This window comes from Mustela putorius, unplaced genomic scaffold, assembly GCF_011764305.1.
Source record: "Mustela putorius furo isolate JIRA1106 unplaced genomic scaffold, ASM1176430v1.1 tig00000281_pilon_pilon_pilon, whole genome shotgun sequence".
Taxonomy (NCBI): domain Eukaryota; kingdom Metazoa; phylum Chordata; class Mammalia; order Carnivora; family Mustelidae; genus Mustela; species Mustela putorius.
The window spans coordinates 9654332-9798510 of record NW_025421343.1 but is presented as its reverse complement, the minus strand read 5'-3'; positions in this window follow the sequence as shown (position 1 = coordinate 9798510).

The following is a 144179-nucleotide window of genomic DNA, read 5'->3' as shown; positions in this document are numbered from 1 at the left end:
CTACAAAATGATCACCACAATATGTCTAGTTTTCCCAAGCAAAGTTTCATAATTTGCAATACAATATTATTGACTATAGTCACCAAAACTGTATATTAAATCCTCATGAATTATTTATTTTATTTTAAAAATTTATTTATTAATTTTAGAAAGAGAGCATACATGTGCACATGAGTGGGGGGAGGGTCAGAGGAGAGGGAGAGAATCCTCAGGTAGAACCCCCTGCTGAGTGCAGAGCTTGACATGGGGCTTGATCCCAGGACCCTGAGATCATGACCTGAGACAAAATCAAGAATTGGATGCTTAACTGACTAAGCCACCCAGGTACCCCAGGACTTATTATTTTTAAGTTTTTTTAAGCTTTCCTTTTTTTTCTTTTTTTTTTCCATTTTGTTTTATTTGTTTTCAGTGTTCCAGAGTTCATTGTTTATGCACCTCACCCAGTACTCCGTGCAATACCTGCCCTCCTTAATAACCACCACCAGGCTCACCCAGCCCCCAACCCCCCTATCCTCCAAAATCCTCAGTTTGTTTCTCAGAGTCCATGGTCTCTCATGGTTTGTCTCCCCCTCCGATTTCCCCCCACCCACATCTCCTCTCCATCTCCCAATGTCTTCTGTGATATTCCTTATGCTCCACAAGTAAGTGAAACCATATAATAATTGACTCTCTCTGCTTGACTTATTTCACTCAGCATAATCTCTCCAATCCTGTCCATGTTGATACAAAAGTTGGGTATTCATCCTTTCTGATGGGGGCATAATACTCCATTGTATATATGAACCATATATGCTTTATCCATTCGTCCATTGAAGGGCATCTTAGTTCTTTCCACAGTTTAGCAACTGTGGCCATTGCTCCTATGAACATTGGGGTACAGATGGCCCTTCTTTTCACTACATCAGTATCTTTGGGGTAAATACCCAGCAATGCAATTGAGGGTCATAGGGAAGCTCAATTTTTAATTTCTTAAGGAAACTCCACACTGTTTTCCAAAGTGGCTGCACCAACTTGCATTCCCACCAACAGTGTAAGAGGGTTCTCCTTTCTCCACATCCTCTCCAACACATGTTTACTGACTTATTTATTTTTTAACAGGAAATTTATACCTCTTGACTCCCTTCTCCCATTTTGCCAAACCCCCAATGTCCCTCTCATCTGAAAACTGCCAGTCTGTTCTCTGAATCTATGAGTTTTGTTTATTTTGTTTTTTAGATTTATAAGTGAGATAATGTGGTATTTGTGTTTTTCTATTGGACTTACTTTATTTAAAATAATACTTTCAAGGTCCATCCATGTTATTGCAAATGGCAAGATTTCATTTTTAATGGCTGAGTAGTATTCCATTGTATATGTGTATTCACATATACCATACATAAATATAATATGTATATAGTATAATATCTACCAATGCCATATATATAAATATTATATATGTTATATATATATATTATACATATATATAAATCATGTTTCCTTTTTTCATTTATCAGTGGTTCTTAGTTTGTTTCCATATCTAGGCTATAATGCAGCAATGAACATGAGGGTGCATATATTTTTTTGAATTAGTATTTTCATTTCTTCAGATACACAGAAGTGGAATTGCTGGATTATATGGGTAATTCTATTTTTGATTTTTTGACAAACTTCCATACTGTTTTCCATAGTGACTGTACCAATATATATTCCTACCAACACTGCACAAGTGTTCCCTTTTCTCTACATCCTCACCATCACTTGTTATTTTGTCTTTTTGATAATAGCCAGTTTTGCAGGTGTCAGATGATGTCTCATTGTGGTTTTGATTTTCATTTTCCTATTGATGTTGAGCACTTTTTTATTTGCCCATTGGCCATCTATATATCTTTTTTTAAAAAAAATTTCTCTTCAGATCATATGTCCTTTTTTTTAATTGGGTGGTTTGTTTTCATGTTATTAAGTTACATGGGTTTTTGTGAGTTTTTTGGTAAGATTTTATTTATTTGTCAGAGTGAGAGAGAGCACAAGTAGAGGGAGGAGTAGGCAGAGGGAGAATCAGTTTCCCTGTTGAGCAAGGAGCCTGATGTGGGACTTGATCCCAGGATCCTGGAACCATGACCTGAGTTGAAGGCAGACACTTAACCGACTGAGCTACTCAGGTGTCCCAAGTTGCTGGTATTTTTTAAGTAGATTTTGAATATTAACTCGTATTGGATATACAACTTCCAAGTATCTTTTCCCATTCAGTAGGTTGACTTTTTGTTTTGTTGACCATTTACTTTGCTGTGTAGAACCTTTTAATGATGTAATCACACTTGTTTATATTTTCTTGTCTTTGGAGTCAGATCCAAAAAAACATTGCAAGAGCAATGTCAAAGAACTTACTGTCTGTGTTTTCTTCTAGGAGTTTTATGGTTTCTGGCTTTTTATGTTCAAGTGTTTAATCCATTTTGACTTAATTTTTGTGTATGGCATAAGACAGTGGTCCAGTTTCATTCTTTTGCATGTGGCTGTCTAGTTTTCCTAACACCACTTATTATGAAGAGACTATCCTTTCCCCATTGTATATTATTGACTCCTTTGTTGTAAATTAATTCGCCATATATGTGTCAGTTTATTTCTGGGCTCTCTATTTGATTTGTGTGTCTGTTTTTGTGCTAGTACCATATAGTTTTTACTACTATAGCTTTGTAATATAGTTTGAAATCAGGGATTTGATACTTCTAGTTTGTTTTGTTTTTCTCAAGATTCCTCTGGCTTTTCAGGGTCTCTGGTAGTTCTATACAAATTTTAGAATTATTAGCTCTCCTTTAATTTTTAATAGGGATTAAGTTGAATCTGTAGATTGCTTTGGGTAGCAGGTACATTTTAACAATATTAATTTTTCCAATCCATGAACTTGGAATGTTTTTCCATTTGTGTCATCCACAGTTTCTTTTATCATCTTCTTACAGTTTTCAGTGTATAGGTCTTTCACCTCCTAGGTTAAATTTATTCCTAAATATCTTGTTCTATTTGATGTAATAGTAAATGGGATTGTTTTCAGAATTTATGCCTCTAAGAGCCTGGTATTAGTGTACAGAAATGCAATGGATTTCTGTATGTTAATTTGTATCCTATGACTTTACTGAATTCATTTATTAGTTCTAATAGTTTTTTGGTAGAATCTTTAGGGATTTTTGTGTGTAGTATAATGTCATCTGCAAATAATGACAGTTTTACTTCTTCCTTCCCAATTTAAATTCCCTTTATTTCTGTTTCTTGTCTGATTGATGTGATTAGAACTTGAGTATTATGTTGAATAAAAGTGAGGAGAATGGACATCCTTATCTTATATTCGATCTAAGATGAAAGCTTTCCTTTTTTCAGCATTGAGTATAATATTAGCTGGAGGTTTGTCATTTATGGCCTTTATCATGTTAAGGTACAATCCCTCTAAACCCAGTTTATTGAGAGTTTTTATCATAAATGGGTGTTATATTTTGTCTTGCTTTTTCTGTATTCATTGAAATAATCATAGGAATTTTATCTTTCATTTTGTTAATATGGTGTATTTATAATTTAATATATGTTTAAAACTTCTTATTTTATTTTCATTAGGCACATGATATCCATATCCCTCTCTTCCATGTCTTTCCCCCACTTCGGATTTCTTCTGTGATTTTTATTTTATGGAAATGAATAGTTTCCATTAAAGTACATCTACTTCAATCCCTGGCTTTTTTCAGTGGAGGAGGGAGAATTGAACTTGGAATTACAGACAATCTTGGGAATGTAACAGAGTGGCCCAAATCACATGAGTGTCAACAGTCATGTATGACAAAGAGGAACAGAAGTTGGAAACCATTGCTGTAATTGAAGTAATTTGAGAAATTTATCCTGTATTCAACCTTACTGTTAAAGCACAGTAGATAACTAGGCAGATAGGAAAAAAAAGAAACCCTTATTGTTCCATGCTTTGGAAGACTTGCCAGCAATAGGCGTCCATCCAGCTAGACATGCCAACTTCCATGATTTCAAACAGAGATAAGCAAATACAAGTGTTATCTCTCTAGAAACTCTTGTTCTAGGTAATTTCCTTCATTAGTTCTAATCTTACTCAGTGCTAAACCTGGTCATTCACAAGCAAGAATCTCTTGATGTTGCCCTTCATCATGGGGAAGAGATATGCCTGTCTTTGATTAGCATTATGTTGCTGAATTCTATCACAAGGTAATATCATTGTTCACAGACTCTATTGAGCCAAAATAAGGGGCTTGAGGTTTTTGTTTTTTTGTTTTTTTTTTTTGTTTTTTTTTTTTTTGGCATTCTCTTACATCAGTGGATAGAGGTGTAGAGGAAGGAAAAGAAGCTTCTAATGTGAAGCCAAAGAAACAGTGAATGTGAAGGAAAAGAAACAGTATCTATAAAGTGGGACATTTTCATGCTAAAGAAAAATTCTAGAATTTCCACATACATGTTACTAAAAGCTTTATAACAGTGTGTGAGTACATTTAGGTCAGTAAGGAAATGCTTAAGGGAGAAAATTAGTGAGGAAGTAATTGTTTAGTGCACTAAATGTTGCCCTTCTGACTTGAAAGATTTAATGTAAATTTTAAAATCTTAAATTATTCCCAGGGAGATTATTTTAAGCGAATGTTCTCTGAAAATGCAATACCATATACTCTTTACCTTCACTTCTCACACAGTTTATGTAGAATCATTTTAAGATGAACTCTATAAGACAATCAATTGTCTGGTTACATAATAATTTTGTGAAAATATATTTGCTATTAGACATTACATTTTCAGTATGCTAGAACTATAGATAAAATCCAATTAATGCAAGTGGTTTTATAGTGAATATTCAAGCTAAAGGAGATGTTTAAAGGAAAAACAGAAATGTGACAGACATGAGCCACTGTCACCCATCAACTGTCTAGATTTCTCAAGTACTTTGATTTGGTTATTTTATTCAGAATTTTATTCAGTTTAGTGACTAGGCTGCTGGAAGGTTAGAAATGTATACTAGAGAGAAAATGTTAATAATAAGTGCAACCTGATGCCAGGGAAAAACTGCAGAAGAGCTCATTCTCCCCTCCCTGCCCACATAGAGGTCCATAGAGTCAAACAGTATTATTTATAGTGTTATGACTATTACATAGGTAAGGGCCAAAGAAAGTACTTATATTTTAGGGCATTTACCATATGCAAAGCATAACCAGATATCATTACTGTATATTGCCAATTTAAAATTTTCTAACAAAATCTGCCTATAAAATGAAAACACAGTTCCTGTAACTGATAATCTGAAAAGCAAAAACATCCTAATACAGATTAAAAGGAGCTGTCATTAAGACTTCATGGGTCTGGTGAAAACAAATGTATTTTAACTGCAATTGTTGCAGTGGATTTTGTTTTAGATAGATGCTGATCTCCTAGTCACCTCTTAATGTGAACATTCCCATACCCCCACCCCCTCTCCTTCCATACTCCATGCAGTAAATTGCTTCCCCTACATTCCTGTTTTACTGTATTCCTATGTATTCATATGGCTACAATTGCATTTATCCAATTCTGTTACTTTTTTATGTATATGTTCCTCAGTATTGTGAGCAAGTAGACTATAAATATTCATTTTATTAATTATTGCATTTCCCATCAGCCTCAGTGATGTCAAGGGTTGAACCAAACTCTGCATGGGGACAAGGAGCTTAGATCCTATTGAAGGAAAAACATAAAGAGCATAAAAAGACATACTAAAGGAAATGAGGATAGTAACTTTGGGTATCATGGGAAGAGCAACATCACCTTGCCTGAGAGAGTTAAAGGTTTACTGGAGAAGAAAATTATGTGACTGTAAACTAGTAGATAAGTCTACTAGATTGCTAGTTAGCAAGATGAGGAAATTATTCTGGGCAGAAGGGAAAGCAAAACAATGTGTACATCATAAGATAATAATTTCAATAATTCTATATTATACTGAAAATCAATGACAAGAAAGGAAGCCACGTGTCATCGGATAGGAAGCACATAATGGAAGTTTCTGTAGAGGTTGTTAAAAGAGCTTAGAATTTATTCTTTATTGTTGGGTAGTCAGGGAGAGATTTTTTTTTTTGTTGACATTTTAACAATGTTTATTCTTCCCACCCATGAGCATGGAATGCTCTTCCATATTTTTGTGTCTTCCTCAATTTCTTTTTTTTTCCATCTTATTTTATTTTATTTTATTTCATGTTATTTTATTTTATTTCTTTTCAGTGTTCCAGCATTCATTGTTTATGCACCACACCCAGTGCTCCATGCAATACGTGCCCTCCATAATACCCACCACCAGGCTCACCCAACCCCACCACCCCCTACCCCTCCAAAACCCTCAGATTTTTTCTCAGAGGCCGCAGTCTATCATGGTTTTTCTCCCCCTCTGATTTCCCCCAAGTCACTTCTCCTTTCCATCTCCCAATGAGACTTTTTTTTTTTTTAAGGTAGAGAAAGGTCAAATATCTATAGCTACTGTGCAGCTGTGGAAAGGATAAATTTAAAATGAATAATATTGGAAACCAGGAGCCTAACTGGTTTTAATGGTTTAGTAATGTGTGAGAGATTGCGGCAGCCTGAAGTAAAGTGATAAAGGAAGTGAAGAGACAGACGGGCCAGTGCTTGGTTCTCGGTTTCAGCTTCACATTAGAACACCTAAGGATCTTACAAAAGTCCTGATGTCTAGTGCACCCCCTCACCCTGCCCCAGACCATTTCAATCAAAATTTAAACTGAAGTATCAGTATTTTTAAAAGCTGTGCCACCAAGGTTATAAATTCGTGGACTAGAGACACTTTGAGGAGATAAAATTAGAAGGTCTTGGTGACAGATTGATAAAGGAAAGGAAAGACACTGGTATTAAGTATAAACCCCAGATTTGTAGTTGGGCAGACCTGATAGATGCTAGTAGTGGATAGCCCAATCTATTTTTTCTAGCCCAAGTCATGGCCAAATATTAAATGGAGATAAAAGTTAGGAACCCTAAGACAGGAACAGTCCTATGAGAAACCTCCAGAGTTCTAGAAACTTGTCCTTATTGATCACTGCTCTGCTAAAACATAAACAAACAAAAAATGTTGAACTACCCATGGCCTATCTTGCTAGATGTAGGAGAATCCTTGTTACCGACTCCAAATGTCTATTTATCTTTATCTTTACTTTTTTTTTTTTTTTTTTTTTTTGCCTCCTTGAAACAAAGATTTTCAAGCTGTATTCAGTGAAATAAAGGTTGGTGGGCTGCTGAGAGTGGTGTTTGAATAAGGAACTTTGAGTAGATGGATTGGTGGGCTTCTACCACCTTCCCTCAGTGAAGAATAGCTTCATTTTATTTATATAGATATTAAGATGCAGCACAATATTTTATTTTAAAAAAGTATGCTAAAATTAGTTTGAAAACATCTGTGCCAGTAGATGGTGAGTGGAAACGGATTAATCAGATACAGTAAATGCTATTGATTTTACTGCTTTAAAGTTTAAGGAGATTATTAAAATGATTTTCAAATTGCCAAGGCAGGCTGAGTCACACCCTGGAGACAGCCATATATGTTGCCTAAAATAAGGTTGGCTGATGCTGGAGCAGACAGTTGGTATTTTTTGATTTAGCTCTTAAACTTCCTTTTTGTTCAGTTTTCTGGCTCTACTCCTGATTGGTAGTTACCTAAGCTAGATACCCTGGTTCTCTAGACTTCAAATCTCCATCTTCCTCTTGGCATCTTATTTCCATGAGAGGTAGCCTGATGAATCTCCACATATTCTTTTGAACTATTTAAAATAGGTATTATTTTTCTTTGAATAGATATATAATAGCACAAGGTAGATGAAGATATAAAATAAAATCTCCCCTCAAATGGTTCTTCCAGCAAATGACTCTCCTTCTACAGGAGCCAGTAGATTCTTATGTCCATGTTCAAAGACATTCACTGCATATAGACAAGAGTTCATGTGTGTTTCTTTTTTTTTTTTCTTTTTAACAAATAACATACTCTTCTGTACTTTGATTTTCTTACTTAGCATATATTCTGAGGATGATTCTGTATCCATACGTGATGACCTCCTTTGTTTTTAAAAGCAAATTCTTCTATTATGTAGATATACAGTAACTGAGTTAATCAGAGGTAGTATTTAGTATTTTTTTATATTGTGCTATTACAAAGAATGTTGCAGTGAATATATGCATATACTTATATAAGCATGCTTATGGAACAAATTCCTGGAAGTGGAATTGCTGCTTCTGCATCAAATTTCCATAGATATTGCCACATAATTTCCATAAATATAGCACCACTTTACAGTCCCAGAAAAATATAAAAAAGTGTCTATTTTCCCTACCCTCATCAACACAGTGTATTTGTAAACATTTTCATCTTTGCTAATTTAAAAAACTTATAGTTTTAACTTATATTTATCTTATTCTGAGTAAGGTTGAGCATATTTTCACATGCTTACGGACCTGTTTGTATTTGCATTTCTTGGACCTGTCTTAATCTTTTGCCCATTTTAACTTGAGTTGCTGTTATTTGTTCTTATTGCTTTATAGAAAATCTTTAACTATTAAGAAAATCAATTTTCTTTTGGAAACTGGAATTGGACATTTTTTCTTACTTTTTTGTCATTTTTCTCTATTGGATAGTTTTAAAATTATATAGTCAAAATCACGATTCTTTTTCTCTTGTGATTTCTTTTATTCCATAATTAAAAAGAACTTTTCCATTCCAAAATGAAATTTTTCTAAAGTTTCTTCTTTTACTTTATTTTTCACATTTAATTTCTTAGCACACCTGGAATTTATTTTTATATAAATTGGTAAGAAAGGATATATCTACTTAGTTAAACAGTTGTCCCAATTAAATTTATTAATCTTCCATTTTCCACCTATGATTTCAAATATTAAGTTTATCATACTATATACATTTTCCTATTTCTAAACTTTTAGGTCTATTCCATTGATCTCTCTATTAATGTGCTAATACTTCACTGTTTCATTTAGAAGATATAGTTAAATATCTAAAGGACTATCCCCCATTATACTTCTTTTTAATTTTCCTGAATTTAAATTTTTTTAATTTTTATTTTTTTTCAAAGATTTTATTTATTTATTTGACAGAGAGAGAGAGATCAGAAGTAGGCAGAGAGTCAAGCAGAGAGAGAAGGGGAAGCAGGCTCCCCGCTGAGCAGAGAGCCCGATTTGGGGCTTGATCCCAGGACACTGAGATCATGACCCGAGCCGAAGGCAGCGGCTTAATCCACTGAGCCACCCAGGCACCCCTAATTTTTAAAATATAATGATTAAAATTATCTTGTCTATATGCCATTGGTATGTTTATTGAAATCATAATAATTTCATAGATTGATTTCATGATATTTAACATTCCTATTCAAGAACAAGATATACTTTTAAGTCTCCTTGTAAATCCTTCAGCAACATTTAAAGTTATTCTTTATCTTGAACTTGTCCACTTCTTAACCAGCAAATTCTTGGGCTATATGTTCATCTTAATTTTAATTTTTTTAAATTGCTTTGGGAAATGGGATCTTTTCTTCTATTACACATAGTCTGTCTAGGTGTTTCTTTTTGTTTCTCATGTGGCTCTTTGATAATTTTCCTTCAGTGTATTCAAGTAGAAACAGTGTGATGCACTTGTGGAGGGTGTGTGTGTATGTATGTGTTTGTACCTTTGGTGTATATTAATTTTCATCTTTACCCTATGACAGGTTTATAACATTTATAATATACTTATCATAAATATATACTCAAAGGTATTACTTGATCACTTCACATATTGCTATGGAAATGGCCAAAAAGGTTGTTGATTAGTAAAAGGGACATCAGAAATATAGATTATCTACTTAAATACATAGTATTTAAGATATGTGATAAGGCTTGAAAAGCTTTAAGGAACCCCAGTGCCTTAACACAAATGAGGTAAGAGAATCCCAAGAAAAGGAAGCCCAGCTTTGTAGTAGCACATGAGATGTAGAGTCTTGTTCCCTTTGTATTCCTTAATGGACCTGTCTGTGGAATGACCCAGCTAATTTGGTCTTTCCACTGGAATGCCATTATGTCCAATTTGGAGTGAGCCTTTTGAGTTAAATACTGTTCAGAGTGTATCCTGTTTTGAGAATTGTCATGTAACTGACAATTCTTTGAGTGATAGCTGATAACTGCTTGTACCTTTTTCAAAACTTCTTTTGAGACGTAATTTTCTTGTTATATACCATGGGGTGGTAGAAATGGACCCAGGCTTGTGTCCTGATGATTTTGCACAAATCGACAGAGACCACATGAAGAAGGCTCAATCATAGCAAATCTTAGTAGATTTGGTCTTCCGGGAACATTAGAACATATGAGTCTTTTGAGTTGTTGATACCTATCTATCTCACAGAAACAATCTTTGAGATAGTTTCTCATCCTCTCCCAGATTCTGACAAGCCATGAGGATTTTGACTTTGTTCTCATCCTTATGTTATAGCTGCAAACATGTTAGCCACTGCATTCAACCAGTTCCTCAGCAACAAAGGGTCCGACCCTCATGTCACCTTGTCATCTGTCTGCTTTTGTTCTGGTGTTATCCTGTAGAGGAAGAGATGTAGTGAGATGTGTTCTGTGTTATTCTTGTTTTGATTGTCCAAGTAAGTAATACAATATCTGAATCTGAAAAGGACTTATTGTTTCCTTTCCAACCAAATCTGTTAGACTTGCCTGGATAGTTTTGAGGGGAGTGAAGATCTAACTAGCTACTGCTATTTCCTGAAAAAAAAAAAAATCTACCAATTGTTGAATCAATAAAATAGTTTTAGATCATAATATTGATATACATAAAGAGTATTTTTTATATATTCTTTTTTTATCTTGCCACCTTACTGAATTGTCTTAACACTGTTAATAGATTTAAGTTTCTGTCTTGTGTTTTCTAGTCTGTATTGCTCTGAGATGACAAAGGACTCCCTGTTAAAAATTATCTTTAACTAATTTTGATTAGACTCAACCTATATATAGTTGATTTTCATTATTTGTGGTAATCATGTACTGTAAACTTACTGTGAACCATGAATTAGTGAAAGCCAAACCATTGTTCACAAAGGAAATTTCTATCATCTGTCTCTCTATCTATATATCTGCCTAACATAGATTATAATGTTAAATCCTAAAAACAACTCATTCCGGCAGATTCTACTTTATTGATTCTGCTAAAGAGAAAATAAGATTCAGAAGTATTAAATGAGTGCTCCCAACAGGAAACCAGAGCTGGGATTTAAACTTCACTCAACTGGCCCTGAGGTAGAATTGCAAAACTACATGGCAGTGTTCCCTACCATCTCCACAGTTGGTCATCTCTGTATGAGGACTGAAACAAAAGGCAGTATTGCCTTATTCAACCTCAGTTGGGAATGTGTGTGTCAAGCAACTTAACTTTTTTACTATTTTGTACATATCAGCAAATGACCAGGAAAGTGTCAGTCATGTTAATATTGAGGTTATGAATAAATTTTAATGAGTAGGCCAATTCACAAATATACACATGGGTTCTAATTCCAAGTAACTTGTTAGTCTTCATATTTGGGGAGTAGATTAAGGGCTAAAGCTCATCAGAAGGAGAGATCTAAATCTGAATTTGGTCAGACATTCTTGGATATAGAGGCTGTGAAAACTTAAGCTCTAGAATATTAGTAGCTGATTGCTGAGCTAATAAGGTAAAAGTCTGGAACCAAAGTAAAGTGTTCCACTAAGTAGTGTTATGACTTATAGGAATTAACCAGGGAAAAGAAAAGGTATTCTATAGGACAAAGACCAGTTACTGTGCAGTAATGTGATTCATACTAGAAAAGTATCTAAATTAATATGGACATAGAAAGAATGTTAAAATCAGGGCATCTGGGTGGCTCAGTGGGTTAAAGCCTCTGTCTTCAGCTCAGGTCATGATCCCAGGGTCCTGGGATCGAGCCCTAAATCAGGCTCTCTGCTCAGCAGGGAGCCTGCTTTCCCCTCTCTCTCTGCCTGCCTCTCTGCCTACTTGTGATCTCTGCCACTCAAATAAATAAACAAAATCTTAAAAAAAAAAAAAAAAGAATGTTAAAATTCAAAGGGAGGAAACAAAGTGATAAATATACATTTGTCAATAAAACAAATTTAAAAACTCAGAACATTTCTGTTCAGCATTTCAAATGAATGTAACCAAGTAGGAAAATTATAATTAATCAATGACTTTATTTTTTTATAGTCTTTTTTTTAAAAAATATTTTATTTATTTATTTAACAGAGAAAGATCACAAGCAGATGGAGAGGCAGGCAGAGAGGGAGATAGAGGGAAGCAGGCTCCCCGCTGAGCAGAGAGCCCGATGCGGGACCCGATCCCAGGACCCTGAGATCATGACCTGAGCCGAAGCCAGCGGCTTAATCCACTGAGCCACCCAGGCGCCCCTAATCAATGACTTTAAATAGAGATTTCCAGTCACCCAACTCCCCAATCCAAACATGGTGGGATCATTCAATCTGCCATCATAAGCAGAGAAATAATCTCCCTTGGGTTATGGAGTATATGGTTATAGGCCTCCTATGGAGCATTGAGAGGATATTTTTAATGGTTTAAACCCTTTACTTCCTTGGAGGGGTAACTCCATAGCAAGTAGTAATATGAATTTATTTGACTAATTTGTTCAGTCCCCACTTTATGTTATAGAGAGTATAATCTTATGGTGGTGAAATATAATTAGTGTGAGTGGGTTTTAATGCAGCTGAGAAGAAATATTTAGCCATAATCAACAACTCAGTTGCAGTTTTAGTGACCAAAAGGCAACATGAAAATACTTTGGCAATATTATGACAAATTCAAGAAATTTTCTTTTTTCCTTACTTCAAAATATTCCCTAGGACTAGATTATAGTAAATCATGTCAGTAAATGCCTTATTTCGAAGGATCCTTAGTTCCTAGGAACTTAGTTCCTAGTTCCTAAGTTATCCTAGGTAGTTCACCTTTGTCAATTATTCTCTGTTCAGTTCCTAAGAGAAAGCCTGCATCCCTGCATTTTAGGATTTTAAAATATTGATGAAGACACATAAAGATAATAAGATGACCAACAATATACTTTAAGGTCTAATAAGAGATATGGGTATTAGGCTTTGAAACTGAAGACCAGATCTTGTGCAGAAATGTTATAGGGTTGGGATAGGAATTTTTTCCTGGAAAAACAAGAAGTTAGGCTTTAAGATGGATCTTAAAGGATTCAGCTTTGGCATAATAATTGTCAATTGCTAATAACCAGATCTGCAGTCATGGGTAAATTCAGACTTCTTTAAGATTTCCCATAATCCTCTTTTCCTCTCTTCTTAGAGATTACTTTTATAACCAGAAAATGCTTCTCTCTGGCTAAACAAATAAAAATAAGATCTATTCTGCTTGCAGAAGACACTACATTATTACTGGGGTCATGTTCTGTATTTAAACATAAAATGTAAGTTAACACTCCCTTCCCAGAAAAACTCTAGATCAGATGAACTGGATGTGTGGTAGAAAACAACAAGAAATCACAGGCAGCATAAATCCAAAATGGAAGTACTGACTAGTATGTCAAATGTCTGGAGAACAACGTTGGTGCTTCTCTGGCTCACATAAGGGCCCCAGAAAATCAGAAGGTGAGTTAGAGAAAACTCCAAGGAACAAGCTATCCTGGCTTCCAAGGAGGCAGTATAGAATATTTAATTATTAAAAATTAAAGAGTAAAGAAACACTAAACATAGTATTCATATCTATTGCCAACAAAATATTTTGAAGTCCCTGAAATTCTGTTTTCTAGATGAAGAAATGACAACTCAGATATTTCAATATATGTCAGACAAATTTATTGAAGAAACACTGCCTAACTTTAAATTTTAAATATTACACAAGTAGAAGAAAACATTTTGACATAAACTAAGTTAAAAAATAAAGTTTCTATCTTGCATATGATCTCTATCTCTCTCTCTCTCCCTCCCAGCCCACTCCCTCTTTTTCTTCTCTTGTTGTTTTCTCCAGAGAGCAATCTGGAATTCACTACATTCAGGCAAACCAGAATTCCTCTGTGACTGTGATGATTTGGTTCTCCTAAAAAGATTTCTAAAAATAGAGAAATCTGAGAAGGAAGCTTGGTGGGTTCTTAAATAGGTTTTAAGAAAAAGTATATAAAATTTGGAAATAGGCAAAAAAAAAAAAGAATATTAGATGTTATTTCAGTGCAATGGTGGGCTTGCATTTGATTGACCCCTTCCTAACTGTGTTTTTATACAACTCTGTAAGGACAAGATGGAACTGCAGTTTTTAGCTCAGTAAAGCAACCCATAATTTTTGCCTTGTGGAAACCAAAACCTCAACTGTTGCAGTTTATTATTTTCTAGGTCTTTAAACTATGTCCGATTGTCTTTCCTAACATTTCTTTACTAAACTGCTTAAACTATGTCCAATTGTCTTTCCTAACATGTCTTTATTAAACTTCTTATGAATACTTATGAAAGTTCCTCAAATTCTCATTTAACTGGTCTCATTTGCCTACTGATTGTCTCTTTCATTTCATGTGTTCATTTTATATTTGCATGAGGTTCATAATTTTACATTTTTGAAAGTTATACTTTAACAAGGTCCTTATAGGTGTTTATTAATTTGGTGAACCCCCCTCACTCAGGGATCATGTCTTTAGTTTGAAAACAATACCCAGAGGTGACCAAGCTCTTAAGAAGTGATTCATGCTAACCAGTCTTCAGGAATAGGCTAACAGATGAGCCAGGTACAAATACACTTATTGACAACAGGAGATAGGTTTTACTTGTGACTGAAAGACTTGGATTGGTTAAATAGACTCCTTACCTCTGGCTATCAAGAAACCCAGAAAGCCATGTTAATTTATTAAAATTTTGCTTGGGGAGAAAAAAATCAGAAAGTAGCAATTGAGAGATCTTGAATGAAGTATCTTTTCTTCTGTAGAAAAGCCAGCCAGTATTTTTCTTCTCAGTCTTTTGTGCTTGCGAATCTCCATTTGGCATTGAGCGAATCCCTTCTCCAATTTGTTCTATGCCCCAGGAGGCTGATCTATATGGAAGATCAGTCCTTCCAGTTAGTCTCAAGTTGCATTGAGCCAATGAGAGTCACCAACAGGAGACTGGAGTATAGGGAGAGAGAAAGGTTGGGGCACCTTTTCCCTGTTCCTGCCCTGCTTCAGTGCCAAATCTCACCACCATCAGTGCTACCGCATAAGCCCTTCCCTCTTTAGCTTAATTTTGCGTTAGGGTCCTATCATTATTTTTTTCCCTCTTTTCCTCTTCCTGTGTGCAGTAAATGATAGTCTTTGGGTGCCTCAACATCTCTTGTTCATGCCTTTAATCTGGGGATGGTTCTAAACACTATGTAAAATTTTGCTGCGTTAAAGTCTTTTTATTTGAACCATCTCTCCACTTTATCCAGCCTACCACAGAGATGCCAGAGTCAGTTCTTCATTCACCATCTGCTTATATTAGTTCTCTCTTTATAACATTTACAACCCACCTTAGTTCTATTTTTGCTACAGGCATTGTCTCCTGCCATCCCAAAGTACTAAGCAATATTTCAAATCGCATACTCAATTGAAATATCTGTCTCCAGAAACATGCCATATTCTCTCATACACATTCTATTCTGTATTCCTTAAATACCCCTTTCCCTATTTTCCCTCCTGTAAAAAAGACTAATCATTGTTTCATATCAATCTGCCAAACCCTGATTTTCAAAGACTGTCATGGTTTATAATGCAATAAATTTGGAGGGGAGGAATATTAATATCTTATATGCCTCTCTGCACCACAGGAACCCCTAAATATCAATTCATAAAATACAACAGTAAATTATATAGCTCTCAGCACAGTACTATAGGATATCTCTGACCCCTTTCCAAACATTGAATGTTCCCGATCAATTATATTTCTAGTACACCTGCTACATTTCATTTACATTATGCAAAAATAGCACCTTTATATTCAAACTATTCCTATTTTGCCATGGCAACCTTCTTTTTGTAGTTCTTAACCTTAATCTTGTGCCATATGTCCCAGAGTACCCAAGTATTCCTCAGACCCAAATTAGAACTCGCTTTTCTGTGGTTAATTTTGATTACATGTACTTTTCCTACCTAGTCAGTACTTCTGAGGTCTCTCCCCTGCTTGAAGAATGGTACCTGCTCTTAATTATTTATATCCTGTTAAAAATGAATGATGTCCAGAAATTTGGTATTATAAGGCATTTTAAATAGCCCCAATCATTAGGTGGGACTCCTGTTAGAGATCCTGGCCACATTAAGTCTTGAAGAACTATTTCAGACTGAACCCCCTCTGTCAGTCCCTTCTTGACTACCTTTGGTTCTAGACAGTGTTTGTTTCCTTTTTTGTGTTATGCACACTTTTTAAATGCCTCTATTATGATACTTCTCACATGGCACTGTCATCATATGTTGATAGATATGTATCTCTTGCTGTGTTGTGAATCCTTAAATCCTAGTCCATTTCTGAGTCATCTCTATATCACCAGCCCCTAATATTGCAATGCCCATTGCTTAAAATGTGATCAATAAAAAATTTGAATAAATGAAGGAAGGAAAGGCTTGAATGGTATTGATTAGGTTAGCACTTGCTTCAGTGGGATTCAGTTTGAATATATATCCTAATAATATTAATTGGACTTGGATATGTTCCCTGTCTCCTAGCCACAGGGGTACTTCCATCTGATTGATTTTTTCCCCCATTTCAAGCTTATACTTGGTTGTTTCACTCATAGAGAGTAATTTTATCATTTGCTGTGAGGGCATATATTTGTATCCACTAAGACTTAGCTTGTCAGTGGGGCTGACAGGGAGCTGAGCATGTTGATAGCTTAACTATGTGAAGTGGGAATCCTCAGTGAATCGAACATCCTATTACAATCATTTGTCACCATAGGCCAACTCAGTTCTCAGTTGAGGGACACAGCAGATAACTCATATTTGTCTAGACCAGATCTACATTCCCATAGTCCCTGACTGGGAGACCATATGCCTGCATCCACAGAGATCATAGAAGTAGCTCTTTATGATGACCATTCATAGCATCTATAGTTTTTTACAAACTATGAAGCACAATATCAAGACAAAAATCAATATTATCATTCCAAATGATACATGTGTTACTTGAATTATTTAAAAAGGCCATCTAAAATTCATGCATCAGTGTGACACTCTTCAGGGTAAAGTTGTATGCTTTCTGGGCTGCAAGCAACCCTCTTAGTTTATACAGATCATCTCATTGGTGTGTTGTGGATAACTGTTAATAAAATGGTCTGGCCTTCCAGGGAAGATGTGAAAAAAAAAACTAATTAAGGAAAAATATAGAAAAACATGAAGAACAACAAAATTATTCCTCCTGGACATTGTTGAAGTGTCAAAGAGAATGGTGTCTTAGCAGTTTCCAATTCACCCCCTGAAAACAGTCAAACTTCTTTATATGAGATTTTAGCATTTTATCTCTTGTATAGGCAATATATATATTTATATTCTTTTTAAAAAGATTTATTTATTGGAGAGAGAGAAAGCTGGGCTGGAGGGAGGTGGGAGAGGAAGAGAGAGTCTTTTTATGTTTAAGATTTTATTTATTTATTTGACAGATAGAGATCACAAGTAGGCAGAGAAGCAAGCAGAGGGAGAGGGGAAGCAGGCTCCCTGCTGAGCAGAGAGCCCGATGCGGGGCTTGATCCCAGGACCCTGGGATCATGACCTGAGCCGAAGGCAGAGGCTTTAACCCACTGAGCCACGCAGGCACCCCAGGAAGAGAGAGTCTTAAGCAGACTCTTGCACTGAACATGGAGCCCACATGGGACTAAATCTCGTAACCCTGAGATCACAACCTGAATCAAAACAAAGAATCAGATGATCAACCAACTGTGACACTAAGGCACCCCTGTATTTATATTTATATCTGTATTTGTGTTTATAGTTATTCTTTAGAATCACTTGTCTTGTTTTGCTTCCACTGGACTTGTTAATTCTTATCAAAGTCAACAAAGAGTACTGGTACCCAACTCTCCCCCATTTCTGATGTGTTGAGAAAACCAGAAATTCCTCTAACCAAAAACCTTGGTACTGGTGTAGCACCAAGTAACTTGGTATATAGTATATATACTTGGTACTATAGTAACTTGATATAGGTTCTGCCAATACACCATTGAGTATGACATGAAGTCTGCCTTTAGTCAGTATACAGTCCAGTATGAAATTACAAATTTTTTTTAAAGAATGCTAATAATATATGGACTGATAATGACTATAAATGAGTTTTTTAGGTCTATATAAGTCTTTGAGGGGGGAAATCTATGAGTATTCTTTATTATATAGCCAGAACCAAGCTATATTTCTTCCCTCCCTCCTCCTCTTTTCTTCCTCCTCCCCTTCCTTTCCCTCTCTCTTGTTCTTTCTCCAGACTCTCTACTCCAGCTAATGTAATCAACTTACTGCACTCACGAAATGATCAGTAGTTCCAGCTTAGTGAAATCGGTCAGGTCTGATGCTAGAAGTGTTTCTTGCAAAAAATGAGTGTCATGAGCTCAGGATAAGAGGTATACTTAAGAATTATTTGACCATCCCTCTCACACAGTGTAATTGAAAGCAGGTATTGATTGAACAACTTGAATCATCCAAAAGGCAGTGTCCTTCTTATCAGTAAGATTGCTAGGGGTAAATAAAATTTAAAAAATAAAACAGTGCAAAGGCAGATATAGTTTCAACTTTTTTTTTTTTTCATCCTTTAAATCTTGGCTCAACATTTGCTCCATACAGAGTCCATTCTCAGGCAGAGTTGTGAAATTGAGGATATAGCCCTGCATTCCAAGTATGAGTCCTGAAGTTCACTCGAGTCAAATGTTCTAGCTCACCTGATCCCTGAGCCATGAAGACACAGACTGGTTTTTCAAGGTTACATCGCCGTAATTACTAAGAGAGGAATGGATGCTGCTAAGACAGTAAAGATACGGAGACACAAAGTACCTGATTGTAGTGGTTACTTATCAGGCCTCCATGGATCCAGTCATTCTTGTCTTACACATAGCACTGTTCTCTAAATTTCAGGATTTCTTTGACAATATTACTGGTTTTGTTATTCTTCATACTACATTATTTTGCCATTTTGCCTCCTGGTTAAGTTACCCCTTTCCATTCCTCAAGACTTTGAGTTCCATAGCAGAATATGTTCCTTTGCCTTCTTCTAAATGCATTGTATGGGGCTAGACACACAATAAGCAGGTGGTAAATAGATGGTGAATTGGTATAAATTACTATCCAGCAGATGATTTTCCTCTATCAGGAGGCAGTATATCTTTTTCAGTTTATTCTTCCTGTACTAAGCAGAGATATCCAAGATCTGTGATGATTTAGAGCCTGTTCCAACTGCTTGACTTCGAATTTATCATTTAGGTTTGGATTTTTGCTTTTTTAAGGGAGAAAAATCACATTTGGAACACATTTTTGTTCTGCATGCATAATTAAAATTTAAGTAGTAGTCATTTTCATTTGGACAATGTCAGCTCAATTAAAATATTAATTTGTGTGATTCTGTTTGTATGCCTAATTCAGACTGGGTTTGCAGGTGAGATCACAGATTCCATTAATGATGTAGAAGCCATCAGAGTAATAACATTAGGAATTATAGATGCTCAGGAAGGGAGAATGAACTTGTTTTAGAAAAATAAGTTCCTGAATCTCTATCTTTGAAATTTTTTCCTTCCCTTCCTGCCCACACACACCTGTCGGTGGCTATGGGAACACACTTAACAAAAAGGAAGAAACTGCAGAATCTCTTTGAGCATTTGTATATTGCTAGCAACATTAAGCCACACCATAATTCTGTTGCATGGATACAACCTTTGAGTGAACTTTCAATATTTGGATGAAATGGGGAACATTCACACAGTAATAGCAATGCTGCCCAGCCTGACTCTCCTGAGATTATCCGTAGGCCATACTCCCTGGACCCTTATGCCCTGGCTACCTTGAACTTTCAGCACTTGGGACACATCATAGGGTTATCCTTTGTGCTGTCTCTGACTGGAATGTTCTTTACTTTTCTTTTTAGGTGATTAACTCCCACCCAGACTGCAGCTCCCAACACAAATATCACTTGCTCAGATACTTTTCCTGACCCATCATACCCAGTTGAGTACCCACTTTATAAATAAATGCTTACCTGCATATTTATTTAGTCAATATCTGACTTTCATATTACCACAAGTCAGAAAACAGCATCTGTTTTGCATACAACTGTGTACCTACAGCATAGCGTATACCCACACTAATGATGACTAATGTTGACTAATTAAATTTAAATAATTTAAATTTTTTAATTAAAAAATAAAATTTCAGGATAATTATTTGCTAACATCTCTATGGCTCTTTACAAATTACAAAGTGCTTTAAAGTCATGGTATTATTTAAAGTTTATCACAGTCCTTGGAGATGAGAGTGAGCATCTTTATTTTACAGATAGAGTAACTATGCTTGAAGTAACTTTGGTCCTTAACCAGGACTTCTGACTCCTAGCCTACTGATCTTGCCATTTCACAAATCATTCAATCATTTTGCTATTATGCCCTGTATGCCCTGCATATTTCCAACACTGAAGTTGTTTAAGAACATGAAGAATATATTTGACTGGCCATGAAGTGCATGTAATATTAAAGATAAAGCCTTAGATTAAGAATTTTTTTAAATGTACAATAGTATCTGGGTTCTACCTTCTACTAACTACATGACCTTAGGAAGGTTGCCTTAACTTTTCAGAAATTTGCTTTTCTCTTCTTTAAAAGAGATACTGAAGATTCCTGGTGGACCACAGTTTCAGTTTTCTATTGATAATGACAGAACACTTTAAACTTAAAAGAACAATTTATTAGTTTTTATGATTCTGCTGTTAGGGGTTCAAACAGAGTTCAGCAGGGAGGTTTTTCTGTCACACTTGGCATCTGCTGTGGACATTATCTGGCTGCACTGACTTAGCAGCTGGGTTGGACTGGAAGGTTCAAGAAAGCTTCCTAAACATGTCTGGCAGCTTAATACTCCTTCATGCAGTCTCTGCCTCTGTCTCTCTTTGTCTTTCTCTGTGTAATGTCTCATAATCTGATTGTCTTTACTGATCTTTCTTTCATTATGTGATTAGTTTCCAAGAGAGAGGAAGAGGAAGATGTCAGACTTCTTAAAATCTGTGCCTAAAACAGGCACACATAACTTCCTGTACATTGTATTGGTCAAGCCAAGTCTCTTGGATCACTACATTTGTATCTTTGGGGCAAATACTTAGTAGTACAGTTCCTGGGCTATAGGATAGCTCTATTTTTAATTTCTTGAGCTACCTGCATACCATTTTCCAGAGTGGCTGTACCAGCTTGAATTCCCACCAACAGTGTAAGAGGGTACTCCTTTCTTTGCATCCTTTGCCAATATTTGTTGTTTCCTGTCATGTTAATTTTAGCCATTCTGTCTGGTGTGAGGTGGTATTTCATTGTGGTTTTGATTTGTATTTCCCTGATACCAAGGGATGTGGAGTATTTTTTTTCATTTCCTGTTGGCCATTTATATGTCTTCTTGGGAGAAATGTCTGTTCATGTCTTCTGCCCATTTCTTGACTAAATTATTTGTTTTTTGGATGTCGAGTTTCATAAGTTCTCTGTAGATCTTGGATATTAGCCCTTTATCTGATATGTCACTTGCAAATATCTTCTTCCATTCTATAGGATGCCTTTTAGTTTTGTTGACAGTTTCCTTGGCGCTGCAGAAGATTTTTATCGTGATGAAATCCCAATAGTTCATTTTTGCTTTTGTTTCCCTTGCCTTTGGAGACGTGTCTACCCAGAAGTTGCTGTGATTAAGGTCAAAGAGGCTGCTGCCTGTGTTCTCCTCTAGGATTTATCCTGAAATTTAGAATCTGACTCAGAAACATTGAGTTGTTTAAAGGGTTACCCATTTTACAATTACCATTAACCATTGGGGTCTGATGTTTATGCAGTTCATTAGAGTGAGAATAACACTTTCAATTGTGATTCTGGAGGGAAGTTATGCTCCAAAGAAGAGACAAATTATTTGTCCAAATTTTAGCAATAATTCAACAAAATAGCCTGAATTTTGATAAGACACAGTCCAACTGACAGAATTCTGAAAGTTGCCCAGTACTAGAATGGTCCTTCATTCTCTATATGCCATAGGCTCAGTGATAAAATTCATAGACACTTAGGAAACACTCATATCTAGAATTATATTCTGTTAACTGATTAATACAAAGGTACAGGACTATCCATAAACCAAATGGCTGATAATGCAGATTTTTGCTTACAACTGAAGTAAAGGAGTTAGTTCAAAGTACTAAACATTTTTTAAAAAGGACTAAGGATGCCTGGGTGGTCAGTTTTTTATCATCTGCCTTTGGCTCAGGTCATGATCCCAGAGTTCTGGGATCAAGCCGAATGTTGGGCTCCCTGTTTGTGGGAAGGCTGTTTCTCCCTCTCCCAATCCCCCTGCTGTGTTCCCTCTCTTGCTGTCTCTCTCTGTGTCAAATAAATAAATAAAATCTAAAAAAAAAAAAAAAAAAAAAAAAAAAAAAAAAAAAAGAACCAACCCCCCGTGCTTGGTTGTGAAGAGAAAGTGAAGAAAAAGTAAAGATAGAGTTAGAAGAAGAAACAATTTTTTAAATCAAATTTATATTTGGACCTGACATCAGACTACCTTAGATATCAATAATGTGAAAATAATTAGTATTGTATTTTCTCTAGTCACCGACTTCCCCTAACTTAGACTCCTCAAATACTTCTTCATAACCATTCAGTTATCTCTGCTCTCTGCTTCCCTTAAATATACCACACAAGGTGGATGACAGTACCACTCAATTTTGCTGATTAAAAAAAAATCAGAGAATTCAAAAATAGTTGTAACTGACTTTGATGATTTTCCTGTAGATTTGTAGACTCAAAAATAATGGCAGCAACTATGCTAGACTAACCAGTCTTCCAGGATATGAATCTCTGTTGGTTTTATACCCTGCAGCCGTATATCATTTCCAAAACCAAACTAATCCTACTACTATTCACCTGTCAGCTCAATGAGTAGTTCATCTTCCTCCATAGCATTAAGGAAGAGAAATCTAGATGGGCAAAAAAACAATTTAAACTCGGTGACACCTAAAATAAGAAAAACAAATTGACTCTAAGCCATCTAGACTGCAGCCCAGAGATGAGGATGAGGAGAAATTAAAACAAACCTCTAATCATCACTTATTTTATAAATATGAAGTTTCAAAGAAAGTTTTCTCAAATTAATGGAATCTTTGAAGATATAGGATAAAACCCAAGCCTAAATATTGTTTTTTTCCACTCTGCTATGGAGTGAAACTTAATTGAATACTGCCCTCTTTCCAGTGAGGCCACTTAAGTACCTGAAAAGTAAGACCAACTCAGTGGTTTCCAAAACTATCTATTCATCAAAAGCACCAAAAAGGGCTTTTTGAAAAATAGGGATTTGTGTTCTCGGACCTAGGTATTTTCATTTGTAGCCAGCTAAGCCACTATACTAGAAGATCTTAAAGTTTCCTGGGTAGTCCCAAGGTCTATGAATTATATTCATCGTCTACACAGAGCCTATAATCCCACAGAGAAAACAAAAATTTTATAAAATCTAGGGATAAGATTGGGAAGAAAATCTCATCACCTTTTTCTTTTATACCTTCCATTTACTCTTGAAGAAAAATAGTAATTAAGAGTCATGGTGGATTTGTAAATTTCAATATTTATTAATATATTGCCTTACTGTCTTTTCATAGTATGAAAAGTATGGTTTTATACTTGTATGGTTTATACTTGAAGAGCACTGCCAGCAAATTGTGAATCTAAGATCTTCCGGGTCCATATTCTTTTCCAGTGAAGGACTGCCTTGCTTTGTAGCAGTCCTGTAGCATTAAACATCTTAAGATGTTAGAGAACATTGATTAGAGTTCTTCTGATTCCAAATACAACTTTTATTTCAATGGCATTTTCCCATATCCTACTGCCCTGACAAATCTTCAAAAGATCATTGCTACTGCTATTTCTAGGGCTTCTGCTCTTTACAGCTAGGCATCTGCTTGGAGAAATAATGTGAAAGAATAATTTCCATTTTCTACTCAAAACTGTTGGGAAGATGGGTGCTTGGGTGGTGTAGTCAGTTAAGCATCAGACTCTTAGTTTCGGCTCAGGTCATGATCTTGTGGTCCTGGGATTGAGCCCCACATCAGGCTCCTTGCTCAGCATAGAGTTTGCTTAGAATTCTCTCTCCCCTCTTCTCTCCTGCTCCCCCAACCCCGACCCCCGCTGCATGCACTTGCGCTCTCTATCTCTCTCGCTCTCTCTCAAATAAAGAAAAAAACTTTAAAAATAATATGGGAGAGAGGAAGCAGAACAGAAAGGGAGAGAGTGGCCCTAAATGCAGTGTAATAATTGGGCTTGAGTGTGTTTGTCGTTTTTGTTCATGTGCTTGTATCTTATAAACTGGCACCAGTGTGTTTGTATAATGCTATTCTTCCTTCAGTTCTGCCTGCATCTATTCCCACCCATGAAGACCCACTGCTTTTAAATTCTCTTGAATTAGATTAAATCATTATGGAGTTAAAGTCAGCCAAATTCCTGAAGTAATTTCTACCGAAAAAAGAAATCAGTGAGCAAAGTGCTTAACCCAAAGGAAAAGTATCAACTGATAAATTTTAGGCCTCAGTAGATAAGATATTTTGGGAAGGGTGCTACACAATATGGGAAAAATACATTTTTTCTTTTCCTATGTAAAAGCAAGGAAATTCTTCCATGGTTTATCTGATATAATATATTCAGCACAGTTGTGAATTTTTAATCTCATACACAATGTCAATCTCATATACAGAAAATGTCTTGTAGAACACAATTCCAAACTTGCCTCTTAGACATTTCCTGAAATGGTCAATGGGAAAAAGAAAAAGAAAAAAAAAACACTTTGAGTTATCAAATTAGATGATAATGAACTATATATTGTAAAATAGGCATTTATACAAGCCATTACCAGGTGAACAAATTGAGGAAGAAGTCCAAAGGACCAACTTAAAAGATTATAGATATATAGATTATATATATATATATATATATATATATATATATATATAAATCTAGAGATATATAGATATATAGATTATAGCTATACTTGATGGCAAACAAATCAGAAAAATAATTTCTATTTTCCTTCAACTGGTGCCCTTGATTTTTCCTATTACTTTCCTTTCTCTGTCCCTTGCTAATACCATAAACAAATCTAATTTCTAGTTACTCACTCTCAAGGTTAAAACAAGTTAAAGTGCAACAAAGTTAAAATGGCTAACTCTCATAAAGATAAAAATTTCTTTTCAACCCCAAGTTAGTAACTGACTCAGGGCTAAGGGTATTTCTATGGAGAAGAAAGCCATGACCTATTTGCCTTTCCTTCATCTTGTCCTGCTGCTAGATCTTCCAGGATCAAATTGGTGAAAGGAGGTTTCACAGGAAAAGACAAAGTCCTTTATTACTGGTATTGTGACATTATGATTTATAATAAGAAATATATGTGTGTAGTCTTCACCCCATTTCTGGCACAAAGCTACTAAAACCCTTGGAATTTCCTAAGTGATGAGAGCAGTAAATGTGTCTTTTGCTACATTAATGAATGACTTTTGGAAGCACCTAAGGATGGGGGCTGAGTGCCAGAAGAACTGTACTCTTAGAAGGGGAGAGGACAAGGACACCTTGGTGGCTCATTGGGTTAAGCCTCTGCCTTTGGCTCTGGTCATGATCTCAGGGTCCTGGGATCGAGTCCTGCATCAGGCTCTCTGCTCGGCAGGGAGCCTGTTTCCTCCTCTCTCTCTATGCTTGCCTCTCTGCCTACTTGTGATCTCCCTCTGTCAAAAAAATAAATAAAATCTTTTAAAAAATTAAAAAAAAAAAAAAGAAGGGGAGAGGACAGAGTTGCTGGAGACTGAGATCAATTGCCAGTGGCTAATGATTTAATCAACCAACCTGTCTGTTTGACTCTCCATAGAAACCCAAGAGCACAAGGTTTGGAAAGCTTCTGAGTTGGTGAACACATGTAGGTACTGGGAGAACAGCATTACTGGAGAAGACATGGAAGCTCTGCATCCTTTCCCCATACCTGGCCCAATGTACCTTTTCTATCTGGTTGTTTCTGAGTTCTACTGTTTTATAATAAGCCAGTAATCTCATGACTAAATGGGTTTTCCTAAGTCCCATGAACCACTCTAGAAAATTAATTGAACCAAAGGAGGGGATTGCTGGAACCTCTGATTAAGAACCTGTTGGTCAGAAGCACAGGTAGCAATGTGGACATTTAATCCCTCAATCTATAGCCAGTCTATCAGAAGCAGAGATAATCTAGGCTTATTACTAGCATCTGAAGTAGGGGAATAGGGGCCAACCTACCTACTGTAGGATTAAAACTTTAACCTGTGGAATCTGATGCTATCTCCAGGTAAATAGTGTCAGAATGGAGTTAAATTGCAGGGCATCCAGCTGGTGTAGAGAATTGCTTGTCAGTGTGGGGGGAAAACCCTCCCCACATCAGAACTGGGTCCAAGAACCCAAAGGAAGTATTGATGTAATATTGTCAGTGTCCTCTGTGGCAGGCACTCAATTCCTGGCTGAGACTCCTTTGTGATGCATTTATGGGCATATTTGGAAGCACCATATGGATTTCTATGCTGTAGAGTTTCCTGACTCTGGGGATAAGTTTTCTGAGTCACCCTTCAGGGTCTTATTAATCCCATTCCTAATAGTATAACCTACAAACTTTTACCATTCAATATCTTTCATCCTGGCCAATCACCATCTTGGTTTGGGTAATCCTCAAGATGACTAATAACGGATAGCCTCTGTGGAAAACTTAAGAGATTTTTGCCTTGCCAAGTGGTTGGCAAGCAGTGTGGTGCTGCTGACTCCTCTTTTAAATCCCTTCTTCCTGAGCTATTGTAACCAGAAGCCAGACTTTTACAAGCAAGGATGAGAACAGTCTCTTCATTCATATATCTCTCCAAATCCCAGGAACACATGAAAGGCTATTCTAAAAAGTCTCTTACCTCAGAGTGGATCAGTTAGTTTCAGCTTTTCAGTAAGTGTGTAGACAAGAGATGCCAGTTTTCCATTATTCCAGAAATCCTCAATTTCTTTTTTTTTTAAATATTTTATTTACTTATTTGTCAGAGAGAGAGAGATCACAAGGAAGCAGAGAGACAGGCAGAGAGAGAGAGAGGGAAGCAGGCTCCTGCTGAGCAGAGAGCCCAGTGTGGGGCTCGATCCCAGGACCCTGAGACCACAACCCGAGCCGAAGGCAGAGGCTTAACCCACTGAGCCACCCAGGTGCCCCAGAAATCCTCAATTTCTATAAGTAATTTTCTTGGGGCGCTTATCACCTGATTTGATTGGGGTTGCAACATTTCTTCTCCCTTGTACTCTAAAGAGGGGAAAAATAAAATCCAAAATTTACTCCCACCAACTAGGGCTGTATCATATTATGTCAATACCTTTTTATAGTTTGTCTCTTCCTTAGATGAATGATTGGGTAACTGACATAGAACTATTAATAGCTGTATCATCTTTGCATTACTGAATAACAAATCACCACAAATGTAGCAGTTTAAAAAAATATGTTTTTGTTATCTCACAATTTTCTGTGGATGAGGTGTCTAGTTATGGCTTGACAAGGTCCTTGGCTCAGGGATTATAAGGCTAAAATAAAATCAAGGTATTGGGTCAGGTTGTGTTCCACTCCAGAGGTTCACCTAGAAAAGAGTCTTCTTCCATGTTCATGCAGACAGTTGCATGCAGAATTCATTTCCCTGTGACTGTGGCACCCAGGGTCCCAGCTTCTTACTCACTATAGATTAGAGGCTGTTATCAGGTACAGAGGCTACACACATTTCTCTGCCATGTGGTCCTCAATATTGCAATTTCCTTCTTTAACACCAGCAGAAGAGTCACTGCAGTCGGCTAATGTGGAGCCTTAGAAGTAGAGTCTTATGGACTTATACGTATATATAAGTGACATTCAGTCTCTATGACATACGGCATAACCTAATGGATGGAATGATATCTCTTCACCTCTGCCAAGTTGCACTGATAAGAAGCAAGTCACAGGTTCCACCCAAACTTAAGGGCAGGGAACTAACTATACAAGGATGTAACACATTAGGGATCACCTTAAGGTATGTCTGCCAAAATCGTTAAACCAACCCTGTAGAGATGTATCTAGAAACCCCATTTAGAATGTGCTAGTGCTTATCTATTTAAGGCAGCTTTGAAATTATAGCTATAATTCAAAGCAAAAGGAAAAGTCTCAGCCAACATTCTGTTACAAAAAAAAAAAAAAGAATCAAAACTCAAGATTCTATGAAATGAAATAAAGATTTAAACAAGGCATGGGAGAGATATGGGAATTACATGTGTTTGAAAAAGATTTAGTCCATGTATCAGAAGTACAGTTTAGACATCAGTTTATTTGTGATCTTAGAGAAATTAAAATGCAGTTCATGTAAAACAAGGAAAAATAGGAGATAAGAGAGTACATGGCAATAACAAATAAAAATGACCTAGTTAAAGACTTTAAGGACAGAAGAAATACCACAGCAAAATTTCAATATCATTAGTAATAAAAAGGAAGTCAACTTTGTAAAAAACAGAACAAGTGAAGTGGAAGGCAGGCTTATTAATGGCAATTGAAAGGAAATAAGAGTGTGCATAATGTGTTCATCATTTCCATGTAATCAGATGATAATTTCATTCTCAATGTTGATAAATTGAGAAATACAGATTTAAGCGTTTTATAAAGAATTGAATATAACCATAAGAAGAATGAAAATCCATCTATAATCTATCACTTTACCAGAGGAACAATATTCCTGGTTTATATAATAGATAGTGAGGGAATTGAAATAAAAAACAAAATAATATCACTGGAATAAGAGTAGTAAGCCTGCTGTGGTAATAAGTTTAATGGGATTAACTTTCCTGTTTAAAGAAAAAAATATTCCATAGATATTGCTAAAGATAATCACAACCAAAACATGGATCCAGAAAGTTTTGTTGTTTTTTTTTTGGATCCAGAAAGTTTAATGATATTAAGAAGGCTGTCCATTTTCAAAGCTAAATTAGGTGCCATATTTTTTGGTAGGAGGAAAGTGAAATAATTTACAGATCTGTTTTAATACTGCCACAACTTTTTCATGTTCCCATTGTTGTTTCTCCTGGGATCATCTCATAGAGGGGAGGAATTAGAATAAACAGTTATTATAACCTGGCTCTTGCTGTCATGGCAACATCCTTCTTTCTTTCATGAGGCAACCATGTATCCTGAGAGCATTTGTTCATCTTGGATATTTCTTCCGAAAATTTCTCTGAAACCACCTTTCACCCTGCCCTACCCTAGTTCCTTAAAGGACTATTGCAGTTTTTGGCTAAATCTTACAAGTTTCCTTTTCAAGTTCTGACTATATTTGTACCATACCTGCAAGATCTTACTATAAATCTCTACGCATAGAGACAAACCACTATGTTGGTAGGCACACTAGTGTTCTACTGTAGTTACTTCCCCACTGGTAACAGATGCCTATCTGCCTGGCAAATGGTAGAAGTGATGCTTGCCCAACACTATCTGGTCTTTCCTTGGCCTGCCGTACCAGGCAGCCTTATTCTTGCCTTAAGTATTCTGTGAGGTGGATGCTGGTTTCTTTGTTCAGGTAGACACTCAATAGACAGACATTTTTTCCCAAATCTCTTTCATCATGCTTCCCTCACTCTCTTGTGCATGTTTGTGGGGAACAGGGAAGGAAGGCAAATATATCTATGCTTGTACAAACTCCTTTTAAACAATCTTCTTTAACATGTTTAGTGTTTTACATAGTCCAGAGGTATATGATCATGATGGAGAAAAGAGAGAGTTCTGGTATCTTTTTACATTCTTCATAGATGAATCTAGTGCTTATCTTTAAAATACATAAAAATTTCTTGGCTCACAAAACTAATCCTGAGTTTTGTGGATTTTGCCAAAATTCTGTGTATATTTTAAATATCTTTTTATGCATCTTATTATACATCTTTTTAAACATCTTATTATAAAATAATAACTAACATTAAGTGTTTATGTTATAAATGCTATATATCTAAAACCTCATTATATGTTTATAACAGCTGTAAGAGGTAAATGTTATGCCAGTTTTAGTGTTTATTTTTTAGGGGTGTTGGGGGGGTGGTGGGAGGTAAGCCAGGAAACATATTCTGAGAAGGAGATTTGCCTGGAAAAAGTTTGCTGGTACATGTTCCTAGGAACTTTGCCCATGAGCAAATGACAGTCACAAGACCGTCAGAGGGACAGGCTGAACTTCAAGGCACTTGCAACATAAGCCTCAGCTGATCCTAGAGGATGCTCCAAGCTAGAGTTATTCTTCAGATTTGTCCAGAATTAAGTTAGTTAAGCCTGGACTTTTTATATGCATACTGATCACTCCCTGGGTCAGGGAGTTCCCTGGGTTGAAGGCAGTATTTCTGCAAGGGACTCAGCTGAGAGTCATCCTCACATGGGAAAAGGAATGCCTAAGTCTAAAAAGCATGGTCTGGGTCCTCACCCATTAATGACAAAATTGAGATAGATTATATTTTCCATTTTTATACAGCCCATTTTGCAGACAGATAATTATGCCCATTCTAAAATCTGGTTATAAAGGAGAAAAAGGAGAAATCATAAGGGCATATATAATGAAGTAGGATAGAACATGAAAGAAGAAAGAAAAAAGGAACAGAACAAGGAATTTTATCCTAGAAGAAAAATGAAACAGACCATTGCCATTGAAGATAAATTGAAAAGTGACTAAAGATTTCTTATGGAAAAAACACAATGACCAGATGGGTTTAAAGATGAAGTTCAACCAACTTTAGAGACTAAATTATTTCAAATTTATTTAAAATCTACCAGAATGTTGGGGCACCTGGGTAGCTCAGTCGGCTAAGCCTCTGACTTTTGGTTTTGGCTCAGGTCATGATCTCAGGGCCGTGATATCAGGCTCCACATTCAGGCTCTTCACTAGGTGGGGAGTCTGCTTGGGATTCTCTCCCTCTCTTCCTCCTTCTGTGCCTCCCCCTACTCATGCTCTCTCCCTCTAAATAAATTAGTTAAAAAAATAAAATCCAGAATGTTGTAAAGTTGAAGGGCTTTATTCATACTTTGAAAGCTGCATGATTTTTTTTTCATTTTATAATTTTTTATTTTTTATAAACATATATTTTTATCCCCAGGGGTACAGGTCTGTGAATTACCAGGTTTATACACTTCACATCACTCACCAAAGCACATACCCTCCCCAATGTCCATAATCCCACCTCCTTCTCCCATTTGCGACAAAATGGATGGAACTAGAGTGTATAATGCTTAGCGAAATAAGTCAAGCAGAGAAAGCTGCATGATTTTAATACCAAAACCTGACAAAGCAACAGTACAAAAAGGAAAACTATAAATTAGTTGCACTGATAAATATATATGTAAATAAATGCAATTATGTTTTTAAAGTATAATCTAATAATTCATAAGGAATAAAATTCATTATAGACAAGTATAGCTTATTTCACAGTTTTAAGAATAGTTAAAATATCAGGAAATTATTATTATTGACATGAGACCATCTGTATCAGAATGACTTAGATAAAACCAGACCAACTATGCCAACATCACTTTGCTATGTGAAGCAAAAAGAAACTTTGCCCAATAGAAAGAAAAGTATAAACCAGTATATTATTTTATTGTTTGCTTCAGAAAACTTCATCAGAATTATTTAGTGAAGATAGGGTTTGCTAACCTGGGCAATTTACCTTTAAATATTTTACTTATTGAACTTGCCTCAAAGCCTTTACTGTGCTGTCTACCAATCCAAAATGATTATATCTTTTTTTTTTTAAGATTTTTATTTATTTGACAGACAGAAATCACAAGTAGGCAGAGAGAGAAGGAAGCAGGCTCCCCGTGGAGCAGGGAGCCCGATGTGGGGCTCGATCCCAGGACTCCCGGATCATGACCTGAGCTGAAGGCAGAGCTTTAACCCACTGAGCCACCCAGGCATCCCCCAAAATGATTATATATTAAGATGTGTCTGATCCCAATCAGCTCTTTAGTTTGAAAGATATACGTTAAACTAGTAGAGCCCAGATACCAACACCTCATAATTGTGGCACTCCTGACTTCCTCTTTCTGAGGTATTGCTAAATCTCTATTAAGTGGTTTTCCCCCTTATTGTAGTGAGCTTAAATAGTTTTGCTTTCCTAGCAAGTTGTCTTGTGATACTTTGGCAAATTCAATAATATAAACTAAATATTATAAGTTACAACAGTATAGATCGAAGTGTAACATCTTTTGCCATTAAAAGAATATAAATTTGATATATCACTGCATACCTTTTAAAAAGTAATATAAATTTGATATATCACTGCATACCTTTTAAAACAGGGGAAATAGAAAATATTGATAGTATCAGGTACTGGTGAGGATGTAGAGAGACTTGATCTTTGATACATTCTTTATGGGAATGAAAATGGTACTGCTACTCTGGAAAATTATTTGGTAATTTGTTATAAAACAAAACATATATTTTTCATATACTTTAGCAATCACTTACTCCTGGGGTATTTATTAGAGGGTAATGAAAATTTACACCCACAGGTTTACAAAAACTTGTAAACATACCAATTTAGTTATAAAGCCTTATATGTAAAATTGTCAAAACGTGGAAATAATCCAAATGCCTTCAGTAGGGAAATAGTTAAAAAAAAAAAAAAGACTATGGCAAATCTGTACAACAGAATACTACTCAAAAAAATAAAGGAATAAACTATTGATGTACTATAATTACTTGGATGGAGCTCAAGGGCATTATTCTGCTTAAAAAAAGCCAATCTCAAAAGATCACATATTGTCTGATTCCATTTATATAATATTCTTGAAATGACAAAATTTTCCAGATGGAGAATAGATTAGTAATCACCAGGGAGACAGGAGTAGGGGTGGGTGCAACTATATAGGAGTAGCACAAGAGAGATATTTGTGGTGACAGAACAGTTCTGTATCTTGACTGTGGTGATGATTTCATGAATCTGAATGTATTTATGTGATAAAATTATTTCAACATACGCAAACCCAGACACACAGACACACACACACACACACACACACACCATTGATAAATACTAAAAGAGCATTTGATCAATTTGATAAATGCAACGGTAATTCCTAAGAAAAACTCTGAACAACTACAATGTAAAGAAAGTACCTAACTAATAACAAATGAAAACCAATAACAAATCTTACTCAAAATGACAAAACAGACTATTTCTATGAAAATAATTTTTGGAAAAAGTTTAGTCATGATTAGATAGTATATAACTTTCTGCTCAAATTGTCTTTATTACAATGACATATTTTGGTACACACCAGCACATTGATTTAATGAAAATGATGGATTAGTGCTTAAAAATAAAGCAATTGATAAATTGAAAAGTAACAATAATAATAATAATGAAGATAATTTAATTGTTGGTCCACTGTGTTATAAATCCAATTAGTCAAGTAAGTCTCAAGTGAAATATAGGATATGGAAATACATTTCTATTAGTAAATTAAAGTTTGCCAGTTTAGTTTTAGGAAAATAATTTCATCCATCACATTAATACAGTTTATTTAAATTTTAATGCACTTTCAATTTTACTTTGAATTTTATCATTTGCTTTGAATTTCTGGTCATGAGGATGCATACTTAAGACTTTTATGGAATTACATTTTTAAGTGAAATTATTATGAATAATATTTGTGTCCATGAGGATTTTCTAAAAGTTTCCTTTTCTATGCAAGTTTGATGAATGTTATTTTTCTGGCATATACTCCTGGGAACTTTCCATCACACAACCAGAAAGGGTTGAAACTTTCATGTAGGATTATGGTGTAATAAATCATTATAGGTTCAATTTTGCATCATAAAACTACAACAAATATTTAAATGCTAATTTGATAAGCATGCCATAAACACACCACAAAATAATTTTATATCAAATGATTGCAGCCAAGAAATAAAATTTGTTACCAATAGATTTGCAAAAAGAAGGAGACACATAATCAGCATAATTTATTGTAGGACTGTGAAACTCCATGGTTATAAAAGCTCTAAAGTGAGAAGCAGTATACTGAATGATTTTTTTTTTTGTAACTATGCCATTAAAATACAAGCTTTTGTAAATTGAGTCCTTTTCTGCTTTTTTTTATGAGATTACTGAGACTAAGAATTAAATTACACAGCTTTTAGTTTAAAGCTACATCAAAAAGAGTAAATTTAAAATAAACATTGCTTCTAGTAGGCAAGAGGGATTCAAGGTCCATAATACATAATAGGCCATGAAGTAGAAAGGAAGTGTTATCTGTTTTCATTTAATTTACATTTCCAAAGCAGAAAAGTTATGTTTGATTACTGAAGTAATTGCCAAGCCTAAAATCAATATAGATAATCTTTAAATTATCATGGATATTGGGAGAGGCAAAAAGAAAAAGAAATTTCATGTGAAAAATTTATATCCTGATTTTGATAGAGTAAATTTAGTTTCTGGAAACCATAATTCAGTAAACTTGACATTAATTAAGAGCAAAATTATGAATTGCCATTTTTGGTTCTTTTTTTGTTTTAGTTGTTTGTTTTGCTTTGTTTAAGATTTTATTGTATTTATGTGACAGAGAGAGAGAGACATCGAGAGAGGGAACACAAGTAGGGGGAGGGGAGTGGGAGCAGAGAAGCAGTCCTCCTACTGAGCAGGGAGCCCCATACAGGGCTTAATCCCAGGACCTTGGAATCATGCATGACCTGAGCCAAAGGCAGAGGCTTAGGTACTGAGTCACCCAGGCACCCCAGTGAATTGCCATTTTTTGTTTTGTTTTGTTTTTTGTTGTTGTTTTATTTAATATTTGTTTGATTGCCATTTTTGAAGAGAGAATTTGACGATATAAAAAATATCAATGTAGTACACACACACACACACATACACATATCTGTATTATATTCCTAGAACTGCTTAACAAATTACCACAAACTTGGGGGCTTAAAATAACAGAAATGTATTCTTTACTTAGTTCCGGAGCCCAAAAGTCTGCAGTTGAGGTACTGGCAGTGTTCTTTCTGTGGTCTCTGAGGGAATATCTATTCCATAACTTTCTTTGAGCTTCTGGTAGTTGTCAGCAATCCTAGGCATCCTTTGCCTTGTAGACCCAGGACTCCAAACTCTGAGTGAGATGAGCTTCTTTTCTCTGCATCTGTCTCAACTCTCTCTCTCCTTTCTCTTATAAGGACACCACACAAAGGATTTATCGACTGTAAGTCCAGGATGATGTCATCTCGAAATCTTTAACTTAATTACACCTGAAAATACTGTATTTCCAAATAAGGTCACATTCACAGTTCCAGGGAGTTGAGACTTAGACTTACCATTTTTGGGGACACAATTTCCATTAAGAACCTTTATGGCTTGGGGTCATTCAATGAAATGAAAACTTGAAGAAACCAAGAATATCAATCTGAAAAAGAAATGCTAGACCAAGATCACATGTTGATGTTTGAAGCACATTTGTCCTTCCAGTCAGCTGACCTTGGGAGTATCTGTTTTTGATGAGATGACTGTGTGTTAATATTTCTAGTGTCCCTTCTAAGTTTAAGGTTTCACAATACAATCTAATCCAGTGCCAGATTTTTATGAACCTTTGCTCACCCTTCAGTCCTGCTCATCAGAATTGTAAGTTAAGGTAGGCAAAACCTTTTAGGACTCAATTTTACTTCCACATTTTCTTGAGGGGTCTTGGAAAGGGATAGAAAGGAAATAGGATTCTGTACCTGTTACTATGGAATGGTTTTCCAGGCCACCCAAGTTAAAACACTGTCCTTCTATATGATAGAATACTGGAGAGCTGAAGTCATATAAACCAGTGCAGAAGATTGAAGAAAGATATTTGAATGAGTTCCCTGGTCACTTGTCCAGATTGGGAGCATAATTATCTCCAGTGGAAAATATCAGATATTGCAGGGCTAAAGTTGGTCTGGATATAGTTCCAGGAAGGTAATGTGGGAAGACAAAGTATAACAAACACTTTGTAAAGAACATTGGAGGAAATACACGAGAGTGAACTTAAGCTCCAATTCTTAAGAATATTTTATTTTTGTTAAAATAAGCAAACCAAGAAACATGTAATTTTTAAAGATTTATTTTATCCCCTATGCCCACAATATACTTCTTGGTGTTTTACACATCATATAAAGCCAAAAAATTATTGTGAAGACCTAAGACAGGGTTGAAAATTAAAATACCAACCAAAAAAAAAAAAGTAATAGAATGGTTTTTCAACCTAATATGCCCCACCAGGTCCTCCCCCATATTTCTTTTCTTTCATAGTCAATACTCCGGAGTTATTTTCATAAAACTATTTTACAGTTTCTGTTTTCATTTCTTTATATTCTGTAAACTCTTCAACTAACTCTTACCAGAATTCTGTATTATCACTCTAAAAGAGTTATTGTTGTCGTGATTATTAATGACCTTTGCATGATTAAATCCAACAGGTACTTCTCATACTTATATTTGCTTAACAGAATTTGACATTATACACCATGTCATCTTTCTAGAAAATCTCTCCTCCCTCTGGTTCTTACCCCCACTACTCCTGATTTTCTTCCTACCTCTATAAATGTACATTCAGTCCAGTTAGTGAGTTTTTTTCTTCCACTCAATCACACTGAGGCCATATCTTAGAAAATCTGTAATATTCTACTCATCTCATCTCTCTCCTGGCCTCAATTACCATCTATTTGCTGATGACTGAAGACTTTCATATCAACACAGTCCAGACATCTGCTCTGTGAACCAAGCGCATATAATATCAACTATCTACATGACATCTCAGATGCATAGCAGGCATCTTAAATATGTTCAAGCTGAACTTGTCATTCCCTCAGTCCCAAAATGTATTTTCTTCTGGTGATTTATAATTTGATTGATTTATAAACAACTTTATAATTTTATTTATAATAGGATTTGATTTATAATTTGATAAATATTGCAAACAATTCTCAGGTTGGTTAAGCTAGAAACTTAAAAATTATATTTGATCTCTCCCTTATTTTCTCTACCCTTCGTGCATTTTCTCAGCTCTCATTGCCTGAACATATTGTGTGTGTGCATGTGTGTGTATGTGGTGAATAAATGAAACTTTGATATATATCTGAAGAGATTAGTTGATACAGTTTCAGAAGTTCAGAGATCTTTCATATTTAGATAAAAGCAGATTAGCCAACATGAGAATGTATACTGCAGATGTTTGTGTGTTGAAATGCTGTGTTGAAGCTTGGAATTCTACTATTACAGACGCCCTATAATCTAGGATAAAAACAGTTTTAGAGTACTCATTTGAATGTACTGTTAACAAGGCCTACAAGTTGAGTTTGTGCTCCCTTCTTGTAGACTGACTATAGGCTTGAGTCCAAACCACTTTTCAAGAAATACATATTGAAACAGAATGGAAAATGTGCAGATAGCTGGATGAATTTCTTCCTTACTGTTGAGAACAGGTAGAGACTCTTTTCTGTAGAGTACGAGTATAGGCTGTACAAATGTGTCTGGGTCAATTTGTTTTCCCTCTAAGTTATATTGTAACATATTTGTAAAAAGCAATGGCTGGATAGGTGAATTGTGTTTTGTTTTTGTTTTGTTTTTGTTTTTGGTATAGTGCTGAGCCATTTTCTTTAAGATAGCCATATGGGTGATGGCATTTTATTCCCATGGGTATCTCTGCCTTACCTCATGGTCGGTGACAGCATGCATTCACAAATTACAATTATCCTCAGCACATTCTTATACCTTCAAAAGAGCACTTCTTATTAACACAATGAAAAATAAAAATTATATGATCATCTCAATAGATGTGGAAAAAACCTTTGACAGAATTTAACATCTGTCATGATAAAAACTTTCAACAAAGTGGGTTTAAAGAGAACAGACCTAATGGCATAATATGGCATAATAAAAGCCATATACAACAATCCCACAACTAACATCATACTCAATGGTGAAAATAACAAAGTAGCAGAAAGATAGACAAAGAAAATAATTCCATTTACAATTCACCCAAAAATAATACCTAGAAAAAAATTTAGCCAAGGATGTAAAAGATCTATACTCTGAAAACTATAAAACACTGATGAAAGAAATTAAAAATGACACAGACAAATGGAAAGATATTCCATCTTCATGGATTTTAAGAACCAATATTATTTAAAATATCCATACTAACTAAACTTATCTAAAAATTCAATGTTTTTGAATTTACCAATACCATTTTTCATAGAAATAAAGCAAATAATACTAAAATTTGCATAGAACCACAAAACACCCTGAATTGCTAAAGCAATTTTGAGAAAGAACAAAGCTGAAGGTGGCACAATTCTAGATTTCAAGATATACTACAAAGCTGTAGTAATCAAAACAGTATGGTACTGGCACAAAAATAGAAACATATATCGATGAAACTGAGACCCCAAAATAAACCCACGCTTATATGGTCAATTAATCTACAACAAATGAGGCAAGAATATATAATGGGGAAAATATAGTCTTTTCAATATATGGTGCTGGTGAAGGGAAAACTGAACAGTTACATGAAAAAGAATGAAACTGGACGACTCTTTCACACTATGCACACACACAAAAAAACTCAAAATGAATTTAAGACCTAAATGTGAGACCTGAAACTATAAAATTCCTAGAAGAAAATACACACAGTAATTTCTTTGACATCAGATATACCAACATTTTCTCTAGTTATGTCTCTTTAGACAAGGGAAACCAACAAAACAAAAATGGAACCTACTGAATGGGAGAAGATATTTGTTAATAATATATCCATTAAAGGGTTAATATCCAAAATAAATAAATAGCTTATATAACTCAACACCAGGAAAATAAATAATCCAATTTAAAAATGGGCAGAAGACCTGAATAGACATTATTTTCCCCAAATAAGACCTACAAAAGGCCAACAGACACTTGAAAAGATGCTGAAGACCACTTATCATTAAGGAAATTCAAATCAAAACCATAATGAGATATTGCCTTATACCTGTCAGAATGGATAAAATAAAAAAGACAAAAAATAACAAGTGCTAACAAGGATGTGAAGAAAAAGGAACGCTTGTGTGCCATGGATAGGAACATAAATTGGTGGAGCCACTGTTGGAAACAGTATGAGATTCCTCAAAAATTCAAAGTAGAAATACCATATGATATACTAATCCCACTACTGGATGTTTACCCAAAGAAAATAAAATGCCAATTTGAAGATATATATGCACTCCTATGTTTATTGCAGCATTATTTATAATAGCAAATATATGGGAACAACCTAATTCTCTATGGATAGAACAGGTAGAGAAGATGTTGTATATATACAGAATGGAATATTACCCAGCCATAACAGGATAAGATCTTGTCATTTGCAACAACATGGATGGACTTAAAGGATATTATACTAAGTAAAATAAATCAGACAGAGAAAGACAAATACTATAAAATTTCACTTATATGTGAAATCTAAATAAATAAAATGAAAAAAAAAATAAATGAACAAAAAGCAGAAACAGATCCATAAATACAAAGAGCAAACTGATGGTTACCAGAGAGAAGGGGGCTGGGCTGAAGAAAAGAATGTATGAAGGGGAGTGAGAGATACATGCTTCTAGTTATGGAACGAATGTGTCATAGGAATGAAAGGTACAGTATAGAGAATATAGTCAGTGGTATTGTAATAGCATTGTATGTAACAGATGGTAGCCACACTCATGGTTAGCATAGTATAACATATAGAATTTTTGAATCGGTATGCTGCACACTTGATATTAATGTCACTTTGTATGTCAACTATACTTCAATTACAAAAAAAAAAAAAAAAAGGAGCACTTCCCCTAATAGCACTCCCACATAATTTTATTTGTGCAGTTATAAAAGTTGTGAGAAAATCTAAAGGAAAGATAACATAAAAGGAAATATGGAGGCTTCAGAAACCCTTTAAATTCCAGGCTTCAGAATACTCTTTAAACGCACACACAAAATTTGTAGGATACATCCTAGAATCTGGATTCATCTAAGCAACATATATGATTTCCAAATTTGTGAAACTATATCATCTGTTCCCCTGAGAAATAGTTCAAGCTTCCATTTGTTCATTCTATATACATACACACATATATATACATACACACATATATATACATACACACATATATATGTGTATATATATGTGTGTGTATATAAAAATGTATATATAAATATATATCCTATTGTGCTTAGGCATTGAGATTTGAATACATTGTGTGCAGTAAGGATGAGGAAGGAAGGAGTCAAGCATGTTTCTGGATTAAACAACATGAAGATTATTTGTACTGTTTATTGAATTGTTTTTCATCGTGTCTCAAAGTCTAGGGTTGATGAGTTTCTCAGGAGGACTCTTTGGTGTCCTTCCTGTGTTTGTAGTCAGATGGTAGCTGAGACTGGAGTCACCTGAAATGTTCTTCAGACATGTGTGTGGCATCTGGCCTAGGATGGCTGCAATAGCTAGAGTCTCATGAAGCATTTCTACACATGGCTAGATTGAGCTTCTTGCAACGTGAGAATTTTCAAGGAATTTGGTTTTCTTGAAGGGAAGCTAGCTTCTCCCGAATCAAGCATTCCAAGAGACAAAGTGAAAGCGTCCAGTCACTTAAGTTCTAGATCTAGCACTTGACACAGGACCACATCCATAATATTCTTTAGGTCAGAGCATCACAGGATCACCAGACTCAAAAGGAGAAACTGTGGATCCCAAATCTCAGTGGGAGAAGAATTAAAAATGTGTGGCCATCTTTATTCTGCCACAGTTTCCAATAAGGCAAACCATTTATAAATTGTATCAAGGGGCACCTGGGTGGCTCTGTGGGTTAAGCTGCTGCCTTCGGCTCAGGTCATGATCTCAGGGTCCTGGGATGGAGCCCCGCTTCGGGCTCTCTGCTCAGCAGGGAGCCTGCTTCATCCTCTCTCTCTCTGCCTGCCTCTCTGCCTACTTGTGATCTCTCTCTGTCAAATAAATAAATAAAATCTTTAAAAAAAATTGTATCAAAACGGGTTCAACCTGGTTTTTAAATTTTCTGCTCTGTCATTAGACATGCAAATTTCCACACATAAATCTCTAACCATTCTTCAGAAAATTCTATTCCTTACCCTAAGTTCTTGGTTTCATTCTATGATCCATAATCTTCTCCTTAAAGTACATTTCCTCTAGTTTAAGCCACCCAGTCTGAGATAAATCCTTAGAAGCTCCAGCAAGACAATCCAGAGTGGAATTCAGTACTCTGCATCCTCTAAAACAAGATCATTTCAAAGTGTTCTCACCATCATGACTTGCTGATTTATGAAGAAAGATACTTTTAGTTCAGGCCCCTTCTCTCACCACTCCCCTCCATACACACACCTCCCATCACCCAAGAGAAAACAATTTTCAAAACTAGTAAAATCAAAGCTTTGGTTGATAAAGTTAATGACATTAAAGAGGAATGAAATATAAAGGATTAAGATGGCCCAACTTAAGAAACAGGGTATGTGTATTATGGTAAATAAGATAGTTCATTTCTCTTCTGAAAGGTCTTTGAGAAGCACCTGGGTAGCTCAGTCTGTTAGACATCGAACTTGGATCATGATCTCAGGGTTGTGAGATAGAGTCCCACATCAGATTCTGTGCTGGGCATGGAGCTTGTTTGAGATTCTCTCTCTCTGCCTTTACCTGCCTCCTCTCTCTCAAAAAAATAAAATAATAATAAAAAATAAAATAAATTAAAAAGTCTTTGATAGGACCAATTGCAGCATGGTGAAAAAGAGGACTAACATCTCCAAAGATTCCATGTTGCTAAGAATAAAAAATTGTCCTTAACATGTATTCTTTCTCTTAGATAAAATGTGGCCCCAATATTTGCTTATTTTCCTAAGTAAAACCTTTTTGTTTACTATTTTCATCCATGTCTCTTATATACTTAAGGTGGTAAAGGGTGATTAAAAAACTGTTATATACATGAATGAAAATATATACTTTCTATGAAAATATAAACCAATGTCTATAATGATCAATTTATTAATATAGATATGAATACTATTTAAAATCACACATTACATATGAGAATATATTAATTTAGAAATAGTTTTTATTCACATTACATGAAAAATATTCTTACACATGTATCTTCAACATTAGTATAATTATAGAGTCAACTTTTGAATTAGACAATGCAGATTTTAAGATTATAACATATTCTCTGCTTTCTAAGTTGTTTGAGATATAGAATTTTTTTGTAATCTGAGCTGGGTTTATTTTCCACTAAAAAATGTTCTAAGTTAGAAGTAATTGCTTAATGATGTACAGTTGTTGCTATTTATCCCCTTAATTTTATAAGTATATCTTCCTAATTTTTGCAAAATCATCAATAATATGTTGCTATTTATAGCAGCCTTTAAAATCTTCCAAAACACCAGTTTACAATGATATCTAACATTTACAATAGTGACTTCAATCCCTAGGAACAATTACTAAGTTTATGTTAATTTTATGTGTCTCCTTTTAAATCAATTCCCTGAAGAGGACCCTAAGGACACCCAAAATTAGCCTTGTTTGATTAAATATTTTTTTTTTACTAACTAGTAGTTGTTCTTTCAAATTAGGTAATTAAAACAGCACTCTGTAAATGAGAACATTGATAAACACTTGTATATAGAGTAATTTTGAATCAATTTTTCCTAGGTTTTGCTGCAGTGACAAACAACATTATAATCCCAATGGTATATAACAACAGGGTGTATTTTTTATTCACATTATACATATTCACAATTACATGTAATTCTGTTCCATGTATCTTTCTTTCTTATTCTGAGATTCAGGCAGGTGACGTAGTCCCTACCAATGACCGCATTTCCATAGATGATTTGTTCAATAACCCTTACAGCTTTTGCTTAGATGTTGAACAGTGACATTACTTATAGTCTGTGGATCAGAGAAAGTCATACTGTCATGCCCAACATCATTGGGGTAGGATGTGTACCTATCCCATAGTGAAGCATTGCAAATCACAAATTTGTGGAGTTACGTAATTCTCTCCCTGGAAGAATACCAGGTAACTGGGAACAAAAAATCTAACAGAAAATTTTCTGAGAAATAATTTTTAGGGGCAACCTTGGCTTGTACTGGGGCATTTATGGAGCCTCTTAATGTCTTCTTTTAGCCACAGAAGAATTCAGCTAAAAAACTGATCTCAGCAAGTTTAGGGTCTACTCATATTCTAAGTCAAAGTGCTATATACTCTTCCCTAAGCTGGCTGGAGGTGGCAGAGTATGTGGATAAGGGCACAGCAGCTTACTTTTCCCAGGTAAAAACCCAAAGAACACTCACTATGCTATCATTTCTACAGCTATAAACTTGTTTCTCCACTCCCAAACTTGCCATTCTCAATTGAATCCTATGCTTACTGATGTTAGAAATTAATCACATTGATTATCTTTGGGGAGTTTAGTTGCAGTTTTGCCAGACTAAAAGATTGCAAAGTCTACTCTTGGGAAACACTTTACTATTTTTCTTATGATTAATTCTATGTTGATCCCATAACATTTATTATTTAACCATAACAATCATAGAAAACAATATAATTGCTTAGGTACTGGTCATCAATCTTTTATGGAATTTAAATGAGAAAATATAAAATGCATATAATTTAAGTGGCGTTTCAAAGCACTTTTGCCCCATTAACACAAACCTTAAGGTTTAGCTCTAGTATGGTGATTTAAAATATTAGTTTTGTTTTACATCATCTGGATTGAGATCACTAATCAGGTGATATTGGGACATCCATTTAACTTGTATACCTCAGTATCATCATGGTAAAAATTGTTTATTTTTCATTTATTACTAGGGTTAAAAGAAAAAGCACTGCCAGAGAAAGCCTGGCCTATCACAAAATAAATATCTGATGACTGATAGCAAATTCTATAGTTGCAATTATTGCTAATACTATAATGAATGATTTTGAAGATTAAATGAGTTCATATATATGTGTAAATCACTTAGAACAGTGTCTCATACATAAATACTATTAAAGTGTTAGCTATATCATCACATATTATTAACATCAAGATATACATTCCTCTTTCCTGGAATTTTTTCCTCATTGGTTACTAAAGATAGCTGGGAAAAGATACAATCACCATCACATTTTACCTCTAACATATTAAGATTAAAAATATTAATGTACTCAATGTTTGCTTTCCCAAATTTATCTCACCGTTTTTTTTCTTTTTTGGTCTTTTTCCAGTACTTTTTAATCTGACACAGTGAGAAAGAGATTGTTCATATATTTATTTTAGTATTAGATAATATTGGGTCAAATCTCAACCCTACTATTTAGTACTTTGTAATACCTTGAAAAGTGACTTAACTTTTTGTAACTTCAATTTGCTCATATATGAAATAAATTTGTTATTTATTTCATAGAGGTTATTGCTTGATTCAGAGGAAACTATGAAGTAAAGGAAACTAACATCTCTTGAACACATAGTATTTGGGAAGCAATGCCAATACATATTCGTAAATGTTATTCAATTAAAAAAATAATATCGCCTACAAATATTCACTAAATACTTCTACTTCCCAAAGTTTTGTAAACTAAAAATAACACTTTTTATATATAAGGGATATTTTGGCCCTTGCTATTTTTCAAGGTATCCTAATCCATAAACTGATAGTACAGACTTTAATTAAGACCATGTTTCCCAAAGCTTTTCTTCAGTCTCCTTGTCCTTTAAGACATGTTATGGAAAAAGATTCCCTGGTCATTTAAGCTTGAAAAATAATGTACACTATATATACCTTATTACAACTCAAAATAGTGTATTAAAAGCTATGAGAAATCCTGCCAAAGAAAGGTGTTACATGTAGGAAAAGTCAGGTAATAATTTCTTTATGACTCTCAAGACATTTTACATATAGCCATTATTAATATTCTAGAGTTCTGCAAAACACAATTGGGTATAGACCTTTTTCTCCCAATATTCTTTGAAGTCATTAGTGTACATTGAAAGACAAATGAGACTGGGAAACACACGGAAATAGAAGAAATAGAAGTCTCTCTTTACTCAAGAGAATGGCACAAGAGAAATTCCTGTTTTTAAAGTATCAAAAATTATGCAAAAAACATATGAGAATATGCTAAAAAGCCAGAGTATTTTAGCTTATAAGTGAAAGACATACCCTTGGTTACAATAATTGGACACCTGAGAAATGAGCATTTGTTTCTTAACTCCTTTTAAATGCCATATTTCCAAATTGCATGAGAGATTTCTGTGTTGGCTATAATGCAGAAGCTTGCAGCAAGCCAATTATCCAGTTAAAATCAACCAGATAAACCAGATTAAACTGGGGAGAAGTATGTTCAGAGCCTCAGAGAGTTTCCAAGGCAGCCAGGACTTGAGGGACTGGAACCTGGGAGAAGGAAATGTCATCAAAGTGGGCCTAACTTTCTGGGTGTTGCTCTTTTTTTTGGGCTCTGAAAGGACTTTTTCATCCTTAGGCTAAGGAAAAAGGCTTAAGAGCCAGGCAGGAAGCAGCTATTGAGATACAAAGTAGCCCTCAGAGCTTTAGGAAGATTTGCAGGGCTGGGGAGTATATACTGGAGTTCAAGGTTGCTAAGGCAGGCAGGACTGAGGGATTCAGGTCCTAGAGGAAAGGAGACACAAAGAAATGAGCCAGACACTAAGCACAGGTTTTTCCCTCAAGGCATTTGCTTGTAGAATTGTGCAGAGTAAGAGGATATGAATCTAAGAAGAAAGTGGCTGAAAATCATAGCAGACATTTTGTTGTTTTTTAGTTCTAGGGAGATAATGAAGCTCAGGACCTGCAAAGAAGAACCCTAGATAACAATGTAGGCTTTTAGTTTGCATCTCTGCAGGACTGTCCCTGAGGAATGCCATTGAACCAATATTATAACAAGTCTTAAAACCACTACAAAGCTGCCTCAAGTCCCAGACTACACTGAAGTAGTCTCTTAACTGCTTGCCAGAAAATGGGGTAAATTCCTTGTAGAGAAAAATATCATTTTAAGGTGCTACAATTTTTCATATACATAATTCAACATTCCATAAAATTCATTACCAAAGACAGGACCAGCAGAAGAAAACAAAATAAACAGTAGAAACAGAACCATGGGTTACCTAGATATTAGTGTGATTAGACATGGACTTTAAATCATGATTAAATTGTGATTAATGTTGATTAATGTGATTAATGTTGAAAATAATAGATGGCCAAATGGAGGCTTTCTATTAAGAACTAGAATCTGTAAAAATGATTCCATTCTATAACTGAGAAACACAATAATGTTGAGAACTCAATAGATGGCTTAATAACAGATTGGATACAGTTGAAGAGAGCATTAGTAAACCAGAAGATAAGCATGTTGAAAATATTCCTCTGAAGCACTAAGAAGGATAGAGAGAGTCTCATGAGGTAAACATTCATGGTGAGGAGAAACTCAGATCCTTTGGCCTGAGAACACAATGTTATAGAAGATAGGTTATCCTACAAGTCTTTAAATGTAGCCTGAGAGCATTTATTTTCCAGAATGAATCCTACTGTGTCACATTGTTGTTGTGCATGTGTGTTTCTTTCAACCTTCACCTGTTGTTCCTTCCTTTGGAGTTGCAAATAATTTGGGGTTGAAAAAGGAGCCCTTTTCCAAAGCATTGAAAATTGCCCAGAGTCACCCATTTTAATAAAAAGATAAGATAAACACAGACAAAGATGGGTTACAACTGTTTATGGATAAACTCTATGATTACTGCTTAACACTAGAAAACAATTAGTGTTAAGTGAGGCTAATTCACTTATGTATTGTGTTTTTCTACGTTCTTTATTCATTTCCAGGAATGAAGATTATAAGAGTGACACTCTTACTTTTTCAAGTTATTCTTGACTTAAGTAAATCTAACTTCTGTTTTAATACCCCCTTAAAGTCAGGAGGAATTACTCCTAATTATTAACCTTCATTCTACAGGGGAAATACAAACTCAATGCCATTACATATAACGTCCTCTAGATCTCCATATGTTTTTCATCCCTTTCACTTTATCTTCTAATTGGGCAAAGTGGGTAAATAATGCGGTTTCATGTAGTTTTCATATCCTTGGAAAAAGATTTTTTAAAGTAGTCCCCGAGCCATACTCAGTTTCTTTCCAACCAATTAAAATTCTTTCATAGAGTTGGACTGCAGAATGTAATTCAGGAGAATTGGAGAGAAACAAGACCGAGAGTTTTGTAAGGTGTCCTCCTAAAGAAACATTAAATTGGGGCACCTGTGTGACTCAGTAGATTAAGCATCTGCCTTTGGCTCAGGTCTTGATCCCAGGGTCCTTGGTCCAGCCCCGTGATGCTTCTCCCTCTTCCTCAACCCCCTTCCCCCCAGCTGTGCTCTCTCTCTCTCTCTCTCAAATAAATAAATAAAATCTTTTTTTAAAAAAGAAACATTAAAAAAATTATCTAATTCCCAGGTATAGATAGGTAATATTCTTCTTTTATTGGAGAACAAAAATGCTACCCTGTTATTAATTACTGGGATTTTGGATATAAGATGAATTAATAGATAGGCAAAGGATCCCAATAGGATATTTGAGTCAAAGAAGCAATAGCTTCTTTGGAGTGGAGTGTATATGACTTCCATATTATGAACTGAAACAGTAACCTCACATGTTACTTTTTTACCTGCAACTCTAAGCCTTAAGATTGGCACAGATTGTGTCCTGGAAGCCTCACTTGACCAAGCAACTGGGAAATAAGATAAAGTAACTGGAGAGGAAACTGGAGTGGAGCCTGGAGGCAAAAACTCCAAATGGCAGTAAGCAGTGTTGTCCCCAGAAAGTGAATGAACATTTACTCACCCAGTGAACTGAAAAGAACAAAAATTACTTTTCTTATGGGGATGGAACCAGGGAATTAGAAAATCTGATTAAATAGTTCATAATCAACAGAATGCAGTTGGTCAGCTCAACAGAACTTATTGGAATTGAAAGAAAAACGTCTTTTTAAGACCCACGGCTCAGAATAGAACTGAAACATTCAAGATGCATAAGCTCTGTTTTCATTCCTGTGATACGAGTTCAAGACAAAGCCCCATCAGTGTATTAGGGTTATTCAAATAATTCATAAAGGTACATTCTCCCAGTTACAGAAAAACTGCTGGAGAAATTAGTTATTTATGTTCAGGAAATATTCTATATTCTAGGGGATAGAATAAAGTTTATTTATAACTCTACACATTTTCATCCAAGAATTTCAAGCGCTTTATGCTCTAAAGTTGGAATCGAGTAGCTCCCAGTCCTTAGAGGCTATCATCTCTAGCTGTGGTTTAACTGAGCTCTTGTGGCCTCATGAGCACTGTTAAAGGGCAGGTTCACCACAGACAAATGATTTTTTTTTTAACCAACATCAAGTTTCCCAAATAAATTCCCACATTGCTATTAAGATGCAGCGGTCTCCCCATAATTCCTTATTTGGAAGAGAGACTGTGTGTAAGAAGGATTTTTATCCTGTCTTATAGAGAAAATCCATTTTAGCATTGTAATAACCCAGGTAATCCTCTGCACTCTTCTGAAACAACAATGGTTCCTCTCTAGAGATGGGATTTGAGGACAGTCAGGTCTTCCCTAGGTGGGAGCAGAACTAACTGTGCTACAAACTCCTGTTGTTGTGTTGTGAGTGTTGGTTTGTTTCTTCCTCGGCCCACTGTTCCTTCCTTGGAGTTGTAAGTATTCTGTGGTTGAAGTTTGTATGTTTGCAGATCAGCATGACTGGGAACAGGGTCATTGGAAAACAGAGGAGCCATGAATGAAGCTTAAGAACTTAACAGTGTATAACCAGCACCCTAGCGGAAAAGCTTAGCCTGCTTCAGCAATTTTGGGGTCAATTTAGAGCACACAAGGTTGGGAAGGCAATTCAGGTGTCTGCTGCTAACAGATTACTCTCAATGCCTTTGAGGCAGTGTAAAGTCCCAAACAAATCTATGTTGTCAAGCAGAGGACCACAAACATTCTCAGGAAATCTGTCTCAGTCCTGGAGATTTCAATTTGAAAATGCTGCATTTTCTAACGCAGAGAGAAACAGCAGCTTTTGCCCATCAAAGATTAGCTTTTTCTCCTATTGGAATCCTTTGCTCAGGCCTTGTGTTAGCCAATTATTCTTTTCATCCCTTCACTACAGACCCGCACCCAAACAATCCTACACAGCCGGGACCACACCGAATGCACTTTGAAAAGAGGAGAGAATACACAAGGGAGGAAGAAATGATTGCAAGGAAGCCTTGTTTAAAATATTGCAACTACTGCTGGAAAGCTAATAAAGACCATTGGGGCATGGGGAAAAGGCTGCCTCCTCTTCCATTTGCAAGAGGAGAAAGACAGGGAGAGGTTGTTACATTTATCAAATGAGGGATGGACTTTTAAGAAATTGCAAAATACTACTTTAGACTTCTTCCCTAGCAATATGAGTGAGCATGAGATCAGAAGTATCCATGGACTTACAGGAGGTAATTAACACAGCTATAGGTTAAGAGAGACCACTCATAGGTGACAATGAGGAAATTTTTGTAGAGGAGACATAAGATCCAAACACAGGTTTGTGTGAGAATGCAGAAGACTTTGAATGAGAGGTTTATACATTTGGGCAGTAACTTCAGTAGGTGAAGAGCAAAGTCTGGGCTAACACTGGGACCCTGGAAAAAACAGAGCACATTTGCTGTGTAGTTGAATTACTTATGACTCCTTTGGGTGCCAGTGGCAATAACCCAGCTCAAACTGGCCCGAGCCAAAACAGAAATTATATTGGCTCATATAACTGAAAATATAGAGAATCCAGAATCTGAAATATCTCTTGAAGAGACAGCATAGTACACTGGTAAAGGCAAGGACTTTGAAGCCAAACAGTCTGGGATTAAATCCCAGTATGGGTAGGTACCCACTAGCTGTGTAACTTGGAGCAAATTATTACCCCTTTCGGTGACTGTTTCCATTTCCTTTTCTCTAAAATGGAGATATTAATAATAACCTTCTAGTAGAATTTTTGAAAGGATTAAGTAAAGGTGATGTCCACAGCACTTAGAACAGTGGCTGACACAGCTGCCGTATTCACATCAGGACTCTCTCCTCCCTCTCTATCCTCTAGCAGATTCTTCTCATTACTTAGCAGCTCAGCTTTCTCCCTGTCTTCACAGTAACCCCAGCAGAAAGACACCTTCTTTTTCCCGGTAGTTGTAAGACATTTGACTTGCTCTAAGTGGGCTGATTGATGAGTCACATACCAGTACCTGGGGTCGGAAGTGGCATGGGGGAATGGCCAGGAGATGGGCCGGTCGGACTTGCTTTATTCCTGGATCAATGGTCCACCCTGATGCCAAGAATCAGATTCAACTCCACAGAAACTTTGTGCATTCGGAGTAGAAGGAGATGCTTCCTCTAAGGAAAGTTGAGGTGCGGTTACCAGAGAAAGAAGAAATGGACTCTTGGTGGATGAAAAAACAACAGATGTATCCCATAGCTACAAGAAGAACATCCTGACATGATTCCATACTGGTTGGGAAGCATTGGGTGAAGAACAAGAAGAAAATTATTTTTAATAATTTCTCAACTAAGCCTCAGTTCTTTTATCAGCACTGAAGTTGTCAGAATTGTCAAGTTGCTAAAGTTCCTCTGTGATGTTCCCATGTTTTTCTTTAAATTAATAATTATTACCATTTATTCAGTGCCTGCTGGAGCCAGGCATTGTGCCAGATGTTTTCCTTACATGCTCTCTGATTCTCTCACATAAATTTTGCCATCTTGATTTGAAAGCTGAGAACGTGCCCCTGTCCAGCAGTTGGCAGTCAGGATTTAAAGCCAGGTATATCTGAACCTCATAGCCTTGCTCATTCTACCACGTTGTGGGGCTTCTGTTTGTGTGTCATTTCTTACTGTCACCCCCATCTCAAAAATGTGTCACTTCTGTCATGTCCAGGCAGTCCCACCACTCACCTAACTGTCTTCTCAGTAAAACCTCGGCCTTCAGTCGCTTATCATTCAGTAACTGTCTGTCTCTGTGTCTCCTCTTGTAAGGTTCTTGGCATTTGAAACCTCATTCCTCACATTGGAAGAGAAGACTTTGTTTCTGGCCAAGTAACCTCAGAGGTTATCAGGCAGATCAGGGGACAGATCTGGGCCAAGTATTCTACCCAGCTGGTTTCCTACTTCGGCTGGGCAGTAAGCCCTATTCCCTCTAGCCAAGAGAGGGATATTACCCTCATTGTTAAGTCAGAATGAAGACTTTCAGAAAGCCTGTAGCAGCTGTGTCTTTGCATGACTGGCATTTGTGGCCATGTACTACCAATATTTTAACGCAGACCTTCTGCTTTAGGCTAGTGAGTCCCCCGAGTGCCCCTTCCATTGGTCCTGCTCAGCTATGTCATACTGGCCTCATTTCCTGAGATCCCACCCCTTCCTGACCTCTCTCCATTTTCTGAGATTTCCTCTCAATATCCATCCAGTGCCAGCTCTCCCAGATTGCTCTAACCCATGGCCTTTCCTTTCTTCACAGTCCTATAATCTAGTTGAGCCACAGAATTTAGTTTTTGATTCTAAACATCCTCCTGTTTTCCAAACTAAATTACAGATAATACAAAACCAGTCTTTTTTGTTGTTGTTGTTCTATTGTCATTTTTATTTAATGTCCCAAAGCACCTAGCCCAAGGGATGGGCATGTGGCTGATAGAGAGTGGATGAAAATCCGGTTGATTTTTCTAACACATAAAATGCTAGTTTCCTTCTCTTTTGTTTTTCAGACTGTAACTGAGTTGGTCAGGGGCTGTAACACCACCATTCCACTTTTCCTCTCTGCTTTGCCATTGTTATCCACGAGCAGAAAATCCATTAAGTCTCAGGACTGAGTCTTATCTAAAATATTCTAGTGTCATAAAGCAAGGACCTCTTTTATTGCCCTGTCATTTTTCTATAGAGAACAAACTAAAGCTACTATTAGAAAGAAAATGCAATCTCTTCTAGAAGTTTTCCTAGTGTATATATTTTAAAAATCATAAATTTTCAGCTGTCAGATCACAATACAATAGCAAGAGTCCTCTGAACAGAAGTACAATTCCCATCCTCACTGTTGCCTGCCTTCTCTGTTACCCTGCTTAATTTACAGCTATTCAATAACAATTAAAACAATACCCTCATCCCAGTCAGTTGCAACTGAAAATCATTATGAGTTGACGGCTTCTGGGTGATGATGTTGGGAGGAAGAGTAGCTGTAATCTCTAGACCACAGAAAGGTGATTACCCAGACACGGAGACTAAAGAGCACATGGGACTTGAGTCTTCAGAGTAGAGGAGGCCAGGATAGGTAATTTAGTACAGGGGTGGGGGAGAAGGAACACATCTAAATGGCACTCACTACTCAGGCCACCTCTCTTCAATGGAGATGAAATGGTCACTGATTTTTGGAGCAGTACTTTTCCGTGTGCCCCAAACATTCCAAAGCCTGTCTGAGATTGCTTCATTGTCTGGCTCACCTAGGAAAAGGGGAAAAGCAGCAGGAGTGGTGGGAGGGGTGCCGATGACTAGAGTAAAAGACTAGACTCACTCTGAAAATGTCATTCTGTAACCCAAGTGAGTTGTCTGGGACTTAAATCTCTCTCCATAATGACACAGAGAGACGCTAACAGCTCTGATGTGAGTGTGCTGCCCTGAGAGAAAGGAATCTCTGGACCTGGTCCTGCCTGTGCTCCTATTTAGCAGTGAAACAGAGGTAAATCCCTTGCCCTCTTAGCCTCAGTTTCCCCATCTGTAAAACCAGGAGATGTGCAGCAGTTGCAAACTGGAATGCTTTCAGAGACAGGAAATCTTTTCAGGAAACTCAGTGACTCAATACAAGAAGTGCTTACAACAAGGGCAGCTGGAGTGTGCGTACCTGGTCTAAAGGCTTTTAACTCAAGTTTTAAAAAAATTAACGGTGCAAATAAATAAAATCTTTAAAAAAAAATAAACAGTGCATATCTCAGACCTCCAGTTTTTGCCTCTAGACTAGTTAATTTCTTAATCCTTTCCCGGCAGATATTCTTTGAACTTAAATCCTAGGAAAAGCAAGATATCATGGTCTGATCAACGCTCACCACGTTCACCCCATCATTGGATCAAGTGCCTGGGACACAGTAGTCTCAAGTTAACAATTTGTTGCTGAGTCGCTGGCCATTCTCTTTTAACCTTTACCTTTACAGAGTGAAGTCTTGTTATTTTTAGGTTGTTCCCTCATTTGACAGTTTTTGACTTCCATCTATTGAATTACTTTACCATCAATCTAGCTGGCTCTCAGCTAAGCCTTTCCTGAGCTGTGAGGAGTGCAATTGCTTTAGTTTTATGTGGAATGTCTGAGACAATCCCAATGACCACAGTCCTTCCCTAAGCAAAGAGAGCACAGCAGTGACCCAGCGGCCCTGGTGGAAGGAGCATCTTTAGCCTTGCTGCAAGATGTCCTCTTCCTTCTTTTAAGAAGCAACTCTTCTGTCTTGGCCGCTCTCTTCTTGAATTCCTTCTTCAATAATCCATTCGGCACAATGATGGTTTCTCTTTTGGTCTGCCCTCCCTACAGAGCTGACCCACACTCTGAACTGCTTCCAAGTTGCTTGGAGATAGCTCTCTAGATCAGCTCCTTGGAGGTGCTGCGTGGCAGAGCAGGAGCTCTCTTAAAATTGGCCTCAAATGCTTACAAGACAATTACAGTATCCTTTTCCTATAAAGCTGCAAATGTCTTCTGTAAGATCTGTCTCAATAGAAAATCTAAAACTCAATCCCAGAACTGTACAGGTGACTGTCTTACACTGCAGGTGAAGAATGGATATTATGTACTTTGTGGGTGAGTTCTCATATTTTTTCTGTGATTGAAACACATGATAACACTTTAAATTGGGGTCCCTAAAGGAATTTTTTTTTTTATCATTTCCCTTCACTTAAGGCCTGGAGCAAGGAATAGAGTTGGTCAATCATCTGCCAGATAAAGAAACAAAGTCTCAGAATTATAAGGTCATTCCCCCACTTTGAAGCCTCTCCTCATTGCTTTGCCTATGAATAACTGAGGTGTATTTTGTGCACTCACATACTGTTTAGGATACTGCTAAGGACTTGGGAAACATTGTTGCCTTCCCTGAATTGATTCAAAATGAAAATATATGGGAAACATTTCAGGAAAAGAAGATGGTTCTGAGGGTGGGAACACTGGGAATCTTTTGATGCAGAGCAAAGGGAATGTCAGCTGGACCATCAAGTGTGGGTAGGAGTTGAATGAAGGAGGGAGGCATTGGTTGAGCAGAAAGAAAGGTTTTCTTTTGACAGTAAGAGAATTAGTCTGACTCTAGAAAGGATGTGTTGAGACCAACCAGCAATACGGTAACTTCTCTAACATGTGGCAGAAAATATGTTTAGGATAAGTTCAAAGGCCAGGTAAAGCAGTTAAGATCTGATGCAGTAGACTGACTGAAGACAGCAGTAATGTGAGGATAAAACAGTTGTTTATGGTTGGAAATCTGTCTACTTTTGATACTTGAAACATGAACAATTAGATCCACATTAAGGTCCTTCCCCTTCTTTTCCCCAACCCTTGCTTTTTAAAATTGGAGAGAATAGAGATTATGTGATCCCCACTCTATTGGACGTCAGAAAGAAAAGATGTTAATTTTTTTGCTTAAGATGGGATGACGTAAGAGCATCATCATACTAATGAAAATAAGGCGTCTCCTGGGATTTTCAGTTTCTAGGCAACCAGGTCATACTTTGAATAGTGTCCAGTAGTGTTCACTGACTTTGAAGTTAGAAGGACTCTTACTGATATGGCTTGTCACAGTCCATGTCATAGTTGGTTTTTGTTTTTTTTTTTTAAGATTTTATTTGTTTATTTGACAGACAGAGATCACAAGTAGGCAGAGAGGCAGGCAAAGAGAGAGAGAGGGAAGCAGGCTCCCTGCTGAGCAGAGAGCCCAATGCGGGACTCGATCCCAGGACCCTGAGATCACGACCCAAGCCGAAGGCAGCGGCTTAACCCACTGAGCCACCCAGGCGCCCCCATAGTTGGGTTTTTTAGTCTTTTAATCCAGGTCTCAGTATTTCCATCTATAAATTGGATTAAATATGCTGACCTTCCAAAGTATTATGAAGAATCAACGAGATAAGCATATGAACATATTCTGCCCAATGCAAAAGATCATGCCATTAGGTAATTTCTAACCTTGCCTCAGAAAGCTAAAGAGAAGTCTTTCCTATATGTACCTCTATGTCTTGTACAGTGAGAAATGTAAGAAGACAGGTAAACAGCAGCTGAATCATAGTCTAGTGTTCTCCCGGATGGCATTCAACATTATAGTACTAGAGAATGCATAGAATCAGGTAAGCAGAGATAATGTCCTCCCCGACACACCAGGCCTATCCTGATAAACTGGCTGGCATGCTAAGTGGTTTATTTGCGATATGATCCCAGGAAGCACAGGTAAAGGAGTAAGGAAAGTAAATCAAGAGAGAAAGAAAATCAATAAAAGGTATGCTAATGAGCAAGTCCCCATTTTGGACAGTTAAGGCTCTTTCCTCCTGAGCTCCTCTTAAGGTGTCTTTAAATGTGTTTCAGTATTATCATATATGGATGGGAACCTGGGCATTTATTCACTAACTCTAGTCCCTCATTTGTTGACAATTACCCCTGGAGGTGTTGGATATCTAGTCATTCTGGGTAACCACAATTACTAACCATCTCTCATTCATTGTTCTGGAGCAAAGCCCTCAATAAAACACAAGCCTTGTAGGGGAGGCTGTTCACATGTATAGACATGTACAGGTGTAAATGAAATTCAGATGTGGGATGAGGTGACATAAGCCATCCTAATAGCTTCTGTTACAGGAGGTATGTTTTGTTTAAACATAAAGATAGCATTACCATAGAAAATAAAAAGTTCATTTAATTCACAATGAATTAAATGAAGGTTCTCACAAGTGATGGGAATGGATGGTGAGATTAAGAAATAGTATTTTGACTGTGGAACCTGGGAAGTATAGACATACTGACTTCAGCTTGTTCAGGGTCCCACTGGGAACAAGGACAGGATAAAGAACACTCTTTAATGCCAAAAGTTTAAGTCTCTGTCAAAACCAAAACAGACTAACTCTGAAAATTACCGTTTAGCAATTCTTATCAGCCAGAATTTATAATCTCACACAGTAAGAGACTTGTGCATATTCCAAATTGTGTTAAAACCTTAAACAGACTCCTTAGAGATGATCAGAAATAAGACAAGGGGGGAAAAGTCAGAGTGGTTCCCAAACATTTCATGTATGTTTTTCAAAGACCTGGAAGAAATGTCCAAGTATTTACATTTCCAAGGGCATGGAAACCAAAAGTGCCTCAGATCCAGAGAAAAAATCAGAAGAATTATTTCATAGCGTCATAGGGCACAAGTTTAAAGTAGCTCATCAAAATGTGGAGTCTTTTACGTAATAACCAAAGACAGTGTGTGAACCTTAGTTTCATTCTAGAATATAAACTATATGGGACATTCGGAAGGAAGGAAGGGAGGAAGATAGCCAAACATCCTAAGGGAAAACTCTTAGAGGGCAGTGACTACATTTTATGACTATGTCATCCCGAGGAGTATCTATGTTTCACATTTTTAAGCATCAAGTTAATTAAATAACTTAAGGAGTGATTGAATGTCTGATTAATTAGTTAATTACTTGACCTAACCATCCATTCAGACAAAATAATCATGGTAAGAGTTCTGTCTAAACTGCCCAATTTTGTCAAGGTCATTGTCTGGAAGTCGTCTCAAAGCAAATTCCCAGTGCACATTGCAGAGTTTACAGTGGCCCTGAAGATCAAAGAATCATTTGGACTTTTCTCAGTTGGCATTCTTTCCCAGTTGACATTGGGCTGGATTCTTGGCCAAGTTTCCAAAGTCGTGCTGAACTTCTAACACTGGGAAAGAATTTTCCAATTAATAATTTGCCGATGCATCTGGAACTCACTCTAATATGCACGTGTGCCTGTGCATCTACACCTTCACTGCGGCATGATGAAAATGTCAAAGTCTGTCTTCAAGCCAGAACATGAAGAGGTACATGCATACAGATTATATACTGATTTCAAAGTCCACTGTAATTTGTGTCTGTTCTCCTGCCACCCTTCTCTTTAGAAGGATTTGTGAATCTAGGAAGGCCTGCTTTTGTCACATCTTTTGGATGCTAAAACTAAAGTGATAAGAAAGAGGATGTGCTATGTTGTAAATATTCTTTATAGGAAACTCTTCTAAAAAGGAAGTAAAATATACGAAAGTGTTCTATTTTTTCCCTTAATATCACCAATACATTAATATTTTAAGTACTCTTAGTTGTCTATATATAAGTGAATTTCTTTAGACTTTGTAAACTTTTGATATTCAACAAAAAGGGGTAAAGCTGACAGAATTCTATTGGCATTTGAAAGGATACTCTTTAGGACAAATTGTCAACAAATGAAATGCAAAACCTGTCTTTTTTGTACCTATAAGATTTTGTTTATTTATTTGAGATAGAGAGAAAGAAAGCACGAGCAGGGGGAAGGACCAAGGTAGAAGGAGAAGCAGACTCTGCTAAGCAAGGAGCCCAAGGAAGGGCTCAATCCCAGGACCTGATCCGAATGCAGCCACTCAACCAACAGAGCCACCCGGGGGGCCCCATAAATTCTGGGGTCTTTAATCATAGTATTATAGAGCCAGAAAATTGCTTCAATTCCTTTAAAGTATGGGTTGACTAATGATTGCTCACTATACAAATCTGACTTGCTACATGATTTTATAAAGTTTTATTGGAAGATAGCCACACCCATTTGTTTACATATAGTATATGGCTGCTTTTTGGCTATAGCAATAGAGTTGAATAGCTGCTGCAGATATCATATTAAGTAGAAAGCCTAAAATATTTACCATCTCACCCTTTACTGAAAAAGTTTCGCCAATATTTGCTCTAGAACTAACCACTAACCACCTGTGACTACAGAGCACTTAAAATGTAGCTGGGGCATTTAAGGGACTTAAAGAGTTAATGAATTGAGATATGCTGAAAGTATAAAATATAAAGGTTCTCTAGCAAAACAGAATCAACAGTAGTTAGATAGATAGATGACAGAGAGAGAGCCAAATAATTGCTTCTGTTTTCTGAAGAAACTTTATATTTATATTGAATTTGTATAGCTATAGTAGATCTATCTAGAGAGAGAGAGATTAAGAGAAAGATTTATTATAAGGAATTGGCTCACATGACCACGTGGCTAGAAGGCTGGAGACTCAGGAGAGCCAATGCAATTCCAGTCTGAAGTCTGGTAGGCTGGAACAGGAGAACTGATGACATAGATGAAGTTCAACAGCAGTCTGCTGAAGATTGAGAAGTCTCATTTCTTTTCTTCTATGTGGGCCTTCAACCAATGGAATGAGGCCCGCCCACAATATGGAGGGCAAGTACTTTACCCAAAGTCCATGAGTTTATATGCTCTTTTCATCCAAAGACACCCACTAAACTGACACAGAAAATAAATCATCATGCTTACTATTTTTTAAATTTTATTTTATTTAAATTCATTTAATTTACATATTGAGTATTACTAGTTTCAGGAGTAGAGTTCAGTGATTCATCAGTTGCGTATAACAACACCCAGTGCTCATTACATCGGGGACCTCTTTAATGTCCATCACCCAGTTACTCCTTCTCCCTACCCACCTCCCCTCCAGCAACCCTCAGTTTTTTTTCCTATAGTTAAGAGTCTCTATGGTTTCTCTCCCTCTCTGATTTTGTGTATTTTAAAGACCTAGAGTTGCAAAGACTTATTTTTTAAATATAAAATACATTGATTACATGTTGAAATTGTAGTATTTTGGATATATTAAATAAAACACATTATTACAATTAATTTCATGTCTTTCCTAACTTTCTAATGTGGCTACTCAAATGCCTAAAATCATTTGTGTAACTTACATTCCTATTGAACAGTACTGCTCTAGAAACTATTCTGAGACTGTGAAAAGCCTTGTTCCCTCCTTCACCATATATCAAAAGGACTCATCTAGTCAGTATGAATGGTATCGATATTTATTTATACAAGTGTATGGAGAACTGGCATACGTTACTCAAGAAGGATGTGCGATACAGTTTATTTCTAATCTGGGTATTCTTTTTTTTTTTTTTTAAGATTTTATTTATTTATTTGACAGACAGAGATCACAAGTAGGCAGCGAGGCAGGCAGAGAGAGAAGAGGAAGCAGACTCCCTGCTGAGCAGAGAACCCGATGCAGGACTCGATCCTAGGACCCTGGGATCATGACCTGAGCCAAAGGCGGAGGCTTTAACCCACTGAGCCACCCGGGCGCCCTAATCTGGGTATTCTTGCTGCTGTTTATTTGTTTGTTTGTTTTCCCTCTCAAATCAGGTTAAAGTTTTCTGAGAGTCATCTGAGAAACAAGAGAATTGACGTTTTAATCAGGTAATTGAATGTAAATGTGTATGTGTAGGTGTGTATTAAATGCTAAATGCACTACACTTTATTAAAGACATTATATAAATATGGTCCTTCATTTTTTTCTAAAGCATAGCACATGGCTTTCTTCTATATTTCCATTTACCACAATAAATATTCTGTAGTTTTTTTTTTTTTTACATTTTAAATCAAATTTACTAAGGTCTGTTATGTGTACTGAAATTAATTCATTTTAACTGAACAATCTGAAACACACTGGAAAATGAATACACCTGTGTAACCACTACCCTAATCAAGATGTGTGTCAGGCAGAATTCTAAAGAGTCCCTCCACCCCAAGATTCCAGCTCCTAGTTATTCAGTCAAATACTAGGGAGATACTTCTGTGACAGGACTTGCTGAGCAGATGTAATTAAGGTTACTAGTCAGCTGAGAGAGATTATGCCAGATTATCAGATGGGCCCAATCATGACCCCCCAAGCCCATAAAAGCAGAAGAGGAAGGCAGAAGAGTAACAGACATGAAGCAAGCACAAGGGAAGGTCAGAGAAACTCAAGATAAGAGGAGGATTCAATTTACCTTTTGTTGTTTTGACGTTGAAGGAAAGGGGCCTTGAGGCAAGGAATGCTTTTAGAACCTGAGAGTGACCTTTGCTGACAGCCACAGAGGACATGGGACTTCAATCCTACAGGTGCACGGGAGCGAATTTTTCTGTAAGCGAATTCATCCTCAGAGACTCCAAAAAAGAACACGCCACCGCTGAAAACTTGATTTCAACCTTGCGAAGCCTGGAATAGAAAACCAGTAAGCCATTTTGTACCTGGACCGAAGACCTGCAACTGTGAGATCTTAAGTAAGTATTGCTTTATTCTACTACTTTTGTGGTATGTGATCAGCAGCTGGGACAAAGTAATACAATATAGTAAGCTGCTCGCTCCTTCTTGCCAGGTGTTAACCATTACAGTTCACCCCTCCCTGAGGCAACCACTGTTTTTCCTTTTACTCACGTTAAGTTAGTTTTCACTTTCATAGAATTTTTTATCGATGAAGTTAAAAGTATGCATCCTTCAGTGTTTCTCTTCTTTTGCTCAGCATTTAAAAATAATTCATCTGTTTAGCACACAACAGTAAATCATTTCTTTTTATTGCTGAGTACTATCTTATGGTATTATCACAATTTGCGAACCTATAGCTTCTATTGATGAATATCTGGGTTTTTTTCAGTTTTCAGTTTTTTATTCTTTTGAATTAAGTTATAATGAGCATTCACACGTAGAAGTCTTCCTGTGGACATGGGCTATGTATCTCTTGGGGGAAATAACTATGAGTAGAAGTGCTATGTCATATACTTAACTTTTAAGTGCCAAACTGATTTTCACAAGGGTGGTTTCATTTTACACTCCCACCAGAAATGTATTGAGAGTTCCATTTGTTCTAGATCCTTGCCAACACCTGGTATATTTGATATTATTTTTAGTTTTAGCTGTCTAGTGGGAATTATAAAAATATAAATATGATTATAATTTGCGTTTTCTTGATGATTAGTGATGTTAAGTAGCCCTTTTTTGCACATTAGCCTCTGGTATATGTTCTTTCACAAAACGTCTTTCAAATTTTTTGCCACTGGGCAATGGTTTGCCTCTCATTATTGAGGTTAGGAGTTCCTGATATATTCAAAATGATCTTTTGCCTGTTATACCTATTGCAAGTATTTTCTTCCAGTCTTGTTTTGTTGCTTTATTTTTCATAATGATGTTCTCGATGAACAGATTTCTTAGAAAACAGGGGTGCCATTTATTTTGTTTCTTTTATTGTGAATGTTTTTTGTGTCCTAAGAAATGCCAAAGATTTTCAACTATATTTACTTACAGAGATTGGATAGCTTTAGATTGTACATTTAGTTGCCTGATCTATTTCTATATTAAATTTGTGATTGAGGGAGATAAATGTCAAGGTTCCTTCCCCACCCTGTGGGACCACTTGTTCCTTCACCTTTTGTTGAAAAGGCTATCTTTTTCCCATTTAAGTGACGTGGCGTGTTTATTAAAAATCGCTATGTACGTGTGATTTTATTTCTGCATTATCTATTTGTTCCATTGATTTACATGTCTATCCTAATGGTAGTACAACACTGCTTTGATTACTGTACCATTATGTAAATCTTGAAGGTAAGTATTGGAAATCCTACTTTTTTCACCTTTGCAAGATTGTTTTGTCTACTTTAGGTCCATATTTCCATATGCATTTTATAATCCTACTTCCAATTTCTACAAAATACCTGCTGGGATTTTGATGGGGATAGTGCTGAAGCTATAGATTAACTGGAGAAGATTTAACATTTTTACAACCTTGAAAATAATACACGAATGTGTGTATTTGTTTAGAACTTTAATTTTGTTCAGCGATATTTTGAAGGATGTTTTTGTACAGGTATTGCACATATTTTAATTCATCCCTAAAAGTATATTTTGGGACTTTTTAATCTAGTTCTTAATAATCATTTATAGCATATAGTAACTTAATTTCTCTTTGTCTATACTTGCCCTCCATATCCGTTCAATTTATTAAATCTACTTATTATATCTAGAACCTTTTGGAGGTTGCTTAGAATTTCCTATATACCTGATCATGTTAACTGCAAATAGGGAACATTTAATTACTTCCATTCAAAAATGATTGTATGGCTGTAATTTCTTTTGGCACTGACCAGGACATCTGGTAAAATGTTGAATAAAAGTGGTGAAATGGAAATCCTTACATTTTTCCCAATTGTAGAGGAAAGCATTTAGGTTTTGTGCCATTGGCTATGATGGTAGCTATAAATTCTTACAGATAAGCTTTATCAGAGGAATTTCTCCCTGGGAATTGTTCCCAGGTTTCAGAAAAAGTGTGTCAAATGCCTCTCAATTGCATGGGCTTTTTTTCTCCTTTGTTGTAGTTCGTGGTGAATTGCATTAATGGAATTTCCACATACTCACCAGGCTTTGCATCCATGAGATAAACCCTGGCTTATGATGTATTGTCCTTTCTTAGATATTGCTGGATTTGATTGTTATTAAAGATTTTTGTGTTCCTGTTGAAGATACTGGTTTGCAGTTTTCTTTGTTATTTATAGTTTTCATTATGCATGTAAGGCTAGCCTCCTAAAATGATTTAGAAAGTATTCTCTTCTATTTCCTTAAAGAACTTGTGTAGGATTGGTAATATTTTATCCTTAACTGTTTAATGGAATTCACCAGTGAAGCTTTCCAAACTTGAAGTATTCTTTGTGGGAAGTGTTTTGTTTACTTACAAATTGAAGTTCTTTAGGTAATGTAGTAGGTTTCTGACTTTTGTAATTTCTTTTTCTTACATTAGCTTCAATAACTGGTCTTTTTCAAGAAATCTATCTTCGTTAGCAAAATTGGTGATTGAATAGCATAAAAATGTTTATGCCATATCATTTTAATATTTGTGAGATCTGTTTGTTACAGCCATTCATAATTTAGAAGTCTAGCTACAATGTAATATTAGTGTTTTTCCCCCCTAAGTAATCAGTTTTGGGATTTCTTTTTTAGTGTGATTTGTGTGTGTGCTTAATTTCATTGATTCCTGATTTTGTTTCTTTTCTCCTGCTTACTTTAAATTTAATCTCCTCTTTTCTACCTCTTTAAAACAGAAATTTAGATAAATTTTCTTTGCATGATTTGAACAGCATCACACAAATTTTATAGTTCGCATTCAGTAGAAAAACATTTTCATTTCCTTGTAATTTTTTTCTATAGCCCATAAGTTATTTGGAAATATATTGTTTAATTTCCAAGTATTTGTTAGTTTTTCAGATAACTTCCTGTTACTCATTTTTAGTTTACTTTGTGTGTGGTAGGTAATCACACTTTATGTAATTTCTTTTAACTTTATGGACTTTTTTATAACTGAATATTGTCTACTTTGGTAAATACTCCATGTGCACTTGAGAAGAATGAAAGTTCTACAAATTTTTAGTGGGATGTTCCACAAATGTCAAATTAGTTCAAGTTGGCTGGTAATAGTGTTCAAAACTTCTATATCCTTGCTGACTTTCCATTAATTCTTTCCTATCAATTACTGAAAGAAGTATTGAATTATCTAACTATAGTGGTAGGTTTCCCAGTTTCTTGTTTTAGTTGTATCAATTTTTTGCTCCATTTATTTGAAAGCTCTGTAACTAAGAACATATACATTTAGGTGTTTGTTTTTTTCTTCTTACTGAATTAATCCTTTTGTTATTACTAAATGTTCTTTTTTTTTTTTTTTTAAATCCTGGTAATATTCTTTATACTGAAATCTACTTTTTCTCCTATTACTATAGCCTGTCTGGCTTTCTTTTTATTAGAGTTAGCATAATATATAAATATATAAGTTTTAATCCTTTTCCTTTTCACCTATTTGCACATTTATATCTAGAAATGGAGTTAGTTGAGTTTTGCTTTTTTTTTTTTTTTTTTCCTGGTCTGGTTTGCCACTTAATTGGAATATATAGACTACGTTTAATGTAATTGATAAGCTTTTGTCTAAATCTACCATCTTTGGTATTTGTATTCTATTTATCTCCTGTTTTTTGTTACATTCTGTCTTACTTTTTTTCCCCTTAATTAAGCATTTTTATATTCCATTTTTGTCTCCTTTTTGAAAATTTTCAGTGATTTCTCTGGATTTACAAAACCTTTAATTTATTACAGTCTTCTATGAGTATTACTCCACTTTGCACATAATTTGAGAAATCCATTAAGTATATTTTCATTTTTTACTATTTAGTCTATTGTTGTTACACATACTATGTATATATATGTGTATATATATGGAGTATATAGAGATATATGTTATATATATATAGTATATAGAATATATGTATACATAAACATATATATATATATATATCTCAATACATTATTTTTGCTTTATGGTCAGTTATATTTCACTCTTTATTGAATGACAGAAAAAAGTATCCCATAATTACTTACACTTACACTACTTATGGTGTTCTTCCTTCCTTTGTGAGGATCTGAGTTTCTGTTGTCTAACATTTCCTTCAATGTGGGTAAAAAAAAATTTTTAGCATTGTTTTAGTCCAGAATTACTGGTAACAGATTCTCTCAGAATTTTTGGTGTGTTATTCAACAAAGATGCAATGTGTTCTTTATCTATGTAGTCCTATTTTTCAATACTGTACCCTGTGAAGACTAGTTGCTTCAGCTTCCCTAAATGTGGATCTTTTTCTCCTAAGTTCAGCAAAATCACTATGCTCTAATTGGTTCACCCTTTCCTGTATTAAAAATGAAGAAATCCCTCCAGGCATAAAACCGGGCTGATCTGTTTTGTTTTCCTTTACTCAAGGATTAGGATACTGAGCTGCCTGTAGTCTAATAGCTGCATTTATTTGTCCAGTTTTATACTTGTTTTCCATAGGTGGGTGAGTGCTATACAAGTAACTACCACAGCCAGAAATGGAGATTTCCATAGATCACTTTCAATATTCATTTCCAAAAGTCATCTTCCCTTTGTGCTTTGATGTTAATATTTAAGTAACTTTGTGAGAGAACTATTTTTGCATCTATATGTAGAAGAACAATACTTTGAATAAGTATTTTTGAAATCTCAGATTTTTCAAACTCTAGTATATTTCTTAGGGAAAACATCTGTACAGTCTTAGATATAATGGGATTGAGAAGTGTGAGATTAAATGAGAAAGAAAATAGTAGGTGAGACTAGAGTGATTTTACACATAAAGCTACAAGATTCATATTCCTTATGGAGTAGGTAACGTATTCTGTGCTTATTGATTTGTTTGACCAGTACTTACATAAAAAGCATAACAAATATAACAGCCAAGAAAATAATCTATCATTGTGTCACCTGTTTCTGTGATGGCCCTCAGCTGTAGAACTTGTGACAAAGCAGGCACACTACTCTAGAAACCTAAGTCAAGTGTCATAGAGCTTGTTGCTCCAGTGCACACAGAGGTTGTATGCTCCTATATAAAGTTTAACTACATTGTATGATTTTGAATAGACCCTCATATTACATTTTTAATTAAAATGTACTCTCCCTGGACTTCAAAACTAACTGCATAGGTGTAAGTTGAGAGAAAATGAAGATACATATTTAAGAGTTTAAGAATAGATTTCACAGCAAACTAAATATGGATTGTTTGTTGATGTCCCCAAGAGAAAAGCTAAAATAATCTATGACTAAATCTATAGAAATAAAGTAGCTGCCATAAGGAAGATATTTTTGTTCTATTCTTGGCTTGTTAAGACCATACCCAGTTAATTCTATTTTTGGTGCTTGCTTGTTAATAGAGAAATAACTAAATAGAGGATTTTTTTTTTTCAGGTAAGAGATTAAGAGGTTGAGGAATCCAGAAATCATGTTTTATATTCTGGCTACATTGGGTCATGAGCACTTACTAAACTAGATGATTTTCTGAGCCGTTGAAGGAAATTTTATTAAATATTGTTTAATCTTAATTCTCAGCATAATCTGAGCACTCTGGGGTAGAAAATAAAGAATCAGGACCTCTGGTAATACCTTTCAATCCAGATAACATATTCTCAAGCAACTAAACACTTGTCCCAAACTTGCATGTGCCATTTACCCAGAAGTGATGTAACTGTACATAAGTAGGTCCTTAGAAGTCAATAGAAATAAATGATTTGCTGCAGGGTTTTTCTTGAGAGCATGTCTCACAATCCCTCACTACTTCATCCTAAGAAGCTTAAAAGAGTGTTCAATCCACGCTGATAGAGCACTGTCCATGAGAGAGAGTCTGGCAAATAAGTTTTCCTGGCTCACTGCATAGTCTTTTCAGTGGCTTCTCTATATTAGAGGCACAAGTTAGTGCCTCATATGTTACTCAGTTAAGCATACTCCTTATGGGGAATAGTTGACAAAAATAGAATAATTTAAAAATAATTTTATATAATATAAAATATAATAAATATAATATATTGATATAATATATGATAAAATATCTTATATAATCTATAATATATAGTTTATAATATATATTTTATAAAAATAATTTTATATGATATATAATATATAAATATACATATTTTATATAGTTTAAAATAATTTTTATCTAATCAGAAAATGCATTATAACTTTCCTCACAGGTAGGCATACCTTGGAGATAGTAGGGTTTCCATTCCAGACCACCACTTTACTATGGTGTATGTGACTATGTGACTAGAATGATAGTGAGTCAGATGAACCTCTTTGTGTTTCCCAGTGCTTATAAAAGTTATGTTTACATTGTACTGTAGTCTATAAAGTGTGCAATGTCATTATGTCTATGAATGCATATACCTTAATTAAAAAATACTTCATTGGTAAAAAATGTTAACCATCTGAGCTTTAAACATGTCATGAACACTGATTACCAATCACTGTAATAAACAGAACAATAACAAAAAAGTTTAAAATATTGAGAGAATTACCAGAATATGACATGTAGATGAGAAGGCTGCAAATGCTTTTTGAAAAATGGCACTAATAGACTGAATAGACAAGGGTTACCACAAACCCTCAATTTGTGAGAAAGGCAGTATCTGTCAAGCATCATAAAATGACATATGCCTTACTTTTTATTACTCTGGGAAGACTGGGAGATAATTTTTACATGTAACTCCATAGTTTGTTTGTTTATTTTTAAGATTTTATTTATTTGTCAGAGAGCAGAAACACAGAGCAGCTGGCAGAACGGGCGGAACGGGAAGAGCAAGAAGCAGGCTCCCACTGGGCAAGGAGCCCGATTTGGGACTTGATTCCAGGACTCTAGGATCATGACCTGGGCCGAAGGCAGATGCTTAACCAACAGAGCCACCCAGGTGTCCTGTAACTCCACAGTTTAAGAGTAGGATCAGTATGTAGAAAATTCAAGAGATGAGTGTTAACTTCCCACCAAAACCCAGTTGTAAAAAGTAAGGTTATAGAGAATCACAGTAGGATCATTCAGAATTTGTCCACACTATGGTACTAGCTATCACTCAGATCCATGATACCTCAGAAATCTTGAGTTCCAGTGTCCTATCTATTTTCACAGATAGACACTGCACATCTCAGTTGCCTAACACAATCATAGTTCGTGACTTATGAAAATTCCAAAATAGGTGATTGTGATTGGCTAGGTATAAGAAGGGGAACAGTACTCTGCTTTATGGATTTATTCAGAGACAAGGGCATCAGTGTTTCCACTTCAAAAGGAAGATACAACTCTTGTGTGGATAGATAGACATCTTTATCATGCCCTATTATCTCCCCAGTTTCTTATCCTTCCACCTTTTTATTCCACTTCTTAAAGCCATTCCTTAACATCATAAAACTCACCAATGCCTTTAACTGCATTTACTTGGAACCTCTCTGGACTTTCCAGAACTCACTTATTTTCCTACCTAGTTCAGATGCAGTATTTATCATTTAAACCATTTTCCCACCTACACAATCATCTTTGCCCATCTATATTCATTCCCCAGTGAACTATATAAAGTTTGGATTGAAATTAAGAATTATCTTAACTGTCATGGGATACACAAAATAATACAGAATAAAGAGATGATTAGTCTCCAACTTCCTAATTACTGTACTTGTTGAAGATCACTTAATCTTCATTTCCATTTCCATCACTGACTTTCCTAAAATGTTATTACTCACTTTATCCACCCATATATCCATGGTTCTCTTCAGCTTAAGAAAATACCTTACCTGAAACTTGATTCAGCAATTGCAACTACCTGTGATGATCTTCAACTCCGCACATTTGCACTTGCTAACTTACACATACAATCTCAGAATAACACTTACCCTTCATTTACATTGGAAGTCAGTATATATTCTCGTGTGCAAAATCCCAAAACCTTACATTATTGGATTATTGCACATCCTTTCTTTACCTTAGTTCTAATTCTCTAATTCTCTTACCTACTAACTATAAATTGTATCCAAGTTTTTCCTTCATAAAAACCTTTCTTCCCATTGACCGATCTTGTGCTCTCCTTCCCCTTTGATTCTGAAGCCTCAGAAAAGTTGTCCATTTTTATCTATTTACTCCTCTCATAGTCATGGTTCAATCCCCTGTTGCCCAGCTTTCATTTTCACTGCTCTAAAAGATAATGCTACCTGAGTATTGTTAGTATGGTGAAAAGAATAGAGGTCCAAGGGCCACACATAAGATAATTCCAAGATGGTACAGTCTCTAAAGTGATTACTAGATTTGAAATCCAGGAGATGATTAGCAATTATTTTGTTATATTCTTGTTAACACTAAAAAATAGTATCCTTTTAAAGATGGGAAGAAATCCATCAATTTTGGATGTCACTGAAATAAGCTGTTCTCAAAAACATATTGGGACTTCTGCTTCATAGGAGATGCAGTAGGTCTCTAGGTATAGTAGGTATAAGTAAAAGTAGTAGTAAGTATAGTAAAAAAAAAAAGTATAGTAGGTATAAGTAAAAACCCTGGTTATTATATGTAACATTTATAAATATGACTCTAAAAGAAAAGGCAGGCTAAGACCTGGGACCAGAGGAATGAGGACACCAATATTCTGTTTTTCCTTTTGTCTTTTATATACCTCATTTGGAGCTGAAGTAGCTGGCAAACCATAAATGCCAATAAATATAGACAAAACAAACAAAACCTACACAAGCTTTATTTCCCCTAACCAAAGGACCAGAAAAGGGCAGCCTAGAAACCAGAAAATCAATAGATAATTAACACTGTACTTCAGCCAATCACCACAGAAAATATGTTGCAGCCATTGTACATCAACAAAAGTCAAGGAGGATCATAGTTTTCTCCCCTTGAGAGAGTATAAAAGTATACCCCAACAACAATACTGAAGTGGTAGAAGTATGAGTAGGGAACCAAAAGCTTCATTCACCACAGCTAACTACAAGCATCCCTTTCCCACCAGCAGTGTCAGTGGAACCATGTGAGAAGCCTGGACTTTCATCTCCACTTGGTAGTAAAGAAGCATCTCCTCTCCTACCACAAAAAAGTGGTGTAAGAGGAGGTCTCCTAGAGAGCTAGGACTTCCACCATCACTGAGTGGTAATGAAGCTATCCTCATTATAGTACCGCTAGAGACTATATGCAGAGCCTGAAGTCCCATCCTTCATAGCATTAATGAGAAGCCCCCTCCTTCACGTGTCTACCACGGCCAAGTGTGAAACCTAGACTTCTATCTACACCTGGCCATAACAGGGAATTAACAGGAATCTTATCTTTTTCTGCCAGGGTGATAGTAGAGAAAACTGGCAAAAAATAAATAAATAAATAGAGTGATGGATTTCTAGAGTCCTATACAATATAAAAATATCCAATATTCAATAAAAAATTATTTGTCATGCCAATTACCAGGAAGATCTCAAACTGCAGGGCAAGGAGGGAGGAAGAGACAAGTAACAGACACCAACATCAAAAGGAAAATAGCTCAGAACCATCTGATAATGATTTTAATGTTTCTATGATAAAAATACTTGAAGGAGTAACTACAAGTTGGCTTAACAAATGGAGAAGTAGAAAGTCTGAGAAAATAGGACCTACAAAGACCAAATTGAAATTTTAGAGCTAAAAATTATATCGAAATTAAAAGCTCAGTAAACGTATACCAACATAAACTGTATTTTAAGTAGTGAAGTAAATTACAACAAGTATGAAGTTTAAAGCATGCAGTCTGTTCTCTAACCACAGTGGAAGCAAACTAGAAATAATAAAAAGAGAAAAATCTCCAGATACTTCAAAACTAAAGAACACACTAAATCCATAGATCACAAAAAGCTCTCAAGGGAAATAAAAAAAAATATGAAATGAATTAAAATGAAAATAGATCCTAACAGAATATGTAGAGCAAAACTAAAGGCTGCATCAGGAGGGAGATTTACAGCACTAAATGCACATATTAGAAAAGTGTAAACCAGTAATATAAACCAGTGATACAGGACTCTGCCTCAAAAAGCTAGACAAAACCAAAACAACTCCAAGGCAAGCAAAGGGAACAAATAATAAAGATAAGAGCAGAAATTAATGACGTTAAAAAGAATCAGCTCTCACCCTCTGCAAATCACTGTGGAGCCTGAACCTTGAATGGATTATTTTAGACCGTGATGAGTGGGTGGGATTATGTAACGCTTTGAGCCCTCTGTACGCTGCAGAAGTTCAGGCTAGACAAATCTACATTTGATAAGGAAACTTAAGGGCTGCTGATTGTGGTGGAAGAGAAAATTTCTCACCTGATCATTTCACATTAACCTTGGGTTGGCTGGAAGTACAAGAGCAAGGGTGTACTCATCTGATGGGGATCACCCTAAAGTAATCTTCTCACAAAGGCTTTTCCTTGATCCTAACAGGAATTTCTCTTCCTGGAACACTCTGTCTTGTAAATTGTACATCGTGGCAATGGGGTCTGTGATTTTAGAGCTACTTCTTCATGGTGTTTTAGCAGTACGATTGTCATATGTGTTTAGTATGTTTGTGCTTGTTCATGTCTCAGGCCTGTGTCCCAATCGTTAAAATTTTCATCCTATCTTGAAATATTTAGGAGAATAAATACATTAAATGGATAAAACTCTTGGCAAAAAAAAAGGGGAGCTGGGTAGAGAAAGTCAATGACACCAAAAAACTAGTTCATCAGTTACTTGAAGTTACCATCAATAGTTTCAAAATTCTCTAGGATGACTGACAAAAAGGAGAAAATATAAAAACAACCAATATTAATAAAGTGAGATGCTACCATGGACCCTGCAGACATCAAATGAATGATAAGAAAATACACCAGAAAATTCTTTACAGATATATTTAATAACTTAAGACAACTAACTAGAAAACCAAAAATACTGCAGGTCATTCAATGTGCAGTAAATAATTTGCATAATTACATAACTATGTAGGAAATCAAATAAATAATTTAGAAACTTTCAAAAAAGAAATTTCAGGCCCAGTTAGAATCACTGGAGAAAACTAAATATTTAAAGCTGCACTAACACCAATTTTAAGCACTTTTCAGAAAATAGGAAAACTGCTTCCCAATTCATTTTATTAATCTGAGATGGCCTTGATACAAAACAGAAAAGACAGTACAAAAACAAAACATCCCCCTCACACAAAACCAAAAAACAATATCACTCACAAATGAGATAGAAATTCTTAAAAACATATTAGCAAATAGAATCCAACAATATATAAAAAGAATTTTAAACTATGATCAAGTTGTATTTGTTGCAGGGTGCAAGGCTGGTAAATGTTCAAAAATCAATCTGTACAAAACACTATATGAATAAGTTAAAGAATAAGTATCACATTTTCATACATTTTATACACATTTCATATCAATTACTGCAAACTAAGAATTTAACAGAAATCACTACCCATTTGTTAGACTAACTTGACAGAGATAGATGAAAATTCAACTTGATAGAGGGCATCTACAAACTACCTATGGCTAATGTTATACTTATTTCTGAGTGATTAAATGCTTTCCCCTAAGACAGTGAATGAGATGAAGAGTTTTGCTCTCACCACTCATATTTAATATGGTGCTAAGTGTTTTAATTTTAATACAGTAAGTAAGGAAAGGAATAAAAGATAGCCAGGTCAGAAAGGAGGAAATAAACCTATCCTCATATGCAGTTGGCATACTAGTTATAGAAAATTTCAAGTGATCTATAAAACTATTTTTGGAGCTTATTATTAAATTAGTTTAGCAGGGTTATAGGATAAAGAATAAAAAGGAAATATAAAAGGAACAGATCAAATAAATCGTATTTCTACATACTAGCAAAAAATCATGAACAATAAAATTCAAAATATTATACCATTTAAAGTAGCTCCCCACATGAAATTCTTTGGTATAAATCTAAAAGCAAAACAAAAACACTTGTAAAGGATTTGAATGCTGAAAATTATGTAAGGCTGTTGGAAAAAAAAAAAATCAAAGATGGTGTAAATAAATGGAAAGACATGCTATGTTCATGGACTGGGAAAAATCAACATAGTGAATATGTGAATTCTCCCCCAATACTGATTTGACAAAATTTCTACCAAAATTCCAGAAAGGTTCCTCTTTTTTTCCTTCCTTCCTTTCTTTCCTTCCCTTTTTCCTTTCCTTTTCTTTCCCCTTCCTTTTCTTTCCTACTTTCCTTCCTTCTTTGTTTTGAGAGAATAGATTATCTTAAAATGTATATGGAAAGGCCACGGAACTTCCAGCTAAAACAATTTTGAAAAACAAAGTCTACCCAAATTCAAAACTTGCTTTACAGCTATTATGATCAAGAATACATGGAATTGGCAGACAGATGGATCAATAGAAAAAGAATAGAGAACTCAGAAATACACCCATACAAATATATACAACTGACATTTGACAAAAGTGCAGAAACTAGAAAGAGCAAAAACTGGTGGTAGTCTTTTCACAAATGGTACTGGAGCAAGTGAACATTGATAGGCCAAACAAATAATAAAATATGACCCAAATCTATAAAATTTTATTAAAATATATTATAGACTTAAATATAAGAGTTAAAGCTATAAAACTTTTAGAGGGAAAAACAAGAGACAATCTTTGAGGTATTGGTATAGAGTTTATAGACTTGGCACCATATAAGCATGGTCTATAAAAGGAAAAAAATGATAAATTGGACTTCATTAAAATTAAAAATTTTTTATATGAAAGATTCTATGAAAGGATTAAAAAGACAACTACTAGAGTGGTCTTCTTTTTGAAGACCCATAGCTAGCAAAGAAGGAATATCAAGAATATAGAACTCAGATCTCATCAGTAAAAAAAAAAAAAAAAAAAAAAAATGGAATTATAAAATTGGGCAAAAGACAGGAAGACACATTCTATCCACAGGATTTACAGATGGCACCTAAGCACGTGAAAATTTACTCAACATCATTAGGCACAAGGGAAACACAAATGAAAACCTCAAGGAGGTGTCACATCTGTCTGCCAGAATGGCTAAAATAAAAAGTGGTGACGACACCAAATGTCAGCGAGAAGTCACAGAAACTGGAGCATATACTGCATTGCTGAGGGGAATGTAGAATTGTATACTCATTCTCAAACAAAAACCACTGTGGCAGTCAAAAAAACTTAACATTTAGCTATCACAGGCATCCTCAATTGCACTCCTGATCATTTATCCCTCGAAATTAAGACCTACGTTCACACAAAAAGCTGTATACATATATTTATAGGAGATTTATTTCTACTAGTGAGTGGGGAAATAAAGCCCCTCAAAAGGTGGCTAGTTAAACCAACCACATTACATCCATACCATGGAGTACTGCTTTGCGGTAAAAAGAAGTGATGGTACTCGTAACGATCTGGATAAATCCCCAGAAAATCTCATTGTGTGAAAAAAGCCAATCCAAAGGATATGTATTGTGTGATTCTATTCCCATAACGTTCTTGAAATGATAAAATCCTAAGAAGAACCTGTTGGTACATGCTAGTGGTTAAGGAGGGGTTGAAGGCTGAGGGATAAATGCAAAAGAACATGAGAAATCCAAAGGCAATGTTCTGTATCTTGACTGTATCCATGCCAGTATCCTTTCTGTTGGAGTTTGCAAGATTTTTCCAATAAGGTTAAGTTGGTAAAGAGAATAAGGGGTTTTTGTATTTCATTCACCTGCAAGTGAATCTATTATTATTTCTAAGTGAAAAGTCTAATGAAAAAACAAAAACAAACACAAAGGTATTGAGAGGCAGAGGCCAGTTTTCAGTGGGTTATAGAGTTAAGAGGTGGTAAGAATTTGAATAGGGGGAAATATTATGTTGCCACCTAAGGCCGGTCTGATATTGATTGCTTAAATTAATAGGCTTTTCTTTCTCTTCCATTGCTTAAATACAGTTATATGTCCTGATTCTGGGCTCAGTTCTGTGTTCTCCTGACATTCTCCCTGAGCAAGCTCATATTCCTCATGGTTTTAATTCCTTATATGCTAATGATTTCCAAATTGATATTGTCAGCTGTTTCTCCTCAAATTTCAAATTCATGCAGTCCATTATGTAGTGCACAGATTCATGTGGATGTTCTGCGGACACCTTCCTCAGAGCCGAATTCCCCCCTTTCCCTCTCTTGCAGGCTCTTTTTCAATTACTGTCACCACCATCCAACTGTTCAGCCTAATTAGTAACCTGGGAATTATTCTTGACTCAAGTATAACTTTCAGACCCTTTGCCATTCAAGCACCAAGTTTAGACATTTCATTTTCACATCTATTTTTGCCTTGTTCAGGTTTTCCAGTCTCCCTCCTGTACGTATTGCTTTGTCTTTCTAACTGGTTTTCCTGCCTTGGGAGTTGTTCATCTCAACTCTTTATTTGCACATCTTCCAAGTTTTCTAAATTGCTGATTACCTGTGTCCTTCCTCACTGCCCATAGAACAACATTTAGGATCCTTATCAGAGTAGAAAGCCCTCTGTGATCTGGTCCTTTCCCTCTCCAGTCCCATTCAGGTCTTTCCCTGCCTGAAACTTAATGCTCCAGTAACACTTAAATTGCAAGTAATTGTCTCTATCATACTTCTTGACTTTTATTGTTATAATCCTCTGTTAGAAAGGCTCTCATCTTTCCATACCCACTTCTCCCATGGAAACCAATCCTCATTCCTCTTCATTTACTTACTGCTCAATATTTAAAGATCCCATTAGATATCCTTTCCTTTTCATCACCCTAACAGATTGCACAGTTGTTCCCCCATCTTCCTTCAGTATCTGTATAAATCTTCACCAGCCTTCACAGATACCATGTCTGTATCTGTTTTCCCCACTAGACTGGGAGATATTGAAGGGCAAGAAACATATCCACAACTCCAGGATAATGATGCAAAGTTGATGTAGAAATTTGAAAAGCTATTCCAGCTTTCATTTTATAAAGACAGTTTCTCATAAACTCTTGTTTAAAATAAGGCAGATGTGATCTTGTCATTCATTCATTCAACCAATATCTACTAACTACTAAATCACTGTGTCAAGAACTGGGAATAAAATGATGAGAAATCATTCTTTATAGCTAAGTATAACATTACTCCGCAAGAGGTGGTGCAATGGAAAAGATAATTCTAGAATAAGTTTTACATAATGACTCCAATGATTTGAGGAAGAAGATGCTGATGATACTACAGAAAGCCAAAGACTCAAAAATCATAGTTTGGCCAAGAGTCAGATCCACCAAGAGAAATATCCTGTTGCAGATACAGTAACTAAGTTTAGAAATAAGTATCTGGGACCAGTATGATGGTATGAATTGAAAAAGTTGGAAGGAAACAGGGTGAATAGCTAAAAAATAAGTTCGACATATATGGCTTGATTTTATGAATGGACCAAAATGTGGGACATAGGTGGTGCTAATTCCAAGGAACCAGCAAAGGACTTGCCACTGTGTCCTTAGACAATCTTACCTACACCCAACATCAGTTAGACTTTGTGCCACTGAGTATAGGAGAGTGTGGTCTGAATTGTTTTAAGTATTTTTTCTTCTGGGTTGTAACTTTCCTCCAAATACCAGATGACTCTCTAGACACTGATAATCATGACTCTCTACATTGTTAAAAAATTAAAATCTTTGGTCATTTTATTCCAGTACTGAGCCACCATCAGGTTATATAGTTCTTTCTATAGAATTTCAGGCCTCTCCTCTTTCCTAGGCTGAGTTAGTGTTGAGCCCCTTTGTTAGGAGCAGGATTGGTTGCACCAAGAGGATAGAGTGGAGGAATTAGGTTCAAGGTACCTGCGTCTCCTAAAGAAAGACACACTCTCTCAGTTCCTTTTCTGTTTCAGTGTAGTTAGGAATCTCATAGTGACTCCTGTCTCACCCGAGCCCCCAAGTAAACTCCAATCCTCTTTACAAGACTTTTTACATTCTGTTCTTCTTTTATTGTCTTTGGAGAAGCTATTCTTTCCCAGAATTCATAATGTTTCCCCCCTTCTGTTGGAGCTGGAAAGTTTGAACCTCATGAGGTATACATTTATTAGAACACAATAAAGCAGTAAGAAAAAGAATCAGGAAATAATAAAGAACTAGCCAATAAATCATAAACCCTGACTCCACTCCTATGTTTAGAGAGCCTGGGAATTCTACAGTTGACAGGAATCACTAGGAGTCATTTTAATAATTAATCCATTCATTTTTATTCAACAAATATGCATTAAGCCTTTACTATGTGGCAGACTGTGATAGGTACTTGACCTGCCTTTGTAGACCTTTTAATCTAAAGGCTTGTAACTGTCTGGCTACAAACTGCCTCTTATTCCCAAGTCATTCACACTAACAAGGGTTCACAAAAAGGGCCACCACGTAACCTACAATTATCTAAGGAATAATGGTATTATTTAAGTATACTTCTGAGTTTATTGCTGTTGACTCTTGCTTTGATGCCCCAAGTTTATGCTTTTTCTATTAAGACCCTCAACACCTACCTCAATCCAAATTTCCTAACCTCTGCATTCAGTATATAAGATAATTCAAATTGAGACCAACCATGTAGCAGTAGCATTACCTACCAAGATGCTAAGTAGGGTTGATTGCTGCCCACTGTGATCCTAGTATCTGTTATGTTTCAGGATGAAATAGAACACCAAGATATCCAAAAAGTCTTAACTCTTCCCTAACACCTACCTATATTGAGCTAGCACATTTCCTCTTGGTTTTCTGCCTTATAAATCAGTTCATCCTTAAAGCAGGAGTGCTTTCTTGCATTCTAGCCCATTTGCTTGGGGCCCTAATAGTCTTTCAAGCTCTTGTCAACTTCACCCCAAGAGAGCTGTTGACCTTTTCTCATTTTTCTCACTCACTTACTAGAGCTCTCTTTTCAATAGAGCAATCCCCTGAAACACCACTATTCTGTTCACCACCTGCTTTCACCCACTTGATTTCAGGTACTCCCACCATCTGTAGCCCTGCTGTTATGCCCAGCCATGAGCTTTGCATTTTGCCAAGCCCCGGCATACCTTCAATAACAATTATGATGCACAGATGGTTCAAGGGTGGGTTGAGACTGCCATTTTGTTTGTGATATTTCTTTCCATAGGACAGCAGAAAAATGCACAATTAAGCAGTGGTACAATGAATTGAAATAATTTACAGATATTTTTAATGCTGGAGAAAAAAATGATCCGATTAAATCTTCCCCTAAGAAATCATTATTCTATTGAGTTCATCCAAATAGCAGGGTGTGATTTTAATTATTATAATGGAACATAATTGTCACTAAACCGAGGAGTTAATTATTCTGAAAATAATTGTGCCATTCTTCTACAAATAAAATGATACAAAAAATGTATTTTGTGGCTCTGAGTGTTGAATAATACCAACACAGCCAATATATTTACTCATGTGAAACTTAAGCAATACTCACTTGTGATTCACCCAATTTTCTCCCAAGAGTTGGATTTGCAATTTTAAACTTCCAAATTAGATAGAGGCTGCATTATTTCTCTAATGGGAAACACAAAATCCTTACAGAAGGGCCTCAGCATTGGCATTTACCATCTTTCTTAAATGCCACCATCCGGTTGGAGCATTGTTATGGGTCCCATTGAAGCTGTCTAGTTGTTTGTCTTTTCTATTTCATAACTCTTGATCTATGGGATGGTTTTGAGACAATTCAATAGAGACCTAAAGATGTGAAATTATTAGATAATCAATTACCCTCAAAACGAAGTCCAAATAAATATCTCTGGAGAAAAAAATGACAAATATTTTGTAGGGTTAAGATTGAATTAATGGCTCTCAAAATAATCGAAGAGTCTAGGCAAAAATAATGGAGTAAAAAATCTGGTAGCTTAACTCTACCTTTCTCTCTGGGACTTATTTCAATCTAGGCATAATTTCATATCTTATTTCTAGGTGTCTTTCCATTGTTGTATTTTGTCTGCCCCAACTACCAGCACAAAACCACCCCTCCCACAGCCCATATTCTGAGGCCTTGGACCCCTTTGACTCCAATATTAGTAGTTAATAAGAGTCCTATTCTCTCATTGGACCTATTCTCCAAACACTTTAAGCCATTGACATGACTTGATCTTGAAAGTCTTTAACTTAAAATTATTCTTCAGTTGTCAGTTCAGTATCATAAAGTCATGATAAGGAGAAGGGAGCTGTATAATGTCGAACTAGCCCCAACAAATTTGTCAGAAATCAGAGGGACAGATTAACAGAGTGAGATTTAAGCTTAGGTGAGGGAAGAGTCAGGTAAATATTAAGTGAATGTAAAGTTTTCAATGGGCTCTACTGATACAAGTATTTGCTATCATTAAAAAAAAGACTTGATTTTAAAACAAGATGCTACTTTTAAAATATATATATTTATTTATTTTAGAGATAGAGATAGAAAGAAAGAGAGAGAGAATGAGAGTGTAGCAGGGAAGTGGAGAGAGAGAGAATCCAAAGCAGACTCCGCACTGAGCATGGAGGTTGACCTAGGGCTTGATGTCATGACCCTGAGATCAGGACCTGAGCTGAAACCATGGATCAGATGTTTAGCCAGCTATGATGCTCAGGCTCTCCAATGCTATTGTTATTAAGAACTGCAGTGGAGGAAGGAACAAGGGGCTTAGGACTCTTAAATACAACTTCTTTAACATATCACAATTAGACTTTACTTTTATACCTGATGATATTCTAAGATTTGCTTGGTGGTTATCATGAAGTAGGAACCTCATGACACTGGGGTGGTAAAGATGAGAAAATACAGCACTCAACAGGGCAGTGCGAGTGGCCAGAGAGAAGAGGAAATTCAGGAAGAGGTTTGTCATGGAAACCTAGAAAGTAGTGTACTTTAATGAAGAGGGAGGGGCCAACTTCATCAATTGTTCAGAATCAAGGAAACTGAGGAGAGAAAACTGCTCACTGAATTCAACAGTCATTAAGTTGGTGATGTTCTTTAACAAGACCTGGTTTAGTGAAAGATGAGGCTAGAAACCAGGTTAGAAGGGCTGTGGGGAAAGTGGTATGAAACGGAAGACAACTGATACAGAGAGTTAAGGGGAAAAGCTATGGAAAAAAAAAGAAGAAAAGTTTGCTTGTTTTGGCTTTTGCATTACTTGGGAGAAATTTAAATGTGTTTAAAAATAAGAATTCATCTGAGAAAAGTGGTTGGATATATGAGAGAGAAGCAGGATTAAGCTATAGGGCATGGTCTCTGAACAGGTTAACAGTCATGGTACCAAAGCAGAGATATAAGGATTGGCCATGGTTAGAGGAGGGGCACTTCCTGGCTCTGTTATTAACTTTTAAGAAAAGCCCCAGAAGTCAGTAATTCTCTCAGTTAAGACCTGCTTCTCTTTTCCTGAAAGACCAGCAGCATATTCAAGGTTTATTCCTGGGAGCCTTTTTCCAATTTACAAGGGGGATTACATTAGTTTTATGGTGATGAGAAACCTGAGACTCCACCTGCTGCCAGATTGAAAGGCAAACTTGAGACAACCCTGCAAGTGTTCCACACACTCCCTGTGGGGTGTCCCTAACCACCAGTGACAGCTTGTGGTTATGTTGCTTATGTATCCTTATCCTGGGAGCAGGAACCAGACTTACTATTGAAGAATGGATAAAAACAAGGTAGAGATACATTTTAAGTGTTGCTTTTGAGATTCATAATCAAAAAAGAGAAAAAGTAGAAATGAAATTTTTCTTTCTGACATATGGTCCATGTCATACCTTTGGCAAAATTATTGGCTCCAGGTGGGTTGTGCTTGAGATTGTTGGAATCCCACAAAATTAAGCTAAAAGAAGAATTGTGAGGGGCATAGAACAGAGGTTCAGATTAAAATTAAAAACATAAGCAAATCCTACATGCACTTCATTTATTTATTTATTTTTTTTGTAAATCAATTTTTATTGGAATATAACCAAGCCCATACATTCATGTATTCTTCATGGCTGCATTTGCAATACAGGGGCAGAGTTGAGCAGCTACGATAGAGACCTTAGGACTCTCCTAAATTAGAAGAGTTATCCATCCTTTCCAGAAAAGAATGGGAGACCCTGGCCTTGAGGGAGGGCAAAACTATGTAACACCCAAGCTATTGACAGAGAAGTAGAGACAGTCTCTGAGTGTTCTGCTAGGTGATGCTTTTTCTCTTCTATTAGAGGATTCAGTTTCTGAGAAGGATCTGGATTATGGGAACAAGGCAAAATCCAAGATGTGATAAATTCAAGGCTAAATTAGAAGCAGCATAAGTTTGCACTAGAGTCACTTAGAGACAAAGAGTTTGGTGGCACTGAAGCTAAGATAGAAAAGGCTGGACAAAACCACAATGAGATATCACCTCACACCAGTCAGAATGGCTAAAATCAACAAGTCAGGAAATGACAGATGCTGGCGAGGATGCGGAGAAAGGGGAACCCTCCTACACTGTTGGTGGGAATGCAAGCTGGTGCAGCCACTCTGGAAAACAGCATGGAGGTTCCTCAAAATGTTGAAAATAGAACTGCCCTATGACCCAGCAATTGCACTACTGGGTATTTACCCTAAAGATACAAATGTAGTGATCCAAAGGGGCACGTGCACCCGAATGTTTATAGCAGCAATGTCTACAATAGCCAAACTATGGAAAGAACCTAGATGTCCATCAGCAGATGAATGGATCAAGAAGATGTGGTATATATACACAATGGAATACTATGCAGCCATCAAAAGAAATGAAATCTTGCCGTTTGAGACAACATGGATGGAACTAGAGCGTATCATGCTTAGCGAAATAAGTCAAGCAGAGAAAGACAACTATCATATGATCTCCCTGATATGAGGAAGTGGTGATGCAACATGGGGGCTTAAGTGGGTAGGAGAAGAATCAATGAAACAAGATGGGATTGGGAGGGAGACAAACCATAAGTGACTCTTAATCTCACAAAACAAACTGAGGGTTGCTGGGGGGAGGGGGTTTGGGAGAAGGGGGTCGTATTATGGACATTGGGGAGGGTATGTGCTTGGGTGAGTGCTGTGAAGTGTGTAAACCTGGTGATTCACATACCTGTACCTGTGGGGATAAAAATATATGTTTATAAAAAATAAAAAATTAAAAAAAAAAACAAAACAGAAAAGGCTGGACAAAGGGAAATGGTCACTGTGCTGAACCAGAGGCAGGCATCCAAAATCCTTAGGAGCTATAAGCTCTTCATAAGAAAAAAAAAAAAAAAAAAAAAAAAAAAAAAAAAAAAAAAAAAATGATGGGCACCTGGGTGGCTCAGTGGGTTAAAGCCTCTGCCTTCAGCCCAGGTCATGATCCCAGCATCCTGGGATTTAGTCCCGCATTAGGCTCTCTGCTCAGGGAGCCTGCTTCCCCCTCTCTCTGCCTGCCTCTCTGCCTACTTGTAATCTCTGTCTATCAAATAAATCAAATGAATAAAAAAATTAAATAAATAAAATGATAAAACAAGGTCTTGACTTGATTAAGGTTATTAGTAATAATAGTTAATATTTGTTAACATAGGAGTACAAATATTTCTTCAAGATTATGATTTCATGTTCTCTGGATAATTACCCAGAAGTGGATTGCTGGATCATATAATAGTTTGATTTGTAATTTCCTGAGGAAACTTTTTATACTGTTTTCTGTAGTGGCTATACCAACTTATATTACCATTAACAAAGCAAAAGAATTTCCTTTTTTTCACATCCTCCATAGCACTTACTCTCTTTTCTTCCTGATAATAGGCATCCTAACAAATGTTTGTCATATCTCATTGTGGTGTTATTGCATTACAGGGTTATATCTCATTTCCCTGCTGATTAAAAAAAAAAGATGTTGTTGAGCACCTTCCATGTCCTGTTAGCCATGTTTGTCTCTTCTTTGGAAAAATGTTTTTCAGGTCTTTTGTTCATATTTTAACTGGGTTGTTTGTTTTTTGCTATGAGTTATTTTGAATTTGTGTATTTTGAGTCTTTACATCTCAACATTATTTATTGAAAAGACTATTCTTTCTGCATTATATATTCTTGGCTCCTTCAAAAATTAATCAACTCTAATTATTTCCATTGGGCTATGTGTCTTTTTTTTTTTAATACTATTAGCAGACTATTTTGATTACTGCAGGTTTGTAAAACAGCTTAAAATAAGGAAGTGTGATGTCTCCAGTTTTGTTCTCCCTTCTTAAAATTGTTTTGACTGTTTAGCATCTTTTGCGATTAAGTATGAATTTTAGGATTTTTTATAATTGTGAAAAATGCAGTTGTATTTTGGACAGGTTTGCATTGCACCTGTAGATTGCTTTGGGCAATGTGGACATTCTAAGAGTACCAGTTCTTCAAATCTATGAATATGGAATACCCTTGTATTTATTTCTATTTTCTTCAATTCCTTTCATTGGTGTTTCATAGTTTTTGGTGTGCAGATCTTTTACCTCCTTGGTTAAATATAGTCTGAATTATTTTATTCTTTTTGGTGCTATTGTAATCAGGATTGTTTTCTTAATTTCTCTTTCCAATACTTTCCTGTTAGTGTGCATAAATACAGCTAACTCTAATATATTGATTTTTGTATCCTGCAATTTTACTGAATTTGTTTATTCTAACATTGTTTTGGTAGAATCTAGGGTTTTCTATATGTAAAATCATATCTTCTACAAATTTTACTTTAAACTTAGACATTTTTATTTCTTTTTCTTGACCAACTGCTCTGACTAGTACTTGGAGTATTATTTTGGAAAAAGTAGAGAGAGTAGGCATCCTTGTTTTGTTCCTGATCTCTGAAAGCTTTTCCTCTAAATTTGATGTTAACCTGGGCTTGTCATATATGGCTTTTATTATGTTGAGGTATGTTCCTTTTATACCCAGGTTGTGGAGAATTTTTATCATGAAAGGATATAGAATTTTGTCAAATAGTTTTTTGCATGTATTGAGATGATCAGATAATCTTTATTCTTCATTTTATCAAGATTTGTTTTGTGGACTAACACATGATCTATCCCAGATAATGTTGCAGGTGTGCTTGAGAAACTGTATATTCTGCTGCTATTGAATGGAATGTTCTCTAAATGTCTATTAGATCCACCTGGTCTAATGTATAATTTAAGTCCAGTTTTCCATGTTTATTTTCTGCCAGAATTTGTAACTTGTTGAAGATGGGATATTGAACTTCTCTACTATTATTATATTGCTATTTTGCCATTAAAATCTGTTAATATTTGCTTTATATACTTCGATGCTCCAAAGTTGGGTGCATAAATATTTGTAATTATGATCTCCTCTAGTTGAATCGACCCCTTTTTCCTTATATAATAACTTTCTTTGTCTGTTGTTACAGTTTTGGCTAAAGTATTTATCTAAGTTTTATCTAAGTATAATTTTATCTAAGTATAATTACTCCTGCTTTTTTCTTTTTTTTTTTGGCTTCCATCTTTTCCATTCCTCCACTTTGATGTGTGTTCCCTAAAGCTTAAGTAAGTCTCCTGTAGACTGCATATAATTGGTTTTGTTTTGGTTTGGTTTTTTAATCCTTTCAGGTTTTCTCTCTCTCTCTCTTTTTACTTTTGAAATTTCACTTATACCTTTGTGCAATACCAAATACATTGCATAGCTGTAATCCCAATTCCATACAAATTTGTAATCCACTGCTTTAACTAACTTTTAGAATATAGTTTTCATGCTTCTAAATGATTATCATAGTCACTCATTTTAATAGCTGAATAATTTTCCATTAATTTGATGTAAAAGAATTTACCTTTATGGTATGAAAACTAAGCCTAAAATATTGTCCTCAATGGGAAAAAGCTCATAGCCTTCCCATTGAGATCAGGAACACGACAAGAATGCCCACTCTCACCACTCTTGTTCAATATAGTATTAGAAGTCAACAGCAATCAGACAACAAAGAGAAATAAAAGGTATTCAAACTGGCAATGAAGAAGTCAAACTCTCTCTCTTCACAGATGACATGATACTTTATATGGAAAACCCAAAAGACTCCACTTCCAAACTACTAGAACTCATACAGCAATTCAGTAATGTGGCAGGATACAAAGTCAATGTACAGAAATCAGTTGCTTTCTTATACATTAACAATGAAAATATAGAAAGGGAAATTAGAGAACTAATTCCATTTAGTATAGCACCAAGAATCCTAAGATACCTGGGAATAAACCTAACCAAAGAGGTAAAGGAACTGTACTCGAGGAACTACAGAACACTCATGAAAGAAACTGAAGACACAAAAAGATGGAAGACCATTCGATGCTCTTGGATCAGAAGAATAAACATTGTTAAAATGTCTATACTGCCTAGAGCAATCTATACTTTTAATGCCATTCCAATCAAAATTCCACTGGTATTTTTCAAAGAGCTGGAGCAAATAATCCTAAAATTTGTATGGAATCAGAAGAGATTCTGAATTGCTAAGGAAATGTTGAAAAAGAAAAACAAAACTGGGGGCATCACGTTACCTGATTTCAAGCTTTACTACAAAGATGTGATCACCAAGACAGCATGGTACTGGCATAAAAACAGACACATAGACCAGTGGAACAGAGTAGAGAGCCCACATATGGACCCTCAACTCTATGGTCAAATAATCTTCAACAAAGCAGGAAAAAATATACAGTGGGAAAAAGACAGTCTATTCAATAAATAGTGCTGGGAAAATTGGACAGCTCTATGTAGAAGAATGAAACTTGACCATTCTCTTACACCGTACACAAAGGTAAACTCAAAATGGATAAAAGACCTCAACATGAGACAGGAATCCATCAGAATCCTAGAGGAGAATATAGGCAGTAACCTCTTCAATATCAGCCACAGCAATTTCTTTCAAGATATGTCTCCAAAGGCAAAGGAAACAAAAGCAAAAATGAACTTTTGGCACTTCATCAAGATCAAAAGCTTCTGCACAGCAAAGGAAATAGTCCACAAAACAAAGAGGCAACCTACGGGAATGGGAGAAGATATTTGCAAATGACAGTACAGACAAAAGGTTGATATCCAGGATCTATAAAGAACTCCTCAAACTCAACACACACAAAACAGATAATCATGTCAAAAAGTGGGCAGAAGATATGAACAAACACTTCTCTAATGAAGACATACAAATGGCTATCAGACACATGAAAAAACGTTCATCATCACTAGCCATCAGGGAGATTCAAATCAAAACTACATTGAGGGGCACCTGGGTGGCTCAGTGGGTTAAAGCCTCTGCCTTCGGCTCAGGTCATGATCTCAGGGTCCTGGGATCGAGTCCCGCACCGGGCTCTCTGCTCAGCAGGGAGCCTGCTTCCTCCTCTCTCTCTGCCTGCCTCTATGCCTGCTTGTGATCTCTCTCTCTGTCAAATAAATAAATAAAATATTAAAAAAAAAACTACATTGAGATACCACCTTACACCAGTTAGAATGACCAAAATTAGGAAGACCAGAAACAACGTATGTTGGAGAGGATATGGAGAAAGGGGAACCCTCTTACACTGTTGGTGGAAATGCAAGTTGATGCAGCCACTTTGGAGAACAGTGTGGAGATTCCTTAAGAAATTAAAAATAGAGCTTCCCTCAAAATATATGTTTATAAAAAATAAAAAATTATATCTAAAAAAAATAATAGAGCTTCCCTATAACCCTGCAATTGCACTACTGGGTATTTACCCCAAAGATACAGATGTAGTGAAAAGAGGGGCCATCTATACCCCAATGTTTATACAGCAATGGCCACGGTCACCAAACTATGGAAAGAACCAAAATGCCCTTCAATGGAGGAATGGATAAGGAAGATGTGGTCCATATACACTATGGAGTATTATGCCTCCATCAGAAAGGATGGATACCCAACTTTAGTATCAACATGGACAATACTGGAAGAGATTATGCTGAGTGAAATAAGTCAAGCAGAGAGAGTCAATTATCATATGGTTCCACTTATTTGTGGAGCATAACAAATAACATGGAGGACATAGGGAGATGGAGAGGAGAAGGGAGTTGAGGGAAATTGGAGGAGGAGAGGAACCATGAGAGACTATGGACTCTGAAAAACAATCTGAGGGTTTTGAAGGATTGGGTGGTTGGGGGAGCCAGGTGGTGGGTATTATGGAGGGCACGTATTGCATGGAGCACTGGGTGTGGTGCATAAACAATGAGTTCTGTTACACTGAAAAGAAATTAAAAAAAAAAAATAAGCCTCTTTCTGTGGATTTTGCTATGCTATACAATGCTTCAATGAACATTTGGCTTATGTAGCTTTACCTTTTTTAAAATTATTTCTGTAGAGTTCAATATCTGTAGTAAAGCATTTAAGACAAACATATGGACATTTTTATATCTTTTGATTATTATCATTATCTCCTGTTATATATATACTCCAAAATTATTGTAGCAATTGTAATAATTTAAACCATTTTTTAAAATATTGAAATATAGTTGACATACAATGGCATATTAATTTCAGTAGTATGACATAATAATTAGACAATTCTATACTTTCTTCCTTGCTCACCATGATAAATGTAGTCCTCATCTGTTATGATACAATTTTACAGGATTATTAACTATATTCCCTATGCTGTACTTTCCATATCTGTGGCTTATTTATTTTATTAGTGAATACTTATACCTCTTAATCCATTTCACCTATTTTGCCCATCTCTCCCCAACCCTCTGCTCTGGCAACCACCAGTTCTCTATATTTATGACTCTATTTCTGTTTGTTTGTTTGTTTTGTTTTGTTTTTTAAATTTCATATATATGTGAAATCACATAGTAGTTGTCTTTATCCATCTGATTTATTTCATCTCTAGGTCTACTCATATTACAATGACAAGATCTCATCTTCTTATCCATTCATTTATCAATGGGCACTTAGGTTGCTTCCATACCTTGGCTCTTGTAAATAGTTCTACAGTGAGCATGGAGTGGATATATCTTTCCAAATTAATGTTTTTGTGTTCTTTGTGTGAATACCCAGAAGTGAATTACTAGATCATATGATATTTATATTTAATTTTTTTTTTTTTTTTTTTAGGAAACTCCGTACTGTTTTCCGTAATGGTTGCACCAATTTATATTCCCACTGACAGTACACAAGGTTTCCCTTTCCACATCCTTCCCAAAACTTGTTACCTCTTATATTTTGATACTAGCCATTATTATTGCTGTGAGATGATATTTTATTTGGTTTTCATTTGAATTTTGACTTGCATTTGATTTGGAGTCACTCTGTCTTTTGATTGAAGAATTCAGCCGATTTACATTTAAATCGTATGATAGGTATGGATTTACTATTGCCATTTTGTTAATTGTTTTCTGGCCATTTTATAATTCCTGTTTCTTTCTTGTTCTCTTGTGATTTGATGATTTCCTGCTGTGGTATGCTTGGGGTCTCATCTGCTTATCTCTTGCATATCTACTGTAGGTTTTGGTTTATGGTTACCATGAGGCTTACATAAAACATATTATACAAAACAGTAGTTTATTTTATGCTAATAACAACAACAAATACATAAGAAGGCTCTACATTTTAACATCCCCACATTTTATTTTTGGTGTCACAATTTACATCTTTTTAGTGTATCCATTTCCAAATTATTGTACTTATTTTTTTTTATAGTTCTTCAGTTAACTTTTATACTGGAGTCACAAAGGATTTACCCACCACCAATACAATATTAAAGTATTCTGAACTCAAAGTTATTTACCTTTACCAGTAAGTTTTATGTATTTTGATACGTTTTCCTGCTACTCGTTAACATTCTTTTGTTTCAGCTTAAATAACTTTTTTCTTTTTTTTAACATGTCTTACAAAGCCAATCTAGTGGTGATTAACCCCTTCAACTTTTGCTATCTGGAAAACGACCTGTCTTTCAATTCTGAATAATATATTTGCAAGATAGATTTGGGTGGCATTTTTTTTTTCCAGCACTTTGAATGTGGGATTCTATTCCCTTTACCTTAAAGTACCTGCTGAAAAATCTATGGATAGTCTCATTGGGGTTTCCTTTGTACATAATAAGTTGTTTTTCTCTTGCTGCTTTTAACATTCTTTTTTTTTATCTTTAAATTTTGGCAATTACAATATATCTCCTTATGGGCCTCTTTGGATTTATTTTTCTTTGCAACTCTCCAGGATTTCTGGATCTGGATTGGATGTTTGTTTCTTTCCCAGGTTGGGAAAGTTTTTAGTCATTTATTTGAATAAGCTCCCTGTCTTTTTCTTTCTCTCTTTTTTTCTGGGAACCTTATAATGTATATATTGGTCTGCTTGATGGTATCCCTTAAATTAGCTGCTCTCCTTTTTAATTTTTATTTTATTTTATTATTATTTATTACTGCGGATTGGACAAATTCCACTGCTTTATCTTCAGGCTCACTAATCTTTTTTTTTCTATTTGATCTAGTCTCTTTTTGACCCTCTCTATTAAGTTTTTCAGTTCACTGTTCTTCAGTTCTATGATTTATGTTTGGTATATTTTTTTGTTGTCTGTGTCTATTAAAATTCTCACTTTCTTCATTCATTGACTAAGGTGTACATCTTTATAACAGTATTGAATTCTCTATTGGGTAAATCACTTATCTTCTTTTTCACTAGGATCGGTTTATGGAGATTTGTGTCATTCTTTTTCTTGGAACATATTTTCCTGCTTCTTCACTTTCTTTGACTCTGTGTGGGTTTCTGCACATTTGATAAAACACCCAGTTTTGACAGATTGGTGCTGTGTAGATGAATCTTGGCAATCAGCCTGTGCTAAGCACCAGTTGTTTTTTATAACTTTGTGATTGTCCAAACCACCATATTTGTTCTTAGTGGCTTCCAGTAGTTGAAAGTGTTTGAAGACAGACCCACCAATATTCCAAACTGGGGGATCACAGTTAGCAACCAGATGCAGGCTGATAAGAAGCCAGACTCTCATGCAGCAGCTGAGAAAGTAGGTAGTTAGGCTTCTTCCAGGAAAAAACAACTGGAAAATGGGCATTTTTGCCTGTTCCCTCTGTGCTAAGCCTAAGTGTATAGCCATTGAGGGGTATTCTTGCACTTGTTTAAAAACTATTTCTTGATTTTTCTATAGTTTTATGGTACTTACGAATGCAAACTCTGTTGGAACCAGAGCCAGGCAATCCAGGCACCATCCTTTGGGTAGCAGTCAGAAAAACTGTGGTGCCATACATGTATACAAGCCCTCCAGAGAGATGCTGGTTTTATCACTGAAGTGAACTTAAATGGGGGGAGCAGGTAGTAGAAATGCTCATCAGCTCCCCCTGGTTCTGGAAGGAATTGCCGCCAGTCCCTAGATGTGTGTGCTAAGTTAGAAAGCAGACACTTTAGGAGACAGTGTATAAAATAGGCAGTCAAACCCTTTCAGGGAATGAGTAGAAGATTGGTGTTTTTGCCTGTTTTCTTTGTGCTGAGCCCTGGGGGATAGCCATAGCAAGTACTCATTCACAAACTTCTTCAGTTTGCTATAGTCCAATGGGTCTCATGGACACAAACTCTTTAGACTTTCAGTATTAGGTGTTTTGGGGGGCTCATCCCTTGAGTGGAAATGTTAAAATTTGAGACAATATGTATAATTCAAATTCTTTACTCCTCAGGGAGAAGCCTGGAGTTGGAGATTGCCTCTTAGCTGTATGCTACTGTGTCAGAAGTGGTCTATAGAGAGGATGTCAGCCTTTTCTCTCATTTCAGTCTAGGTATTTTCTTACCCAGTGTGCAGGAGTCACTCAGCTAGTTGCTGTATTTCTTTCAGAGAGAATGCTCTATGTGTAGCTGTATATTTGGTTCATCCATGGGGGATGCATCAAGAAAGATCAGGAGCCTCCTCTATTGATATCACCATGTCTACCTCCTGAAGATAATTTTTTTTGTTTGTTTACTTTTTTATTTTAATTTTTTTATTTTTTATAAACATATATTTTTATCCCCAGGGGTACAGGTCTGTGAATCACCAGGTTTACACACTTCACAGCACTCACCAAAGCACATACCCTCCCCAATGTCCATAATCCCACCCCCTTCTCCCAAACCCCCTCCCCCCAGCAACCCTCAGTTTGTTTTGTGGGATTAAGAGTCACTTATGGTTTGTCTCCCTCCCAATCCCATCTTGTTTCATTGATTCTTCTCCTACCCACTTAAGCCCCCATGTTGCATCACCACTTCCTCATATCAGGGAGATCATATGATAGTTGTCTTTCTCTGCTTGACTTATTTCGCTAAGCATGATACGCTCTAGTTCCATCCATGTTGTCTCAAATGGCAAGATTGCATTTCTTTTGATGGCTGCATAGTATTCCATTGTTTACTTTTAACAATCATCAATACACTGACTTCCAAGTACCCTCTTTAACAATACAAATTCCTGGGGACTTGGGTGGCCAACTCTTGATTTCAGCTAAGTCATGAGCTCAGGGTCCTGAGATTGAGCCCCACATCAGGCTCTGAGCTCAGTGAGAAGTGTGCTTCAGGATTTTCTTTCTCTGCCCCTCCTCCTACTTGCTTGCTCTCTTTTTCTCTAAAATAAATAAATAAATCTTTGAAAAAAAAAAAACAACAAATTCCTTTCCTGGCTTTCAGTACCATATCCTAATAGATCCCACCCACATCTCTTTTTTTTTTTTAAACAAGCTACATTATTTATGCTTAACTTCTTATGATTCAAACATAAATCTCTCCCTTTCTGTATTTTCTGTGTTTTATCTCCCCTGGACAGTCATTTTTCTCTTCACATCTTTTTAAGCATATTACGGTCAGTGGAAATCTCCATGAAAACCTTCCTGACCCCCTTTTTCTTACTTCAGCACAAAATTACTAATGTATGTATGATAATTTGACCAGTACATTTTCCCTTAAATTATACTATCTGTTGAGCTTTTTAAAACCATAAGTACTGTCTTAGTCAGATTATTATTTCCATCAAATTACAAAATTTCCTATTTTCCCCCTTATTTTGCCTCTAACCACATCCTGAGTAACAGGCTCATCACTGACCTTATATCAAATGATCATGAATTTGAATTTTGGCATGTTTAAATTCAGCTATGTGAGTCTTAGATTAGGTTTTTAACTGTTGTAATCCTCAATCATCATCTATAGTAGAATGGTAAACACAATTTTTTTTCCAAAGTGCTGTTATAAGCATCCTAAAGTAAGAACATTGTCTATCTAGCTCACAACGATGTATCAGCAAGCACAAAAAATAGTACTTGGTAATATATATCAGTAAATATTTGGAGAAAGGTCAAGCTAGTATAAAATGATGTTAATCAAATTTATAGCTGGTACATAGTAGAAATTCAATAAATGACCAAACCTTAGAACTATTCATTTGTCATTTATTCATTTTAAATAAAAAAAAAACAACTATCATTAACTTAACTGAGATTCAGTGATATAGGTCTCTCTTTCACTGAAAAAAGAATAAGAACAGCTTCCTCACTGAGCATCACAAGACAAATGGAAGGTGAGAGCAATGATGGGACTCATAAGAAAGGTGCTAGATGGGGCATAGTGGCATTCTATAAAAAGAGAGATGTTACTCTTATCTATAAATATAAAGATGATGTGGATTACAATGTCATGTGTCACTTCATCCCCAGGAACTCATGATTTATGGAGTTCTCACATTTAAGAATATTTAACAACTTCTTTTTAGAGCAGTGGAGTTTTGTCTTGATTTCTGCTTTTTAAGTTTAAAAATTTTTCCATGTTCTCATTGGCCTGGGTGCCATAGTGGAATCCCAGCAAGCCCTGTAGAGTGTAGAAAGCAGTATAACCAGACTTCCTGGACTTTGCCCAAGGGAAGTTATTAATAAAGTTTAGGGGAATATTTTTCCCTAAAATATTTTTCTCATTATCCTTTAATCCTTAAATGCCTTACTGACACCACAGGCCATAAACAGTCTCCCAGAAGCCTTTGTGTTCATTGTAGGTTGAGAAAGAGATTGTTGGAGTAGTGATAACATTAAAGGCACTTAGAGGTTCTGGAACATGTTTTTTAAAAGTGACATAATATAAAAAGCCTGGGCTTTGGCACTAGATCAGATTGTCTTTCATTCATTAGGTATGTAATTTTGAATTGTGAAGTGTGTAAACCTGGTGATTCACAGACCTGTACCCCTGAAAAAACACTTAACTTTTTGATCTTCCTTGTCTTCATCTGTAGAGTAAAGATAAACAGTAACTGCATTTCAGTTTTGTTGTCAAAATGACAATGGAATGAAAGTGATTGCAATATTTCACTGCTTTGTATTTCAAAATCCCTCTCAATTGATGTCAAGTGGCTCCAACTAGGAAAAGAAGAGGGTTACAGAGGAAGGAACAATGAAATCATAGAAAGCATCCTGGAGAGTAATGGGTAATAGTGTTAAGTTTCTTGCCCATTACCTTGATAGTGTCTGCAAGGGTCAGAGCTGCAAGACAAAAATGTCTTCCATGTGTTGATTTAGGGACCCAATTTCCTTCCATCTCATGGTCCCACCATCTTTCAGGGCATCTGAGTCCTTAACTTCCAGCCAGTGGGCAGGAACGATTAAGGATAATATGAGATGTCTTTATAGGCCAGATTCAAAAGGGACACCCATCATTCCTACCACATTTCATCTGCTTCTGTGGTATTGTTGCAATAAACAGGAAGAGTGACTGGGAAACAGCCTACCTCTAGAGCCAGGAAAAAGAGAAATAGGTGTGGTATGCAGTTACTTTCCATCCACAATGATAAATACTGATGCAGAAAGGAATTTGTAAGAATGGTGCCAAGTTAAATATTTAAATTATTAAATTCAGGAAAAACCATGCTAGTAATTAAGATCTTAAGAGAAAGACTTGGTGAAGGAAAAGAGAAACAAAATGGCATAAAACTTGAAATGTGCATTCTTTGAACCACAAGAGTGAAAGTAACCAAGAATCTAGAAGACATTTGATCCATTAGGATCAAATAGAATTTAAGGTTTTATTCAAAACTAATTTATATTAGTAGTCTAATAAAAATCCACCCATGTAAGTAAAAATTAACTAGTTGCAAGACCTAATGTTAACTAGTTAGTTCCAACTAAAAGGAATTCTGAATAGAAAGATAGGAATTTAGGTGGAATTTATCCCACAAATTAAAAAAAAAAAAAGATTGTCATAATGAGGAAAATTAAAATGCAAGATTTAAAAGTTTTTAAGATTAAATGACTATCAGATGCCTCAGGGAATTTTGGGTACTGTTGAGCCTGATGAATGTTCAGCGAGGAGATGTATAGCCTGCATATCCACCTTGTTTTACCTGTTCTACTCTGGCATAGCTCTGGGGAAGGAAATGCCTTATAACAAGAATTTTGACCCAGAAGACTTGTGTTCAATCTCCCTGTGTTTCCAAGCAGTCTAATCAGTCTGTCTGTTGAATTGCCTTTCCTACCTTACTGTCATTCCCAAATGTTGGGCCAACTCAGAGCAGCAAGTTCACAAAAATGAGAAGGGAATTAGGTGTTATCACCTCTTGCTCAGCTGACTTCCTTCTTGCTCAGAGGGTTTTACTCTTCCCCTGATACTAAAGGCTCAGGGGGGTATTGGATTGGCTCTTAGGCTTATTTGTTTTTTATGTCAGTGGTTGTTTTGTCCATAATGAGTAAGAAAGTTGCATTGTGTTAGAAAGCATCTGAGTTTTACCCAAGTCTCCCTGCATCCCAAAGAAAGAATTAGAGAAAGATTATATTTGGTAGATGCAGCCCCCATCCTAGATATTCCAGTTCTCTTGCCATAATGCCCTGAATCAAACATCCCATTTTCTTCATCTTCTTTAGCCTCCAATCTCTTTCCCTTTCCTCTTTCAGTTTAAATATCAAGGAAATCTACACCTTTGGCAAAGGGCAGGGGAAATCAATGAGGAATTTAAGTAAGATAGAGACAAATATGGAAGAATTCCTGGATGGAGAAAGTTTTGGAGTCTGCAAATAATCCTGGTCAGCAAAGAGCCAATTCTAGCCTCTATTGTGTTTGGTACACCTGTCAACACAGCCACACCCATCCATCTATGTAGTGTCTATAGCTGATTTCCCACTGCAATACAGGTTTGAGTAGTTTTGGCAGAGACCATATGTGGCCTCCTGGGCTCAAATATTTACTATCTAACCCTTCGGAGAAAAACATTCCAGGTGCTAACCTAGATTGTCATAGATTGAAGAATAATCCAGGTATAAAGGAATAAAAGCTCTATGGCAGAGAGGCAAATAGAAGTAGGTCGTGAATAGCAAATAGCAAGTAGACTAGAAACTATAGTAAGTAAATAAAAATATACATATACATGCAATATACTTATATATGTAGATATTTGTGCCTCCCTTCACTTATTTCATGTATATATGACTATATATAGCATATAAATTTTTAAAATATATGTTCATATGCCTAAACATATTCATACATATTTTTATTTCCTATATATACACATGTAAATGTATATGTGTATGAGTGTGTATATATACAGATAGATATAGATATATAGAATATATATATCTGCTCTTTTTTTTTAAGATTTTATTTATTTATTTATTTATTTGACAGAGAGGGAGAAAGAGAGAGACCACAAGTAGGCAGAGAGAGAGAGAGAGAGGGAAGAAAGCTCCCTGCTAAGCAGAGAACCTGATGCGGGGCTCAATCCCAGGACTCTGGAATCATGTCCTGAGCCAAAGGCAGAAGATTTAACCCACTGAGCCACCCAGGCACCCCTATATCTGCTCTTTAATAATAGTAATCATGGAGCACCTGGGTGGCTCAGTCAGTTCATATCTGCCTTCAGCCTAGGTCATGATCCCAGGGTCCTGGGATTAAGTCCCACATCAGGCTCCCTGCTCAGTGAGGAGCCCTGAGAAGCCCTCCCTCTTCCTCTGCTGTTCCCCCTTCTTGTGTGCAATCTCTCTCTGACAAATAAATGAAATCTTAAAAAAAAAAAAAGAATAGTAATCGAATTTGAGTTTTTATTTTTATTTATTCATTTATTTATTTTTACCCTTTCCAATACTTAAAGCAGATCTCAGAATTTAGAAGTAACCTTTTCTGGCTAATGAAATGCACTTAACTTTTAAGAACTTCATGACTCCCCATGTCTCTATCTCTAGGCACTTATTTCAGTTTGGGCAAATATTGACGCTTTAAAATGGAAATTCCTAAAGGAACTTGGATTAATCCCTGCTCAGTTAATGAATAGAGGACATTCTTTATTTTTCTTAGGGTTACTAAACTGGAACTTGTCTTGAGAATTAAATGTACTTTAATTAAAGCTTAAATATAACAAGAAAGTTTGCCACTTTTCATATTTTTCTTATGGCCAGGCTTCAGTGATAATGAGACTAAGGTCATGAATTTGATCCTCATGTGGGCCACTTAACTCTGGTCTATTCCAAGGTAAACATCCAGAAGCTTCTACAGTGTGCCAGGCACTGTGCAAGTCATTAAGACTATGAAATTGAATGAGGCACAACTACTTTCTTCAGGGACCCTAGAACCTGGTGGAAAAGATTGGGTAATCTGGTGCATAAATGACTGATGTCGCAAGAAATATTATAAGAGAAACAGATTACTGTAAATATTCAAAAAGGAGAGATTATAAATATTTAAAAAAAGGATTATGAAAAAATTTTATAAAAAAGCCTGTATTTGCAGTGTGCCTCAAAGGTATATATTACTTTTTTCTTTAGGTAGGAAAATGGAGGCGGGAAACTTTGTACGTGGAGAGAAGAGCAAAAACACAGAACTGAAAAGAAATATGTGATGTAGTTAATAACACCACCAGATTCCAATTTGCTCAGAATAGAGGGTACACATATGGGAGTAATGAGATTAAATGTTTATGGAAGGATTGGAAAGTCAAATTGAAAATGTGGGTTTCACTTGGTAAACCAAAAAGAGCCCTTGTGGATTTTAAGCAGTGAATAATTGGAAAGTGGCTAAGAAGTACTCCCTGGCAGTTTTCATGGACTCATTTGGAGTTTGAAAAAGCAGGAGGCAGAGAGAAAAGTTAAATATCTGTTGCAGCAGTCCTAGGAGAGAAATACATGAGCCCTAACTGAGGTGCTGGTGGTGAAAATGGAAGAGAGAGATTTGAACAATGTTGAGATAAATTCTGGACTTGGACGATGACTTGCATGCTAATAGGTAGAGAGAATGTTCTATTACATGGAAAATAAAGAAGTCAAAGGAAAGCTTTGTGGGGATGTTCTTGGAATTGTGGGAGAGTTCTGTATTTGGCCTGTTGATTTTTAAGGCACAGGTAAAATCTTCAATAAGGTTACCTAGCAGGACTGGAATTGGGGGAGAGAGAAAGGAGGGAGAGACAGACCTAAAAGCCTTCTACACAAACGTTGTCAACACAGATGTTACAGTGAGGGGTGCAATTTCAGAAGATGCATGTATGAAAAGAAAAGTGACAAAATCTTTCAAATAGAACCTTGAGTCATAAATACGTCTAAGAAAAAATGATGTCGTCTGTGGGGAAAAAAGTAAAGGGCCTGAGAAATACATGGACTGCTAAGGTAGTTCAGTGTCCAAGCTGGAAAGTCACATTTGGGGTGATCTTATAACACATAACAATAAAGAAGCCTGGGAAAATGTATGAAAGCTTCTATCATAAAACATGGGTCCAGGGTAACATGCTAAATGGTAGTAAAATTAGGGTGTAAATATGCTTAATAAAAATGTGGAAATATAACCCTAAGGACTACCCAGAAATCAAACAGGGGACTTTTAGGGGCACCCAGAGTCATCTCAGTGTTCCTGGTTTTGTTTCAAGAGAACATATTTTTATCAACCATTCTAATGTAGTCATAGCAAATGGGAAAAGCTAGCCCAATCATAATTCAGTGTTGAACACCCTGTCTAGAAAAAGATTGTTAATTAAAGGTAGTGGGCAGCATGAAGCCTTAAGAGATCAGATGGCTTGATTTTCTTAATGCACGTCCAGCCCATCCAGCACTGTCCAGAAATACAGACGGTTTTTGTAGAAGTTGATACTCATATTCTCCCCTCCTTATCAGGCTTATCCTACTTAGGAGCCTCGGATTATCCTGGTTTTGTGATTTCTGCCATTGAGGGCATAGAGCTACCTCCTTCTATTGGGATCCATATTCACCATGCGATGTTTTGATTAAAAACTGGCCATTCGTGTAGCTTGTGGAACAGACAATGAATGTGCTGCCTAGAATATTCCAGTTCCCTTGGTATAACATATTATTAAGTTGGCATTTTGATTTATGAATACTGTTAATCTCTGGGTATATTGACAAACGAGCATCTAGATCTGCCTTCAGGAGAACCGTACATGAAATATAAGACTCTTCTGTTCTCCTGTTTTTCATCTCTTAGCTCTATCTTATCTGTTATCACTAGTTACCAAGGCTGAGAACTTGATAACTAAAGATACTATTCATGTGCTACTTCTACTGAGTTAATAGCATTGTTTCAGTTACCCTCTGTTAACAAACCACTTGTAAACTTAAGTAGCTTAAGACAATTTTTATTTCTCACAAATCCACAATGTGATCTGGACTTAGCTGAGCAGTTTCAGGCACCCGAAGGGTTAACAATGTAGGGTTGCTTTTCTTTCACATGTCTGGGATGGTTAGAACCAGTCGGGACTGGATGAGCATCTCTCTCTTCATATAGCTTCTCTATGGGCTTAGGCTTTCTCAGGGTGCACCAAGTCTCAGCTTAGGTGAATATCCTACATGGAAGCTGGTTCCCAAAAGAGAGGAAACAGGAGCCGGCAGTTGGTTTAAAAGCTAAGAGAAACTGGCACAACATATCTTCTGCATTTTATTTGTGAGAGCTAGTTCAGTCAGATTCAAAAAGAGGAAAGTAGACACCAGTTCTTGATGTGTGGAGTGACACACATACAAGAAGAGAAGCGATTGGCAGCTATCATATATACAGGGCAACAGGCATGTAATAGATAATAAATGTTAAATAAATATGAATAAATGAGTGAATGGATTGCAAAAGAAGAATTCTTCTATGTAGAAGAAGTTCCAATATTCCTTGAATTTACACTTGTCTTAAGGAGCCTTATTTTGATATTAAATGGAGTTAAAAATCTAATTTTTCTAGACACCAGTATATGATTTGGCTATTTATGAAAAGAGAAAAAAATTTAAGATTGAGACCTTTGGAATAATTCTGAAAATAAGATATTAATAATAGATACAATATCTAGGCTTTTCTATATACTAGAGGTTATCGTAACTCTTTTACATTAAAGAATCACAAAGTCCTGCTTTATGGAAGAGGAAATTAAGGCACAGAGCAGTTAAGTATTCTGTCAAAAGTACATTGCTGGTGAGTTGCAGAGCCTACACATTCAAACCTAAGTCTTAACCACTACCTTGTACTATCTCTTCCGCCTTAGAGGAAATAATAGGTCTTAAGTTGGAATAAATTGTTTTCCTTTCCATTCATTCTCATTATCTTTCTATCCTTGCTTCTATCTTCTCTGTCCTCAGTAAAAGAAGAATTTAATTATTGTGAGAATAGTGATGCTTTTTTTTTTCACATGGTACTTTCAAATACATGAATAAATGCTTACTAATTACATCTCTCTATATACCTGAGAGCATTTAATTAGGGAATAGGACCCAATTGGTTGATTAGCATATGCCAGCCCTCATCACACTCACCTTAGGGAGGAAGAAGGAAGACTGGAACATTTTAATAAATAAGAATTGGGTAGTAAAATAAGTTTACAGTGAGATTGGTATTAATACATTTCATTTAGATCTTCAGATGCTCATTTCTGCAAGCCAGACACAGGAAATCTAAAGAGACCCATCCCCAGGAAACCTTTGGGAACCTTTTAATTTGTTGGATTTCCTCCTCAATTTTGAACTCAGTTCATAATTATACAGGTATTAATTTTAACTAACATGTCCAGTCAAATCAAGCAGCTATTTTGCTCGATTTCTTGTTTGTACATGTAAGAAGATTCTAGGAAACAAATGTTAAGATTTGATTATGAAACATGGATATTAATTTTATAACATAGCTTTGAATCCTCGCTTCTTTCTAACCTTTTAAGTGAATTTGAGAGTACTAGTTAATATCTCAAAGACTTTCTTCCCATCTATAACAAGAACGAGCAAAACTATATTTACCTCATCATATACTTAGATTCTTGCAGAAGATGAAGTAAGATAATTCATTTAAATATATATTTCTCTGCCAGGCATATGGTATCAGTATTTCATAAATGGCCATTTTCTTAATTTAATTTCAAATTGTTATTCATAAAATTTTTGCTAAAATTGTTGAAATATTTTTGAAATACGTTGTATTAGATTTTTAAAGAAATTACATAGCTAATTATAATGATGATAACATAGTTTATGTAGGTTTTGAAGTTTAAAATATGATTTTATATTTCTGAGAATTTTTACAACACATATTTAACAAGCAGTAATTGTGTCCTGATTTTCAAATGACAAATAGAGAAGCCAGAAAGATTTAGCTATTTGTGTAGAATTCAGTTCTTTCTCCAGGATACAACCATATATAAGGTACACATAGCCTTTAAGAATGATTTGAAAGGAAAACCTTTCTTTTAAATCTTCAAAGTAGTCTTCATTCTACATTGAAGTATAAAAATTCCACAATTTAAGTGCACCACGGTGTAAAGAGAGACATACAATGCTGAATTTCCATAACAGTCAACGGTACAAATATCCCATGCAAAGAATGCAAAATTTAGACAACCTGAAATTATAAGATAAAGTAAAATCAATTTCAGAAAACAAAAATCAAAATATTAAGGATCCCTGAAATATTCTTATCCCTAATGACTTTCACTGGACTCAAATCATTTTATCATGTGGGATTCATAAATAAACCCATTAGCCCAGCTTAGGAATTCTTGGGAGCCATAAGTGCCTGTATCAGATACTCAGACAATAAATGATAATCAATTTGTGGATCAGAAAACTTTCCCTAATTTGGCACTGAAGTCATCAGGCTTTTGAAATCGTTCTTCTTGAATCCATATTTTAAACTTGTTTACAATACAAATAGCATTGATACCCTTTGTTAAAATAAAGCACTGAATTTTTCTGGCACCGAAGCAAATTCGGATTTGGTTCATGGATGAAAAGACAATCTATGAAGAGAGTCTGAGAGGCGTCCTCCATTTTTGCCTGAGGAGATGCAAAAGCAGAAGTAATGGGGTTTGTGTTTGGGGTAGAGAGGGGGCTTTAGAGAATCCGTGTGAAAGACCAGTTAAAAGATGGCAAGTGGGGAGAAGTGCAAAGAGAGAAGGAAGTCTGGCTGGCTGGCTGACTTTCTGTCCTGCACCACTGTTTCAATAGAGATCGGCAGGAAGGAATTGGAAGACTAGGGTTGAGGGTGGGAGGTGGGACAAATGATGGAGAGGCAGACGACCCATGTATTTCATTTATGACAAATAGTAGAAATCAAAGACTTGAGGGAGATTAAAGGCCAATCAGAATAATTTAGCAACTTTAAGTCTTAGGAAGATCAAAGATCTCTCCACACCTTATTTGATGGTTTATTTCAAAGAGCAAAGACCAGTAGGGTACTGCTTTAAAGAGGTCCTGCTGCTGCCATTAAATGGTTCCTTATGGAAAGGAAAATCATGTATGGTGAATATGTTACTGAGAAATTTTACCAAATGAGTGGTATGAATCCCAGATCAGCCTTCAAGCTATTGTCCCATCTGTTTCCTTTTTGCAAACACTAAAATTCTCCAGAGTTCTCTCTACTCAGCTGCCTACACTACTGCCTTCTCATTCTTTCTTCATTTTATGTGAATCTGATCCTTTCTCCATCATGGTAACAAGCCTCTGATACAAAATTTAATTTTCAACTAATCCAGTCCAGCAGGAATTTCCTCAGTCTCAATGTGCCTTGATTTTTCTATTGTACTTAACACAGATGATCTCCCACTTTTTAAAACTTTCTCCCTATGCTTACTTTCTTTCTGACTACTCTTTCCCTGCCTTAATTGTCCTCTCTGCTGAAAGATATATGGATAGTTCTGATAGGATTTTCTCCACTTGCTGTATTCTCTTCTTGATGGAACTATGCATGCATTGCTTCTATGCTGTCTCTTACATTGACAACACAAAAAAATCTACGTCTGTAGTTCAAACCATTCTGTATACATCTATTTCCATAATTTTAATCATTTCTTGTTCATCTCTATCAGGGCGGCCAACTGAGAGACTTAAAACCTATTCAGAAACTTTTAGGGATTCTGTATGGACAGTACTTGAGGTCTAAGGAGATGTGAGTGTGTGTGAAAGGCACAGAGATGAATGACTTATTTTGGCTGGAGATTGAATGTCATAAAGGCATGAGGTTATAGATAAACTTACAAGGGTAGCTGGAGTGAGATTTGGGTGCCAATCTAAAGACTTGGGACCTGGGGCACCTGGGTGTTTCAGTGGGTTAAGCCTTTGCTTTCAGCTCAGGTCATGATCTCAGGGTCCTGGGATCAAGCCCTGCATCAGGCTCTCTGCTCAGCAGGGAGCCTGCTTCTCCCTCTCTCTCTGCCTGCTGCTCTGCCTACTTGTGATCTCTCTCTCTCTGTCAAATAAATAACTAAAATTTAAAAAAAAAAAAAACACTTAGGACTCATTTCTACAGGAGGCCAATAGAACCTTCCCTTTCCCCTTTGTGTCCTACTTACTAATCTGGATCTCTGCTTTTAAATTCATCAAATTAGCTCTATGGTGGCAGCACCCAATAAGAATGATTCTGTAACACCTTAGTTTTGTTCTTTAATTGTGTTCCAAACTTTGGAATTATTCTGCATTATACCATATTTACCAAGTATTCTGATCTCATCTCTTTTCCTGCAGTACTTTGCCTCTAGCATTGGCGTTGGACAAGGTGTACTTAGGCGCAAATGGTTATTAGGCCATTAGATCATAATTTGTTGATCTCTGTGTATATGAAAACTAAATAATCACCTGTGTTTCCCCTAATTCCTGTGAGCAAATGCCTTTGGGTCATGTGAATCTGACAATCCAAAGCATTTTGCTGAACTAAAGAGGTTCTGTTTCCTATATAAGTGAGAACAATATCTCATTAAAATCACTTCTTGAATAAGGCCAAAGAACATTTCACTTGCAAATCTATCAGGTCACTGGTCAGAAATGTGTGCTGTGCCTATTCTGGAATCAGCCTCTGTGAGATTCTACGTTTGACCAGACTTGAGCTTCATCTCATTCAGATGCAAAAAAAAAAAAAAAAAAGTCTGTAATGAGAGAATTCATTTGCAAGGAGCTCTGTGATCCAGAGGTGTCAGGGCAAGGGGAGAACTGAATGTTATTACTGGTTCCAAACCCCATCCTTTCTTCCTCCCCATCCTTTGAATCCAGTGCTAATCTACAGCAGCAAACTCAAAACTTTAAGCCTCAATATCTATGCAGGCAAACTTTTCACCTGGCTATCAACCATTTGAGGGCCTGACATGCTTTTATTGAATGAGATATTTCGCTTTGGGCAAATAAAAATACCTGAAAGATTTAAATAGAACATTAAATTAGTTTCACCTGCTTTCTTCAATGCCCCTGGAGTCTTGGAGAAAACAGAGCGAACCGACAGATCTATTTCTGCCTTTTGCAAAATGCATCTGTGTATACAGACCATTCTGATTATCATCCTGATGAATTAACCATCTGGGTTACTAAGCTTCCTTGTTCTGAAGCTGAACAGAAGCAGTTCTTGCTTCTGGTTGCCCTCCTATCAATTCTCTTCATTAATAGGAAAAGTTACTACTTTAACAAGTATTTGCCGAACAACAGTTGTTCGGGAAATGGGCTACCACTGAATTCCTACCATACAGTTCCTAGTTCTGCTAGGCTTGAGGAAAGATACTCTAGGCTTGTTGAAAGAGCTAGTTTGTAACCAGAAGTCCTAAATAGTGTGGAGACAAAAAATACAGAGAAACCATAAGCTTACATCTAAGGCCAAAAGAGGCTGACGTTAAACAGAGGTGCAGTTGAGTATTGTGCTAAGTACTTAGGAAGGAATGATCAGTTCTACATAGGGACCATGGAAACCCTTCACGGAGGAGGAGCAATTGAGTTCATCTATGGAGGCCAAATGGAATCTCAAGTGGATAGACAAATGGGATAAAATTCCTGACTGGGGAGTGAAAAATATAATAGAAGCATGAAAAAACCAACCGCATTCAAGAATTCCTCCACTGTGGCCAGAAGCAGTGAGGACTTAATGCAGCAAAGATGGTCCCAGGCTGATCTGTTTCAGTGGATGATGAATAGGTGAAAATCAGGTTCTTAAACATCAGGGAGTGCAACTCTGAAACTTAATCTGCCAGAATCCTGACAATGGCTGATGTCATTGGTGATAAGAGAAAACAAAAAGGCCATCCCATTTAATGTTCTTCTCACAGAGAATGTGTATTAATTGGGAGACAAAGTATTGGCCTGAATTAAAGTCTATTAATGCATGCACATATTTTTGTTGACCTCACTTCTGGTTTGAAATCCAGAACAACGTGAAACATTATAGTAGTTGCTATTTATGGTGCCATAATGTGTGTGTGTGTGTGTGTGTGTATGTATATATGTTATATATACATATTTAGAAAGTACTTCCAAAGTGGTAATAATAAGAGTATCATTTATTGAAACATTGTTATTGTGCATCAGGTTTATTGTTCCTCTTTGAATACTAACAATTATTCGGCAAATTAAATATTACTATCCCAATTTACAGGAAAGAAAACTGAGTGTTTAGAAAGGTTAAGTATGTTACCCAGGACACTGCCATTTTGTGATAGAGATGCAGTTTAAACAAGAGTGCCTGTGATATGGAAGTCTTTCTGTTACAACATGCTGCTTGAGGGGATAAGCAGTGCTGAATAGTTCAGATGTTCAGATTGCTAAGTTATAAGTCTGTAAATGTCAGAGCTTTCTAAATTTTTAATTTTTTCAAGGAAAGTCTGTGAAAATACACTACAATTTTGCCTTCTATATCAGAGTTCTGAATATGAATTTTTTTTCCCCCATGAACTCTCAGGAAATTTTTAGTAGACAAGTCAATCAAATAATAGCTACTCTTCTTTGACATCTTTAAAGAATCGGCACTCTTGACTACATTTTCTTTCTCGAAAACCTGTCCTCCTTTGGTCTTATTTATAGTTATGCCCTGATCTCATGGTTCCTTCCAGCCTCTTTCCAACCATCTATCTTAGGATCCTCTAATTAAGGCCTCTTTCTTCTGCTGTTCTTCAAAGACCATTGTTACTCAAGTCATAGTCTTCTTTGTATTTTCTTATTAGTCTACACATACTCCTTGTACGACATTGTAGTTCCATAGTTTCAATTCCCTGCTATGATAGACTGAATAATGGCTTCACAAAGATGGCCACATCCTAATCTGTTCATATGTTACCTTACAGAGAAAAAGGACTTTTCAGGTATGAGTCAGCTAAAGATCTTGGAATGGGGATATTATCCTGCATTCTCTGAGCAGGCCTAATGTAATCACAAGAGCCTCATGGGAGGCAGGATGGTCAGAGAGAAGAAAAATGTAAGAGCAGAATCAGAGACTGGAAATGAGAGTAGATGTCATGCTCCTTGTTTTGCAGATGATGAAAGGGGCCAAACTGAAGAATGTGGACAACCTCTAGAAGCTGGAAAATGAAAGGAAACTGATTCTCTTCCAGAGCCTCCAGAAAGGATGCAGGCCTGCCAATACCTTGATGTTAGCCCAATGGAACTGATCTCCAACTTCTGACATCCAGAACTATAAGATAATAAATTCCATTGTTTTAATCCATTAAGTCAGTGGTGATCTGTTATAGCAACAATAGGAAATGAATGTATCTCTTACCTACTGAGAACTTTCGAGTTTATGAATCTAGTTCATTTCTCCTGAACTTTTTCTCCTGAATTTCAGAATTAAATATAATCTCAATCCAAACATATCACAATATACAGTTACATTACACTGAGTCCAACCATCACTATCACCCACCCACTGACTTAGCAGGAAACCCTAGGAATCATCTTTGACATCTTCTTTGCCAATTCTCAGAGCCAAGCTTTGACTCAAAAGATGGTCCTGATCTACCTCAACATGAACAAATGACAGACTAAGCCACAACTTTGCATTATAGAATATATCATGATTTTAACACGACATTCTTTCAAAGCTTGTCTTGCCATTTATCTACCAAAATGTTAAAATGTCTCAATAAGGCACAGATAGTCTCTAGCTGTAAGACATGTAACTTATTGGTGAACTTTGAAATATGAGCTGGCTCCCATGGGAAAAACTTAGAGATACAGACCAAATGTACAGAAAGGGAAAATAAAAACGTGGCAAATGTGATTTTCTAAAAGAGTTCTAACACATGGTGAATAAAGGAATTTAGATTCAAGAAATGTCAGTCAAATCCACACATCACTGTTCATCTCATACCTACAGAATTATAGTCAGTTCTTGATAACACATTTTTTTAAGTGATATTAACTGGGACAGATTCAAAATGGAATGGACAGAAAGGATAAGGGGAAAAAATTTAAAAGTTTTATATGAGGAAGAATAGAAAAAGTAAAATGATTCAGTGGACCTGAAGTATAAAAGTGCGGACAACCTGATATGAACTCAGGGAATCGAGCTGAAACCAAAATGTGAAGGTGCATTTTAACTCACCCATAGTTCAAGAAAGAAGAATGACCACTTCCTCATATCAGGGGGAGGGTATGTGCTTTGGTGAGTGCTGTGAAGTGTGTAAACCTAGTGATTCACAGACCTGTACCCCTGGGGATAAAAATATATGTTTATAAAAAATTAAAAATTAAAAATTAAAAAAAAAAAGAAGAGTGACTAATGGTAACTTAATACTGAATTAATCATCGTCCACATGGAATGACTTATCTGAAAAAACAGGAAGCCAGTCATTTTTATTAGCAGTTAAGAATAAGCTGAGTAAACGTCTGGTACCAAAGATGTAGGGAGGAAATACCATGCAAGAGGAACAAATGAGCTATGAAGTGGATTTTTTTTTTCTTTTTTTTTTCTTTTTTTTAAGGTCTTCATTTGCATTCTGATTTAGCAATTGATTCCTTGGCATATATAAACATGTTCACGTTATTTTACTTCTCAGAGACTCATTGTTTCCTCTCTATGAATTGTAAGTAATTTTTTAAAAATTCTTGTTTTTTTTTTTTTTTTTTTTTTTTTGTATTAAGTGAAACAGTGCATGAAAACACTTAGCAAAGTGCCTGGCACACACCAAATTTTAACAAATGGTGGTATTACTAGAAGTTGGAGAATCCAAACACTGTATATGGATCTAGTTGACCTTTAAAACATTTCTAAAAATCTGTTTCCAACAAAATAACAGAATAGCTCATTAGAAATTTTTTTTGCTCTAAAAATAACCACAAAGTGCTGAAGAAATAGAAATTTTACACACTTTAAAATGTGGCTCAGGTGAAATTGAAACACTAGGGAAACCTCCAAGGGAGATTTGGAAGAGAAGGAGAGTGGAAACCAGAAGAGATAAGCTAAGGATTTGACTGCCCTTAAAGTGCACGCCCATCTCATTAATCCAGAAGTTTAGTTTAAATAGCCTCAAAATGACAGGATATAAATACTGGGCTCATGTGGAATGGGGAGATAGAAATAGAATTCTGACAGAAAATCAGAATCCTTGATGCTTAGAATGAAAACTGGTCTCAACATTGAGAGGGAAAAGGAAGGTTGAAGATGTTAACTCAGATTCTAATAAGGAAAAATAAAGTCATTTTCTCCAGATAATTTATAAACTCTGACCTGACCTCACTCAGACAAGTTTGTGATTCAAGACCCACCATGTTGCATACCCACATAAAAAGAGTTCTAAGCAACCTAAGCAGAAACAAAAACCAATATCAGGTCACATTTAGTTTAGAACACTTGATATTTTCCTAGGTAAAGACCACCTGAGTTCAAAGTCCAAAATCAAAAACCCATAAACAAATCACCATAAATGAGTAGACAGAAACTATACTGAGTAAATTTAATTATACTCTGATTTTTTTTCCAAATTTATCAGATACAGAATATAAAATAATTAGGTTTATGATGATTTATTAAATGAAAGAAGGAAGTAAAATTTGACAGAAGAAATCTACTACTGAATAGATATAGTTGAAAAAATACCTAATAGAATTTCTAGAAATATAAACTAAAATATTTGAAATTTTAAATTAACAGTGGATTCTTTAAATATTGCTATAGCACAGCTGAAGGTAAATTTAGTAAACTGGTTATTAAATTTTAAAAATGTACCTAGAATAAGTCACAGAAAGATAGAGTGACAATATTAAACAATATTAAGAGATACAGAGAAAATAATGAAAGATTTAAAAAGGCTAACTTTCAGAAAGAAATAATAAGGATAATTTCATAGAGGAAAGAATAAGAATGATTTCATTTTCCTATATTCTCATGTAGGAAAATAGCCTGAGACTTTTTCAGAATTTATGGAAAATAAAAATCAAGTCCAGGAAACACAATATGTTTCCATAAAATAAATATAACACATTTAGACATGTGGTGATGAAACTGCAGAACATCATTTGGAAAGAGATTTTCAGGTGCACCTGGGTGTCTCAGTTGGTTAAGTGTCTGACTCTTGATTTTGGCTCAGGTAATGATCTCAAGGTCCTGAGATGGAGCCCTGTATTGGGCTCCATGCCTAGCATGAAGCCTACTTAAGTTTCTTTCTCTTCCTTTGCCCCTTCTCCGCCTGCTCAAGTATGTGAGTACTCTCTCTCTCTTTAAAAATAAATCAAATAAATAAATAAATAAATAAATAAATATTCAAAGGTAGAAGAAAGAAAATGCAACATATTTTTTTTATTGCTCTGTAACAAATAACCACAAACTTAATTACTTAAGACAGCACACTATTTCACAGTTTCGCAGACAAAGAATAACTGTATCCTTTTGTCAGATCTCAGAAGGATACTGTTAAGTCATCAGCTAGGCATTTTTCTCACTTGGATCTTGGGTCCTCTTTCAAGCTCATTCATGTTGTTGGCAGAATTCGGTTCCATACCATTGTAGGACAGAAGCTCTCAGCTCCTAGAGGACTGTCCTCACCATAGGCAGTTCATAAGTGGCTTTTTGCTTCTTTAAGGATAACACAATAGCTCTCTGTTCAAAAAGGTCTCAGTATATTTTTTATGAGTTTTCACTTCATTAGATCTGTCTCCCAAAGTGTATTATCCCTTCTGTTTGCCCTAAAGTCAACACACTTGATGCCTTATCATACTTGCAAAATTCCTTCAACTCTGCCATATAATATATCCTAATAATCAGAGTACTATTCCATCATATTCACAGAATGCGCCTGCTCAAGGGGAGGGGGTTATATATAAGATTCATACATCACAATTGGAAATCTTGGAGGACATCTTAGAATTCTGTCTACTGCATATAGAATTTTCTGAAATGGAGTTAAATTATACTGATAGTGGCTCAGCAAACCACCAAAGCCATAAGACAATAGAATATTATTTCAAAATACTGAGAGAAATTACTTTCAAATTTACCAGGAGAAAACTCACCTTATAATTTCTACTAAAGTAACTTATAAAAATTGTATTTGGAGAAGGAAATTAAACACTGAAGGAAGAACTAAAATACTAGAATTGAAGAGAAGCAATGAAATTATAAAATATATGGATAAGCCTAAAAAAAAAAAAAACTTGATTAGACAGTAAGATAAGACAGGTCAGAGATTATTAAAATCCAGACTTCTGATTTCAGAGCAAAAGAGGTTGTATTGATTAAATTTTACGTCATTAAAACCACATATGCATGTAAAAACACTTTGCACTAAAATAATAGAATTTGGTTGCAATAGTTGTAAATAAGTAGAAAAGAAAAAATAAGCATGAGAACATAAATAATCATAAAGATGGCATTAAACTGAAGGTGTAGAAAAAAAAAGTCCTTGAAAAAGTAATGTAAACAGAACCTAAAACATAATATCTAAGGCTTAGATGCAGCTTACTGGCTGATACACAGGAGCTCTACAAAAAAAAAAAAAAACAAAACAAACAAACAAAAAAACACAGATATAGATTCTTAGGTGCAGGTCTAAATATTTTGGTAAAGATCTGTCCTATAAGAATAACAATTTGATGCCTGAGTGGAAAAAAGCAGTAACTTCTTAGAGAAAGAAGTGAGCTTGGAATCCACTGAGATCATGGGACATTGATAATACATGAGGGGGATTTTCCTCCAGTGGAAACACCCAAAGAGACATAAAATCAAACATATTTGGGTAATTGGTTTATCTCCACTACAAAACTTCTTAAAATTTCTAGTGAGATAAAGGACATTTTAAATCCTCACGAGTGAGGGAGAATAATAATATGCAGTGCTTTCCACTATTACTTGCACATGTATTCCATTTTTGGTGGGGTTTTTTTGTGTGTGTATTTCTGCCATGAGCACGCATGCATGTATGCCATGAGCTTATCACACCATTATTAATAAACACTTGCGAGTTACTTTTGGAAATGCACTGACACCTTTATGAGATGAAGCCAGAGAAGGAATTCATATCATTTAAAGCCCTGGGAAAACATAATCCTCAAGAAGCCCCTCACAAGCAAAGAACTGCTTGGGCTCCATACAGCTTCCATTCACCAGTAACGACCTTCTATGAATATGTACACTGAACAACTAATTGAAGATTCATAATTATTTGTTGATTTCAAAAAACAAGCAATCATATCTGTTAATTTTATATTTCTCTTCTTCATCTTGGAATGATTATATCTTAGTTTACTACTTCCTCAATCAAACATCTGTGTCCCATATGGCCCTTCCCTCTGGTAAGCTTTTTGGTAAACTGATCACTGCTAATGATGTATTAGCAAGGATTTTTTTTTTTCCTATAAACAGAATACAAGCATTTCCACATGGGCCTTCAGAGAACAATGTGTTGTTTTGTTTTGTTTTGTTTTGTTTGTTTGTTTAAATTTTCAGCATAATAGTATCCCTTGTTTTTGCACCACACCCAGTGCTCCATGCAATCCATGCCCTCTCTAATACCTACCACCTGGTACCCCGACCTCCCACCCCCCACCCCTTCAGAGTCCATAGTCTGTTTTTCAGAGTCCATAGTCTCTCATGGTTCACCTCCCCTTCCAATTTCCCCCAACTCCCTTCTCCTCTCTAACTCCCCTTGTCCTCCGTGCTATTTGTTATGCTCCACAAATAAGTGAAACCATATAATTGACTCTCTCTGCTTGACTTATTTCACTCAGCAGAGAACGTTTTAATCTACCTTCCAGAGCTGGCTCTGGTAACATTCCTCTCATGGTTTGGTAATATGAAGAAGTTAGCATCAGGTCTAACATACAGCCTTCACAAACTATTTATTTCATTTATATTCATCTTACCATCGGCATTAATGTGGAAACTCTTTGGACCTTCACTCCTACATCTATAAAAGGGGGTTAATAGCAAATCCCTGGCTTGGTTGCTGTGATGATTAAATAAGATATGTAAGAGCTCCTAGTATGCTGTATGCACAGAGGTTATTCCTTCCTCTCTGTGCAGAGTCCTAGCTTAACTTTAGCTACAATTGATGAGTAGTCTTGGGATCAGCCTGTGATCACAGAATCTGTTTGAAAAGAAATAGAGAAAAGAAAATGCATGGACTTGGAAATAGACAGACTTGGTTTCAAATGCTAGTTCTAGCATTCTTAGAGTGACCCTAGACAAACCACTAGCCCTCAGGGTCTTCACCTGTAAAATTAGATAATACAACTCATTACTCAAGGTTTTTCTGAAGATTAAAATGATATATATTTTATATATATATAGTATATATGTATGTATATACACACAGAGCGATGTATACATATAAAATGTATAATAAGTGAGAATTATAATTATCATTACTGTTACTATGAGTGTATCCTCGGGAATTATTCCATTTGAATGTGTCTCTGTTACCTGTGCCCAGGGCTTCTTTCAATGATGTTACTGACTGGAATTTCAACCCTTGTAGACCACTCCCTAAAAAGAACAAGTGGGACAGGTTATCTTTCCCTATGTAGTCAATGCTAAATCACATCACCTTTAAGAGAGGGGCCATGCCTCCTGTTGCACTCTTTCGCCCAAGAACTGACACTGTGTGAAGCATAGTGCAGAAGTATAGGAGGGATAGATGCCTGTTGCTGACAGGGAGCAGCCCGATGTCCTTGATCTTATGTGGCCCTCTTATACCGTGTGACTATGGACAATCCACCCTTTTACCTCAGTATGGGGAGTTCCTGTGCAGGGGCCACTTCTTTCTCCTCATTTTGTCCTCCTGAGGACCTCCTCCAATACTGGTTCTTTTCTTCCTTGGTGCCACTTTTTAAAGAAGACGAAAGAAACCAGGCCAGCCCTTGGTGCAGGCAGAGAAAGTGCAGATCATGTTGCAATGAAGAAAGTTCTAAAGGTCCACTAGTCATGTAGGCCACCCTTGTGCCCTGCCATTACGTGGATATGAAGGCAGGTAGGCATAGGCACTGTTTATTTAAGGTACTTGAGGAAGGTATATGAACATAGTACGTATCATCAAAATCAGTATGATGTACAGCGTTCTTAAAATTCTCTTACCTGAAAATATCTCCTTTACCAGAAGTGAATACTCTCTAAAACTCCCTAAAGGGTCAGTCCTTTGCCTTAAATAGGTGGCATGCAAGTTTCTAGGTGGGGTGTAGATAGGGAGAGAAAGTATATTATAATTAACATTTGTTAATTTTCTAAACATATTAGATATTAAACCTTTTTAGAGATTACAGATAAACTTCAAAATCAGACTGCTGATTTTAAAATAACAGGTTTGCATGCTTACCAGGTACTTAAATTTAAAGTGAAAATTTACCTGATTAACTTAAAATACACGGGTTTGTACTAACCCATACTTTCTCCTAATTCATTGACAGACATGTATCTTCCATTGGTTAAATTTTCACCAATATTTTTAGTTCTATCTTTTAACTTAAATTAGGTTACCCTTTCATAATTTATATTTTTGTATGCAAATGCTTTTGTAACAACACAGTTTACATATTTGTTATAATTATACCTTTTAAGGAGTGTCAGTACAGCCTCACACCACAGTTTTGTCAAAGATGGCCCTACCATATTGTTTGAGGATAAATTTAAATTTTTTGAATAATAAAAATATCATTTCAACAAGCATTACTTTTTCTTATGATTAAAAAGAAATAACAGGTTTGAGGGGAAAAGGGACTATGGCAAGAGAATCATGACCATGAGACCTTCGATATGCCAGTCAGATGAGAGAATGCTAGAAGGAAAGATGTCCTGGATTGATCAGTTATATTTATAAAAACTAGCCCTGGAAGGAAAGGAAAGTGAAGAGCAACCTCAAGTATTTGTAATCCCTGGAAAATTGGAGGTAAAGAGAACTATGGAAAACAAAGCCAAGTGAAGATGAACTGGAGCCCTCTGGGGTATGTTGTACTATTCTTCCCCACAGCCATGACCTTCCTAGAACACTATTGTCCACATCAATTTTAACAACTACACTATTTTGTTTTTTATATCTTCTTCCAAGCTACAGGCCCTAAGGCAAATTCCAGGAATCAGGGAGTGATGGTGTGCCATACAGGTATGTCCACACATAGCTCTCTCCAGTTAGAAGTCAGATAGCAATTATCACCAGTAACAGCAGGAGGGATGACATTCTAGACATTGAGAAGTGCTCCCACCTTGCACTGCTCACTATGTGCTCCTAGGGAAAGCCCTGGAAGGAATATCCACCATCAATAAGAAATGGGTAACCTTAATGGGCTTAAAGTATGTTCTGTTCCTAAGTCTTTGAACTTTTTCTGGGTATAGCTTTCTGGGTGCCTTCTTCTACTATTTCTAGGGTAGACAGATCATGGTAGATGATTGGTTTAGTGGTTAGAATGCTAATGATGGTGTGTGACCATTTCTCATCTCTGGGTATTGATTTCTATATCTTTCAAACAATTGTGTAATTCACCTAATACAACTTACTCTCAAAATTCCTCAAATAAAACACATGCCCTACCCTCAGAACACAGGCAAACCTGCTCCAGACCTACACCTGTGATCTTCTTTCTCTAGTTCTAAATTTATATTTGTACTTATATCTATATCCATATTTATATATCCATATATACCTATATTCATATTTATATATGTATATAAAGTCTTCCTGTTCCCATTTTTTGCCCTCAAACCAGAATCATTGATTTGCTTGCAGGGCCCATTTAACTGTCTTTCTCTTTTCTCTATTGGCAACCTTTATCCCTTCCTTAAAGGCAGGAAAATCTCTGCCCAAGGCTTAAACTAATAATTTTCTCTTTAGCAGAGGAACCTGGAGATTCAGTTGTCTCACAATGTGATTAACTCTTAAAGGGTTAGTTGTCCCCTTTTGATCATAGGCGTTTATATCTTGGTACCTGACACCTCCAAGGGACCATTAGATAAGTTTCCTCAGTAATTGCTATAGGGTCCACAGGATTTCATGGGAAATGAAACTATTTACCTGATGATAAATCAATACCTTTCTCAAAAGGGTATCTTAAGAATTCAACAAAACAAAGGTGACTTTTTCTTTTATATTTCTATTTTCTTTTCAAATCGTTTTTGCTCACAGCTAGTTTGATTTTTAAAGAGACATAGAGGTATATATCTGGACATGTGTGAGTTTATGCTTATATGACTGTATAAGGTCTTTTGAAGATGTTCATATTCTGACTACCACACTAATTTAGGCCCATTTGATTTGTCTGATAATTTAATAACCTCCCTTTCCTCTAATCCATCATTCTTTGTTGACCACATAATAGCAAAATGTTCTAAAATACCCATAAAACAACATATAGATTCCTTTGCCTAAAGTTCAAGAGCCTCTACAATCTAGCCCCAAGACCGCTCATCTAGCTTCATCAGTACAGCAGAGACCCTCAGCTCTGGCTGCGCATTAGAGTCACTGCTGTGTATGGAGGGGTAGCTAGCCCCAAACAAATAGATTAGGGTATTTGCAGGAGTTAAGGGAACCAGGATAGCTCCCTTCCAAGGACTGAAGTTCTTCCTGGAATGTGGGATTTTTGGTGCTAAAATCAGGAAAGCCTTGGGCAAACTGATGAGTTTGGTGGACCTAAGCCTTCCATTAACTGTTTCTCTGTTATTTCTGAGACTCTTTAAAAGGATGCTAACATGCTCCCTCTGTTCAACTAGTCTCTTGTCACCTTCATCCATTGCCTCTACCATAAATTACTAATTTTTCATGTCTCTTGCACATTGTTCATCTTCCCATGACATGAGCTAATATCTTTCTACATGGCTTACCTGCGATGTTTCTCACAGTTAATAACAGAGCACATGGATCCTCAACTTCATGTTTGAGGCCTCTGCTTTTCTATCAAATTGCCTCCATCGGAGATGAAAGCCCAGCTTTCCAACACCCATGTAGAGAACCAAAAATCCTCTCCATATGCAGGGGTTCAAAATTCATCAGTGAGAAGTCCTTTACAAAAAGAATATTTAATATTCCAGTTTAAAGAGTCATACTTGGTATCAGTCTACTATGTAGACTTCACTATGAACAATGAATAAAATGTATTTCCTATATATGAATAACTATAAAGTTATCCTGGTAACTATTCCAAAATAAATCATAACAAAGGAGAAATGTCAAAATGACTTGCTTTCACCATCCGTAAAACTATTAGAACCATTTAAATTTGGTTATTTTTCTTTTGATTTAGTCATCTTGGAAAGTCTGTTTCTAGGTATCTCACTGCAGATACTTACTGTATATGGATGTATATCTCTATCCAAAACATGGATGTTTTGACATTTCTCTATCTACATATAGTGGTATGTATATTTGTGTGGGTTTTTTTTCTTACTCTTTCACCTTTCCCCATTTTTCTTGCCAGTTTTCCAACTTAATGCCTCAGCTAAGAGAGGACATAAAGCAAGAGAACAAAATTAATTTTTTGCTTTTAACATTTCAAAATAGATACTTGAAATTCAAAAAAGGTAAAGCATTTGAAATGTCCAGACTTTCTGAGTTTGAAGTGTCTAACACGTGAAAGGGCACTGAGTTGTCTTGCTTTATGGCATTAGAGCAAAAACAAAGGCAATGAAATATAAATTAGTACTAATTATGTAACTTCATTGGTATTCAGAACATGATAAAACTTCTCAGTTTTACAAATATATATTATGCAGAGGAGGGGAGTGAGAATAAAGAAAAGAAATCTGTATACTGAACCAAACTTACAGAGTTTATTTTTCAGTTTGTGGATAAAATCACAATTCATCAAACATATTAAGTGCTTAATTAGTATATGTGGGCAATAAAAGCAATAATGAGACCCATACAGAAAAAAAAAAAAAAAACCTCTCCTGTTTCTAGAATATTAAGAGAATGAACACTTTTAACTTGTTCTGTTTTAAATTACTAAAAATCACCTCCATGTGTTAAAACCTATTAAGACCTATATTTTGTTTAACTCTCACAATAATACTGTGACTTACCACTTACAGATTTTCAGAGAGGTAACCTCAAGCCCACAGGGGTTCTGTAATTTGCCAGGGTTTAAGACTAAGAAAATTATAGAAATCTGACACGCACTCACATTCTTTGACTCTGGGACTCAAGATTTTTCTACCATACCAACTATCTTTTCCAGCCCATCTTAGATTCATAGCTCTCCAGCTCTCTCTTCTCCAGATTCCAGTAAGAGCATATCTCAATATCCCTGATAGTTTGTTGGTTAGAAACAGTGTTGTGGGGAATTCCATGACTGTGAATAGAACACCTGGTAAATCCAAGGGGAACCAATACATAAGGCATGTAAGGAAGCCAAATCCATATTCTTGCATAGTGCAAAATTTAGTATCTATTCTAGTGAAAATAAATCACTTTCTTGTCCATGGGAAAAAAAAAAACGAGGTCTCATACAAGTGACCTGCCATGACTTTCCAGTTAGTGCCTTGGGATATGAGACTGTACTGTGATACATTAGTTTTTGCTGTGAGCAGATAAAGTACTTAGCAGTGGCAGATACCTATCAGCCTAGTGAGAAATCCATGTTTTTGAGGCTATACTTAACTTTCCTTATTGTTACTGTAGCCATCTTTATTTATGAGTTTATTGATTAAATGTGGAGTGGCAGAGAATAGAGGCTGAATAATATCAACAGAGACAATTATCTTGCTCACATAATTATTGAGAGCCATAATAATCATAGGAAGCAACCACTTGAAGCACAAATATCTTTACATTCTGGACAACTTTAAGAAACCCATCCATGAATCTCTAATCAAAAACTTCTTATCAGTCGTCTTCCAGTATTTTCTTGAATTCCAAGCCCTGACCATCTTTCCAAACCATTGTCCACTTCTAACTATGGAAATGATGTATATCTATATCACATTCTCTTTTTTCAAAGAAAGGTGATAATCATGTTTAGCTCTTAGGTTTATTGCAGTGGGGAAATTATCTACGGTAGTCTAAGGGTATCTCTGAGGGTGAAACATTTGGGGACTATACGGGTGAAAGAGTTGGGGCACCTGGTGACTCAGTCGTTTAAGCATTGCCTTCGGCCCAGGTCATGATCTTAAGGTCCTGGGATCCATCCATATGTCAGGCTCTGTGCTCAACAGGGTGTCTGCCTCTCTCTCTCCCCATTCCCCCAACCCATGCTTTCTCTCTCAAATAAATAAAATATTTTTAAAGATTTAAAAAGTGAAGCTTATGTCAACATATTAAACTGAATCCTTTGTGAACTTTAACTTTTTTTCCTCAGTCAACTGATAATACAAGACCTCTTTATGAGTGGCAGTAGAGCTGCAGGAGTGGACACATTGCAAGTGTTAGTCACCTGATCATGCAATTTGGGGGGGGGGGCTTTTAGACATAATTAGACCAAATCTCTTATATCTCATTTCATGCTCAATTGATGATGACTCCTCAGTGTGGTTTTGATTTGAATTTCCCTGTGGCTAATGATGTTGGACAGTTTTTTTCATGTATTTCTTAGCCATTTGTTTGTCTTCTTTGGAGAAGTGTCTGTTCATGTCTTCTGCCCATTTTTTTACCTATTTGGTTTTTGGGTGTTGAGTTTGAAGAGTTCTTTATAGATCTTGGATACCAGCCCTTATCTATACTGTCATTTGCATATATCTTCTCCCAGTCCATGGATTGCCTTTTTGTTTTGTTGACTGTTTCCTTTGCTGTGCAGAAGCTTTTTATCCTGATGAAGTCCCCTCTTACACTGTTGGGGGGAATGCAAGCTGATACAGCCACTATGGAAAACAGTGTAGATGTTCCTCAAAAAGTTAAAAATAGAGCTACCCTAGGACCCAGCAATTGAACTACTGGGTATTTACCCCAAAGATACAGATGTAATAGAAAGAAAAGGCACATGTACCCCAATGTTCATAGCAGCAATGTCCACAATAGCCAAACTGTAGAAAAAGCTGGGATGCCCTTCAACAGAAAAATGGATAAAGAAGATGTGGTCCACATGTATAATGGAATATTATTCAGCCATCAGAAATGTTGAATACCCAACATTTGCATCAACATGAATGAAACTGGAGGAGCTTATGCTAAGTGAAATAAGTAAGCAGAGAAAGACAATTATCATATGGTTCCACTTATTTGTGGAACATAAGGAATAGCATGGAGGACAATAGGATAAGAAAGGGAATGAAGGTGGGGAAATAAATGGGAGAGATGAACTGTAAGAGACTATGGACTCTGGGTAACAAAGTGAGGGTTTTAGAGAGGAAACAATCAAAACTTGATTCCAAAGGTGGTAAGAAATGATGATGTAATTGTATACATCTAACATGTATTAGCCCAGTGTTGGGTATTAAGGAGGGCAAGTATTGCATGGAGTACTTACTGGGTGTTATATGCAAACAATGAATCGTGGAACACTACATCAAAACTAATGATGTACTGCATGGTAACTAATAAAAAAAAAATTGATGCTGACTCCTACTGAGCACACTCAACTTTGTGGCATGTAAGTTCATGATAGCAGCCCAGGTGGCATATATGATGACTTACTGACCTGTTGTATCAACCAGAGTTCAAACAGAAAAGCAGATCTGGTAGGATATATGTATATACATGCATTCCTACATGTATATACATATACATTTACATGTATACATGTACACATGCACATATATATGGAGTGGCATAGAAGCTGAATAATATCTCTATATATACCTAGAGAGACCTACACACACACACACACACACACACACACAAAACACACATAAGGAAAGAGGTCTATTATAAGGAATTAGCTTATAAATGGTGCAAGCTGGCTACACAAGCCCAAAGCCTACAGGACGGGCAAGCAGAAGGGGGAAAGTACAAGGCTGAAATTCCATTGTTTGCTTTGTGAAAGACTGAGATTTGTATAATGTACATGTGATGTCATTTGTAGTCTCTCTCTCTCTCTCTCTCTCTCTTTTTTTTTTTCCCCAGATATCCAGTCTGCCCTTATTTCTAGGGCTTCTGAATATGTAAGAATCAGGTGAAGAGCCATGCTTTGCAACTATATTTGCTTTAAGTCTGACTACCATTTTTCAGATGCCATAGTTTTCATCAAGGAGAACTTCCAGTTCCAGTGTATTGTTCAAGTGTTTCAGTTCTAGGGATGCCTTGGTCAGTAGCCAAGCTATTTGCCATTCCATTTTCATTATTACTCCAGCCTTGTTGCTTATTTAATAACTACCCCTAATCTTGTTTCTTGGCCTTCTGTACTCCAGGATACCATCAGTACCATTGCCATCAGAGAGCTAAGTTCAGTGGTAGCAATTCCCACCTATTCTCTTGTCTTATTGAGGAGTCTTTGCACTATAGAGCTTTACATATAGCTTTACATATAGACATACTAATGCATTCCTTACATGATATTTCCCAAAGTTATAGTAAATAGATTTTTCATTATTATCTCTGTGAACATGTTTAAACATATGTAAGCCATTGTCACTTGATAATACCATGCCATTCTTTTTAGATACTATTAGCCTTTATATTTTTTTTTTTTGCAAAACTGAGGAATTTTTAGCATCTTAACTTCTTTTAACATAAGTCACACTTACATCTAGTTTTCAACAAACAAATTCCAGGTTTCTGATGGTCTAAACCAGAAATAATTTCTCCTCTTGGACTTGAATATGTTTGGTCCTCTAGGTCAAGCTGGGATAAATGTCTATAGTTATAAGTTGATAGAGTGGGATATGGAGAAGAATAGGTATTCCCTTACAAAGTAACTAACTGCATGATTTTCAGAGAAAGCAGGAAAAGCCTTATCAGCTGGGCAGGGAAAGAAGCTGCTAATGGTATCTGGGGACATTAAGTAAAGGTTAAGAGTTCAGAATATTCAGAGTCAAAATAAATCATCTCATGTATGCCCATTAAAATTTCTTAGTTTGGTTTTCCCTATCAATACTTATATTGTTACTTAATACATAGCAAAGCTCTCAATTCTGCCTCAATTACATCATCATTTCTTACCACCTTTGGAATCAAGTTTTGATTGTTATACCCAGGAATAGGAATAGAAGATATTTTTGAGGGTAGGTGTAGAAATTTCCTGATTATTTGTCCAGGACTTGAATCAAGATTCTATAATTTACCTCTATCATTTTTTTGTTTTATGTTTTCTACTTCAGCTGGGAATTGCAGCCCATCTCATTGTCATTATATTCTTCATACCCTTCAACATGGCCCAGCTAAGTATGGCCTTTGTTTTCAACAGATATCTTCCCCAGTAGCAAAGGCCATAATTTAATAACTCTTATACCATTAAGTGTTACAGAATACCAACATTCCAGTCTCTACTGCCAACTAGACCACTCCTGCCTTCAGTTCAACCAAGTCATATAAACAACATCAATTCCCATTACTTCTCTTGAAACAATTTTGGTATCAATAGTTTTCAAGGTATACCTTGAAAAGGTATAGCAGATGCCATAATCTTAGCAGAAAATGCCTTAATCTCCTGTATCTCTACTAGGCAGAAGGGAGTTTATTATAATTATCTTGTAGAATTTCTGGTATTCCATATGCTACATAAACAAAGCAGAAAAAAAATAACTTAGTAAAATAGGACTCTTAATGAAAAGCCATTGGCACTTCTGTTGTATGATGATACTCATGCCACCTAACTGACTCAAAAAAGGCATTCTCCATGACTGTGACTGCCCCTTCATACAGACAGCTTCCTCTTTCCAAGTCTTTTTTTTTTTTTAAGATATTTTTTTATTTATTTGAGAGAGATACAGAGAGAGAGAGCATGAGTGAGGAGAAGGTCAGAAAGAGAAGCAGACTCCCCGTGGAGCTGGGAGCCCAATGTGGAACTCGATCTTGGGACTCCGGGATCATGACCTGAGCTGAAGGCAGTCGTCCAACCAACTGAGTCACCCAGGCGTCCCCCTCTTTCCAAGTCTTATGCAGTGCATTTGCTTGGTAGAATTTAGGTCACACACAGAAGCCATGTTGAAAATTTTTAACTTTCTAGCCTCTAAAGGAAAGGAAGATCACTGGTTGGGGCAGGGGGTGGGGTGGGGAGTTAGAGTTGGCATTGATTAAACCAATCTGCATGAGCAATGTAAAATGCTTTGCAAGCAGAATTGCTTTAGTCAATAATACTGTATTAATATAATATTATTGAGTTGAATTGACTTTTAAGAAACCCTCCCAACATCTTAGACCCTTGGTTAAATTTAATTTATTACTGTTCTATGTGCTATCCTTCATTATTTTCTAACACCTTTATATTTTTAAGTCTGGTATTTTCCTTGCCATTAATGCAAACTCTTTAAAGACTATCTTTTATCCCCAATGGCACTCTTGAGGGCACATTCAGTAACATTCAGGCACATTCAGTAAAGGGCATAGCAATGACCTTTAAGCTATAACCTCTAAATTGAAATCCTAATTCATCCATATTAGTAAATTTTCATTTTTTATTATGTTCAGTTAGCCACTATATATTACTTTCTTTATGTAGTGTCCAATGTAGTTTTTGATGTAGTGTTTAATGATTTATTAGTTAAGTATAAGACCTCATCACAGCATGTGCCCTCCTCAAAACCCATTACCCTGTTACCCTCTCCCCCACTCTCCTCCCTTCTGAAACCCTTAGATTGTTTCTCAGGGTCCATAGTCTCTTGTGGTTCATCACCCTCTCTGATTTCTACCCTGTTGGGTCCCTCCCTTCCCCTATGGTCCTCAGTGCTATTGCTTATGTTCCACATATGAGTGAAACCATATGATAGTTGTCTTTCTCTGCACTTACTTCACTTAATATAATCCCCTCCAGTTCCATCCATTTTGATGCAAATGATGGGTATTCATTCTTTCTGATGGTTGAATAATATTCCATTGTATATATGTACCACATCTTCTTTATCCATTCATCTTTTGAAGGGCATCTCGGCTCCTTCCACAGTTTGGCTCTTGTGGACATTGCTGCTATGAATATTGGGGTACACATGCCCCTTCATTTCACTAAATCTGTATCTTTTAGGTAAATGCCTAGTAGCACAATTGCTAGGTTGGAGGGTAGCTCTATTCTGAACATCTTGAGGAACATCCATAGTGTTTTCCAGAGTGGCTGTACCATCTTACATTCCCAGAAACAGTGTAAAAGTGTTCCCCTTTCTTCACATCTTTACTAAATGTGTCATTTTGAGTAAGTACTGTCATACAAATTGCAAAATGTTACATGATTAGGTGTCTTTTCAGAAAGTGTATTACTAAGGAAGAATATTTTGTTTTCAATTGCTATTCCTTTTCCCCACTTCTTATTCTAGAGAAATGCCCTATTTTTCATATTATAATCTAATATGTATTACTTGGAACTTTTGAGAGGTGTCCCCCAAACTGATAGATTTTGATTAAACCCTAAATAGTCCTGTTGTTCATAGAGAGAAATGGAACTAAACCCTTTGATATGTGAGAATTTTAAAGAACACGAACCATAACCCTGGAAGACTTAGTCACTAGAAGGAAAACCAAATGCTTTTTTCCAGCTGTGAAAGGAAGCAGACACAGGTATGAGTCCTGATCCAGTATTTTGAGGCTGGGGTTGGGTGTATGAACTTAAATGATTGATTATTAAGAGTTGGGACCTGGAAACCAACAGAAAGATGAACCTGTACAGGGGATGGGTAGATACTCCTCCTATAAATTCCTGGCCTCCACAAAGAAAGTAAGAAACAGTAACACCACTGGTGCCATGGGCAGACATAATCTATCAGAGCAAACTAACAGTCATCAATTGTGACACACTATAGCATAAGAAACTGGCAGCCTGGACTCAATTGTGCTAAAACTCCCTTAGACTGAAAAATTTGCTAGGATTCTTGGATAATTAAATAGAAAAGGAGGAAGATATTGAAATTCCCTATATTAAACAGGTGAGAGATTGCACAGTTTATATGAAAAATTAGAGATGTGGCTAATACTGATACCCTTAAGCCTGTGATATAATTCAGACCATTCACTTACTTTTTTTTTTTTTTGGAGATTTACTTACTTAGAGAGAGAGAACAGAGGAAGGGGCAGAGGGAGAGGAAGAGAGAAAAATCTCAGGCAGACTCCCTGCTGAGCACAGAACCCAAGACAGGGCTTGATCTCAGAAATTGGAGATCATGATCTGAGCTGAAATCAGGAATCGGATGCTTAACTGACTGGGCCATTCAGGCACCTCACTTACATTCTATATGGCTTTCTTTATATTTAAAGTTTTCTGTCTTAACTTTTCTAATAAATATCTGGGCTTCAGAAGTGTCATCAAAATTGAAGGATAGTGCCAAGGAGTATGTTATAATTCTCTAATGTCTGCAATGATTTCTGTTTTTGTTTTTTTGTTTTTTCCGCTTTTTTGGTTTTTTTGTTTTTCTCCTTTGGGGGGGATTTGTGATAAATTCACTTATATTGGGAAAAGCCATTTATTTTGCAATTGTTCTTTAACATCTTCCTAGCTCAAGCCTATGGTTATTTCTCTGTGTATTACAGGTATTTGAAACATTTTAGAAATATCAGCAGAATAAAAACACCATAGACTTACAAGGCTGATTTATCTTACCTCATATTGTACTCAGCATCTAGCACTTTTGGGTAATTGATAGAACTGGGTGGTTTAAAAAAAATGCTATTGGGAGTTTTCATAGTCTATATAGCAAGCCATGGGAGCCTTCAAACCAAGAGAGATCAGAAGACCTTAATGAATTTTATCTACACAATTAGGGCACTGCCTCCTTCTCAAACTAAATGGGTTGTCCAGTGGATTTACATATATAGATAAGTCATTTATAAATGTCTATTTATTCAGTGATCTCTCTCCTCTGTCTGATCTCATAGAGCATATTGCTTGCACTACTCATTAGGTGAAAAAGCATTCTAAGTGCCTTGGGACACTGTGTTATAAAACCTCGATTGTTTCTCTCCTGATATAATGCATTCTGCAAAGACCAGTATTTGAATCAGAAGGCTAAATTTGGGGGAAGCAATAACAATGTACTGTCCACTGCAGTAGCCCAGCACAACAGTAGTGTCATAAAAGTAATGCCAAAGTTCTGCAGTAGCCAAACCGCTCATGTAATTAATATCCTCTGCCTTGCATCTCTCCATCGCTAGTTCTTTCCTCTTGTGGGATTCATCTTCTAGGGAGGGCTAACTAACTCCACCCCTCTTTCTGCCTAGGTTTATTACATAGCAGCTTTCGTTATTGACATCCCAAGGCTTCACACTGATTCTGAACTAAGACCGTACAGTCACCTTTATCGTTTAGATGCTGCTATTAGAGCAATTAGAGCCGATACGGCTAGAATCATTCTCTGGATCCTATATACAAAAGAAGAATTGTGACTCCCCTTTTCTATCTCCCACACGTGGCAATTAAGGGAGGTTAGAGTTAGATGTGAGAATTAGCCAAACCGTGGGATTTGTGAAAGGCCCACTACACAGATGCTTCTTTTATTCTAATTAACCTACTTACTTAGAGGAAGTGTCCTCGTCTCAATATATAAAAATCATCATGTCGCTTCATCCTAAATATTTTCTTTCCATTCTGGCCCCTATCCAACTTAAAACCTTGGTTTCTTCATTTTCTTTCACAGCTGAACATCTCGAGTCAGTGGCTTGTATTTGCGACTCTCTGTGTCCCACTAACTCCTAAAATCCTTAGACTCTGACTGTTTCCCAGTAAGAAACAGAGGCAGTGTTAAGTTAGGATTATTTAAGAAAGTGTTATTTACAAAGGAAATATTTACAAGAGATGGTGGAATGACTTGGGGATGGTATTAGAGGAGCAACAGGGAATCAGCAGTAATACGAAGGAAAGAGCAGTTACTGGAACCCAGCAGAAGAGAGTCACGTAGAGAGACTACCTTGAAAAAATAATGGCATCAGGACCATGTCCACCCATACTGGCCTCACACTGGTGAAGCAGGGAAACAAATTCCCTCACCTCTCACTCTTCCCTCTTTCTAGTCTCTAGATGGTTCTTATTGGACAAACCCAGCAGAAGCCAGACAGCAAGATAACACATTGATAACATTTACAGGTCGGGTTTGTTTGTTTTTTTTTTTTAAGATTTTTATTTATTTATTTGGCAGACAGAGATCACAAGTAGGCAGAGAGGCAGGCAGAGAGAGGAGGAAGCAGGCTCCCTGCTGAGCAGAGAGCCCGATGTGGGGCTTCATCCCAGGACACTGGGATCATGACCTGAGCCGAAGGCAGAGGCTTTAACCCACTGAGCCACCCAGGCGCCCCTACAGGTCAGTTTTTTGAGGTAAAGATGGGTTGTAGAAATTGATGAAGGTGGCGATATACTAGGTATACCTAGCTCAACATTGTGTGGAATGACAGCCACAAAAAGTCAACGCCTCTCTAATTTTCAAACTCCATGATCTACTTTCATTAACTATTTGCCTTTTTGCACCTGGACCCCATGATACTTGCAGTCTTTCTTTAAACCTTGGCCTGTGTTTTATTTTCATGTATCTACCCTGACTCTGTCTCCCACCATCCATTTTCCACCTGCCTTTTAGTTCTTCCTCCATTTCCATGACATGCTGACTTGTCTATTAAGCAATACTCCATCCACCAAGTCTTCCACCACACTAAAACCAAGCTCATTCTACTGAGATATAACCATTACCATGGCATTTTTCCTCCCACAATAATTCAGTGGGTCCTTTTTTTGCCCAGAGGATAAACTCTAAACAGAGGCCTTCCTTAGTCCAGCATTTGCTGAGTTTCCCACGCTTATCTTCTTCTCTCTTCTCCCACACCCTGTGTTCTGTCAGACTGTTTCAAATTCTCTAAGTATGTTCATGCCATTAAGATTTGAAAATACTGCCCACTCTGTTGAATTACTTTTGCCCTCTTACTGCTTAATCTGCACTTTTATCCTTCCCAACTCAGCTCAGATCTGTTGTGATCTGTTAATTCTTTGCTTCTCCCTAAGAAGAATTGATCCTTCTTTTGAGCTCCAGGTGAATTTCTGTGGCCCTTTGCCCTAATTTCTATTTTGGCACTGAAATATGTTCAGTTATAATCATTTCTGCCTGTTAAAACACTGCCCAAGGTGGGAACACTGCTTCACTTATCTTTGTATCACCAAAACATATCCGTGTCTGTCATGTGAAAAGTCTCCCAAAATATTTGCTAAATGAATGTCAGGTGGCTGGTTTGATATGCTATCCTCTACCGGATGCCTGAAGAGCTTTCCTGCTGTGGATCAATAGGTATTTAACCTTGTGTTACCACGCTGTGACGAGAGTCCTAGAAGAGCTGCATGACCTAGCTAGGCAGTCCTCCCAGATAATAGATAAGGTGCAAATTTTCAACTGCATTGAGAAGAGTACTTGCTGGTGTCAGCCTTGTGGACTGAACATGGGAAGTTCTGCTTGCGTTTTTTCTTTTTCTTTTTTTCTCTCTCTCTTTTTCTCTGTCTTCCTGCCTGCCTGCCTGCCTTCCTTCCGTCCTCTGTCTCTCTCCCTTTGTCTTCCTACCCTTCCCCTTCCCTTTCCTTTTCCCCTTTCCCTTTCTCATTTCCCTTTCCCTTTTTCCTTTCCTTTCCTAATAAAAGTTGGCCATTCAACTGACAGAGACTTCTCTCTTTATAAAGCTTCTAGAAATTCAGCCAGTCCCCCATCTCATGCCTTTCAACAGGTCTACTCACCTCTCACTGATGCAGAAAGGGACTCTCTTCCCTTGGACGTACGCCAGCAGCCTGCTTTCTCAGCCCTGTCTAGTAACCCCACAAAATTATTCTTCTACCATCCAAGGTGCCTGTCCTTCTTTCTCGTTTTATTCCCTCACTTCTTCCCAATTCCCAAATACAATTCTTTTTATTTTTCTTTCAGAGTAAACTTTGGAAGCCCTTTAAACAGCACAAACAAAACAAAACAAAACAAAACAGCAAATGGAAAACTGATTCCATTTTCCTCTACATTATATCTAGATTACTTATTTTCAAGAAAGTCCTGACTGGGAATAATTTTCCTTTTTTTAAGGGAGCAAATGCAAGGAATAAAACCAAAGGTTTGCGTGGGGTGTTTTTTTATATGATTCCTATTAAACTAGTTTAGAGTTTGTATCCTAGGACAGTGTTATCTAAGATGAGTCATGAATGCAGAGTTCCCTTCTGAACTTCTATCATTGAGCTATCCTCTGCACATCTACAAAACTGAGCTTCCTTTCAAACAAATGACACTCAATATATACCATTAAGCGTTCTTATTTAAGTCTCAAAAGGTCTCCAAAGCCCAAGATTATAAGCAAATGCTTCTGGAGTGGCATTCACCTTATTTGGGTAATACCCTACTGGAGTTAACACTTCAGTTTGCAATCCTCTGAATATAAAATTTATAAAAAATGCCATCTACTAGGCATTTGGACCTGGAAAGAAGTGTTGTTAAGTTGGGTTAAAGAGTTTTAGAAACTTTAACAACTTCACTATTTTCCTCAAGGACGTGATCAAACATAAATTTGTTCTTTTATTGTCATAATTACTGAATGTGTTTTCCTCTTCTTCTCTTTCCCTTTTCCCTACATCTTCCATTTGCTGAAAACTTAGAAGTCGAAGAAATCTTATTTATGTTGCTGCGAGCATTGGATAATTATTTGGGCCAATTCTGTTCATGAGGGAATTAAAATACTCCAGGCAGTGACACAGATTCTGGTTAGTGTATAAATGCTGGAAAATTTTCTCATTATTTCAAAATAGCTAGTATTTTCTCTTTCTCAATTCCAAACTAATTTGAACATGTATCAATTAGGAAGTTCCCATGGGTATAGCAGCGAAGGTCTCAATTGAACAGAATGGTTGTCCTAATTCTTTATATTTTTATAGGTCAGCTGGAGACTGCCAGGCTCTGAATCTGGATATATTACAGAAAATAAACAATCGACCAAAGGGAAAATTTCTTGACAGTCTATAGGATGACTCTTCTCTTTGTCTAAAGCCAGGACAAAAAGCACATCATCCAAATAATGTCTCAGTTCTCTTTCTCTAAAAACATAGCTGCCACAACTTCATCTTTTTGAGAACACACTGGACACAGAAACATATTAGACTATTTATAGAGGAAATCAACACAATGGTCAATATTAACATGTCAGAAGGATAAGATAATCCCTTTGGTTTCTAACTACATTTCAAAAATGCTGAAAATAGGAAAATGTCTTACTTATGACTTATATCTATTTACTCAAATTTCACAAAACATCCAAGAAGAGCAATAAACTTGGAGGAAATCTAAACCCAGTTCTATCACTTACTAGAATTTAAATATAAAGAATTAAATATAATCTAGTTGAACTTACATTTTCTACGTTACATTGTGTGATGATAACAGTGTGGCCAGTTCATGAAAAGTAACTGCAGGGAATTTCTCAGAGCTTGGGGTTGAATAAATCCAATAAAAATCTAGTAAGTACCAAGAGCCAGACCCAAATAATAATTAACTAATTGATTGTAGGGACCACGCTAAATCTATACACATTTGTAAAAATAGCAGTATACCGCTTGGTGGTTTTGTGTGAGTTAAAGCACTTGATTCCTCGTAGAGCCTGATTTTCTAGATGCTCAACGAAATTTAGTTCTTTCCTCCCTGTGTGGTATTCCTGGGAAATCATGATAGCATTAAGATATCAACAGTGCATTGGTATTAACATGTCAACAGGATGTCCTTGGTATTTGAGTTGAAAAGATAGAGAAGAAAAAGTGGTGAATGGTTTTGGCAACAGTCCTGAAGAGGAATTCCCCAGTGCCTTACAGGTCTCAGGCTATTGTAGCCAAAGTCATTTGACAAACATTGTATCATGCCCTAAGTATATATTTACTACACAAAGTTCTTATAATTTTGCTTTCCATGTAGATCTTTTCTAAAGCAATGATAGCATTGACCTTCAATAGTCTAGGCTTTATGGCAGTCATATTTCACACACAAAAATAATGGTTTGATTTCAAGCCAGTTCTTTAGACTTTTTGATTTTGGTTAACATGGAACAAACCACAAAACAATAACCTTGTGTATATTTTTACAGTATGAAGTATCAGAATTCTTGCCTATATTCTTATAGTATAAAGTATTGGAAATTACTCCCGTCAGGACCAAACCTGTACCATAGTCTCCTAATTAAAACTCTGCATGTCACTTCAATATCATATCTTTCAAAGCATAACAGCTATGACTCATCAAGATTCTTCTTTAGTTAGAAGTTTTATTTTTATGTGCACCTGGGTGGCTTAGTCAGTTAAGCATCTGCCTTTGTTTTGGATCATTGAATGGAGCCCCACATCAGTTTCCCTCCTCAGCAGGGAATCTGCTTCTCCCTCTCTTTCTGCTGCTCCCTCTCTTGTGTTCTCAATCTCTCTCTCTCTCGAATGAATAAGTAAAATCTTTTATTTTTTAAAAGAATTTATTTATTCATTCGAGAGAGAGAGAGAGAGCATGAGCAGGGAGAAGGTGAGAAGGAGAAGCAGACTCCCCGTGCAGCTGGGAATGCGATGTGGGACTTGATGCCAGGACTGCAGGATCATGACCTGGGCCAAAGGCAGTGGCTTAACCAACTGAGCCACCCAGGTGCCCAAGTAAAATATTTTTAAAAAAGGTTTTATTTTTAGATAATTATAGATTCACATGTAATTGTAAGAAATAATACAGAGAGATCTGGTATACCCTTTAAACAATTTTCCCCAGTGGTAATATTTTTAAAATTACCATATGTGGGGTACCTGGGTAGCTCAGTTGTTTAAGCATCCAACTCTCAGTTTCAGCTAAGGTCATGACTGAAGGTATGTGAGATCAAGGCCCATGTTGGGCTCCGTGGTAAGCATGGAACCTGCTTAAGATTTTTTCTCTCCTTCCACCTCTGCCTGGCCTCCTGCCTCAAAAACAAAAACAAAAACAAATATGATCTATCAAATGGAATGCTGACATTGATATAATCAAGGTATAGAATATTCCCATTAACACAAGAATCCCTATTGTCCTTTTATAGCCATGTGTACTATCATTTTCACTTCTTCTTTAACCCTTGGTAACTATGAATCTGATCTCCATTTCTATATTTTTGGCATTTTAACAATATTATGTAAATTGAATCATACAGTACATAACCTATGACATGCACTGACTCTCAAGGAAGGGGATCCTCATTACTGCTTAGATGAGGTGGGAGTTCTGGATCCCTACTAGACCTCAACTTCTATTTCCTTGGTGAAGAAAGGCTGGAATGTTCCTTAATTGCTCCTTTCAAGGCCTCTACTGACATTGTAGCAGGAGGGATAAATGGTATACCTGAATACCACTGACAGTGGTGAAAGTCTTGACTCTCCCTGAGGCTTCCTCCCATCTTCTAACACTGCTCCAGAGGATTAGAGAGGGGTGGCTTAATTGCTGATGTTTGCGGGTGAAAGTCTAGGTTCATTATGTGCTCTCCAGTGACATCATCAAGAGTGCTTTGATTTTACCCAATGATCATGAAAGTGTCAAGTCGCTATTCCACCTTCTTTGCCAGCAGTTGAGTGGGAATTCTGAGGTACTTCATTAGAGTCTCACAAGAGTGGAAGTCTCCCTACTTTGCCTTTTCTGGTTTGGGTGTGCCCATGGTTTTACCTGTGGTGTTTTATTGGAGTAAAATAATTGTCTAAAAGTTTGATATGTGCTAGGCTGCCATACTCTTGGATCAGCCTTTGTTCGGGTTTTTTGTTTTGTTTTGTTTTGTTTTGTTTGTCAATGCCCATTACATTTCTGGGCTGCCAGATTCATCAGCTCTAGTTTGGGATATAAAAGACAAAAGGAAAACCTATCAACTCAACACCATGTTCTTCCTTGGATTCTGAAGTCCTGAGCCTGTCACTTTTATTCTATTTCTTATAGTTGTCTCATATATAAGAAACAAATGTGTTTTATCACTGGTATCTTTAGTTGTCTCATAAGGTATTTTTTTTCCTTGCTTTAATAAGTATGTGAAAATATCCAGCACAATTCTCTCATCCCAGAGTAAAACATCAGTGAATATTAGTAGTTAGTATTTGGATATATGTAAATCCTACAACTATATATCCTGATATTTTTCTAGTCACAATTCAGTTCCCACAATTGAATGAAGACTTTTCCACATACTCAAACCCACTGTAATTTACCTCTTCTCAAGCTCATAATACATAAATCCTATTCTACTTGTTCAGCAACACCTGTACGTGCTGAGATGTAACATGCTATAGTACAAATAAACCACCACTTATTTACCAACTATGTTATTTTGGGCAACCTATTTGCCTTTCACAAGCCTCATATTCTTCATCTATAAGATATTCATAATAACAACTAGTAAGTAACAAGGATAAGATTCTACCCCAGCCTGAGTATAAAACTATTACAAAACATCTCAAAGAATTGATAAGTTGGATCCAAAGTAGGAATGGTTATTTTGTATATGGCTAATTTAGTATATAGATTTACTTATTTAGAATGTACTTTTTATTGTAGCTATTGATGATGTTGATTATAAGCATTACAACAGTAAAGTTGTTCTAAGGATATTATCCCCTTGAGAGGCAGTAGAGTGTAGTGACTAATGCTACAGACTTTGGAGCTGTGGCAGACAGAAAAATAGCTACCTGACAGAATAATGGCTACCCAAAAGATGTCCACATCCTAATGTCTAGAATAATGAATATGTTACCTTATAGAGTAAAAGGGACATTGCAGATATAAATAAGGACATGGGGATTATTCTGGATTCATGGATTAATGACATGGGGATTATTCTGGATTATCTAGTGGGCCCAATGTAATCACAAGGGTCCCTATAAGTAGAAGAATGAGAAAGAGGAGTCACACATTGGAAGATGTTGTGCTGGCTGGCTTTGAAGATAGAGGAAGGGGCCACAAGCCAAGGAATGCGAATGACTTCTAAAAGCTGGAAAAGACAAGGAAATGGATTCTCCCTGAGAACATCTAAGAAAGAATTAAGGTCTACCTACACTTATATGTTAGCCCAGTAAGACCCATCTTAAACTTGCATCACAAGTTTGTTTTTGAAGCTACCATGTTTGTGGCAATATTTTTATGGTCATAATAGGAATCTAATACAGGAGCCAACCATTTAGACTCCATATTCCAGCTCAGCCATTTATAATATATCTCATGTTGGATAAAGAATTTAATTCCTGTGTCTTAGTTTCATGGGAGTAGGCATAGTTCTTACCTCATAGAAAGAAACTAGTATATATAAAGCTATTAAAACAATATTAGGCAAATAGTAAGGGTTCAGTGTCAACTATCATTAGTATAGTAGTAGGAGTAACCATTTATACAAAGAATGGCATTTAAAAGGCAGTAAGTACTTCACAAAAATGATATCATCTATATCTGCATGTTGTTTTGGCATTAATATTATATATAAAAATATGTGTATATATTTATGCATGTGTGTTATTTTATATATATATATATATATATATATATATATATATATATTAAGAATCAGGGCAATAGTAAACAAAGAATAATACAAGACTGTAGTTCTGTCTAGGGAGGAAGCTAGATGTTGGGATGTAGGAGGAAGATAAAGTTTCCATCAATATAGCAATGTTCTAGTTCTTAAGTTGAGTGGTAAGTTCTTGGGTGTTTGCTTGAATTTTATGCTTAGTAGTACACTATTCATACATATAACTTTTGTATCAAATACTAAGGCTATGAATAAAATTTAGAAAACTTCTCAGATATTTGTTCATTGTAATTCAGTTAGTATAGCTCTATTATGCCTTGGCAACAAACAAAAACTCCAAAAATCTCAGTGGGCTGACAAAGGAGATATTTTTATTCATACTGTATACTCAACATAGTTCAGTGGGCAGTTCTGCTTATGTCAGTGCCTCCTTCCCCAAACTGACCAAGGTTTCATCTTGCCAAGTTTTTCTGAATCACTGAAGCTGTGGGAGAGAGAAGAGGCAAAGTGTGCACTGGCTTTTTGTGCTCACTCACAGAAATAAGACATCATTTCTGCACCTCTCATTGGTCAAAGCAAATCATGTGGTCACATCCACATTAAAAGAAAGTACAGATGTATAATCATTGCATGTGACTATAAAGAACCAAAAATATTATGTGAAGAGCATTAATTGTTCTCATAATCAATCCTTCCTGGCACCAAATACTGGGCACTTTCTCCATCAGTATACAGATTTTAAACACAAACTATAATACACCCTGTATGTGAATTTTTTCTGTATATACAGACAAGCAACCAGAATTGCTATGAAATTCAACTAACAGTTATATGAAATACACAGTGAGATATAACATTTATTCTTAATAACCCTACCTTGAAAATTAAGATCATGAGGAGGGAAGGTATGGCTCCTTCTATCAAAGGTGAAGAAAGGATAGTATGTATCTTCATGGGGCCTGGAAAAGATACCTTTAAAAATTCTCTGGTGGGGCGCCTGGGTGGCTCAGTGGTTTAAAGCCTCTGCCTTCAACTCAGGTCATGATCCCAGGGTCCTGGGATGGAGCCCTGCATCGGGCTCTCTGCTAAGTGGGGAGCCTGCTTCCTCCTCTCTCTCTGCCTGCCTCTCTGGCTACTTGTGATCTCTGTCTATCAAATAAATAAATAAAATCTTTAAAAAAAAAAATCTCTGGTGAAGACCTATCTGACAAAATAAATGCATAAGTTGGTATGAGTGTAAAAAAACTTGATTCAGTTTAAAACCAATAGGCCATTGTGACAATATAATCATATACCACTTATGCCCAAAAGTCTCTATTCTAAATTATATTCAAGTAGAACTTGTCATCCAAATACCATATAGCAGGACAAAGGCCCACATTTTAAAATATTTTCTAACTTAAAATGATTCATGATTTGACCCCTTCAATAGACAATTACAATATTAAAAGAAGAATATTTATAACAATATGTAAAACAATGCAACTATCTGGAAACCTAGCCTGAGAAATTCCTGTAGTTGTATACCCAATGACAGAGATTTTCTCCCTATCTCCTCATTCCTCTGCTGACAGGTTCGTACATGTTTTGATATATCACAATACAAAACTGCTCTAAAACCTGGACAGGGGCATCCTTCCTGGCATTTCTCCCCAGTATAATTGATTATTCTCAGGCGGTTCTTGGGAAGCTACATTATTAGCTTGCTGTATGGATCAGAGGAGATGGTGGAAAGTTTAACAATGTGCAAAGCTATGTGAGTCAGTATTGAAGTCAGGTAAGAAATTTGTATTACATTTGCTATCCTTATACCCTTTTACTATCTCCCCACCCCCTCATCTTATTGTCCATACTCCTTGGTTAAACTACTATCTTGGGCTTCTGGAAAATGCCCTATGTGATGTGAATCAAGAAAGGTAATTCATCTCTCATCCAGGTTGTCTTGATTTCATGGTACTACTCTGCTTCAAGATAATCTGATTGCTTTATTCATTATAATTCTTTTCATATGCACAGTATTTGTATTGTAAAAACAATGTAACATTAAAGAACATTTTGAGGGGAAAAAAATCTATAATTTTATGACACTAAAAAAACTATTTTGATTTTCATGTATTCTCATGCGTACTTTGTCCAAATGTATACCTACTTTTTATAGCTATAATTCTAGCATAGAATTTTGCTTACTTTTTTTTTCTTGATACTATATCCTAAACAAAGCTTTGCATTGTTCTACATCTTTCATATGTATTTTAACAGCTACATAAAGTTCCATCCACTTGATATACTATAATTTATCTTTCCCTAGTCTGGGGATTTTGCTTGACGTGTGTTTTCCCTATAGTACATAAGGGACAGAAATGAACATTTTGTGCATTGTTAACTTTTTCTAAACATTGCTACATTTCCTCATTATTTTGTTTAACATAACACTGTAAGAGAACAGGAACTTGGTTGACCACATACAAATATATACTCTTCTTATTACAGAAATATTTCCTTTATCAGCAAGTTTTCCTAGAGCTAGAATTTACATTAGACACCAAAAGCTCCTGCTTAGCAACATCCATGAAGCCACTGATGTTAACTGCTGTCATCAGGTATAACTAACCTCATTTAACAATGAGGAAAATAAAATACAGAATAGTCATTTGGTATACTTGAGACACATCAACAAGTTAGGAGAAAAAAAACTGGTTCTACTCTATCTTTACAGACTGCATTAGATCCTTTTGCCTTCTATTTCTGGGTCATTAGTAACCAAATTATTGTTTTAAACTTTACAACTATGAACTATTAGTGAATATGCATTGTATTTGGGGATGAAAGCTACTTAATGAATGCTTACTAGCTAGGTATATATATTTCCTGGATCCAGGCATCTTAGCCAATTCTTTTCCAGATAATACCCCCAAACATAATAATATGAGACGACAGTTGATTAATTTGATGTGTGAATTGAATTATTGATTTGCCAGTACATCTTTTCTGAGCACCAAACACATATTTAATCATGTTCAACAGAAAAGGGATGCCAAACATGCATTTGATTTCACACAAATCTTGTGCTGCTATGCACTGAGAGAAGGGTCAAATGCATGTTGTGAGAGAAAACCACATACTTCATCACAAGGTACTAAACAGTCATATACTTTGTAAGAACTTATATGCTACCTGAATATATCACAGATGGAACAATAAAAATAAAAGAAGATACTGAATAAGGTGGTCACAGACTAAATGCTTTTAGAATAGTACAAGTAATAAAAAAAACTAGTGAAGCTGATGAGTACAAGATGATATGGTGTAGTGGGATTCATTATGAACTGGATAATACATATCATACCTAAATAATTTAAAATGTAATGAAAATAATAGTCAAGCAAATAAAAACAAATTTGGGGACCAAATGCACCTAGTAGGCCATGGGTATGGAACCGTGGAATACATATTAACTGATATTATAAGGACCACTATTACCACAGAAGGTAAAATGTGAACTAGGAGGAGTCACACAGATGTTTCAGGAAATTCAGGACTTAAACTGGGTTTTGCTGAAGGCTAGGTTCCCTAAAGGTCAACCTTGAGATGGGGCATAGTATGCAGGAATTTTATTACGCAGTGCTTTAGGGATTCATGTCTAGGGGATCAAGGTAGAGGAAACAGAATTGGACAGAGGGAAAAGTTCAGCTATAAATAGCCTCCATCAACACCTAGGGCACTATGGAGCTGGGATGGCCCTTTAGAGTTATCATAAGTTGAGGTAAGAAAGCTGTGCATTATATCTACGAGTAAGTCACTGGAGGTAAGCCATGCCAGGAAGAGGCATAACACCTGAGAACTGTCTTTAGTGTAATGCTGACCTTCTAGAGTACCAATGTCTTTATTCCTGAAAGGAGATCCTGGCACTGTATTGTAGCAACTGTAACTCTTCAGGAAAACATAAAATCCCAAGCTACTAATCACTTGGTCCACTGCAATGTACTGCTTTATTAGTTATGATTCTCCAGAAAAACAGATTCAAGAGGAGATAGATAGGTAAATAGATTAGATAAGTAAATAGTCAGAGAGATAGACTGTATACATATAGTACATATACATATATACATATAATTCATTTAAAAATATATGTATCACACACACACACACACACACACACACACATACACACACACACACAGAAAGAGAGACTGAGAGAAAGAAATCAGCTTATGCAATTATGGAGGCTATAAAGTCCCAAGACCTGCAGTTGGCATAGTGGAGACCCAAGATAGCCAAAAGTGTAGTTCTAGTCTGGGCCCAGGAATGAGGAGAGCCAATGCTGGATGTTATAGTCTTAAACCTAGCAGACTCAAGGCTTGAGAAGATCCGATACTTCAGTCTAAATTTGAAGGTTAGAATAAGATCAATGTCCCAGATCAAGTAGTCAGGCAAAAGGAGTTTCCTCTTACTCAGCCTTTCTGTTCCATTCTGGTCATCAGTTGACTGGATGGGGCCCACCCATATGAGGGAGGACAATCTGCTTTAGTTGGTCTATTGATGCAAATTTTAATCTTATCCAGAAACACCCTCACAGACACTGCCAGAATAATGTTTGCATAAATGTCTGAGCACTCCATGGCCCAGTTGACACATAAAATTAAAAGTCACAACTAAGCACCTTTCCATGAACCAACCACTAGAAGATTCAATACATGATGATTATCCAAGGAATTTTATTTATAGACACAGTCCCAGTATTGAGATGATGAGCTTCTCAATTTCATTTGTGAAATATAGAGACAGCTTTTAGAATTATTTTGCACAAGATACATACCGTATCATCCCATGCAAACTCCATTTTTTAAGGCCTGAACTTTTAGTTATGCCAGCTTGTATTGATCACAAATACCATTTTCATAACCTTTTGCACCTCAAAGCATGAGGCCCAGTTAAAAGGTCATATATTTCCTAAATGGGGTCACATTTTTACATCCTAATTAGAGCCATTAACCCCCTAATCTCAGTCTCAGTCTGACTTACTTAGCTTCAGACTGAACCGCTAAATATCAACCATGGACTAATCCTATAAAATGCATAAGTTAATGGCTTTTTTTTTTCAATTTTTTCACAAATTTATCTCAAGAGCATGTTCATTCCTTCCCCATTGTTTGAAACAAGATTCACCTCTTACTAAGAAGACTCTTTGGATTAAAGAAGAACAAAATATATGTTTTTTAATTATCCTGTGATAATAACTAGTTCCTACACATAATCTCAAAACACCTATCCAATCCATACTGCCCATTGTGGAAAACACAATGTCTAATATGGTTCATTCCAGGATACCTGAAATAGGAGGGGAAGAAAAACACTGAACTCAATGTGCCCTCATATCAGACATTTTCCATGTATGTTATTTCAAACCCTGCAAAGGTGGTGTTATATTAAGGGCTTTAGATATAAGGCAGCTTGTGTGCGGAGAAGGTATATAACTTCCCTGAGGATACTCAGCTAACTAGTAGCACAATCTTGTTCTAAATTTAGATCTCTGTGACAGCAAAACCTATGTTCTACTGAGCTCTAATTTCTATACCTCATTAAGCCTAAGACTTTTTGAAATGCTAAAACGTAATTGAGTATGTTAGAATGGCCCTGACTCCCAGAGATCCCTTTACTTCCAGGTTATATGTGAATTTTCCTTTCCCCATAAAAGAATATGGACCATTTCCCTAAAGTGGATAAATGGAGAATTCCCAGTTCTAAGATATGATCAAATGATAAGTGAAAATAGATGTCATTTAAATTTACCACCAGTCCTCATTATTCACTGATTCTGTATTTACCCTTTTGTCTACTTGCTAAAATTTATTTGTAATCCTTAAGTCAATACTTGTGCGCTTTTTTAGTCATTCACAGACATGCACATTCACAAAGCAGTGAAAAATATGAGTTGCCAAGGGAGCGTTCCTACCTGAGGTTCAAGAAGTCAATCCTCTGTTGTCTTGTTCCAGCTTACATACAGTAAACAAATGTCATTTTCACATCTAGTGCCACATTTTTATACTTTTGTGCTTTTTTGAGTGATTTTGCTGTGTAGCATGACCCCCCAAATCTAGTGCTAAGGTGATAGCTAGTGATCCTAAGCATAAGAAGGCTTTGATGTGCTTTATGGAGAAAATACATGCATTAGATAAGCTTCACCCAGTCATGATTGCACTGCTGTTGGCCATGAGTTCAATGCTAATGAATCAACTATATAAAATAAGGCATCTAAAAAAAGATACACCCATTAAACAGACAAAAGTAAAAAGATACACCCATTAAACAGGTTATATATTAATCAGTTGAAGAAAATGTTATGACTTGCAGATCTTAGGAGCCCAACTTTATATCTCCTCTAGAAGCAATCATCAATATTCACTAATTAAATGTTTCTGTTGAGTTTATATAATTTTTATAACTACTATAAATAATATATGCTTATCTTTCAGCATGCTGCCAAATAAAACATTTGATTTCTAGGCTATATCTAGAAATAAGAAGAGATGGTATAGAAAATTGTAGTTAGCAGCATTATCAGGGAAGGCAGGTAGTGGCAGATGGTATCTATCCATGAGCTCACCTGACACAGACTCTGTGGCATTGGCTGAGGAAATATAGCCTGATCATTAGGGTTCCCATATTATAGCAACTGCTATAATCTTCTCTAATGACTGACCAGTTAAAAGCTAAGTGATTTTTCTGTGGAGTTGAAACCACCAGCATTTTTCACAGAACTAGAACAAACAATCCTAAAATTTGTATGTAACCACAAAAGACCCGAATAACCAAAGCAATCTTGAAAAAGATAAGTGGAGTCAGAAGCCTCACAATTCTGGACTTCAAGCTGTATTTCAAAGCTTTAATCATCAAGACAGTATGGTACTGGCACAAAAACAGACACATAGATCAGTGGAGCAGTATAGAAAACAGTAGAATTAGTTGATTGGATGAGGCCCACCCACATGTTGAGGGTAGTCTGCTTTACTTGGCCTACTGACTCAAATTTTAATCTTATTCAGAAACACCCTCACAGACATTGCCAGAATAATGTTTGTTGAAATGTGGGTCCATCTGGACCCACAACTATATGGTCAACAAATCCTCAACAAAGTAGGAAAAAATATCCAATGGTAAAAAGACATTTCTCTTCAACAAATGGTGTTAGGAAAACTGGACAGCAACCTGCAGAAGAATGAAACTGGACCACTTTCCTACACCATACACAAAAATAAATTCAAAATGGATGAAAGATCTAAATGTGAGACAGGAAACAATCAAAATCCTAGAGGAAAACACAGGCAGCAACCTCTTTGACCTCGGCTGCAGCCACTTCTTACTAGACCCATCTACAGAGGCAAGGGAATCACAAGCAAAAATGACCTATTAGGACTTTGTCAAGATAAAGAATTTCTGTACAGTGAAGGAAGCAGTCAATAAAACTGAAAGACAACCCACAGAATGGGAACTCATATTTGCAAATGACAATCTGGTAGAGTGTTAGTATCCAAAATCTATGAAGTCATTGTCTTCATATTGTTCTAAAGGCTTTTAACAGGTGGGATGAGTAGGCAGGGACATAGATGTTTTATATCTAGGAGTTTTATATCTAGGGGTCTGAGTTTCACTTTCAGCCCAGCCACTTGCTACCAACCCCAAAAGAGAAGGTAGAACTGAAAGTGTTCTGAAAAGTTAAAAGCAACTCAGAACTGTACTCAGAAACCTGGAGCTATTCACATTCCTACAAATGTCTCCTTTCTGATCTATTGCCCAGCATTTCCCTTCCCAGCTTCCTTCACCCCATTTAGGTGGGAGCTGTAATAAGTAAGATTTGAAAGCACGAATGTGAAGGAGCAAAGCTCTTGCTATGGTGGAATTGAATAATGCAGCAAGTCCTTTTTGAATAAGAAATAACTCTTAAAAGATTTCTTTTCATGTAATTCCAGGCTCAGTTCAGTGAGATCCTCTTATAGTCTCTTGAATTTATAGCTTGCTAGGCTTCTGCTATTTAGGCTCCTACAGCATGGATGGGAGAATTCAATCCTCCACGTCTCCACAAAATATATATGGCCAATAGATAGCCTGAAGAGCAGAGAGAATAAATATAACAATAACACAACTCTTTATTTAGTGGCTATATTTTAATAACTAAGTTTGCTCATTATTTTGGGCCAGATGCTAATTATATATATTATCCCATTTACTTCTGTATCACCATGAGAAAGCTACTCTTACCCTTATTTTACAGATGAGGAAACTGAGGATTATAGTGATTTAATCGATTTCTCATTTTCTTACAATAGTCAATGGGAGAACAATGATTAAAGCAAAGCCAGAATTAAAGGTATACTCTGTTTCCTCCCTTAAGCAGGAGCAAAAGGAGCCTCCTACATAAGTGTTTGACAGAAGAAAATCTTATTTTTATTACATATTTTTAGTCAAATAGAGGATTACTTACAGTTACTGTGGAAAGGAATTGCACTAGGCTTCAGTTCCACCTTTCACCTCTGAGTAAATAACAAACCAGATTCTATCCAGATGCTGAGTTTTATTAGGAAAATAGTAGGGAATTTTTAAAAAATTTTAAATGGGTCCCTGGGTGGCTCAGTTGGTTGAGCAACTGCCTTTGGGTCAGGTCATGATCCCAGACTTCCAGGATCGAGTCCCGCATCGGGCTCCCAGCTCCTTGGGGAGTCTGCTGCTCCCTCTGACCTTCTCCTCTCTCATGCTCTCTCTCACTCATTCTCCCTCAAATAAATAAATAAAATCTTTTTTTTTTTTTAATTAAAAAAAAAACACACAACCTATGGTTTTGTGGATGGGGAAGAGAATACTGCTGGGTATCTCCTGGAAGTACAAAAACTGGTGTTCTTGATAACACTTACCAGGAGCAAATCCTAATGTTAAACATGACCATGAAATATTGTAAGGCTAGGCATTCATTTCTTCATATTCCTCTAGCATTTTTGGCATACCTCCATTGAAACATATCAAACCATGTTTTACTGAACTAATAAATAAAAGATGAGCAAGATCTCTTGAGGTCAACTGTGAGAAAGGCCTATTGGCTGAGGGTCCAAAGAACCAGAGCTCAAAGGGCAATTCCTGACTGGGAGAGGAAACTAGATCAAACACATTCTGAAGCTCCCTGTGATTACGATCGTTTACCCTTCTATAAATGCCTTGGTCTGGAAATAAGTCAACCCTAGATATATAGATGGACTGTATATCCAAGGTGTATTGCTGGAAATTGTGCTTGAATCCTGTTCCTCTTGTTCTTTATATTTAGCTGAGGTAATCCTAACTTGTTTAGCCTGTGTAATCAATGTTTCTCATACTGTCAAAATAAGAGTAAGCATCATACAGTGGACACTTACTTTTTTCCAGATCATTTTCATACCCTAATCTTCACAATACTCCTGCATTAACCCTATTTTTCAGGTTAAGAAACCAAGGCACATAGCTTTATGATTGAAATTATTTTGCAATACATATGTGTATCAAATTGTCACATGTATACCTTAAACTTACAGCTTTATATGTCAATTACATCACAAGAAGTTGGGGGGAAAATTAATAACCACGTAAAATATCAAAAAAACCTGAGGCACAAAAATAATTATTTTTATATGTATGTGTGTGTGTAATCATTTAGGAATATTTTTTCTGTAGGACATTTTTAAGTGTTCTTAAGTTTTGAAATATGTATGTGTGTGTATATATATATTTCTTTATGAGTATGTGGGTGTATATGTGAGCACAGGTATATATTATGTGTGTGTATCTATATATATTTGTAGCCTAGAAATATGTTTTAAAATATACACATGTAAGTCCCTTGACTAATAAATCCTGGCGTGAGAAAGAAGTGGAAAGTAGGCATATTTGAAAACAACAACGAATAGCACATAGTCAAGCTGATCCAGTGCAGAGATGAGATTCCCTGGATTCTGCCATGACCATTTCTAAAGAATAGATGTGAAGGAGATTTTCTTTTTTGGAAAAAAAAAAGTTGTAGGTAGTCATAAAAGACAGCTGTGAGAGATATGGTTAGTGTTTTGGAGTAGACTCTAACTGAGGATCCAGTGACACATTAGATCACTGAACACTGCATGGAGGAAGCATGGATTGAATGACTACCTAAAGGTGGGATCCTTAGGCCACCACATAGCTTGAGGGTTGTTCACTCTTGAAATGAGAGATGAAAACTGCATCACTTTTGGAGGGCCTGAGGATTGTCCCTACAGCTCACTGACAGACCCTTTTCCCTAAATAGAGACTGATGTAAAATTCTAGCCCTAGACTCTTAACCTCAAAAATCTACCTTATAAACTTAAACCAAATCATAAGAGAAAACTGGCTGAAGAGGGTAAATTCAGCCACACTTGCTTATCCCCCTAAGAAAGAGCCCAGTGGCTCATACCTTACTCTGTGGTCTGTTTGTTAGTGAATCTCACAAATGATTTTATTTAAATGTTCACAGTTTCCCATGTTTAAAGGACGTCATAAAATGTATGCTAATGCAAATTGTTTCCTTCCAAAGACTATTTTTGCTGTCTTTAAAATGTTATTACTTAGAGGTATGGAGCTGGAGGAAAATCCATAAATCTTTGTCTAGATGCTCCCCCACAGGACCAGGGTTTAAAGGGACAGAGATTCCTATCTCTTTAAACATTCATAGACAGGAATAGGAAGGCTATAAGAACATCTTCACAGGAATTGAACCAGCCTTGCATGTCTGGGAAATCCTACAGCTCATTACTGTGCTTAAAAGCTTTCATGATGGGGGCACTTGGGTGGCTCAGTGGGTTAAAGCCTCTGCCTTCCGCTCAGGTCATGATCCCAGGGTCCTGGGTTCAAGCCCTTCATTGGGCTCTCTGCTCAGCAGGGAGTTTGCTTCTTCCTCTCTCTCTCTCTCTCTCCCTCTGCATGCCTCTCTGCCTACTTGTGATCTCTGTCTGTTATTAAATAAATAAAATCTTTAAAAAAAATAAAATCTTTGATGATGTTCTCCATATTTCATATACTGGACCCTCTCAGAATCCATATACCATTACTGAGTGCCTGCTGTACTGAAATTTCTAAAAAACATTATGTAATACAATTTTCCCATTATACTTTTGCATATTAAACATAGTACCTTCACAGTTACTAAGGAACCTCTATTACTATTCCCATATTTTATGAGAAAAGACATTCAAGGATAAAGTGCCCTGCCCCTAACCACAATGTATTGATCATTGTCTCCTATCCTAAGAATTATTTCTTTTCCCCACTCTATCTAAATTTCTGATATTAGCGATTTCTCTTCACAAGAACACAATTACTCAATATGTCTGCTGAGAAAGGTAGGAAGAAATCAACAAGAAAAACAGGCATTTTGTTAAAATGATTAAGAAAAGGATTCTTCCCGAGTTTTGGGCCACTCTAGAAAGAGCCTGGAGCTCTTGAAGGCCTGAAGCTCCACAGGGTTTGTGTTCATC